Source organism: Theropithecus gelada, chromosome 1 (genome assembly GCF_003255815.1).
Source record: "Theropithecus gelada isolate Dixy chromosome 1, Tgel_1.0, whole genome shotgun sequence".
NCBI lineage: Eukaryota > Metazoa > Chordata > Mammalia > Primates > Cercopithecidae > Theropithecus > Theropithecus gelada.
The window spans coordinates 71,221,348-71,351,064 of NC_037668.1; the positions used below are offsets into that span (position 1 = coordinate 71,221,348).

The following is a 129,717-nucleotide window of genomic DNA, read 5'->3' on the forward strand; positions in this document are numbered from 1 at the left end:
GCCGGGCGCGGTGGCTCAAGCCTGTAATCCCAGCACTTTGGGAGGCCGAGGCGGGTGGATCACGAGGTCAGGAGATCGAGACTATCCTGGCTAACATGGTGAAACCCCGTCTCTACTAAAAATACAAAAAACTAGCCGGGCGTGGTGGCGGGCGCCTGTAGTCTCAGCTACTTGGGAGGCTGAGGCGGGAGAATGGCATGAACCCGGGAGGCGGTGCTTGCAGTGAGCCGAGATCACGCCACTGCACTCCAGCCTGGGAGCACAGCGAGACTCCGTCTCAAAAAAAAAAAAAANATGTCCCTGGGCCCCAGCCAGCTAGTTGGTATCCTCTTCCAAAGCAGGCTGGGACCTTGGCTGAAGGAACCAGGGCTGGAAAGACATCGGGCTGGCAGAGGGGAGAGACTGCATGCAAACATTCTTTGGATCTTCTGGAATTTGAGGGTTGGCCTGGACCCCTGAAAGGTCAGGGCCAACGTCTGATCCATCAGTGGGTAACCAGTGCCTACGTACTATGGGTATCATTCACTGTTCATTGAACTGAACAAAAGAAACTTAGAAAGGGGGAAAGGGATGTGACAGAACCTGCAGGGAAAACTCTGCAGAGAAAAAAGGAGAGGCTTTTTGTTAGGGGGCAAACCAGGGGATGCTATCAAGATGGAGGAAAGGGAGTTAGTAAGATCCAGAAGACACGTGAGAAGGACCAAGAGGGGAATGAGAAACTTATTATTCTATTAGTACTTTTTCTGGCAAGGATGAAACCAGCTGCGTTCCATATGTTCGAATGTTTCCATCCTGTAAGGTAAGTTCTATGATCACCTCTTAACAGATAAACTGAAATCAGAGGTTGAAGGCAATTTTTCCAAGGATGGGGGCTTGTGGGGTGATGTGGGGGGCAAGGGGCAGGGGGATGGTTTCAGGAGGAAACTGTTCCACCTCAGATCATCAGGCATTCGTTAGATTCTCATAAGGAGCGCACAACCTAGATCCCTTGCATGCACAGTTCACAATAGGGCTCCCGCGCCTATGAGAATCTAATGCTGCTGCTGATCTGACAGGAGGAGGAGTTCAGGCGTTAACGCTTGCTCACTTGCCCACCACTCACCTTCTGCTATGTGGCCTGGTTCCTAACAGGCCACAGACCGGTACTGGTCCATGGCCCAGGGGTTGGGGACCCTTGGGCTAAAGGATATGGCTAATGAAAGGCCTTCATATGATAGAAGGTTAATGAGTGGCCCCAGATCATGAAATGTTTTGAATTTTAAAAAATGAGTTTACTTTATATTGGGATGTCTCTGAAGATTTCTTTTTTTTTTTTTTTTTCTGAGATGGAGTCTCACTCTATTGCCCAGGCTGGAGTGTGGTGGCGCCATCTCGGCTCATTGCAAGCTCCACCTCCCGGGTTCACGCCATTCTCCTGCCTCAACCTCCCGAGTAGCTGGAACTACAGGCGCCCGCCACCACACCCGGCTAATTTTTTGTATTTTCAGTAGAGACGGGATTTCACTGTGTTAGCCAGGATGGTCTCGATCTCCTGACCTCGTGATGTGCCTGCCTCGGCCTCCCAAAGTGCTGGGATTACAGGTGTGAGCCACCGTGCCCGGCCCGTCTCTGAAGATTTTAAGTGGCAGGCTGATATGATCCCCACTGTGCTTTAAAAAGACAAATTTGGGGATGGGCACAGTGGTTCACACCTATAATCCTAACACTTTGGGAGGCCAAGGTGGGTGGATCACTTGAGGTCAGGAGTTCGAGACAGCCTGGACCAACATGGTGAAACCCCATCTCTACTAAAAATACAAAATTAGGTGGGCGTGGTGGCATGTGCCTGTAGTCCCAGCTACTTGGAAAGCTGAGGCAGGAGAATCGCTTGAACCTGGGAGGTGGCAGTTGCAGTGAGCCAAGATCGCACCACTGCACTCCAGCCTGGGTGACAGAGCAAGACTGTCTCAGAAAGAAAGAAAAAAAAGACAAACTTGGCAAGAGTAAGATATATTATCAAGAGGAAAGCAGAAGAAGGCAGGGATACCAGCTGGGAGCCAGCTCAGGGTGTGACATAACAAAGGCCTGACCTAGAAGAATGGCAGTGAGAAGGAAGAAAAGGGGATACAGCAGAAAGAAGACCCAGAACTAACAGCAGATGTCCAGCTGGATAACTCAGGTGGGGCAGGATGGAGAAAATGAATGCAGTTTGGGACATCCTGAGTTTGAGGTGAGATGGCCCATTCAACAAGCAATCTAAAACATAATACTGTGCATTCAGGAGAAAGGACGGAACTTGAGAAAAAAAATCTGAGGATTCTCTATATAGAGGTGAAACCACACAAAGTGGACTGGAGTGTGGTAGCTCTAGTTTTGGCTGTATTCAGAAACTTTCCCATCCCCTGCTTTCATTTCCTTTGAGAAATTCCCTACCCCATTGGCTCATTAATGCTGGTATTCTTCCCTACTTCCTCCCAGGCCAAGCTCCTAACGGCACATAATCCAAGTGAAACCAGAGCTCTCCCATGAGATGAGTTCTAATAATGTAGAGTGGAGAAATGCAGAGACAGAGAGTCCAGACAACATTTGAGCCTCTGAGCCCACCTAGAGCCATCCACATAACCCAAATATAGCTGATTCTTTTTTTTTGTTTTTTTATTAAGCCAGTTTAATTGTAATTTTTATTAGGCTAGTTTAATTATAATGTCTTGCAATCAAAACAGTCTACTAGACCATCACATAAAAATGAGATTGCTCAGGAGAAAGTAGAAGAGACTAACAGTTACCACTTGAGTGTTGACTATTTGCCTGAAGGGCCTTTTTAAGAAGCTTGGACTTTATCTGGTAGAAAATTAAGAGCTACTAACTTTAAATACGTTTTGTTGAAGGTGCTCTTTGAAGTTGGTACTATAATCCCATCCTATAGAGCTGGAAACTGAGGTTCTTGGAAGTGAAGTAACTTTCTTTTTTTTTTTTTTTTTTTTTTGAGACGGAGTCTCGCTCTGTCGCCCAGGGTGGAGTGCAGTGGCCGGATCTCAGCTCACTGCAAGCTCCACCTCCTGGGTTTACGCCATTCTCCTGCCTCAGCCTCCCGAGTAGCTGGGACTACAGGCGCCCGCCACCTCACCCGGCTAGTTTTTTGTGGTTTTTTAGTAGAGACGGGGTTTCACCGTGTTAGCCAGGATGGTCTCGATCTCCTGACCTCGTGATCCGCCCGTCTCGGCCTCCCAAAGTGCTGGGATTACAGGCTTGAGCCACCGCGCCCGGCCGGAAGTGAAGTAACTTTCTAAGGCCACACAGTGGATAAGTGTCCAAAGCAGGATATGAACTTGAAAATAAATAAACTGCAATAGAACTATGGGTGCGAGAATGGAAGTGTGTACAGGGCACAGGATAGGTACAGTTTAAGAATGGTCAAGTGTACAGGAGAGGAAGTAGGAAAGACTTTACAGGAGTAGGTGACATTTGAACTAGAAGGATGAATTATTTATCAGGTGAATAAGGGGGTTGGAGCAGGAAAAAGAGAGGGAGTACTGCGTAGGGCAGAGCATGTGTAAGCCCCGGAGGTATAAGGCAACACCTGACTCCCAGCTATGTCCTTATGGCTACAGCTGAGAGCACTTATGGCAAAGTGGCAAGAATCGTGGAGTATGCCATGACAAAACAAAGTCTGAAGGACTGGTGGTCAATGTGGTGGGAAGAGAGGTAAGCATGGCACCAAAGAGCTCTGGTTTTGATCTCCAGTGAATTATACACAGCCACCCACAAAGAACTGAGCCCGACCCAGCAAGCACAGACAAGCGAGGCAAGAATTCATCACAACTGCACAGAGAAAGCTATGAGTGGTGAAGGGCCCCCTTTAGGGACAGACTGTAGAAAGACTATGGAACTGAGTGGTTAGCTAGTTTAGACAGGGAAGAGATACAGTTCAGAAGGCATGAAAAACAATTTCAGGTGAGAGGTCTTGTCATTTGGCCTCAAGTCAAAAGGATACAATTTCTTAATGAAAGAATGTAGGCAACAACTAGGTGGGAGAAATAAAATTCACAAAACTAGATTTGAAATTGACTTATGTCAGGTAATCCAATGTAAAACTGCTCCAGTGCCTACTCTGCACGTTACTAGGGAGATACCATGGGGGATGAAGTATGCACAAAAAGCATCTCCTGAGGCTAAGCGCCTGAGACATGAGCACAGGGGAGCTGCAGAGGGAAGGAGAGGTTATGACCTCTTAGAGGAATTGGTCAATCGTTTATTCAAGCAACAATCACTGACAGCAGAGATTTCCAGATGTTACCCTATGGATATATAATATGTATTGAGCTTCTACTGTTGTCAGCATTATCCTAAGCACTTCATATGTATTAATCCATTTAAACTTCGCAGCAACCCTATGAAATAGCCATTGTTATCGACCCCAGGAATAAGGAAACAAAGGCATAGAGAAGTGAACTAACTTGCTCAAGGCCACACAGCTGGTAAGTCGCACAGCTAGGATTTGAACTGGGGCAGTCTGGCACAAGAACCTGCTTTTTAAACCAAAATGTTATTTTATACTACTTCTCCAAAGACAAACAAATCATGATAGTAATAATAATAGTAGCACTACCATTTATGGTGTTTATGATGGGCTAGATGCTATAGTATGCCAGGCACACACATTATCTTGTCTAAGATCACTCAGCTCTCAGGTGGAAGAGCTGGGATTCAAACTTCAGGATGCTTGAACCTGGGAGACAATAAAGTGCACCAGGAGCTAGAATAAGTTTGTACAAGGTACAAATGTGGAGCATAAAAGAGGACGTAATTAATCTCACCTTGGGAATAGTGTTGAGTTGTAGGTTACTAAAAAACTTCACATAGGGGTGACTTTCTTTTTTCTTTGTTTGTTTTGGAGACAGGTCTGGCTCTGTTGCCCAGGCTGGAGTGCAGCGGCACAATCACAGCTCACTGCAGCCTTGACCTCCCAGGCCCAAGCAATCCTCTCATCTCAGCCTCCCAAGTGGCTGGGACCACAGGTGTATGCCACCACACCTGGCTAATTTTTTAGTAGAGACAGGGTCTTCCTGTGCTGTCCAGGCTGGTCTTGAACTCTTAGGCTCACGCAGTCCTCATGCCTCAGCTCCCAAAGTGCTGAGATGACAGGCGTAAGCCACTGCACCAGCGAGAGTGGGGTGACTTGTGAGCTGAATTTTGAAAGATTGGGTATTTGTCAGATAGAATGATAGGGCAAAGTGTTCCATGCAGAGGGAACAGTGGGAATAAAGGAATGGAGGTTTGAAAGAGCTGTCACATTCAGGAAACTGCAAGCAATGTGGACGGCCTGGGAATTGAGTGGGTGGCATGACACTAAGAAGGAGGAGGCAGGGGGCTGCATCACACAGAATCTTACTTGCCTTTCCAGAAAATCTGAGCTATTTTTTAAGCTTTTCCAATGAGGTAAATGTAATGGCCAACACGAGTAAGTAAATATCCCTAGGGAATCTGGTGGCTTAGTCTGAAGCTGTTCAGACTAGTAGGAATTCTTTGAAGACTATTTATCTTAATAATGCATGCATGCTGGCTGGGCATGGTGGCTCATGCCTATAATCCCAGCACTTTGGGAGGCTGAGGCAGGAGGATCACTTGAGCTCAGGAGTTTGAGACCAGCTTGGGCAACGTGGTGAAACCCCATCTCTACCAAAAATTAAAAAATTAGCCAGGTATGGTGGCATGCACCTGTAGTCACAGCTACTTGGGAGGCTGAGGTGGGAGGATCACTTGAGCCAGGAGGTGGAGGTTGCAGTGAGCCAAGATCACACCACTGCACTCTAACCTGTATGACACAGTGAGACAGTGTCTCAAAATAAAATAATAATAATAATGCATGCTAAATGTGTGGTCTCTGTTTTAAATTACTCTTAAGTAAAATGAACATTCCAGGATAATTTTACCTTGTGACTTTCAGTATGCCTGGCACACCCACCCCTACCAACCCACCCACCAGGTATGGTGGGTCCATATACCCCCACCTCTACCAAAAATACAAAAATTAGCCAGGTATAGTGGCACGTGCCTGCAGTCCCAGTACTTGGGAGGCTGAAGTGGGAGGATCACTTGAGCCTGGGAGGTGAAGGTTGCGGTGAGCCAAGATCACACCACTGCACTCTAGCCTGGGTGACAGTGAGACAGACCGTGTCTCAAAATAATAAAATAATAATAATACATGCTAAATGTGTATTGTTTTAAATTACCCTTAAAATGAACATTCCAGGATGATTTTATCTTGTGATTTTCAGTATGCCTGGCACACATGGGGAGTAAACTATCAAAAAGCTTTCAATCAAAGGAATAATGTGATCAGATCTGCAGTTCAGAAAGACCTATCTGGCAGCCTTTTGGAAGACAAGTTAAAGTGGGCAGGACTGAAGATAAAGGATTTTAATCAGGGGAGTAATTAGATCAGATCTGCAGTTTAGAAAGACCTAACAGCCTTTTGGAAGATGAGTTAGAGTGGGCACGGCTGGAGATATGGAGTCTGAACAATACTTTTAGTAAGAAAGGCCCAGAGCCTAAACTGTAGGACAGGGTGGAGACAGAATTGGTAGGATTTAGTATCTGATTAGGTATGAGGGGGTTGGGGACCCAGAGGGAGAATAGTTTAGAATGGTTTCCATATTCCTGGCTTAGAAGAAAAACAGGTATGTAGGCTAGAATAACTGGATTTGGACATTCAACCAGCTGTGGATCATATAGGTAGAGATATCCACTAGGAATCTGCAGCTCAGCAAAGAGGTCTGAGCTGAAAATAAAACTCACTTAAGTTATGCACATAAAAGTGGTGGTCACAGAGAAAGCAGGCAGAATAAGAAGAAAAGGGGGTTAAGGACAAGTGCTAGAGACTAACATTTAAGAAGTAGGCAGAAGTATAAAAATCCAAAAGCTGCAGAGAAGGAATGGCTAGAGAGGGGGAAGAACAAGGAGAGCGTGTGCCATAGAAACCATGGGGGAGAAAGAGGCTAAAGGAAATGGTCAGCATTAATGCTGCAGATACATTACTATGAGGATTGAAAAAACTCTGGGTTTAGTCATTAGGTCAACAGTGATCTCTGAGTTTCTGAGGAATGGTGGAAGTAGAAGCCCAAACACAGGGGTTAAAAAGTGAATGGGAGGTAAAAGAAACAGTAATTCTAAGCACTGTGTTTCAAGAGCATGGCTGTGAGTGAGTCAGTGAGAGGGGATGTAGGGTCAAGAAGGATCTTTTAAAATGGACGAGACACTAAAATGGCACTATCTAGGGCCATGAAATGTAGCCCAGAGAAATTGGCAAAAAGAACAAAGGATAGACCAGGTGTGGTGGCTCACGCCTACAATCCCAGCACTTTGGGAGGCTGAGGTGGGAGGATCGCTTGAGCTCAGGAGTTTGAGACCAGCCTGGGCAACACTAGAGACCCTATCTCCATTACAAATAATAATTTAAAAAATTAGGTGGGCATGGAGGCACAGGCCTGTGGTCCCAGCTACTTGGGAGGCTGAGAGGTGGAAGGATCACTTGAGCCTGGAGGATCACCTGAGTTGCAGGATCACAGTGAGAGGTGGTCGTGCCACTGCACTCAAGCCTGGATGACAGAGTGAGACCTTGCCTCAGGAAAAAAAAAAAAAAAAAAAAAAAAGAACAAAGGATGTCTACATGGGGAATGCAGGCAAGAAAAGATGAAGCATCAAAATGACCACAAACAAGGGAAATTAGGGTTAGAATTAGGGAAGGCATTGGAATGGTAGAGAAAACACAGGAAGACGAGCATCCCAAGGCACTTTATATTTGACTCACTAGGAAAGGTTATCTTCATGTGGAAAAAGTATAATTTATTGCCTCTACTGGAGGAGTGTCTTGGGTACATATATCTTGCCTGGGGAGAGAGAGATGTCTGAGAGTGGGAGGGTGACTTCTAACACACAAGGTATGTCAGAACTTGTAACTTGTGATAACTTTGTGGTAACTTACCATCTCTTTGATGAATCTTCACTTAGAGAAAGATGTTTAGAAAGCAGTTTCAATGTTGTGGTCTGAAAGATGTTGGTATGTTAAGGTGTAGGTGACAGCGAGGGAACATCAGGAACAGTTTATAGGAGTTTGAGGGACTTGGGGGCTCATCTAGGAAAATTTGGCCTATTTATGTAACAGTTATGCACCAAGGAAAACAAAACAAAACAAAACACCTGGGGATAAATGGGTTTGAAAATCACTGCCACAGACTTTAGACCTAAAAAGGATCACTGGGACCACCAAGTGAGAAAACTGAGGCTCAGGGAAGTGAGGTGCCTTGTCCATGATGTACTTAGGGAAGCTGCCATGTCCAAATGGCATGTGACTCATTGAGAGACCACAATAGGAATCCAAGAGCTGCCTCAGTGACACATGGAGCTCAAAAACAAGAGATGGTAGTTAAAGGGAAGAAAGGAACTTTGTCTTGTGGGACAAAACACATGCTGAAGTGATGGGGCACCACGGTCTCGTCAGATGGGTTGGAGTTTGCCTTCTGTTCCAATTAGAAAGCCCCATCTGCACAGTGGCAAGCCCTTTCCAAGGGTTAGTCCCCGTGTGTTCAAGGTTCCAGGCAAGAGTCACATCGAGCCTCCATAAGTAGGCACTGTGAACCCTCAAGACCGAGCAGAAAAAGACCACAGTCCCTGTTCCTACTTCTGGCCCAATGCTACACTTCAGTAGGCTATTCCCTAATTCTGGAGCAGATAGGAAAAGCAGATGGAAGAGAATGTACACCCCTTCGTAGTTCATCTGGACTGTAATCAGGAGCTGACCCAGGGTGGGCGTTTGGAAGGACTCAGCCTCCGTCCTGCCTGGTGCTGGGATCAGCTTACACAGCTCCTGTGTCCACAGGGCACAGAGAATACATTGTCCATAAGGAGGATTATTCTGTACAAGAAGCTCAGACAAAGGGAGAGGTTGTTTCCAGCTGCCTGGGGGAGGTGAGAAGGGGGTGGGAAAAGGGACCAGCCTCGCAGCACTGGGGCATTCCTGCAGAGTTCAGCTTCTTTTCTGCAGCAGCACAAGAGGAGGTGGGCAATTACACCCCCTCCAGCTCAATCCTAATGCTGGGACCCACTATGGAGTTGTAAGGAGCACTTGGCTACAACCTATCTATCTTGGCTGTTTCCCAAAAAACGACAGGGTTGAATGAGGTGGACCAGCTAAGCAGGGCAGCAATAAACACCAGAAGGGGAACAGAATGGGGTGACTGGCACAATGAGCAAAAGAGAGGTTCAGCAATGACTGAATCCCAGGCTCAGGGCAGGACTGGAGAGAGGTCCTAGGCAATGGGCCTTATGCTGACATTGATTGGATAAGCTTCCGCCTTCAGCAGGATGAACTCTGTCCTGTAGTAAGCTCTTGACGTTTCACAGCTGCTGCTTCTTTCTCCATCCTAGACACAAACCTAGGAGACAATGGCCTAATCTCTTTCTCCAGGGGACCCAAGAATAGGAGAAAGCACGATCTCCAAGCAAAACAGGGCAGTCAAAAACAGAGGCATGTTACCAGAGTAGGCCAATAGTCACCTTTTACAAATCCTAAATCTGAGGCAGTAAATAGGTCATGTCCCCTTCTTCAAAGGAAATTCTATATGTATTCCTCCTGAGGGAATGAGTATGTTAGGGGTGGGAGATACATACTCTCTAGAGGCATTTACTAGACTGTATGGACCCCAAAGTGGGAGACACTCGTGAGATATGTGTACCCCAAATGATTGTTTTGAGGATGGGGGATATAAATGAGAGCATGCACTCCTACAGTGCTGAATGTAGAGGAGTCCCTCTAGAGGAAGGAGTGTTTGCTTAGGGGAACAAGATGTAGGTGACATCCTGCATACGTTCCTGTTGGGGCAAGAGGACATTTCCATTCTTGGATGACAAGGAATCTATTTTAATAGTATGGTGGGGATGAAGTCAGTATTTGCCTGGGACACAAAAAAATCCTGCGGTTGGTGCTGTTCAATAGGAGGAAACCTTTTGGTGGAGTAAAGGGCAACAGTCACCAATAGACGCTCCAGGGGTTTCAGAGAAGCACAGCTCAAACTCTACCCAATATGCCAGTTAGCTTTGACATTTCCAGTGGGAAGGGAAGAGGTGAGAAGATAGAGAACACCTCAGCAGGCTGATGAGTTGGAACAGTTTAAGTAGGGGAAAGGTCTGTCTTTGCCTCAGAGCTGGTGACCAGACTCCCCTACTGCTATGTATTGTGGTCAGTGAGCTTTGTGGATACCATTCCTCGTCTTGATGGAATGGTAACAGATGTGACATCTGGGACTTTTCCAGTCCTTTGCTGCCACAGCCTGGCAGAACTTTGTTTGGCACTGAACAAATGCCAAAGCACCAGTGTGTGATAGAAGAGAACAGAAAAAAGGCAGCTGGAAGGTATGAGCAGGAGGGAAGTCGCAGGATTTTTAGATCAAAGCTAATTAAAGATATGAAAACTTTTTTATGGAGAGCAAATTAGAACTGCCTTGCAGCACTCTTGAAATTGCCTCTGATCCCTATGTAGTGCTCTCATAAATTACTGTCAGACAACCCTGAGCCAGTGAACATCAATTTAAATAACTTTATTCAGAGGAATCCTTTGGTCCACTTCTGCTGACTCAACCCCTGCCCATGCCGACAAACAAGTACTAAGAAAGGCAGATTAGCCTGAATGTCTAAATTCACTTTGTTCAACTTTATAAAAGCAGGCAAAGTTACTGGGGGTTGCCCCCTCCCACCATCAATCTGGTTCACCATTTGGGCCACAGGCTTAGGGAAATGAAGGAAAGCCATCCTGGCCAGTCGAGAAACTGGGCACCATTATGAGGTCAACTAAACCCTGATGGCAGTGTGAAGTGCAATTCCCTTCTCCCTCCAAAATAAGAAACACGAGTCCAGGGGAAGGGGCTTTTTCATGTGCTAAGAAAAAACCCTTTCCCACATAGTCCTGCCTGGCAGAGCCACTTCCTGAGAAAGCCTCGTGTGATAAGGGTGGGGTAAAGAATAGGGGACTTTATGACTATTTGCCAGGTAAGAGCCAAGTTGGCTTTTCAGAGCACAGAAAGGACAGCAGGCCCAAGCTTCACCAGAGCTGTAGGCGGGCATTTTTTTTTTCTTCCTGACCCAGAAGCTTCTTCACCTTGCACCTTAGAGGGATAGCCAGAATGAAAACCGGGCAGGAGGGCCTGCAAAGACAGTGTGCCTCTAAGAACACAGAGGTTGCTACAGTTTTTGGCAGCATAAAATAAGCAAAGCCTTATTTGATCTTGTGTCCATCAGCTCACCATTGACATGAGGCAGTATCAGATCAGGGTAAGTTCTGGATCAAGGACTGTGGAGGGTGGTAGGGAAAAGGATCTGTAGAAACTATCATTTATTGAATACCCATTATTTCATATACTGTGCTAAGTGCTTTACATTCATTTCCTCATTTTAATCCTCACAACAACTCTATAAGGTAGGTATTATCACCATTTACAAATGAGAAACAGGCTCAGAAAATTAGGTCACTTGTCCAAGGTCACACAGCTAGTCAGTGGTGGAAGTGGGATTTGTCTGTTGCTGAAAGCCCATGTTCTTTTTATTGTACCCATCTAGGTGAGCCTTGAGCAAAAGATAATTTCACTGCCCAACTCTGCAAAGAGCACCAGGGAGTCGAGGTTGCCAGCCACACTCACCGCTGGTAGGGATGCATTGAAGCCGACTTGATGTTGGTTTTTATTCCACTTGGCATTTTCCCTGAAAGGAACATGAAGAAAGACATCTCAAGCAAGGTAAGACTTTCACGACAAATCAGAAATGTGGTATCTCAGGTTCCCTCTGTCACCTCCTTTATCATCTCAGAACCTCTGTAGCATCTGACCTTGTTTGACAAAGGTCAGAAGTATGGTTCTTCACCCAGCTCTCTCCCTGAAGGTGTCCAGGAGGAAAGAAGTGATATGGGAGAATAGTCTGTTCATCCACTCCTAGAAAAGATAGCTAAACCTGTGTGACCCCCATTTAATGTCACAGGTAAAAAGAGTACTTTCTCTCATTGTTTTTTTTTTTTAATATCATAAGAACTGCAGAGGGCCGGGCGCGGTGGCTCAAGCCTGTAATCCCAGCACTTTGGGAGGCGGAGATGGGCGGATCACGAGGTCAGGAGATCGAGACCATGCTGGCTAACACGGTGAAACCCCGTCTCTACTAAAAAATACAAAAAATTAGCCGGGCGAGGTGGCGGGCGCCTGTGGTCCCAGCTACTCGGGAGGCTGAGGCAGTAGAATGGCGTGAACCCGGGAGGCGGAGCTTGCAGTGAGCTGAGATCCGGCCACTGCACTCCAGCCTGGGCGACAGAGCGAGACTCCGTCTCAAAAAAAAAAAAAAAAAAAAAAAAGAACTGCAGAATCTTTGTTTTAATTGTCCCTTCTCCTAGACAGCTTGGAGGAAATAACTCTTCTAGCTGCCTCCATCTAGACTATTCTAAAAATGAGTAGGAGAGAAAGCAGGAAGCCAAGAGCAAGAGAGGCATGATACAGAGAAAAGAATACATGTAGGACTGGAAAACTGGCCTGCGTGTCAATTCCTAATGCACCTACCAAACGGTCTTAAGATCTGACCGCTGATTTCTCTACCTAAGAAGAGACACTGACAACATATCTAATACCAGAATAAATGGGACCGAAGGATAGTTGACACAGAGATGTGAGATGGAGATGGGAAATGAGAGCAGTTTCTGTTACTCAAAGTTCTTCCTCACTCTCTGGTGCCTATGCAGAGTCTCAAATGAGATTTTTTTACTTCTGAAAATTATTTCCTGGGTCACAGTGCAAAGGAGAAATGGAGAAAATCTCTAGGTCTAGAGATGCTGGAGGCCCAGATAATCTAGCTTATTCCCTCCAACTCCCCTGCTCAAAGTCAACTTCCTTTCAACCCCTGCCACCTTACCTGGTTGACCTGCTTGAGCCATTTGTACCCCACTGAGCATTGGCTGCTGCTGGCTTGGAGCTCCTGCCATCTGCACCTGCTGTAATCCTGAGGTTCCTGCAAGGATCGTCCCAGCTCCTGGCTGGCCTGGCTGGCCAGGACCACTGCTGCCTGAAGGTCTCCAGTTAGACAGTCCTTTCCCAAAGGCAACAGCTGCCACCAAGGCATTAGTGTCTGTAGGGTTAAAGGTCTGCTTGTTTGGCCGGAGACCTGAAGAAAAAGTAAGCGGGGATCCTGAAGTATGTTTCTGATGCAGGACTGAACGTGGCAGCTGGAAGACCAGTATGAGTGCCAGGGTTTAGAGTTCTGAATTCAGCAGCATCTAGACTCCCTCACAGCCCATAAAAAGAGCCAGAGGACCCCCAAGCCTATCTCAGAATTCTCTCTTCTTACTTTGCCCATTTCCTCCACTGCTTCAGGGTTGGCCTTAAATACAAAAGGCTAACAGAATGGACGCAAACCCTAAAGCAGTTCACTCTTGTGTCCTAACTTCACTACTCTCGAAACAACCATTCCCATTCCAGTGATCTTATATACCTCTCCTTCTCTGTTTTGCCACCAGTCCACCATACCTCCACTCTCTGATTCTCGCTCCTCTTTGCTGATTTTCTCCAGAAGGTTTGAACACATTTTATTCAAGCTCTGGATCTGCTTCTGTAACACACAAATTTGTGCAGAGATTAGGGTAACTAGGAAACGATATGGACAAATTTATTCCTTGGGTTCTGCCAGAAGCAGCTTAGGTGCAACCAACTATGCATCCCTACTAGACAGAAATGGTAATGCCTAGCTTCTCATGATGGGATAGGGATGGGGCAGCAAGGCAGTGACTCAGTCCAACCTGGGCTGCATCTGCACCAATGCGGGCAGCATCTGTCGTCAGTTGCTTCTCCTGTTCTTCCACCTCAGGGTCAGGCTTGGTTCTCAGATGGTCAGGGACTACCTCATGGCTGAAAACGGGCACCCGTCCTTCAGTCTGCCGCTGCAACACACAGATTTTATTGATCCTACTATCCACTCCAAGAAGATTCTATCTGGCCTGATATACAGTCCCATCCACAGGCAAACAGTGCATTTTCAAGGAAAATACAACCTAAGACATAATATCTAGTTTCCTAGGACACAATCTCCTTTACTCCAGCCTTCATTTTTTGTGTCTTCTCACATCCCTATCTCTACCAGACCTAGAGGCAAATTAAACTATCACTGTCTGTCACGTTTCAAAGACTGAAACAGACAAAGTCACCAAAGGGCAGACTTTGTGGCTTGAGACAGATGTTGGAGAAGGAAGGTACCAGCCTTGGTGACATACCCCTCAGGTTATTACAACACTATTTGGGAGTGGCTCTCCCACCTTCAGAAGAACAAAAAGCAAGGCCTCCAAAATTATTTCTAAGTTCTCAGCTAAGAACTTAATTTCCCTAAATAGTAAAGAAGCCTAAAAAACTCCTTAATTTCCCAAGTTGTATTCTTTTTCTGCTGTTACCATGAGATCTTCATCTCGGTCTGGAGACAACACCAGAGGGATGATGACCTGGTTACGGAACAGCGGTGTTTTTTCATGCTTCAAGACCTTGTTCAGAGTGTTCAACTGTCCAGAAAGCAAGGCAAAGCTGTCCAGGACAGATGGCCTGTTGGCAGTAAGAAGGTGTCAGAATGTTCCACCCCTTCCTTGGGTGGTTCTTAGTAAAATAGTCCTAGTTCCTTCAGGCTAGGAACACTCGGATCTACCCCCAAAAGTCTCATAGCCCTATGACTAGCCTAAGTGGGAAGAGACTAACAAGGATGACAGGGCTATGAAAGAGGGACATAGTTTCAGTTTATGAAACAGATGTAGAAAAAACCCAGTTCATTGTTTGAATGAGGTGAGGAACAGTGGCAAAATAGGACTATACTGTTATAACTAAAACTTCAGAAACCCGGTAAAATCCTTCTTTCCAGCCTGGAAATAGGATCCACACTTCAGAGTAGGTTGGATCTAAAGGACTCAGCCATATTTGTGGCAAGAGATCCAGCACAAATAGAGCTGTAATAGGAGGACCTCCTCACCAGAGAAGTCAAAGGGTAAGAATTGAAAGCTATAACGAACTTGGGTTAGGAAACCGAGCATTTCTCTACTTCCTTGCCATGGAAGCCACTTGCTAAATGTTACGAAACCCAGCTCTTTCCAAATCAAAAGATGTTTGTAAACTGATAAATGGTTACATCATTAGAAGTGTCCTATTCATCAGAAGGCTAGGCCCCCCCACCCATAAGCCCTCCCTAGCTTGCCCTGGCAACCCTTACCAGGTCAGCCGGCCATACTCGTTCTCCAACTTGCAAATGAAACTTCCCAGTGAGTTCTTCAGATCAGCCACTTGACTCAGCAGTGCATCTAATGATGCCTCAAGTTGCTTCTCCTCTCTCTGCACCAATAGGAACAGGTTGGTTACCCAGATAAACAAGTATGACACATAGAAAGGAGGGCTGAAAAGCCAAGGAGATGGTGTGCAAACACCAGTCAGGTAACAGGATCTCATTGGCATAGGATAACCAGGTTGTTTCCTATCTGTGGTATTTGGGTTATAGACAGCATCAACCCTGAGACCTTTCAACCGTTTGCCTGACCCAAGTACTTCCACCAACTGATTCCTTTTTCCCATCCGCTCCTAATCTATGCCTGGTTTTTCTCTGTATTAGGTACACCCTACACTCCCTCATTGAGACATTTTCGACAAACCTAATGCCAGATCATTATCTCATGTGCACCTCTGTAGCACATGCACTCCAGCTTCCTCCATCCTAGCATTTGTGAGCCTGGCTCTCTTGTCAGTCTCTGGGAAATCTGCCTACTCATGAAGACTTCTCTGAATACCAGTCCTGCTCTCCTCTTTCCCTCCCCCCACCAACCACTCCAGCTTTCCATCTGCTCTCATCATTTCATGTTTCAACCTTCTCCTCGCTGAATTAATATGCACCCATCTATCTCTGTGTCAATATTCCCGTGCCTCTTTCACAAGCTCGGTCAACCCAATAACATTTCTTGAGACTACCAGCTGCAGGAAACTAAGTGACAAATGAAAACCAAAACCGCACATGCTTCTAAGCACTGAACAAACAAATTAAAATGCGGGGGGTCTGCAAAGCATTTCCTTCCCATCGGTGGTATCCTGTTTTATTCCATTTCTTCACCCTTAACAACTATAGGGCACAGGCTGGGAAGAGTGATGCAAAACTGTCTTGCAAACCTGCTAAGGTGCCTGACAGGAACTTGATCCTGGGTTCCACCATGGCCTCACATTACAAGCTGCTTAGCTTTCGGACACCGCGGCCCACAATTCCCTCACTGCTTGGGCTTCTTTCCAATTAGATCCCCTGCTATATCGGCATCCAACAGCCTCCATCCAGCAGCTTAGGACAGGGCCTGAGCCAACCCACCACCTCCTGAGCCGTCTTCCTTGGACTGCATCTCGGCCTCCCCGTATTACAACCTAATCCTTTCCCACGCCAAGCAAGTCAGTGCTGCCTCCTCCCTCCGGATTTAGCCCGACCGCCTTCTGTCAGGCGAGCTCCACCCCCACCTCTCATCTGCGCCGCTCCCTCTCCAATTAACCTCGCCCCCCAACCCACGTTCCCTTATCAGCCGTGGGTTCTGCCCTCTCTTCTCAGTCCCAACTCTTCATTCTCCTTAGCCAGCCCACTCTGGCTCCCTGTAGCCGAAGCTGGCCAGCCGCTAGCACGCCCAACGCGGCTCTCACCTGCATTGCGGCGGCCGAGGCGACTGCAACGATTTCCACTTCCGGTTTTCCTGTCAGCAAACGCCGCTGAGAAGGCTTCGTCCACCAATCAGAAAACTGGAACTCGGCCCTCCCACCCACTTCCGGTTCCTTCCGGGTGCCGAGGTAGCCAGGTCAGGGGTCAAGAGTGGAACACACAGGCCCGGGCCGGCGCGGGAGGGCTTGTGTGATGGCCTCGGAGCGCCCCGAGCCGGAGGTGAGGGGCGGGCGGACGCAGCACTGGGCCCTGAGATCCGAGGGGGAGGGTCCGGCGGGCAGGCGTGGCGTTGGCCTCCTCTGGGTCTGGGGGTGGCCGGGCTGCGTAGCCTCGGCAGGGACCAGCCCAGCCCGGAAGGCCCGACTATGGTACCCCTGCGGACTATGGGACGCGGTCTGCAGTTTCCTCGGGGAGCTAAAGGAGTAACTCTTTTTGCTTTGTTTTGTTTACTGACGTGTCATCCGCGTCGTCAACTCTTTGACCTAACGATAGTGGTATTAACAAAATTTGTATTTTGACTTTCTGTTGCAGTTTCAATGGGCAACACGGCAGTAGATTTAGTTTGCCGGTTTTTGTATTTCTTTAGGCATTGGAATGCTGTAAACAGCATGAATTCATTTAGTTCTAGGGCCCATGCTTTTAGAAAAGCAGCTTTAATTTCATGAAAAAAACATTTGAGTCGAACTGAGACCTCGCTCCAATATTGGCGCCGTCATGTAGCTAATCTGTGCAAGCTCAGGCGAGTCTTCCCGGATCCTGTTTCCTTCTTTATAAAATATGTGTCTTACAGTGTGTTGTAAGGATCACATGTAATAAACCAGAAAGGGGATATGAGATATTCATTAGATGCTAAGGAACATGCAAGGAACCTTATATACCTTGTGTCATTCAGACTTCTGCAAGGAAGATGGCGTTCTCACAGAGGAGAAAACTGAAAAATGAGATTTAGTACCTTACTCAAAATGCCACTCATCCAGGAAGTAGCAATTTGGAGTTAGAAGATCTGAGCTTAAAATCTCAGATTTGGATAAAACACCACCACTAGGAAAGGTGCCAGTATATTAGTAGGTGGAAAGGGTGAGAGATGTGTATAATGATACAAATAGTATTCATTACTGCATACATACTGCATGCTTGGCACCATTCTAAGCGCTTTACCAGTATCAGTTAATTCTGTCAGCCCTATGAAGTGGACACTGTTATCTCCTTTTTTTTGGTTTAGGAACCAAGGCACAGAGATATTAAGAGTAACAAAGTAGGCTGGGCGCAGTGGCTCACACCTGTAATCCCAACACTTTGGGAGGCCGAGGGGCGGATCACCTGAGGTCAGGAGTTCGAGACCAGCCTGACCAATATGGAGACAGCCTGTCTATACCAAAAATACAAAATTAGCTGGGCATGGTGGCGCAGGCCTGTAATCCCAGCTACTCAAGAGGCTGAGGCAGAAGAATCGCTTGAACCGGGGAGGTAGAGGTTGCGATGAGCTGAGTTCAGGCCATTGCACTCCAGCCTGGGCAACAAGAGTGAAACTCCGTCTCAAAAAAAAAAAAAAAAAGTAACAAAGTTACACAGCTGTTAAATATTATAGTCAGGACTCCAAAACAGATGGCCAGGCTCCAGTCCTTGTGTTCTTAACCATATTGTTCATAGTATAAATAATAAAGTAGCCACAGAATGGTAAATCCCCTGTTCACTGGGATTTGGTGTGATAAGACCCAACATTGAATATGGTTGTGGGAAACCATGCCTTTTTAAAAATAGTCATGTTCACAGAGGTGGTAGAATAGCCCATGCATCAGAAATATCAGTCAAGATCAATCAGAAATATTAATACAAGAAAAACTGTGAAACAGTTTAGAGGATGTTTCATTAGAAAGTGAAAGGACGTGGAGGGATGTTGTGGGGAAATACAACCTACCTTTTAGGCAAATAGTCTAGAACGACACCGTCCTGTAGAAATCTGAAGCAAGCCATGTGTGTAATATTAGGTTTTCTGATAGCCACATAAAAAAATAAATGAAATAAATTTTAAAGATATATTTAACCCAAACTCCCAACATTTTCAAAATGTAATAAAATACAAAATATTGTGAGATATTTAACATTTTTTTGGTACCAAGTCTTTAAAATCTAGTGTTGTATTTTACACTTATAGCACATCCATTTTGGTCTAGCAACATTGTAGGTGCTCAGTAGCCCCATATGGTAGTCTTTACCATATAGAGCAGTACAGATCTAAAGTAATTTCAAGTCAAGACACACAATCCTGGGAGTCTCAGCCAAAAGGTAAGCTTTTTTTTTTTTTTTTTTTGAGATGAAGTCTTGCTCTGCTGCCCAAGCTGTAGTGCAGCGGCGCCATCTTGGCTCACTGCAAGCTCCGCCTCCCGGGTTCACATCATTCTGCCTAAGCATCCCGAGTAGCTGGGACTACAGGCGCCCACCACCATGCCCGGCTAATTTTTTGTATTTTTGGTAGAGACGGGGTTTCACCGTGTTAGCCAGGATGGTCTCGATCTCCTGACCTCGTCATCCTCCCACCTTGGCCTCCCAAAGTGCTCGATTACAGGCGGGGTGGGCCCGGCCTAAGTTGAGCATTTTTTAAGTTCCTGATTTGCATTTCTGAAAATTTTATCAGAAGGTAAAGAGACTGAAGAGTTCTGCCCTATGATAAAGTGATTGACTTTTAGAGGCTGTTAGGATCCCAAGAGAGAAAGATTAGGTATAGTCAGATTTAGGAAATCATTCATTCATCACGCACTTGAAATATTTTACAAGTGCTGGTGTGAGTCAGAATTGTGCTAAGTATCAGGGTGGATACACAGCAGTGTAAGACAGACATGGTCCCTATCTTTATGGAGAAAACAGGATTGAATTAGGATAATAAGTGCTGTAAAGGAGTGAATTAGGGTGTTTAACAGTGGTTCTCAACCTACCTTGTTAAGTGGTTGTGAATCAGGAAGACTCAGAAGAATGACATTTAAACTGAAGCCTGAATAGGTAGAAGTTGTCTGAAAGAAGAGGCAGAGAGCGTTGCAGGCAAAGGGAATAGTGAAGATCTTCAGGTGAGAAGGAGCCCATTGGAGCCTTCAGAGAACTAAGAGGAAACAACTCCTAGTGTGGATGCAGTATGACAATGAGAATAGCTAGCACTTACTGAATGCTTCCTGAGTATCATCTGATACTCAAAAATTATCCGAAAATAAGCACTTTTATTATCCCAGTTTCACAGATGAGGAAACTAAGGCACAGAGAGTGTAAGTCTCTGCCAAAGCCATATAGTTAATAATCAGCGGAACAAGCATTTGATCCTAGGTGCTGTAACACTGGAATACATGCATTTAATTGAGTGGGAATTGATGAGAGATAAGGCTGGAGAAGATGCAGCTTGAGGCCATGCTAAAGGCTCAGGACTTTGATGTGTAGTGGTAAGAAGAGTTTAACCAGTTCAAGAGGGGAAATAATCCGCATTATTTTGTGGGAATGTGTTAACAAAAGACAGCACAAGGGTTAGAAAAGGCTAAACAAATCAGACCTTAATCACAAAGGGACAGGTACAAAAAGACAAAGCAACAAATTAATGAGATGGACCATGCTTCATTCATCCTGGTATACATGGTATGCAGCACAGTGCCTGGTAATGTTTTATTCATCTTGGTATAAATGGTATGTAGGCCTCAATAAATGTTCCAAAGAATGATAGCCTTCCTCTCCTGTTTAATTGCAACAACATCCCTATGAAGATAATCTTATCCACATGCTATCAATAAAGAAACTGAGGCCTGGAAAAATTAAGTAACTTGTCCAAGGTCACCTAGATAGCAAATGATAGAACCAGATTTGAATCCAGGTCCCTGACTCCGAAACTATTTTGTCTACCTTGCGAGACTACTCCAAGAGTAATGAACTTTAGACTCAAGAGGGATTAATATGAGGACTTGAAGCTCCATGTGAGTGTGGATGCTCTGAGAACTAATCCAGGGATTCTCAAGTGTTAACGTGGAAGAATCACTTGGAGACCTTGTTAGAATGTAGATTCTGGAGCCCATCAACTCTGGTTTTTTTTTTGGAGATGGAGTCTTGCACTGTCACCCAGGCTGGAGTGCAGTGGCGTGATCTTGGCTCACCGCAACCTCCGCCTCCCAGGTTCAAGCAATTCTTGTGCCTCAGCCTCCCGAGTAGCTGGGACTACAGGTGTGAGCCGCAGCACCCAGTCTGGAGCCCATCAACTGTTAATTCAGTTGGTCTGGGATGGTGCCTGGGACTCAACTCTGTATTTTCATAAGCACTTCAGGTGATTATTCATGCAGCTGGTCCTTGGATCGCACTTTGAAAAACACCATTCTAGCTGCTTAAATTATTAAGTCTTCTAGTTATGATAAATTACATCTTGAAGGTGAAGAGAACTTAGAAATTATGTTTTGAAAATATAGTTGTTGGGCTGGGCGCCGTGGCTCATGCCTGTAACACCAACACTTTGGGAGGCCGAGGTGGGTGGATCACCTGAGGTCAGGAGTTCGAGACCAGCCTGACCAACATGGAGAAACCTCATCTCTACCAAAAATACAAAATTAGCCGGGCGTGGTGGTGCATGCCTGTAATCCCAGCTACTCTGAAGGCTGAGGCAGGAGAATCGCTTAAACCCAGGAGGCGGAGGTTGCAGTGAGCCAAGATGGCGCCATTACACTCTAGCCTGGGCAACAAGAGTGAAACTCCGTCTCAAAAAAAAAAAAAAAAAGAAAAAATATAGTTGTTGGCTTTGAAGGATCATATGTGAAGGGGCATGTTGCAAGAAGGGTAGGCAAATGTTCAGCAAATGTTCCTGATTTCAGGAAGGTGGATTCTGTAAAAACTGATTGATGAACTAGACTTCATTGTGCCTTTGGAGAGTCAGTCCATCATTCAAAATAACGTTCAAGGAAAGGTGGGAAAAATGGAAGTTGTACAGTAGTAAAATTCAGTGGCCTACTAACTGGTAATCGAAAGAAAGCTGTCTAGTAGTCTGTGTCCTCCATCTCGTTTATCCCCATTCTCTCCTCACTTAACAAACACTGCTCAACCTTTAGCATCACTTTCTCTTAAGGTATTAGCCTGAATCAGGTTACTTTGTTACTTGCTTGCTTTTTTGTGGGGAGGGGGAGGTCAGGGAGTGGGGCATGTGGTCTTGCTCTGTCACCCAGGCTGGAGTGCAGTGGTACAGTCATGGCTCACTGAAGCCTCAACCTCTCTGGGCTCAGGCGATCCTCCCACCTTAGTTTCCTAAGTAGCTGGGACTACAGCCACATAACACTACACCCAGCTAATTTTCATAATTTTTTTGTAAAGACAGGGTTTTGCCGTGTTGCCCAGGCTGGTCTCAAACTCCTGAGGCTCAAGTGATCTGCCCACTTTGGTCTTCCAAAGTGCTGGGATTGCAGGCATGAGCCACTGCACCTGGCTGTTACTTGTTTTTGTAGAACCACATTCTTATCCTTCAGAGCACTTACTCAGTGTGTAATTATACAGTAGTTACAGTGATTATTTGATCAATGTTTTTGTCCTTCATTATAGAGTAAGTTTTATGAGAGCAGGAAATGCATGTTTTTGCTTTTCATTGTATCATTAGTACCTAGCCCAGTGCCTAGCATGTACCAGGCTTTTCATAAATTTGTTGAGTGAATGCATGCATGCTTACCTTGCCTTTGTTCTTTTTGGAGTTCAGTGAGGGCATGATAGCACCCTGAACCAATTAGCATGGAAATCAAACTGGAGAGATTTAGTAGAAGAAGAAACAACACTCTAAGCTTCACTGTAAAATAATAGACTGAATTTATCCAATGTGACAGGACTAATTGAATAATTTTATGTGTCCAAAAAAGCCAGCTGCATGAGGATAAAATGGGAGATGTGTTTGGACAGCAGCACAAGTGAGAAAGTCATGGAGGTTTCCTGAGCAAGTATAATGTAGGAGAATCTGAATCTGTGATCTCACTTGAGTATTATGTTCCATTCTGGTCCCCACATTTTAAGTTGTAAAGTAGCCCAGCCAGAATTCATTCATGGGCACATAATCTAAGATATAAAATAGTGAGGAAACTTGAAACCATGCCATTTGAGAGATACTTAAAGAACCCAAAAGATGTTTATTTTAGAAAAGCAAAGACTCGGGGCTGTCATCACGTGTTTAATAGACTCTCATTTGGCAGAGGGTCAGATTCTCCCTGTGTGGCCTTAGAAGGTAAAACAAAAAGTGGGTTAGATATTTTCAAGACAACAGATTTTAAGCTTTCAAGATATTATCAAAAAGACAGATTCTGGCTCTATGTGAAGACATTCCCAACTCTGCCAACTAAACAGGTATGGGGGAAAAAAAAACTGAAGTGAATGGCTGTGCAGGACTTCTGATTCAAAGAAGCGAGGTAAACAGCAACACTTTGTTATTACTAATCTGTGCATTTATACACATTACTTTTTACAAGGTGCTTTCACACATCATTGGGCTAGGTGGTATTTTTATACAGGAGGAAGCTCACCCAGAGTCTTAGCTATCAAATCACAACACTTTCTTTCCGTAACACTGTTCTTTCTAAAACAAAGCTAATGGAACGTAAAGCAAATCTGTTAGAACCCCCATTTGCACTCCCTCAGGGTTCCAGGAACAATAAAAAAGAAGATACTAGTGAAAACATGGTAAAAACAACATTTCTGGAAGCAAAGGAAAAACTCCAAAAATGGAATAGCTTACTTTTTCCATAAATGATTGGAAGATGAAGTGAATAAAGGACAGGAACTCTTCAGCAACAAAAACCATGTTCATAGAAGAGTGAAAAATTAGAAATTATTGGTAACAAATTAAAATAGCTGGAAACAATAAATACAGCTTGTGAGATTAGTTTTCCTTGTTCATACATGTATTCAACAATTATTATTGGAACACTTAGTATGTCTTGGCACTGTGCTAGGCGCTAGGGTTACAGCAGGAAACAATGTATAGGCCAGGTGTGGTGGCTTACAGCTGTAATCCCAGCACTTTGGGAGGCTGAGGCTGGTGGATCACCTGAGGTAGAAGTTCGAGACCAGCCTGGCTAACATGGCAAAACCCTGCCTTTACTGAAAATACAAAAATTAAGTGAATGTGGTGGCACGTATTTATAGTCCCAGCTACTCAGGAGCCCGAAGCAGAAGAATCACTTGAACCCAAGAGGCAGAGGTTGCAGTGAGCCAAGGTGGCACCGCTGCACTCCATCCTGGGTAACAGAGCAAGACTCCATCTCAAAAAACAAAAAACAAGAAAAGGCCGGGCGTGGTGGCTCACTCCTGTAATCCCAGCACTTCAGGAGGCCTAGACAGGCAGATCACGAGGTCAGGAGATCGAGACCATCCTGGCTGACATAGTGAAACCCCATCTCTACTAAAAATACAAAAAATTAGCCGGGTGTGGTGGTAGGCACCTGTAGTCCCAGCTACTCGGGAGGCTGAGGCAGGAGAATGGTGTGAACCCAGGAGGCGGAGCTTGCAGTGAGCTGATATCACGCCACCACACTCCAGCCTGGGCGACAGAGCGAGACTCCATCTAAAAAAAAAAAAAAAAAAGAGAAATAATATATAGAGATGGCCTCTACCTCACTAGATCTTCAGACTTATACAGGAAACAAACATTAAAGTATACAAATTCTTTGCCCAGGCTGGAGTGCAGTGGCCGGATCTCAGCTCACTGCAAGCTCCGCCTCCCGGGTTCACGCCATTCTCCTGCCTCAGCCTCCGGAGTAGCTGGGACTACAGGCGCCCGCCACCTCGCCCGGCTAGTTTTTTGTATTTTTTAGTAGAGACGGGGTTTCACCGTGTTAGCCAGGATGGTCTTGATCTTGTGATCTCATGATCCGCCTGTCTCGGCCTCCCAAAGTACTGGGATTACAGGCTTGAGCCACCGCGCCCGGCCTTTTTTTTTTTTTTTTAAGATGGAGAGATGGATGGAGTTCTGCTCTGTTGCCCAGGCTGGAGTGCAGTGGTGCAATCTTGGTTCACTGTAGCCTCCACCTCCTGGGTTCAAGCCATTCTCCTGTCTCGGTCCCCTGAGTAGCTGGGACTACAGATGTGCTCCACTATGCCCAGCTAATTTTTTTATTTTTTAGTAGAGGTGGGGTTTTGCCACGTTAGCCAGGCTTGTCTCGAGCTCTTGGCCTCCCAAAGTGCTGGGATTACAGGTGTGAGCCACTACGGCCAGCCCCTACAAATTCTTAATTATAAACTCTGGCAGGTGTCGTGAAGAAAAAATACAGAGTGCTGTGTGAATGCCCAACATAGGACCCTAACTTAGTGCAGACAGTCATGGAAAGGTTCATTTATTAAACCTAGATTTGCCATGATTTTAGTCCTAGAAGATGAGGTGACCACGTGCCCAACTCTGTCCTTATAGTGCTGACCCATGACCACGTGCTCTTCCCCTTTTAACCCTGGCCTTATGTGGCTGAAACGCTTTTCCTTGGTTTCTCCTTGCGTACCTGAAATGGGCTGGCATCTGAAAAAACAAGTATTTAATACCAAAGAACAAAAGGAAAGTAGTATTGACACTAGTGTTAAGATGATCTCATCTTGAGAAAAGCTGTACTAATTATGATTAGTTTTAAATGTCCAGTTTGCTTTGCTTAGAACATATAGTGAGAGGGGAGAAGGTGGTGGTGGGGAGAAAAAACCATAGCAAATTCACTTATTTAGCACAATTTTATTGAACATCCTATGTGCCAGGCACTGCACTGGGCTCTGGAGATACAGTGATAAATGAATGGCTGCTGAATTAGGATAGCCTTCCTATTATGATAATGTTCGGAGCCCAAAACCATCCCTTAACAAAAATATTCTTTTTTAAAACTCCAGTAAGTCTCTTGTACATCCTTTTTTAGATAAGAACTTTGGCAGGATCCAGCATAGTCAACACATAATATCCCACCCACACTAGCTAAGTGAAACCTGAAGGAGAGGTTGCCTGGTTTAGTATCCCACCTTAAAACCAAGGATCAGAGAAAGGGCAAGTAATTGCTGTGATTTCTTTCTTTGCCAATAAATAGACCTCTTTTCTGCTTTTAGGAGCATGGCAATAAGAGTATACAATTTGATGGAACTTTTCGATGGGGTGTGGTAGTCAGGAATAACTATCTAATTTTTGTAGCTAACTTAGAAATCATTTTGCAGTAGGTTGGGTGCGGTGGCTCACGCCTGTATTCCCAGCACTTTGGGAGGTGGAGGTGGGCGGATCACGAGGTCAGGAGTTCGAGACCAGCCTGGCCAATATAGTGAAACACCATCTCTACTAAAAGTGTAAAACATAGCCGGGCATGGTGGCACACGCCTGTAGTCCCAGCTGCTCAGGAGGCTGAGGTGGGAGAATCGCTTGAACGGGGAAGGCGGAAGTTGCAGTGAGCCAAGATCGCACCACTACACTCCAACCTGAGCAACAGAGCGAGACTCCGTCTCAAAAAAAAAAAAAAACAATCATTTTGCAGCATACTGGTTTCCAATGCTACTTTAATCATCCTTGACACCTTCCTTTTTGCTACTTTCCTCCTGTGTCCTGACTTATAATGAATCACCAATTCTTTTCTGTCCTGTCCTAAAGATCCCTTGAAATGCAACTAAGTTCACTGTTCAGCTAACTTTTTGTTTTCCGTAATAAGACTTTCACAATGAAAGACGGGTGGTTTTGCATCCTGGCATTATCTCATCAAGACCTGGTCTCACACAGTTCACAGAATGGCTAGTTTGAGTAGCTCTAGTCAAAGCCACTGTCATCTCCCCTAGTTGTTAGCGGTGGGGTGCTTTCTGAATCACACAGTAGCCAGAGGGAATTTTTTTGTTTTATTTTATTTTATTTTGAGATGGAGTCTTGCTAGGCTGGAGTGCAGTGGCCGGATCTCAGCTCACTGCAAGCTCCACTTCCCGGGTTCATGCCATTCTCCTGCCTCAGCCTCCCGAGTAGCTGGGACTACAGGCGCCCACTACCACGCCCGGCTAATTTTTTGTGCTTTCAGTAGAGACGGAGTTTCACTGCATTAGCCAGGATGGTCTTGATCTCCTGACCTCGTGATCCGCCTGCCTCAGCCTCCCATAATGCTGGGATTACAGGCGCGAGCCACGGTGCCCAGCCACCAGAGGTAATTTTTTAAATGCAGATATAATGTTACTGTCTTGTGGAATCCCTTTAGTAGCTTAAACTCACTCAAAGGATGAATCCAAAAACCTAGCCAGGGCCTGTCTCAACACAGTGTTGAGAGTAGTATCTCCCAAGGTGTAATTTCATTTTATTATTTTTTTAAATTTATTTTTTGAGACAGAATCTTGCTCTTTTGCCCAGGCTAGAGTGCAGTGGTATGATCATAGCTCACTGCAACCTCAACCTCCCAGACTTAAGCAATGCTCCTACCTCAATCTCCCGAGTAGCTAGGACTACAGGTGCTCACCACCATGCCCAGCTAATTTTTGTATTTTATTTTTTAGAGATGGACTTTCACCATGTGGCCCAGACTGTTCTCAAACTGCTGGGCTTAAGTGATTTGCCCGCTTTGGCCTCCCAAAGTGCTGAAATTACAAGCCTGAGCCACAGTATCTGGCCCTAAGATGTGATTTTGGATGTTATTGAGAGATAATATAATACGCAATCACAACATGTTGATATTTAACTTCTCTTTTTATCTTTCTGATTATGTCAAAACATCCTTTCTGCTAATTACCCACATTGTGTTCCTTTTCGTGACTAAATCGTTTATGCTCATGAGACCTCAGTTTTATTGATTTGTCACTCTCAGTAGATGGTCTTTTGCAGCTCACCAGGCCTTGGTTTGACTTCTCAGCCTACATCTACTACTTATGTTAAATCACTTAACTTTTTGGACCTCTGTTTTCTCCTGTTAAATGTTTTGTTGTGAATACTGAATGAGCTTACTTATGTAAAAAACTTAGTATAGGCTGGGCGTGGTGGCTCACGCTTGTAATCCCAGCTCTTCGGGAGGCCAAGGCTGGTGAATCACCCGAGGTCAGGAGATCGAGACCATCCTGGCCAACATGGTGAAACCCCGTCTCTACTAAAAATACAAAAATTAGCTGGGCTTGGTGGCGGGCGCTTGTAATCCCAGCTACTTAAGAGGCTGAGGCAGGAGAATCGCTTGAACCCAGGAGGCAGAGGTTGCAGTGAGCCGAGATCATGCCACTCCAGCCTGGACAATAAGAGCAAAACTGTGCCTAAAAAAAAAAAAAAAAAAAAAAAAAAAGAACCTGGTATAGTGTTGTAATAGTTAACTGTAATAGTTGACTCTTTTTTTTTTTTTTTTTTTGGACAGGGTCTCACTCTGTTGCTCAGGCTGGAGTGCAGTGGTGCCATCATGGCTCGCTACAGCCTCAACCTCCTGGGCTCAGATGATCTTCCCATCTCAGCCTCCAGAGCAGCTGGGACTATAGGCACGAGCCACTACGCCCGGCTAATTTTTGTGTTTTTTGTAGTAGAGTTGAGGTTTCATTGTGTTGCCCAGGCTGGTCTTGAACTCCTAGGTGCAAACGGTCTGCCCACCTCAGCCTCCCAAAGTGTTGGGGTCATAGGCTTGAACCGTTATGCCTAGCTGTTATTGTTAACTTTTACCAGGCATTGTACTGAGCACTTCATATGCATGATTTTCCTTGCCCCATAGAACAGTACTTTAGATTGGTATTGTAATTATCTCTGTTTTACAAAGGAGGACACTGAAGCTTAAAGAGGTGATACACCCTTCCCACTGTCTCACAGCTAATAAGAGGCTGAATTGGGATTCAAACCCAGACTTTCCGAACCTGAAATTCTTGAACTTGGCCTCTACAGAGTACTTTTTTTTCTTACTTTTTATTTTATTTTATTTTTTTGAGATGGAGTCTCACTCTGTCGCCCAGACTGGAGGGCAGGGGTGTGATCTTGGCTCACTGCAACCTCCACCTCCTGGGTTCAAGCGATTCTCCTGCCTCAGCCTCTCAAGTAGCTGGGATTACAGGCGCCCGCCACCACGCCTAGCTAATTTTTGTATTTTTAGTAGAGATGGGGTTTGTTTCACCATGTTGGCCAGACTGGTCTCGAACTCCTGACCTCAGGTGGTCTACCCGCCTCGGCCTCCCAAAGTTCTGGGATTATAGACATGAGCCACTGCGCCCGGCGCTTTTTTTTTTTTTCTTTTACAGAGTACTTTTGCATATATTTTAGGTGCTTAATAAATGTGAGTTCCTCTTTCTTGTCTTCTGCTATCATCCTTATCACTTTCCAGTACCTCTTTCTGTATCTTTTTACCCTTTTCTTCTGTCTTGGAGCAGAAGAAAGACTCTACAACTTCACAGCCATTGTGTCTGTGTTCTCCACTCTTTTCTCTGACATCAAAAACTCTTCATTATTGTTTTCCAGGGCTTTTTCAGTCTTCTCTCCATGCATATTTCCCCATTTTGGAAAAAAAAAATTCTTCCTTTCTTTCAACATCATGGTTCTCAACAGGCAGTTATTAACTTCTGTTTGTTTCTCCTCTACTACCTGCTCTTCAGTTCTTGCCACCTGGTGTTCTTCCCCTCATTAATCAGGGACACAGGAGGAGAAATTTGCCATTTTGTGTAGGACAGACAAGAGAAAGGGAGTAAGGAATGTGACAGATAAGGATTAATCAGGAAGAGACATTGGGGAGTTCAGACCAGTTGACCTTTGTTTCCTTTGTGAACTGTGGGCAAGTTTATCTGCTGGGAGGGGATTGAGGGATTGGAAAACCTCCTGTGGGGAACAGGAAAGACTGCTGGCCAGGAGAATTCAGAGGACTGGCAAAGTCCTGCTAGAGTGGGCACTGCTGGCAAGGTGACAAGTTTCTTTCTGTCCAAGCGCAGCTGCCATAGTATATGTATGGATAAGGGAAAATGTCAAATTCATCCCGAGATAAGATTTGACAGGACTTGTGTAGCGGAAGGACAAGGACATGGGCAAGGGCGTTGTTGAAGTGGCCACCTGTGAGGCAATGGAGGCAAGAACTAGAGGGCTGACAACTGAAAGTGCAGAGGTGGGGACTGTGACCCACACAGATTTGATTTTGAGGTATTCGGAAGGCTTGCTATTCCTTCGGTGAAAATGTCTTCAGTGCCTGCTGTTATCAAGACTTGTTAGGAGTAACTCTCTGGCATTCATGTAATAGGGACTTGTCCTAGTATTTGCTCTGTTTGTAGCAATTTGCCAAGCACAGGGGCACAAAAATAGAATCAAGACGCAGCCCTTGCCCTCAAAATCTTATAGTTTATAGGTGAAACTCACATAAACTTTGTGGAAACAATATGGAAGGGTCACTTCATCTATATGGAGGTCTGTATCGAGCAAACAGGAACAGAGAGTTGAGAATTGACTCCCCGAGAAAACCTTGCATGGAGGTTGGGGTAACCTTTTCACCTCTGCTGCTTTCCTCTCTCACAGATGGTGAGTTCCTTGGGCAAGTTACTTGTACAGTGATCTGTGTGTTCCAGGTACTTGGTGACATTTTTTAAAGATGTATTAATGGCTCTTTGTTCCCAGGTGGAAGAAGCTGGGCAGGTGTTCCTGTTAATGAAAAAGGATTATCGAATCTCCCGAAATGTTCGCCTGGCTTGGTTCCTCAATCATCTGCATCAAACTGTGCAGGCCACATCCCAGGAGGTGCTGGTGAGCCCTAGACACACGAAAGATGTGAGAGGCCAGCCCAAAAGGATCTGTTTTTTAGGAGAGTGCTGGAAACAGACAGGGAGGGAGACTAACTCTGAGGGCTCTAAGTCTGGTTAGGGCAAGGGACTGCCTACAAGATGATGGAAATTTTAAAAAATAATTTTTCCAGAGAGTGAGAGGAAGAGTATATGGTTAGATTGAAGGAGGTGGAGCCATTGATGTGTCATTTGGGATATAGAAGGCAGGTCCTGGGAAGAAAGGGGTACTTCCCTGATCCTTTCCTTTTCTTACCATCCTAATTTTCAGCTTCAGTCTGAACAGGAATTGGAAGTCCTCAGTGTCCTGCCCCCTGGGTGGCAACCAGATGAACCAGTGGTCCCAAGGCCATTCCTCCTTGTACCTTCCACCCGAGTCACCTTCCTGGCTTGGCAGTATCGGTTTGTCATTGAGCTGGACCTTAGCCCATCTACTGGCATTGTGGTAAAGGATTGAAGGGAGACTGTGGGAAGAAAGGATAGGGTGGGGGGTGAGGAGAGGGAAAGGCCTGTGGGGAAGTGAAAAATGGTCCCAGTCTACCATTTTGGAGAGAAGACAGGCTTGTAAAGGAATGGTGGGTGTTTAAAAACAGAACTGGGCCAACCGTGCTGGTTCATGCCTGCAATCGCAGCACTTTGGGAAGCCGAGGCAAAACTCCATCTCTATAAAAACTACAAAAATGAGCCAGGCATCCTGGCATGCAACCTGTCCTAGCTACTCGGGAGACTAAGGTGGGTGGATTGCTTGAGCCCAGGAGGTCGAGGCTACAGTGAGCCAGGATCAGGCCGCTGCGCTCCAGCCTGGGCAAGAAAGCAAGACCCTGGTTTTGTTGTTTTTGTTTCCAAAAAACATCCCAGAAACTGTTCCATGTATGGCACTGTATTTGGGTGTATGATCAGCCATAAGATAAGGGTCCTGGCCGGGCGCGGTGGCTCAAGCCTGTAATCCCAGCACTTTGGGAGGCCGAGACGGGCGGATCACGAGGTCAGGAGATCGAGACCATCCTGGCTAACACGGTGAAACCCCGTCTCTACTAAAAAATACAAAAAACTAGCCGGGCGCAGTGGCGGGCGCCTGTAGTCCCAGCTACTCGGGAGGCTGAGGCAGGAGAATGGCGGGAACCCGGGAGGCGGAGCTTGCAGTGAGCTGAGATCCGGCCACTGCACTCCAGCCTGGGCGGCAGAGCGAGACTCCGTCTCAAAAAAAAAAAAAAAAAAAAGATAAGGGTCCTACTGACCCATGGAAGCTGCATGTTTCTGCCCTCTGGTTAAGGCTGCCTTTGGACGCCCTTGAGCGCTCTTTCTCTGCCCTCAGGATGATTCCACAGGGGAGATCTTGTTTGATGAAGTTTTCCATGCCCTGTCCCGCTGCCTAGGCGGGCTGCTTCGGCCCTTCCGAGTGCCTGGATCTTGCATCGACTTCCAGCCTGAAATCTACATAACTATCCAGGCCTACTCCTCCATCATTGGACTGCAGTCCCACCAGGTATTGCATCATCTCTCCAAGTTTGTACCCTCAGACCAAATTTCTGTTAGTCCTCTGACCAAGTCCTTATCCTGTCTCTGCTGTTTGTCCCCAAAATCCCCAGCTCTGCTGGCTTCTTGAACCTGTTTTCTAGTCATTCTCATGAGTCTCTCTCCTCTTGAGAAGAACCAGTTCCTCTGGACTTAAAGGGCTTTCCCATAGACTTTGGGTCAGTTGGTGTTTATTGGACAACTGCCTTTTTCACCACTTCTATAAATCTCTGGTTCTGACCACTGGATGTCTGTTTTCTCTGTTCCCCCCTTCTCCTTTAGTTCTATTGGATGGTTTGCTGATGTGCTGTACCCTCAGGAGATGGTCTTTTGGAAGAGTTTTGTGATTTTCAAAGACAACAAATCACCCAGAAATATAATTGGTTTCAACAATAGAGGAGGGTCATTTTTTGGTTTTTTTGTTTTTTGTTTTTTTGAGACAGAGTTTTGCTGTTTTCGCCCAGGCTGGAGTGCAATGTCACAATCTCGGCTCACTGCAACCTCTGCCCTCCAGGTTCAAGTGGTTCTCCTGCCTCAGCCTCCCGAGTAGCTGGGATTATAGGCACTCACCACCAGGCCCAGCTTATTTTATTTTATTTTATTTTTTATTAAAGACGGGGTTTTGCCATGTTGGCTAGGCTGGTCTTGAACTCCTGACCTCAGGTGATCTTCCTGCCTCGGCTTCCCAAAGTGCTGGGATTACAGGCGTGAGCCACCACACCCGGTGTGGGTCATTTGTTTTTTTTTTTTTTTTTTTTTTGTTTTGTTTTGTTTGTTTTGTTTGTTTTTTTTTTTTGAGACGGAGTCTCGCTCTGTCACCCAGGCTGGAGTGCAGTGGCCGGATCTCAGCTCACTGCAAGCTCCACCTCCCGGGTTCACGCCATTCTCCTGCCTCAGCCTCCCGAGTAGCTGGGACTACAGGCGCCCGCCACCTCGCCCGGCTAAGATTTTTTGTATTTTTAGTAGAGACGGGGTTTCACTGTGTTAGCCAGGATGGTCTCGATCTCCTGACCTCGTGAACCGCCCGTCTCGGCCTCCCAAAGTGCTGGGATTACAGGCTTGAGCCACCGCGCCCGGCCGTCATTTGTTTTTTTTGAGGGCCATGTGAACTGTTGGGTATAATACTGACCACACAGATAATTACAGGGCTTATCCAGCACTCAAGGAGGCTATCACAAGACACTCCTTTTGGAGAATGGCCAAGTCTGTTACTGGAATATCTGTTTTTGACTTAGATGAGCATTGGCTCAGTTTCCCCTCATCTGCTTTTAACCACCCTTAACTCATTGGTAAAGGCTTTCCCTGAAACTGTCCCTGATGGCTGCATTGTCACCTTAGCTATCAAACTGGCTTTGAGAGAGAAGGTATTGGGAACAGGATCTAAGGGTCTGAAACATATATCTACAAAATTGGTGCATACCTGGATCTCAGGGCAGGGATTGCCAACCCTCTGCGCTAGTTTAAAGTGCTTTCCTAGTATAGCTGTTAGGACTGTCAGTTGTGGGCTGCATCCCCAGATGGGGGCCAGGTTTTACAGGCACTGATAGCCAAGGCAGGGAGAGCATGGATGTTAGATAATCACTCAAAACTTGGTTCAGGTTGGCAAACACTTAATGAAGCCTGATCTATACCAGGCCTGAGCAGGTCCTGAACACACAGATGAATCAGATCTTGTCTTTCTCCTGATGGGAAGAGTTGAGAGTTTAGTGGGAAAGACAGATATTAAAGGGAGGTAATTGCAGTTGAATGTGATAAGGGCACCGATAAGATGACTCAGGTGCTATTGGAGCACCAAGAGGGAGCACCCAACCAAGCATGGGGCCACAACAGAGAAATCTTTCAGACCAAGCAGCATTTGTTTTTTGTGTTTTTGAGACAGAGTCTTGCTCTGTTGCCCAGGCTAGAGTGCAGTGGTGCAACCTTGGCTCACTGCACCCTCCACCTTCTGGGTTCAAGCGATTCTCCTGCCTCAGCCTTTCAAGTAGCTGGGATTACAGGTGCCCACCAGCACGCCCAGCTAATTTTTTTTTTTTTTTTTTTTTTTTTTAGTAGAGATGGGGTTTCACCATGTTGGCCAGGCTGGCCTCGAACTTCTGACCTCAAGTGATCCACCTGCCTCTGTCTCCCAAAGTGCTGGGATTACAGGCATGAGCTACTGTGTCTGGCCCAAAGCAGCATTTGAACTGAGTTTTGAAGAAAGAATTGAGGTTAACCATTCAAAGAAGGGGAAATGGACTTTTCTGACAGAGGGACCAGCAAAAACAAATACATGGTACTATGAACCTGTACTCTCAATCACAGGTATTTTAGGGAACTACATATTATTCAGTGTCAACAGAGTAAAATTTGAATGTGGAAAGAGATGGTAAAGAGACTGTAGACATAAGTGGGAGCTGGTTATGAAAGGCCATGAATGTGACGCTAAGGACTTTGTGCTTTATTCTATGGGGGAGTTCAGTGTGAAGAATAAGAGCACTGGATCTGGAATCACATTGCCTGTGTTTGCTTCCTGGTTGTACCACTTACTGGTCGTATGTCCTTCGCAAGTTACTTAACCTTTCTGTGCATCTGTGTCCTTTCTCCAAATGGGGATATTAACATTGCCTATATCATATGGTGATTGAATTAATTCATGTCAAGCACTTAGAACTGTGCTTGCCACATAGAAAATGTGCAAATGTTAGCTATCAAAATAATTAGTCATAGGTGGTGGAGAGCCATTGAAAGTTTTAAACGGACAGTAACAAGATCACATGTGTACACTGGGAAGATCACAGTATTTTGTGGCTAATATGGAGGATGGATTTGGGGACAAAGTCTGGATGGGAGAATAGGTGAAGATTATTGTAGCATGGGTGAGAGGAGGAGGCCTGAATAAGGACAGCAGCTATAGGGAAGGAGAGGATTTCATCAGTTAAGCCCCAGGGCCACTTGGCCGCCCTGAGCCAGACTTTTCATTTTCTCTGTAGCTCCCTCAAGATGTATCCTGGCTGGGCGCAGTGGCTCACGTCTGTAATCCTAACACTTTGGGAAGCCAAGGCAGGTGGATCACATGAGGCCAAGCATTTGAGACCAGCCTGGCCAATGTGGTGAAACCCTGTCTACTAAAAATACAACAACAACAACAAATTAGCTGGGTGTGGTGGTGCATATCTGTAATCCCCGCTGCTTGGGAGGCCAACTCATGAGAATCGCTTGAACCTGGGAGGCAGAGGTTGCCATGAGCCAAGATCATGCCACTGCACTCCAACCTGAGCAACAGAGTGAGACTGTCTACAAAAAAAAAAAAAAAAACAAGATGTATCCTGTTAAATCACAGCACAGCAGTGCATGCCTGTAATCCCAGCTACTTGGGAGGCTGAGGTGAAAGGATTATTTGAGGCCAGGAGTTTGAGACTAGCCTGGGCCACAGAGTGAGACCCAAAAGTCTCAAAAAAGTTAGTCTCAAAAAAGTCTCAAAAAAGTTAGTTCATGTATATAATACATGTTCATCAAAGAAGATTTGCAAAATACATTAAAATATAAAGAAAAAAACAAAACTCATCTATAATACAATACTCAGAAACAACAGCAGTTGTTTCTGGATATTGTATTAAATTCTAACCTTTTTGTTTTGTTTTGTTTTGTTTTTTTTAAGACAGAGTCTCACTCTGTTACCCAGGCTGGAGTGCAGTGGTGCAATCTGGGCTCACTGCAACCTCCACCTCCTGGGTTCAAGCGATTCTCCTGCCTCAGCCTTTCAAGTAGCTGGTACTACAGGCACGTGCCAGCACGCCTGGCTAATTTTTTGTATTTTTAGTAGACACGGGCTTTCACCGTGTTGGCCAGGATGGTCTCCATCTCCTGACCTTGTGATCTGCCCGCTTCAGCCTCCCAAAGTGCTGGGATTGCAGGCGTGAGCCACTGTGCCTTGCTTAAATTCAAACATTTTATGGAATTTTCCTCCCTCACCTCCATCTCTTTACCCAAAGAGAAAGGGAGAATCAAGAGACTCATTCTAGACACATGATTTTATGTCCTGTTTTTTGTTCTGTTTAAGTAAGACATAGGGTCTCACTCTGTCACCCAGGCTGGAGTGCAGAGGCATGATCATAGCTCAATGTAATCTTGAACTGCTGGGCTTAAGTGATCTCCCACCTCAGCCTCCCAAATAGCTGGGACTGCAGGTGTGTGCCACCACACCCGACTAATTTTTAAAAATTTTTTTTGTAGAGACAGGATCTTGTTATGTTGTCCAGGCTGGTCTCAAACTCCTGGCTTCAAGTGATCCTCCCACCTCAGCCTCCCAAAGTACTGGGATTACAGGCATGAGCTGCTGTGCCTAGCCTGTCCTGCTTTTTTTTTTTTTTTTTTTTTTTTAACATATAGTATGGGCGTTCTTCTATGTCACTAAATATTATTTGAAAACGTGATTTTTAATGACCTGTTAACTTACTGTTTCATCATATTTTATCATATGTTTAGCCAGCCCCTTCTTGGCCACTTGGGTTGTCCCAATTTTCATTATTCTAAACAATATGAATAGGAACGTCTTTCTCACCTTTTTATGGCTCCAGTTCTGCTCATTTTCCTTCCTATGGGCCTGTAGAGTGAGACAATGTCCCGCTTTCCCTCTTCTGGCTCACCCCACCCACTTTCCAATTGGGAACAGGGAGTAAAAAAGTAGTTGTTCCATAGGGTCAGGGTCCGGGAGAAGTGGGCATGTGGGGCAGGTTGTAGGAGTGTGATGGGGAAAGAGAGGTGAGATCCTGAGGGCCACCACAGGGACTGCTGGGTCTATATACAATTTTAGGATGGGGACACTTATTTATGTTTGAAGTAGAAGAAAAGGAGCCCATGGAGAAATAATGAAGATATTAGAGAGACAAAAGGCTCAAGATTTAGACGGACAGATTAGCTATAGGGAAAATGAGGAGGAAGAGGAATCCTTTCTTCAGCACCTTGAAGGAAGAACAAAGACACAGATGTAAACATTCAGTAGACTTTGGGGATGCTTTCAGAGAATTGGAGAGTAGTGTACCCTCCAGGTTGGGGTAACCTGGGCATTTCTATTGACTGACTTCCTTTCTCTTTGAAGAGGGCACAGGGTGGGAGTTACCTGCTGAGGGTAAAGGGAAGGAAGGAGCATTCATTAGGGGGATAAGAAGAGGATTTTGAGCGTAAAAAAGAAGGGAAGTTCTACCTAGAATAGTCAGACAAGAGAAAGAAAGAAAGGGCATCCAAATTGGAAAAAAAGAAGTCAAATTATCCTTGTTTACAGATGATATGGTCTTTTATTTGGAAAAACCTAATGGCTCCACCAAAAAACTTTTAGAACTGATAAATTCAATAAAGTTGCAAGATGCAAAATCAGCATACAAAAAATCAGTAGCATTTCTGTATGCCAGCAACAGACAATGTAAAGAAGAAATCAAGAAAGTAATCCCATTTACAATAGTTTAAAATAAAATACCTAGGAATTAACTTAACCAAATAAGTGAAAGATCTCTACAACGAAAACTGTAAAACATTGATGAGAGAAATTGAAGTGGACTCCAAAAATTGGAACGATATTCCATGTTCATGGATTGGGAGAGTTGATATTGTTAAAATGCCCACACTGCCTAAAGCAGTCTACAGATTCAGTACAATTCCTATCAAAATACCGATGACATTCGTCATAGAAATAGAGAAAACAATCTTAAAATTTATATGGAACCACAAAAGACCCAGAATAGCTGAAGCTATTCTGAGCAAAACAAACAAAACTAGAGGAATCACATTACCTGACTTCAAATTATATCACAAAGCTATAGTAATCAAAAAGAGCGTGGTGCTGGCATAAAAACAGACAACATAGACAAATGGAACAGAATAGAGAATGCAGAAGCCATGTATCTACAGTGAACTCATTTTTGACAAAGATGCCAAGAACATACATTGGGGAAAGAACAGTCTCTTCAATAAATAGTTCTGGGAAGACTGGATTTTCATATGCAGAAGGATGAAACTAGACTCCTATCTCACAAAAATAAAATCAAAATGGATTAAAAACTTAAATGTGGTTGGGCGCGGTGGCTTATGCTTGTAATCCCAGCACTTTGGGAGGCCAAGGTGGGTGGATCATGAGGTCAGGAGTTCAAGACCAGCCTGGCTAAGATGTGAAACCCCATCTCTACTAAAAAACTACAAAAAAAAAAATTAGCTGGGCGCGGTGGCAGGCACCTGTAATCCCAGCTACTCAGGAGGCTGAGGCAGGAGAATCGCTTGAACCTGGGCAGCAGAGGTTGCAGTGATCCGAGATCGTGCCACTGTACTCTGGCCTGGCCTACAGAGTAAGACTCCATCTCAAGAAAAAAAAAAAAAAGACTTAAATCTAAGACCTCAAACTATGAAACTACTAAAAAAAAATTGGAGAAACGCTCATGACACTGGACTAGGCAAAGATTTCTTTTCTGTTTTTTTTTTAAACCTCAATCTAGCAGATTAACTCAACATCCTGCTCTATTTAATACTGTTCAGCAGAAGGAAATAACTAATTTCAATTTTAAACAAACTCATAAAGGAAACAAAACCATCTCACTACAGGCCTTTGACAAAGAACGTGAGCCATTTGCTGTAGCTGCCAGGCGTCAGTGTATGGCAAGGAACAGGGGCTTCAGGATGCACAGGCAAGGCCTCTGAGGTGGGGTATATTGGGGTTTTGGGAGGTCTTGATAGCACTGAGTTGCTGGATCCTGTGCTGCCCTGCCTGGGTGGGGAGCAGGGTGAGGGAGGCCATTCCTCTTCTGTAGAAAACACCAACCCCCAGTCCAGGGACTGGCAGCTGAACTGGTGACTGTAAAGCCTGATCTATATGAAATCAAAGGCACATGTGGAAATCCACTCCCGGCAAAGGGGGAGTCCTTGGGGGAAGCCAGCTGGGCTTCTGGAGGGTCCCCTTTGAAATGTCAGCAATTGAAAAATACAACCTAAAAGTGATAGAGGACCTGCAGGGAACTTTATTCTCTCACTTCTGTCTTCACGGGGGGCGCTGCCCCTTGGAAAGACCAGGTTGGCTTCTGGCACAGGTATCCCCCATCTTCTTGGGCACCTGTGGCATTGCCAGCAGGCCAGAGGGGGTGGCTGACAGTGTTGGCTCTAGCCTGACCCAGGGGGCCCAGTTAGGATCCCCTCTACCCATGGCAGGGGTGATTGCTACTTCTCCATGGTTCATGCGTAAAGCTTCCAGCCCTTTCCAGCTCAGGGAACACATGCAGAATGACAGTCACCCAGCAGACTGGAAACTACCTCCTCTCCAAAAGTCTGGCTCCTGAACACCCTCCTCCCTGGGAAGGGCTTTTGCCCCTTTGTGATTGGGCAGGAACCAGAAGAACAGTTTCTCTGCTTTGCCATGTCTGCAACCCAGGGCTCAGCCAGCCCCACATCCTCTGTCAAGCACTGAGCTCCAGCACTGTCCACACAGTGGAAACCAAATGAAATGACTTTGGCTTGTGGAGGGGGAAGAATGCAAAACAGAAACAAAAGCAAAATCACCTGCCCACAAGATACAGCAGAAAAGTTCATCCACTATCTTTTTTTTTTTTTTTTTTTTTTTTTTTTTGAGACAGAGTCTCACTCTGTTGCCTGGGGTTAGAGTGCAGTGGTGTGATCTTGGTTCACTGCAACCTCCACCTCCTGGGTTCAAGCAGTTCCCCTGCCTCAGCCTCCTGAGTAGCTGGGATTACAGGTGCCTGCCACTAAGCCCAGCTAATTTTTTGTATTTTAAGTAGAGACGGGGGTTTCACCATGTTGGCCAGGCTGGTCTAGAACTCTTGACCTGGTGATTTGCCCGCCTCGGCCTCCCAAAGTGCTAGGATTACAGGCGTGAGCCACTGCCCCGGCAACTTCATCCACTGTCTGTCCGCCTCCCATGTAAGGTGGAACACCCAGCCCCCAAACAACCCCTGAAATGAGACCCAAACCAAAGACCTGACGTATAAGCCCCAAATCAGTAAACCTCTCCTGAAACAGGCAAAGGAACTGCCTGCCCAGAAATACCCACAATAGTCTGTGCAGATTATAAAGAGATCAACAGCTTCACCCACAGTCTGCATAAACCCTGGTACTGGCTGTGTTCTCCATGGAAGGTCTCGCTGTGTTTCCTAGGCTGGAGTGCAGTGGTGTGAACACAGCTCACTGCAGCCTTGATCTCTTGGGCTCAAGTGATTCTCCTGCCTCAGACTCCTGAGTAGCTGAGACCACAGGTGTATTTCACCACGCTCAGCTAATTTTTAGGTTTTTTTTTGTTTTTTGGTTTTTGGGTTTTTTTTTTTATAGAGATGAGATCTCTACCGAGCTGGTCTCTAGCTCCTGGGCTCAAGCGATCTTCCCACCTTGGCCTCCGAAAGTGCTGGGATTACAGATGTGAACCACTGTGCTTAGCTCAAAGATTTCTTGATAATACCCTGCAAGCACAAGCATCCAAAGCAAAAATGGACAAACAGGATCATATCAAGTTAAAAAGCTTCTGCACAGCAAAGGAAACAATCAACAAAGTGAGGAAACAACTCACAGAATGGGAGAAAATATTTGCAAACCACCCGTCTAACAAGGATTAAAACCAGAATATATAAGGAGCTCAAACAACTCTATAAGAAAAAAATATATAATAATCTGATTTTAAAGTGGGATTTTTTTCTTAAAAAATCTCAATAGACATTTCTCAAAAGAAGGCATACATATGACAGGTATATGAAAAGGTGCTCAACATCATTGATCATCAAAGAAATGCAAATCAAAACTACAATGAGATATCATTTCACCCCAGTTAAAATGGTTTTTATCCAAAAGACAGGCAATAACAAATGCTGGTGAGGATGTGGAGAAAAGATAACCTTGTGCACTGTTGGTAGAAATGTAAATTAGTACAATCACTATGAAGAACAGTTTGGAGGTTCCTCAAAAAACTGAAAATAGGCCGGGCGCGGTGGCTCACACCTGTAATCCCAGCACTTTGGGAGGCCGAGGTGGGTGGATCATGAGGTCAGGAGTTCAAGAACAGCCTGGCCAACATGGTGAAACCTCATCTCTACTGAAAATATAAAAATTAGTTGGGTGTGGTGGCAGATGCCTGTAATCCCAGCTACTTGGGAGCCTGAGGCAGAGAATTTGCTTAAATCTGGGAGGCAGAGATTACAGTGAGCCGAGATAGTGCCACTGCACTCCAGCTGGATGACAGAGTGAGACTCCATCTCAAACAAAAACAAAAACCTGAAAATAGAGCTACCATATGATCTAGCAATCCTCACTCCTAGGTGTATACCAAAAAGAAAGGAAATCAGTATATGGAAGAGATATCTGCACTCCCATGTTTATTACAGCACTATTCACAATAGACAAGATCTGGAAGCAGCCTAAGTGTTCATTGACAGATGAATGGATAAAGAAAATGTGGTACATATACACAGTGGAATACTATTCAGCCATAAAAAAGAATGAGATCCTGTCATTTGCAACAACATGGATGGAACTGGAGGACATTGTGTTAAGTGAAATAAGCCAGGCACAGAAAGACAAACTTGGCATGTTGGTACTTACTTGTGAGAGCTAAAAATTAAAGCAGTTGAACTCATGGAGAGTAGAACGATGGTTACCAAAGGCTGGGAAAGGTAGTTGGGGAGGTGGAAAGGGGAGATGGTTAATGGGTACAAAAATAGAGTTAGAAAGAATGAATAAGATCTAGTACTTGATAGCACAGTAGACTGACTACAGTCAACAGTAATTTATTGTACATTTAAAAATAAAAGAGTAAAATTGGATTGTAACACAAAAAATAGGATAAATGCCTGAGCTGGGCTAGGCATGGTAGCTCATGCCTGTAATCCCAGCACTTTGGGAGGCCGAGATGTGTGGATCACTTGAGGCCAGGAGTTTGAGACCAACCTGTCCAACATGATGAAACCCCGTCTCTACTAAAAATACAAAAATTAGCTGGGTGTGGTGGCCCATGCCTGTAATCCCAGCTGAGGAAGGCTGAGGCACAAGAATCGCTTGAACCGGGAGGCGGAGGTTGCAGTGAGCCAAGATCACATCATTGCACTCGAGCCTGGGCGACAAAGCAAGGCTCTGTCTCAAAAAAAAAAAAAAAAAGAATGGGCGATACCCCATTTACCATGATGTAATTGTTATTTGTATTCCTGTATCAAAATATCTCATGTGCCCCATAAATATATACACCTTCTATGTACCCACAAAAATTTTTAAAAAAAAATTTTTTTTTGATACAGAAAATTATCTGTAGCCCAGGCTGGAGTGCAGTGGCGTGATCTCTGCTCACTGCAACCTCCACCTTCCAAGTCCCGGTTAAGCAATTCTCTTGCCTCAGCCTCCCGAGTAGCTGGGATTACAGGTGCCCACCACCATGCCCAGTTAATTTTTGTAAAATTGAAAAGGTCCAGAATAGCCTCTGTGTATACAGAAGGTAGGCGTCTCCATGGTGACAGCTGATCTTGGGCTGGTCAGTATGCTTAGAAATAAAAAAGCATTAAAAAGTATGAGAATAAAAGAGACTTTGCCAGGCTGAGGAGGGCAGCTCATAAGACATCCTGTAGACCAAGGTAGAAGAAGCTATTAATAGAAGATCTTATGGTGCCCATGTGGGGATTGGGGAAGCCCAGTGTGGAGGACCCTAATCAGAGGGAAGTTGTGACCCCAGATAAAGATGACTAATGACTGGGGACCTGGGCTGAGGACTGATGGAGACTGGATAAGGGGGAAATTGGTTGTGGAATCATAGACCCTAGTTGGGTAGGAAGTCAGGATCGTCTAGATGGAGCTATGGAGAATAAACAGAGCAGAAGTGTAGTGGTCTGTGCCCCCCTGACCGTCCTGTCTCAGTCTTTCCCTTGTGCTTCTTAGGTGCTGGTACAAGGCTGCCTTTTGGACCCGTCCCAGCAGGAGGTGTTCCTGCAGCAGATATATGAGCAGCTCTGCCTCTTTGAGGATAAGGTGGCCACCATGCTGCAGCAGCAGTATGATCCCCAGAGCCAGGTATGTAAGAGAGAAAGTGGGCAGAGGCAACTTAGAAAGAGGAGCAGCTAAGGACAGAGGGCAGAGAGGAGGGATAGTCCAAATAGGGCAGAAAAAGGCTAAGAGCTGGGACAAAGTGAGACAAGGATAAGCATGCTCATGACACGCTCCCTGTTGGAGCAGGACTCAGATATATTCCCTGAAACACAGATTCTTTCAGGGAGAAAATGTGAAATCCATTTGTTTGCATTTTTTTTTTAGCCCCATATCTCCTCCAGTGGATCTGAGAAGGTGTCATGTGTGGCTTTGACCTCTAGTTAGCATTTTGTACAACCGGGGATAAAGCTGCCTGGGCCCACTAGACTTCCCTGTCTCATCACTTTGGGTACCTCAGAAGTAGCCAGGCAAATGGCAGTTCTGTGTGCCTGATGACTGGTCATGTAATTTGATTGAGGTATAAAATATTTCGTAACAGTGATGGAAAAATATGGAAAGGGGCCCTTCTTGGCAAAAGATGGAGAAGCCTTACTTCAGTACAGTCTGAAGCTTCATCTGGTGCTGAACTCCCTTCGCCTCTGAAGTTCAGTATCTGAGCACACATGGGGAGGGAGCACAGTAAAGACTCAGTCGCATAGTAGAGGAATTGGGGTCCTCACAGGATTCGGCCTGTCTGGCCTGAGAGGTGCTGGACTGTAAATTCTGGCTTTGCTATGGATGGGGCAGCAATGCTATCTGCCCCATTCTGTCTTTTCTGTAACTTGGGGCAGGCAGAAGACCAGTCCCCAGACTCAGGGGACCTACTGGGCCGGAAGGTAGGCGTCTCCATGGTGACAGCTGATCTTGGACTGGTCAGTATGATTCGTCAGGGCATCTTGGCACTGCAGTTACTACCATCAAACTCTAGTGCAGGTCAGTAGAAGGAATATTGGTGGGACTGGGGAAGCGGGGAAGAAAAGTGGGGCTAACTGCTAACAAAGATAGCAGTTCCAGGGAATCAGTGGGCCCCAGAAAAGAGGATCTGTTTCCTTGTTTGCAAAACGTATGTCTGTATTAGTGTGTATCAGGAACCCTCGGCTCTGACAACTCCCTAGAAGGAGTAGAGCTCCAAGGATATCACTTAGGGGAGGTTATGATCTGGCACTCAAGAGGAAGAAGCAGGAGGGTAAGGGAGAAGGAAAGGTGTTTGAAGTTTATAAATCTTCATAGTTTATAAAACTGCCCACATTGGTGGGAAGACACTGAGCCCTTCAGGGCCCTGTCAGTTGGGTGTCTTCCTGTGACTTTGGTCTGTCCAGTGTCTCCAGGTCTGATCTGGTGTTTCCTGCTCCAGGGATTATCGTGATCACGGATGGGGTGACCAGTGTTCCTGATGTTGCTGTCTGTGAGACGCTGCTGAACCAGCTTCGCAGTGGCACTGTGGCTTGTTCCTTTGTCCAGGTGAAGACTTTTTAGGAAGGATGAGAGATGGAATATCTCACACAAAGGTGGGATGGCTGGTTACTTTCTTACAGGCAGTGATTTCCCAGGTAAAGTCAATTACTTAGTTACATGGGGGGAAGGAGTCATGTCTGGAAGGTAGGTAGCATGGTAGGAGAGGACTCTCATTTTTTTCCTCTTTCCTTGGGATTTTAGAAATAGATGTTAAAGCAGAAAGAATGCAGAATTTGAAATCTGACAGTCATTTCCAGTCCCACCTCATCCCGCAGATTAGTCATTATTGTTTTGAGTGCAAGGGTCAGAAAACCTGCTCGAACTAGCTTAAGCAAAGGGGTGAAAGGCATAGTCAGGGACTGCAGCTAAATTGGATTGATGGACTGTAGGGAAGGAGGTAAAAAGCTATGGGAAACAAGACTGAAGGGGTAGGCACAGGCCAGAACATGAAAATCTGGTTCTGCTTTATTAATGAGATTAAACATAACTCTGTGGGTGATGCAGATAGATAGAAGGAAAGTCATCAGTTGGGTTTATGTTTTATAAAGGTCACTTTTGCTGCTGGGTGAAGGACAGTGGGGAAGTCAGTGAGAGAGGATCAGGGCTTAAATTAGGGGTAAGAGGATTGAGAAAAATGAAGAGGCAGAGTCAGCTTGACTTCATGATTAGCAAGATGGGGGTAGGAGATGAAAGAGAAGAGGGCTTAAAGACGTCTCCAAGTCTCTGATTCCAGTGATGACTGGGTAGCAGCAGTGCAAAAGGAAGAGAAGCAGTTGTGGTAGAGTGAGGATAAGATGATGAATGCAAGTTTGTGTATGTTGTGTTTGAGGTGCCTGTGGTTCAACACAGCCAGTTAAGAACATCACCTTTGGAGTTAGGCATGCTGGTCTAAATCCTGACTGCAGTTATTAGCTGGGTGACATTAGGCACATTGCTTCACCTCTAGGTCAGATTCATTTGTAAATGGAGGTTGTAAAAGTACATAACTCACTGGGAGGTGAGATGCATTTAAAGTATTTAGCATTGTACATAATCACTTAATAAATGGCTGCTGTTTGTAGCAGATAGCGGTTGAATACACAGATCCTGATATTCAGGAGATGAATACTGCTTGAGAGGTAGAGATTTAAGATTTGTCAGGGTACAGATGGTAATTGAGAACAGAAGAGGGTCCTGGAAGAACTTTGGGGAACACCAGTGTTCGAGGTCTTTCATAGGAAGAGGGCCCAGCAAAGAATAAAGAATCAGCCAGGAGCCAGAAGATTGTGGTGTCAGAGAAGTCAGAATTTTTGGAAGAAAATTTTACTTGATCTTTCTGCTGCGTCTCACAATGGTAACTACACTGTGAGAAGCAGCAAAAAGATCAAGTAAAAACCGAGGAATGAAAAGTGCCCTTTGGATTTGGTGATTAGGAGGTCACGGGGATCTTTTTCAGAGCCATTTTAGTGAAGAGGTGGTGAGGGGATTGAAGAGTGGATAGAAGGAAGGAAATAGGGACAAGTGTTGACACAAGAAATTTGGCTGTTGAGATCGAGAGCAGAGCAAGAGAGAGAATGGTAACCAGAGGGAAGTACAGGGTAAAGGAGTGTTTTGTTTTGTTTTTAAAGCTAGAGACTTAAGCATGTTTCTAAGGGTCTGTAGTGAAGAAGAGTTTGAAAATAAAGGAAAAGGGAGGCTGGTGGAGTAAAGTCTCTGAATTGACAGGAGGGCATTGGCTTAAGAAACAGATTGAGGGATTCTTTTGGAGCAGGGAAGTGTCGTTTCTTTCTTTGAAACTAGAAAGTAGAAGTGAAGATGTAGATCAGCTCTGCGAAGGGCCTCTGATTTATCTCTGAAGTAAAAGGTGAAGCCGAGTACTGTAAGGAAGAGAGGCCAGAGTTGGGAAGAAGGAACAGTATTGAGGACTGCCCTGAAGGACTAGCTGAGTTGGGTGTCATATGTTTTGATGTGGTGCCAACCTACACAACTGTCAGTTTTTTCTGTTTGGGCACCACTGGCCAAGAACAGAGGCTGTGATCCTAGTTGGGGTTTTGAAGAAGCAGACGAGAGTGAAGAGGGCCAGGGATTTGAGAGCAATGCTTATGAAGTTGTCTGAATGTAGGGTCCAAGCTGGGTCGAGAAAGGAGGGTCAGGACAATGTGGATAGATTTGGAGAGAGCAGAGGTTCAAGGCCTGGCAGTCTCAGTGAGGTCAAAAAGCAGCAGCAGGAGGAGGGTGGGAGGAACCTAAGGGTATAGTGCTGTATGTAATCAGTGGGTTGTGGTATTTTGAAATTGCAGAGATGAATTTGTTCCAGGTGAAGCCAAGAGCCAGCGTGTAGCCTACAGGCAGGTGAGCGGAATAGAGAAAGTTACTGGAGATGAGAGTTAAGGAACTGAGAGGGCAGGGACTTGAATGAGTCATCTGGAGCAGGTCTGCGAACACTGTCTGCAAAGGCCAGTTAACCTTTAAGCCTTGTGGACCAGCTCTGCTGTTGAAGCGTGAAAGCAGCCATAGACAATACAAAATGAATGTGTGTGGCTGTGTTCCAGTAAAACTCAATTCACAAAAATAGGTGATGGACTAGATTTGCCCCTCAGGGTATATGTAGTTTGCTAATTTCTCATCTACAGCTATTGTATTCAAAATATAGTCCACAGACTAGCAGATAGCTTGTTTGAAATCCAGAATCTCAGGCCCCACCCCAGACCTACTGCATTTTAACAAAATCCCCAGGTGTTTTTTATACACCCTGAAGTTTGAGAAGTGTTGATAAGCTGAAGCCTCTCAGGATGATGACAGGAAGTCAGTGAACCAGTTGCCAAAATCTTCAGTGAAGGAGGTGGTGGGCCTGGTGGGCCATTAGGTATCGAGGAGGAAGTGCAGAGGATGCTGTGGCTGGTTAGCATGGGCATCAGACAGAAGAGCTCAAAGAAGGAAAGACACAGACAGTGGTCTGTCCTAGGAAAACACTGGCTGGCTTCCCACTCTGTGGTCCAGGGAATGGGAGCAGCCACCTAGCCCAGTCTCTTTCTCTCCTGTTCTTCCTTCTCCTGTGCCTCTGTCAGAGCTATGTCTTCGGTTGCTCACTTTTTCAGGTGGGAGGAGTTTACTCTTATGACTGCAGTTTTGGCCATGTGCCCAATGTGGAATTAATGAAGTTCATCGCAATGGCAACATTCGGCTCCTACCTGTCCACTTGTCCTGAGCCGGAGCCAGGCAACCTGGGTCTGACTGTCTACCACCGGGCGTTTCTCCTGTATTCCTTCCTGCGCAGTGGGGAAGCATTGAACCCTGAATATTACTGCGGTGAGAGGCACACTGAGGTGGATGTGGGAAGGAGGGAATGTAGAATGGGCCCAGAGATTATGGTGCCCTGGAGTACTGAAAGTGTAACTGGAGCTGGCTCCACTGGCACTGTTACCTCACAGTGATTTCAGCATAGCTCCTTCGCCCTACAGATCTGTCAGTTAGTTGGCAGATAGCCAGTTTCTCCTTCCCCATCCCCACTGATCTTCCAGGCTCTCAGCACCGACTGTTTAATGAGCACCTGGTCTCTGCAAGCAGCAACCCTGCCCTAGCCTTGCGCCGGAAGAAGCACACTGAGAAGGAGGTGCCAGCCGACTTGGTCAGCACCGTGTCTGTGCGACTTCGAGAGGGCTACAGTGTCCGAGAGGTCACACTGGCCAAAGGTAAGGGTCATTAACCTGCTGTAATCCCACAGATCTCTCAGGAATTTGTGTGTGGGAAGACCCACATGTATCACACATGAAAGAGTGTCACCATGAAAACCTTATCGCTTGAGACAGTGGGTTTTGAATTGTCATCAGGGCTTAATTCTCTTAGCATGGAGCTTCCCAATTCCATCTCCTTTTGACCAAGGTGAACCAGCTGAGGGTGGTGTAGGGTCCTGAACTTGGCTTGGTTTTCAGATTGTTTCTACAAACTTGTGTTTGTATCAGTTGGCCAGCTCTAGGCCTGAAACCTGTGGAATCATGCTTGGAACCTTTGGCAGGGCTAGGTTCCATGAGATAGGTGGGGGTTTCAGATAGAACTCAATCCCAGGCATAGAGTCCTATGCCTTCTCCTAACTGGCCCTCCCACTTCTCCCTAAGGAGGGTCCCAATTGGAGGTAAAGCTGGTGCTGCTGTGGAAACACAACATGCGCATTGAGTACGTGGCTATGGCACCCTGGCCTCTGGAGCCTGAGGGCCCTCGAGTAACACGGGTGGAAGTGACAATGGAAGGCGGCTACGACATTTTGCATGATGTGTCCTGTGCACTAAGGCAGCCCATCCGTTCATTGTATCGTACCCATGTTATCCGGCGTTTCTGGAACACGCTGCAGAGGTCAGTGAAGTCATCACTCAATGAGTGCTGCCCCATTTGTTGTGTGGAGGGACAGATTTGTGAAGGTGGGAGCTGGGAAGCATCACCCAGAGAACCAGGCTTATATCCAGGGTCCCAAATACCCCTAAGGCTCCCCTCATCTGCACCCAGCAGAGTCAGATATGGCTCAGGCCTGGCCCTTATTCTACAGCATCAACCAGACAGACCAGATGCTTGCCCACCTTCAGTCCTTCTCCTCAGTGCCTGAGCATTTCACACTTCCTGACAGCACCAAGAGCGGAGTGCCACTCTTCTACATCCCTCCAGGCTCCACCACCCCGGTGAGTAGCTCTGAAGTGTAGTAGCCCCATTTCATGCCAACTTGGGTTGTACAGCGTCTGGAGCCCAGGACCACCACCTTCTATTGCTTTCTCTCTCATGTCTAAGGCACCTAAACCTGAAGCCCAAGCTTTAACCGTGAGAGCTTCTCTTCTCCCTCACCCTAAGGCCCCAGGGAAGAGGAGGATCTATAGAGACAGGCTGTCCTGAACAGAGCACAGGTGGCAGAGGCAAAGACTCACACAGTGTCTGGGTGGTGGTATCCCAGGGCCAGCAGACCATGAGCCCTTGCCCCATCTCCATGTGGCATACTTTGGGCTCCCCCAGTCACCTTTACCTGTGTGCATCCACCACCAGCCACCATGAACTGTGTACTTCCTGCAGACCACAGCTTCCTTGGTCCTGTGCTATCTTCACACTCAGTCCACGCTGTGAGCCTAACACTGATGGGCAGGTGGCTTATGCTAGTATACAGTGGCCACATCATGAGGTCCTGCCACCATTCGGTGGCTTTTCTCCCAAGTCAGTGACATAAGCTGGGCTCATGGTTCCATCCTTCTCCTGGATTCAGCTTTAAAGGGCTACACAGTCTGTCCCCGGACTCAGTCATCCAAATCTAGCCTTCACAGTGGAAGCAGTTTTTGTCTCCACTGTGCTTTGTCTCAGGCTGGGCTGTAGCCTCAAGCCACTGCTGTCTCTGACTCTGAACAGAGTTCACCCATGGTTTTGTTCGCTCTTTGCAGTTTGTACCCTGGTCCTCTACAAATGCTCATATAGTGCTGTCCTTCCTGTCCCCAGGTGCTCTCCCTCCAGCCTAGTGGTTCTGACTCATCCCATGCCCAGTTTGCTGCCTACTGGAAGCCAGTGCTGTCCATGGATGCAAATTCCTGGCAGCGATGGCTGCACATGCATCGCCTGGTGCTAATCCTGGAGCACGACACGTGGGTGCCCTTAGGGCTGGGCCATAGTTGGGGTGGAGTATCGGGGTTGGGGGATAGGGAATGATGGGAAGGGGAGCAGCAGATGAGCTCTTACCAACTGTGGCCAAGGAAAAACTATAGCCTTTTCCTTGCCTCCATGCTCATCAGTCCCCATAACCTCAGGCAAGGCCTAGAAGAGACAGATAGTAGTCTATTCCTTTTCTCCAAGACTGGGGCCGGGAGGTCTAACCTCAATCCACACCCCTCTTCCTAGACCAATCCCCAAGCACTTGCACACCCCGGGCAGCAATGGGCGCTACAGCACTATCCAGTGCAGGATCTCCCACTCCTCCCTGACCTCTCTGCTTCGGGACTGGAGCAGCTTCGTACTAGTCGAGGGTTATTCTTATGTCAAGCTGCTCTCCAGGTGGGCAAAGTGATGTCCCCTCACCCCCGCCCCCTCATCCCATGTCTCCCTCTAACCTCTAACCCCAGACCTCACTCCTACTTCCTGCCAACCTCGGACTGCTCACTGACTCCCATTTCTCCCCAGTGCCCCAGACCAGCCCCCCTCCTCCTTCTACATGGTCCGTATCATTTCCAAGGCCCCATGCATGGTTCTTCGCCTGGGTTTTCCCATTGGCACACCAGCACCGGCCCGACACAAGGTGAGCTGGGCCTTGACTGACTCTGACCAAGGAGCCCTGGGGTGTAGACTAGCTCCCTCTCCCCAAACCCCACAGGGCCAGGTCCAATAGAGGGAGGAGTCCCCAGACCAAGGGAGACCTAGAGAAGAAGGCTGTGTCTCACCTTGTCTGTGGGCCCCTTCTCCAAGACCTGTAGGAGATGGGAGTAGGAGGATCTGACCACATTTTCCCCTCAGATTGTGTCAGGCTTGAGGGAAGAGATCCTGCAGCTGCGTTTCCCTCACCGGGTACAAAGCAAGGAGCCAACGCCCAAGGTGAAACGAAAAGGGCTAGGGGGCGCTGGTGGGGGCAGCTCTCCCTCCAAGTCATCCCCCGTGCTGGGGCCACAGCAGGCCCTGTCTGACCGGCCCTGCCTTGTGGTCCTGCATAAGCCACTGGACAAACTGCTCATCAGGTTGGTACAGAGGTGTGGAAGGGTGTGGCTTAGTGGGGTATGAGTGGTACAGAGGTGTGGAATGGTCTGGCTTGGCAGGGTATGAGTGCTACCACACAAAGGAAGGGTGTGGCTTAGCGGGGTGTGAGTGGTACAGAGGTGTGGAGGGTGTGGCTTGGTGGGGTATGAGTGGTGCAGAGGTGTGAAAGGGCGTGGCTTAGCAGGGTATGAGTGGTACAGAGGTGTGGAGGGCGTGGCTTAGCAGGGTATGAGTGGTACAGAGGTGTGGAAGGGTGTGGCTTAGTGAGGTATGGGTAGGTCAGAGGTGTGGAAGGACGTGGCTTAGTGGGTACAAGTGGTAGAGGTGTGGAGGGCGTGGCTTAGCCTGGTATGAGTCAGAGGTGTGGAGGGCGTGGCTTAGTTGGGTATGAGTGGTATAGGTGTGGAAGGGTGTGGCTTAGCGGGGTATGAGTATGTCAGGGATGTGGAAGGGTGTGGCTTAGCGGGGTATGAGTATGTCAGAGATGTGGAAGGGTGTGGCTTAGCGGGGTATGAGTGGTATAGAGGTGTGGAGGGTGTGGCTTAGCGGGGTATGAGTGGTACAGAGGTGTGGAGGGTGTGGCTTAGCAGGGTATGAGTGGTACAGAGGTGTGGAAGGGTGTGGCTTAGTGGGGTATGAGTGGTACAGAGGTGTGAAGGGCGTGGCTTAGCCTGGTATGAGTAGGTCAGAGGTGTGGAAGGGCGTGGCTTAGCAGAGTATGAGTGGTATAGAGGTGTGGAGGGTGCGGCTTAGCCTGGTATGAGTAGTACAGAGGTGTAGAAGGGTGTGGCTTGGCGGGGTATGAATGGTACAGAGGTGTGGAGGGCGTGGCTTAGCCTGGTATGAGTAGGTCAGAGGTTTGGAGGGCATGCCTTAGCAGGGTATGAGTGGTACAGAGGTGTGGAAGGGCGTGGCTTAGGAGAGTATGAGTGGTACAGAGGAGTAGAAAGGCGTAGCTTAGCGAGGTATAAGTAGGTCAGAGGTGTGGAAGGGCGTAGCTTAGCGGGGTATGAGTTGGTCAGAGGTGTGGAAGGCTGTAGCTTAGCGGGGTATGAGTGGTAAGGGGTGTGGAAGGGCGTGGCTTAGTGGGGTATGAGTAGGTTAGAGGTGGGGAGGGTGTGGCTTAGCGTGGTATGAGTGGTACAGAGGTGTAGAAGGGCGTGGCTTAGCAGGGTATGAGTGGTACAGGTGTGGAAGGGCATGGCTTAGCCAGGTATGAGTGGTACAGGTGTGGAAGGGCATGGCTTAGCGGGATATGAGTAGTACAGAGGTGTGGAAGGGTGTGGCTTAGTGGGGCATGAGTAGTACAGAGGTATGGACGAGTGTGGCTTAGCTGGGGATGAGTAGAGATCGCTGGGGAGTTGTCCCATTTCCTAGGTATGAGAAGCTACCCTTGGACTACCGGGCACCCTTCTTGCTGACACTGGAGCCACCAGGTCCACTGCCCTTGGTGTCAGGCCGCTCAGCCTCTTCTAGCCTGGCATCACTGTCCCGCTACCTCTACCATCAGCGCTGGCTTTGGAGTGTCCCGTCAGGACTGGCCCCTGCGCTGCCTCTCAGTGCCATTGCCCAGCTCCTCTCCATCCTCACTGAGTATGTCATCCAAGTCTGCCAGGCCACTCAGGGCAAGGAGAGAGCAAGTGTAGACTGGGACACTAGCAGAAAGCCTGTAGCACACACTTCCCCTCTAATTCCCAGTCTCAAGTATAGAGCACCATTTGCTACTGCCCTCCCTGTCTCCTCCCATCACCCGATTTATTTTGGCCTCTCTCATCCTCATTGGACTTGTTATACCCTGAGGGACCGCCAGTTTGAGCAGGGCCACCAGCAGACTTGGCTCCTTGAGGACTGCTGGGAGGTGGGTGTGTGTGGGGAAAGCTTGTAGTCTCAGTGTCTCTTCTCTTATCCTGGCCTTGCCTCGGCCTTTATGGGGCTTCAGAGTCCGACTTTCTGAAGGATTCCACTTTGCCTGCAGTGGAGAAGGAATCATCAACATGGTTCTGGAGCTTCCAATTCAGGTATATGCCATCCCTCATGACACCTCCCTGCCAAGGTCTGTCATAATCCCAGGGACACTGGCCTCTGAGCTGGGTTGGGACTGCTGGAAACTCTGCCTCACAGGGACAGTGTGGCCAGAGGGTGCGAGGTTTGAGGCTGCAGTCAGGACAATGTGGTGAGGGAACTGAAATTCTGAGGGCCAGAGCTAAGCCAGGCCAGATCTCTGCCTTGGCTGGGATTTGCCCCAGATCTCCCATTTTGCCCACAGAATGAACCACCAGGGCAGGCTGCAGCTGAAGAGAAGCACACCTGTGTTGTCCAGTATATCCTCTTCCCCCCACACTCTACCTCCACCAAAGACAGGTGAGACAGGCCCTCTGTGAGGGCCGCCTCCGCAGAGTCACCCTTCTCCCCACCATCCCCTAGAGGTCTGGCTCCCATATCCTGAGATGATCTTGATCCCAAAGTCAGGGAGTGGGTGCGGTGTTTAGATGCTTCATCAGGCAGATGCTGGTCTGGGAAGGTCTTGTGTGACTCGTGGCTGCCCTCTGTGCCTGCCTCCTTCCCTCCATGAGGTCTGTTCCCTGCCATGAGGCTCTGCATTGGACTCAGAGCCCTTCTTCCTTTAGCTTCTCGACAGATGATGACAACGATGTGGAAGTGGAGGCCCTGGAGGGAGACTCAGAGCTCAATCTGGTCACTGAGGTGTGGGTGGAGCCACAGTATGGGCGAGTGGGACCCGGCCCTGGAAGCTGGAAGCACCTCCAGGACCTGACATATTCTGAGATCCCACAAGCTGTGAGTGTCCTCAGAACAGTACCCCGACCTCTCTCACTGGATTGGGGTGCCATCTCCTTTGGAGTACTGCAGTCTGTGGGCTTCCTGGTGCCTCTGAATGGCTGGGACTGTTGAAGCTTCCTGAAGAGCTGGAACCCAGGGTATCCTGGGCTAAGAGATGTTGACTCCTGACCTCTGATGTTCTTCCTGTAGCTCCATCCACGGGATGCTGCCTGCATAGGTTCCATGCTGAGCTTTGAATACCTGATACAGCTGTGCCAAAGCAAGGAATGGGGTCCTGTGCCCCCAGAGCCGAGGGTCTCTGACGGTGAGTGAGGCAGGCGGCCCACTGGTGGAGCAGGGGAGTGGGTAGAGTAATCAGTGTTTCACTGTGTCCTGTCTTTCCTCCCTTGTAGGATTGGATCAGGGAGGAGACACCTGTGTCCATGAGATCCCTTTCCATTTTGACCTAATGGGATTGCTGCCACAGTGCCAGCAGCTCCAGATGTTCTTCCTCTTGCTTGCCAGAGGTGGGTGAACCTGGTACCCTTTCACCCCACACCTAAAGGGCCAGCAAGCCTGGAAGTATTAGAAAATAACAAACAGATGGGTCAGCAAGTGAGCAGATGAGTGGCGGGGACAGGAGGAGCCCATGAGGCTGAAGGAGGGGCCTTGCTGGTCAGGGCTGAGCCGGGGGCACTGGGCAGCAGGAGGCTCTTGGTGCTGAGCAGAGTGTGTGTCGGGCAGAGCCAGAGGGTGTCCCTTTCGCCGAGGGGTCCTGTCCCGCCAACGACATGGTGCTGTGCCTGCTGCACAGCTGCCTGGGGCAGGAGCTGAGTGACCGGGAGATCCCACTGACACCCGTTGACCAGGCTGCCTTCTTGAGTGAGGTGCTGCAGCGGACCTGCCCCGTTCCAGGTGAGTTCTCCACATCCTCCTGACACCAGACCCTGGCCCAGCCCTTTTCCCCCACCCTCAGAGGGTGATTTCTGTCTTTGAGTTTTGGCCTTCCCCTTCCTCCCCCTTTCTTCAACCCAGAGTCCCACCTGTCTGCTGGCTCTGCCCTCTTTCACCCATCTCTACCCTGATTGTAGGTGCCGAGGGGCCACTACTAGGGGTTCATGGGATCCTGAAGGAGCAAGCATTCGTCAGCACCCAGGCCACAGGAGACTCCACCGTTACTTCCCTGGTCAGCACCGATTCTTCTCCCTGAACCCTTGTCACACTGACCTCCTTCTAGCACCACATCTTCAGGCCCCAACCTTCTACCGCCATTGAGACTAAGTGGCATCTGCCAGTGACAGAATGCCATCATTTTCCATTGTCCTGGATCTTTCAAGCTGTACCTGAGTCAGCTCTAGGGTGGAGGAGGGGAACAGGGGTTGGACATTCCCTTATAGATTGCTCTAATTTCTGTTTTTCTCTTACAGAGAGTAGGTCTTCCTGAAACTCTCAAGCCTCTCATCTCTGCCCAGCCCCCTCAGTGGCGCTGCTATGCAAGGCTTGTGAACCCCCAGCATGTGTTTCTGACTTTTCTCCCAGCCACCTTCTCAGGTGCCAGCCACTGACCTCCTCACGAACCCCCTCAGATACAAACCCCTGAGCTCCCGCACCAGCCCACCAGGCAGCTCTGATTTATTGTCTCATCCTCTTCAGATGTCCAGCGTCTGGCTGCCTGTGGCCTGGAGGGACCCCCTCAAGAGGAGACAAAGCCTAAGTTTGGGGATTGGAGTGGGGCTCCCAGTCTGAAAGATCTAGAAGGAACTGGGGTCAAAGCTACAAAGTCCCAAGTCCCTGTCCTCAGTGTAACCCTGGCTGATGGTAAGGCTGCCGACTCAAGGTGGGCAGGAGTGGGAGTGGGAAACAGACAGGGCTGGAAGACCACGACACGTTTTCTTCACAGACAATGTCCAGAATCAAGGAGAGCTAAGCCCACCCTTCCATCGAGACTTACAGGCTTATGCTGGGCGTCAGGCTTCTCAGACTGAGAGTACAGATGGGCCCCGGACTCGGTGTCCTGTCTACATCTACAGCTGTTCACTGGAAGCGCTGAGGGAACAAATGATTGGCATGCAGCCCCCTCAGGCGCCCCGAGACCTCATCTTCCGGTGAGTGCCTTCAGTGTTGACCTATGTCCTCGCCGGGCCATGGCTCCCAGCCAAGAAGTAAGTACACACTAATGGGCATGGGCAGGTAAGTTGCCACATCCTGCTGGCTCCTTGCTTGATTTCCCCCAGCAAACCCTTGAACTTGTTAGGCCATGAATACACTTGATATGTGTCTGTAGATGATCCATTGGAGTGTGGATGGCTAATGAGTCTGAGGTATCACTTAAGGGAGTTAGTCAAGCTCCATTTTCCCTCCCCTTCCTAGGACTCAGTTCCTTGACCACCCCTCCCCATCCTCAGCCTGGATGGAGCCCCGGTACAAGGAGGCAGCTAACCATTGTGCCCTACTGCAGGAGCATGCACAGCGGTGCTATGTCCGTGGTGAGCAGAAGGGCGGTGGGAGGGAGGAGTGGGGCCCTGGGGGAGATACAGGGATTACAGGGTGGGGATTGGAGAGGCCATTCCAGAGCTTGAGCCTCATGGCCCCTTCCACTTCCATCAGGGCTATTCCGCAGCTTGCAGCAAGCACAGAGTGTGACCTCCCAGGATTTGCTGACAGCGGTAGATGCCTGTGAGGAGCTACTACAAGAAGTAGACATCACTCCATTTCTGCTTGCACTGTGTGGCCACACTTGGGGTTTGCCTCATGCACCCCCAAGCCCTGGGCCTCTCAGCCCTGGGCCCTTCAGCAGCAGCATGGAGGAGGGTGCTGAGCCTCGGGAACGAGCTATCCTAGCTTCTGAATCCAGGTTAGGATTGTACTTGAATGATGGATAAGGAGGTACACAGACCAAGTCCCTATAAACAAGGACTTTCCAGTCCAGGGGAATGACTGTCCAAGGTAGTATCTAAGCACCTGAGAAGCAGTAGTCCTTTGTCGCCGGCTCCCTGACTGCCACGCAGCCTTCCTCCCGCATTTGGCACAGGCAGCAGTCTCCCTCCCAGGCTCTCCCCATCTCCCCTGCTTTGGTGTTGAGTGATGAGCTGAGTCAGGGATAGGGAGTCCCCTGGTGCTAACCGTGAAAGTAGAGACTTGTTCTGAGGACATCCACACAATAGTAGGAATCTCCCCAACCAATCTGTGAATTTCCTGGGGGCCAAAACTGTATTTTGCTCACTGCTAAGTCCCCAGCTCACCTTAGGGGCTCAGTAGGTCGCTGTTGAAGGGAGGAAGGGGAGGAGAGAAGGAGAAAGGCAAGCAGGCAGACAGCTATGGGTCTAGCATCTGCAGTGTGTTAGCATTGGGGAAACAGAAGAACCAGAAGGACAGATATGCTGATGACTCCTAGATTGGAACTCCAGTCCAGTTCTCTCTTTGGAGCTCTAGATACCCACTTTTCATGCACCCCAAATGAATGCATTTTCTTCCCACTAACCCTTGATTCTCCACCTTTCTTCTTCATTCATGGTGAAAGATATCACCCTCAACCTAGTGATCCAAGTCAGAAAACTGGGAGTTATCGCTACTCTGTTTCATAGAAATCCCCATCCATTAAGAAATGTGAAAGTTAAGGCCAGGTGCAGTGACTCACTCCTGTAATCCCAACACTTTGGGAGGCTGAGGCGGGAGGATCACTTGAGCCCAGGAGTTCAAGACCAGCCTGAGCAACCAAGGGAGACTTTGTTTCTACAAAATAATTCAAAAATTAGCTGGGCGTGGTGGCACGTGCCTGTGGTCCCAGTTACTCAGAAGGCAAGTAGTGATGGCACCACTGCACTCCTACCTCAGCAACAGAGTAAAAGCCTGTCTCAAAAAAAAAAAGGAAAGAAAAAAGAAAAAGCAATATGGAGATTAGAGCCAAAATGTGTACATTGGTTCTCCTCACCTCTTTCACCACCCATGCCATTATGCTAAGCACTCTTCCTATGGACAAAAAGGCTTCCTGTGCTGCTCCCTAGTTGGGAGGCAGGCTGCTTCAGAACTTGGTGGTTCTTAACACTTCAACATCCTTACCCCAACCATTCAGCATAGAGACCGAGGACCTAAGCGAGCCTGAGTGTCAGAGCACCCGTGTCCCTGGCAATCCAGACCCTGGGCCAGAGATCTCTCTGACAGATGTCTGCCAGCTCAGAGGAGAGGCCCATGGTGCCCTTCATAGCGTCATCCAGGTGGGAAGCTTGGGCGAGGGTAGAAGAGGTGTAGAGTCCTGCCTGTGCAGAGGGACAGGATTCTCTCCTGGGTTGGTGGTATGCATGTGTCCTGCTCTAGGGTAGGGAGTAGTGTCCTGTTGAGGGGTGGCTGACATTCTAACCTCCTTCTAAACCCCATAACAGGAGAAGTTCCTAGAGATAAGTCGTCTCCACTTCCGCACAGTGCCTTCCAATCCCCACTACTTCTTCTATTGCCCTCCATCCAGCAGGCGAGAAGTGAGTGGCTCTCTTCCTTACCTCTCTTGTGCTCTCAACCCACAGTCCCAGAGGCCCACCCAGACCCTCTTGAGTCTTGGTTCCCTGAGACCTGGATGTTGCTCTTGTCTTGCCTTAGATCAAGCTGTCTCTTTCTTTTGCCTAGGATGAGGGGCCTCGGGACACAGTAGACAGAAAAATCAGTGACCTGGAGTTTTCAGAGGCTGAGCTTATGGGAGAAGAAGGTGTGTGGGCAAGTGAGTCAAGGTGGGGAAGGCTGCTTCACATGGAGATTCAGGGGCCTCCACTGCCAGCCTCTCCCATTGACCACGTGACATGCACTACTAGGAGACACATCTGCCTGCTGTGTGGTCACTGAGAGTGACCCAGAGCTAGAGGTAGAATACCGGGAGAGCCGTGAATCAGACCTGGGACCTGCTGGGCTAGACTCTGCTTCGCTGTCAGATGTAGACACTGTGAATCCTGATGAAGACTCCTTCAGTATCTTGGGGGACGACTCACCCACTGGGCCTGAGAGCCTCCTGCATGACCTGCCCCCACTCTTCCTGCACCTCACGTGCTCTGTGCGGCTGCGTGGGCAGCACAGCTCAGTACCTGTGTGCAGCCTGCCTACCTGCCTGGGTGAGTTTGAGGCAGCCCAAGGGAAAGCCAAAGGTCCTGGAACAGCCTGCCTGTGTGGGCGTGGAGGGGAGCCTAGGGGTTGTGTTTTTTAACACTTAGAACTTGGAATCTGTGCTTATCTTAGAGCAGCCCTCAGCAACTGCTAACTTCCCTCCTCTCCCAGGCCAGGTGCTTTCCAGTCTGGAGGGCCCCCTAATTGGAGGCCGAGTTCCCTTGAGGGACCTCAGTGTGACTCTGGATGTCTTCGTGCTGACCTTGCCCCTGGAAGTGGAGCTCCCCACAGCCTCAGACCCTCAGCACCACCGGTGTGGCAGCAAATTTGGTGGGGGGTTTGGGAAGGGGGGTAGGGGGACCACTGAGGGAATCTTGAGCACTTGGGGACTAAGGAGACCTTGAGGAGTCCAAGAAAGGAGTGAGGAGGAGGCCCTGGTAGGATAGTAGCTCCTGACCTTTGACTTTTGTTCCCACCCTGTTCAGGTCAACATCTGAAAGCAGTGCTTCATTCCCACGATCCCCAGGGCAGCCATCATCTTTAAGGTCAGATGATGGCCTTGGGCCCCCACTGCCACCCCCAGAAGAAGAGAGGTACTTCCTTATCTCCCTCTCAGAGTTCATTACTCCTTTTCAATTTCATTTGCTGGAAACCAATATCTTAACCTTTCTTCCAATTAGGCACCCAGGTCTATCCAGTTTGGCCACGCCCCACAGACTGGCTATTGAGACCACCATGAATGAGGTGAGCCCCTCACCCCCAACACTGTCACTGATTCCCTTTCCATCAGGTGAGTGAGATAAGGTGCCCTCTTTGTTCTGGGATAGAAGTGAGACTTTTCTCAGTCTGTGAGGCAAAGTATCTTCTAGTCTGGGTTGAGGGGATGCCCAAGGAAGCAAGGGAGGTGCCCTTGTCACTTGCTGTCTAACCGTAGATCCGCTGGTTGTTGGAAGATGAGATGGTGGGGGCACTCCGAAGAGGGGGCATCCCCCAGAGCCCTGCCCTGCACCGCGCAGCTGCCCATATCCATAGCTCTCCTGGACGCTCCACCTGCCTTCGCCAAACTCTGCCACTGAGTTTTGTATTTGGGCCAGAGCGTTCCCTCACACAATTCAAGGAGGTAAGTTGCCCTCAGAACACTGCAGGGTCATCTTGGGGCCCATCCTTCCCTGGGTCCCAGGCACAGGACTGGAAGGCCCTCTGTTAGTTCGAGCTCATAGAGTTACCCCTCCTGTCTCCCTACTGACCACATCGTCTGCCCTCACCCCTGTGCTTGGCAGCCCAACTCAGTGGAAAGAAACCCAGCTCCCAACCTGGTCACTGCTCCTGTTGAACCTTAGGCAAGTCACTGAACCTTTTCTTACCTCAGCAGTGGGGATGCCAGCATCTGCTTTACCAGGTAGTTAGGAGCGTCTCATGAGGAAGTGTAGCTCACCACGTGTAGGGAGGGCTGCCCTGCCTAAACTGTGATCTTGGCTCCTGCTCTCTAGGAGTTCCGGCGCCTCCATCTCCCTGGCCATGTTCTTCTTGAAGACCCTGACAGTGGCTTCTTCTTTGTGGCAGCTGGCCAACAGCCAGGTGGGTCCCATGGGGAGCCTTCTTCAGCAGCCTGGGCTTGGCACAGTCACGAGGACAGGGCTGAAGGCATCGAAGGGGAGGTGAGTCTCACCTGGGAATGGGGGGGGGTGGTGGGTGTGTGGGGCCTATACCTCAGTCCTGACTTCCTATTTCTCAGACCCTGACAGCCAGCCCCCAAGCACCTGGGTCCCCAGAGGATTCTGAGGGTGTCCCCCTCATCAGCCTGCCCAGCGTGCCACAGGGAGGTAAGAGAGGACTTGGGCCGCAAAGTCTGGGGGCCGGGACCAGATCCCTGACCATGCTTCCATTTTTGGAGGGAGGCCCTGGACAGGATTGAGAGAGGCTCCAGGCATATTCTTTCTCTATCCAGGGAGTCAGCCTGGGCCCAGCCGGGGGCTAAGTCTCATGTCCAGTCAGGGCAGTGTGGACTCAGACCACTTAGGTAAGCTGGGGGGAGGGGGTGAAGGACTCTAAGCTGATGGGAGGTGGGCTTAGGGCTGCACTGGGAAAGGTCTGGGCAGGAGGCATCAGAAGGGACTAATCTGAAGTGCATCAAGCTGGATGTACCTGGAGGATCAGGTGAGTTGGGCCCAGCTTCGGATGGGATTGACCTTCAGTGCATCTGACACAGGTTATGATGGTGGCAGCAGTGGCTCAGACAGTGAGGGTCCCAATGACACCCTTGGTGAGAAGGCCCCCTTCACATTGCGGACTCCACCTGGGCCAGCACCTCCACAGCCTTCACTCTCAGGCCTCCCTGGGCCCTCCCTGCCTGACTTCTGGCTCATTGTCCGGGTCCTGCAGGACCGTGTGGAAGTGTATGCACATGCACGGTAAGTAAAGCCAGGGCCTGCACCCTCACGCTCCCATTAACCTCTTCTCTCTGCTCCCACAGTACCTCTCTCCAGTGTTAGAAGTAAGACTTGGGACTGAGAGCTTGGGTAGAGATCCAACTTGTATTCTTAGGTTGGTGGCTCCTGATCACTTTCCACATCTTACAGCTAAGCACATCACATTCAACTGTCTTATAGGAGTCAAAAAGCTGATGGGGATTTTGGCTTCTAGATGAGCATTAACAACATCTAAGGTTCACAGCAGCTTCAGAAGTTCGTGTATAAAAATAAGGCATAATAAGGCTGGGCATGGTAGCTCATGCCTGTAATCCCAGGCATTTGGGAGGCTGAGGCAGGTGGATCACTTGAGGTCAGGAGTTCGAGACCAGCCTGGCCAACATGGTGAAACCCCGTCTCCATTAAAAATACAAAAATTAGTTGGGCGTGGTGGCAGGCGCCTGTAGTCCCAGCTAATTGGGAGGCTGAGGCAGAAGAATCTTGAACCTGGGAGGTGGAGGTTGCAGTGAATGAGATTGTGCCACTCCACTCCAGCCAGGGCAACAGAGCAAGACACTGTCTCCAAAAAAAAAAAAAATAATAAGGCATAATAGCTAATATTTATCAAGTGCATACTGTGTGGTAGGCACTGTTCTGGTGCTTACATGAATCCACTCATTTATCTACATAACAACCCTACGGCGTATTAATATCCTTATCATTTGGGTGAAGAAACTGAAGCACAGATCCGTTAAATACTTGCCCAAGGCCATAGTAAGTGACAAAGCCAGGATTCCTGCATAGGCATTGGTTCACTACTGCTGTCATCTCAGGGGTGGGTGGGATGTGCAGGGTAAGGTGGGGTTGAGAAGAAAGGAAAACCACCATTCTGACAAACACTTGAGAAGAAAGAAGAGGTACACAGCATAAAGGAGCCTCAGTGTGGTGCCCGTATGGGAGCTGGTGAAGCAAGTGTGGAGCCTCGGCATCCAGAACTGCTCTTGAGAATTCCATCTCTTCCATTTCCCACCAAGTTTACCTCTGTCCAAGCCTGCTCCCTTTTCATGGTTTCCCTTGGCCCCACTTCCATGACTTTCCCTCCCCTTCGTGATACATATAACTGCAGTTATGTCATATATACATATCATGCCATTACATATAACTCCTCCTCACTGCAGTTCTAGTCAGATTATCCTTCCTTCCCAGGAGCCTGATTCGGGAGGATGGGGGGCCAGGCACTGAGTGTCGCCACCTGCAGCAGCTCCTGGTGAGGCGAGTTGGGGAAATCTGCAGGGAGGTCAACCAGGTAAGGGGCAGGACTCTCCAGGCCCTGAGACAGAACAGATGAGAACCAAATTTCTAAGAACTTGATTTTCAGAGGCTATTGGTCCATTTCAGAATCAATAATTATGGAAAGTCTTTGACTCCCTCAGTTAGTAGGATGCTGTTTCTCCCCCAGCTCCCTACAACCTTGGGAGTGCTCCACAACCCACCCCCAGTAACAGTGGGTTACTCTTTCAAACCATCCCAGTAACCATGAGATACTCCCTCTCATTGCACTGTGCTAGCATTAGTGATATACTAGTGACCCAGACAGAGGGACGCTGTAACTCTGTGGAGCTTGTGTAGAATGGGGGACAGTTGAACAACTGAATTACACAACTTATTTCAATTACAATTGTGAAGAATCCTAAAAGGAACAGTAGAAGCTGCTATGAAAGCATGTAACAGGAATCTGACCATCTGAAGTATCAGGGGAAGCTTCTCAGAGGAAGTGAGTTTTAAGCTGAGACCCGAAGGATGGTGAACAGATTCTGGCGCCAAAGGGGACAAGTGTTCCTGACTAAGAATCCCTGTCAGAGGCCTGAGCTCTGACCTCTCAGTGATAACTGATACTCTTGTTAACCTCCAATCCCCAGTGATAGTGGTCATTCTCTCTGGCATTTGATCACCCCTGACCACCACCACCCACTTAGGAGGAGATATTTCCGTTCCCTGACCTCGTGCTCCTTCTCCCAGCGACTGCTTCTTCAAGACCTTCATGACAGCCACGTGTGTAACTCTCTTCTGGTGGCCGAGAGTGAAGAAGATCTGTGGCGCAGCGAGACTCCCTTCCACTCCCGTCAGCGGGCACCACTGCCCAGTGATGGTGAGATCCCACCCACGAGCCTCCCTCACAAGGCGGTGCTGCTGCCCTTTCTTTTACTGAATACTCTGGTGAAAGCTGAGGGCCGAGTCCTCATTACTTGGTCATCAGTGCCAGGTACTAGAGAGAGCAAGAAGGATGGGACAGGAAAGGATCACTGGACTTGGCTGCTGAACGTCATTGGCTGATGAACATCAGTGATTTTCATGGAAGTACTTTCAGTAGAGAGATGGGAATAGAAAGCAGATGAAATTAAAAGTGAAAGAGGGTGATAGGTGGGGCCGAGAATAACTACTCTTACAAGTAGCTTGGCAGTGAAGACAGAGAAAATAGATACGGCAGTAACTAAAGGAAGATGGGGGCAAGGAAGGAGCTTTAAAATAAAGTAGAGACTTGAGCATGTTTATATTCTATAGGGAAAGAGCCAGTGGAGAGGGAGAGGTGGAAGAATACAGAAGAGGAGAGATCATTGAAGGGGCATCAGGCCATGATCCATCTTCCTAAGAGCCTGCCTCTGCCTGGCCCTGTCTCGTTACCCAGAATGACCATCTTTCCCTGGCAGGGAAATAGACAGGAATGAAGAGTTTGGGGGAGTGAGGACAAGCAGGCCCAGTTCCCATGTAAGAGAAATCCAGAGGGGAGGAGCCTGAAGGCCAGTAGAATTGGCCGCCTAATCGGCTGTTCCTCCAGACAGGCAGCCACAGGACTGCTTTGGGATTTCCAGTCATGGTAAGGGAACAAGATAATCCACTCAAGATAGTAACTGAAGTCTCAACACTTCTCCCTTCTCTTACTCCTGATGACCTCTCACCCAAACGGATAGAGGAAAAGCTGAACCATAACATTCCTTTGCAGTTCTTCTCTGGTTTAAAAGTAAAATCAGACTACTCATTATTTTTAACATTCTCAGCAAGTCTGTAGACAAATGTTTCTGACATCTGCAGGAGAGTGCATCTCTCAGCATGTTCTGGGATCTCCTCCTTATCAAAGCAGAGTCCCCATAATTAGTGGACTCCCATGGTTTCAAAGGCATCTTCTGCAAATTGAAGCTGAGCTAGGACAGGCGAACACTTTTACTTCAGAATGACTTCCGGCAGCCTGAGATGTAAAGCCAGTCAGAACCCATACATAGCCCTTCCTTGTTTTAGTCTCTCCAGACTTTTTCCCTGAAACCCTTAGTAACCAGCATTCCATTCCAGAGCCTCTGCCTCTACACAGAAACTGCAGCCTCCTGGGTAGCCTGTGTGCTGTTCACACTTGACAGCAGCTTCTCTGAGAGCAAAACTGCCACTTTGATCCACCGCAAGGCTCCCTGGAAACCTGAAAAGGGTCAAAGGAGGCATTGTACTGTGGCCATGGGCTCCTGTGTACTGCCACACTACCCTTTGGGTTTGTTGGCACTTCTGTCCTCCAAAGCCCAGGACACAGTTTATCCCTCCTCTGCAGCTGGTGTGCATAAGCAGCCATACCCTTTTGGTTTTAATGAGGTTACTGTTGGAACTCCCCGGAGGACATAGTGCTACAGTGCTACTGACATATATTATGACAGGGTCAGAATCTCTTGGCATGATCTTGAGGATTTCCTCATGCTTTGCCTGCCTTGTTACCTCTCCTTAGCTCCTTCTCTAAGTCTCCTTGAGATACCTGTAGAAACCTTTGTGCTATGACCTGTGTTCCTAAGGGCACGCGTCTGCCTGGCCCTGTCGTGTTACCCAAAATGATCGTCGTTTCTCTGCAGTAATCAGGGACAGGTCTGGAGGAGTGAGGGCAAGTATGCCAGTTCCCAGGTGAGAAGTCTGTGGAGGGCAGAGGGTGGTGTGTCCCATTTCTAATCCCTGCTCCCCTTCCCCCAGATTATGCTGCTGATGAGAGCTGTGCGCCCCGAGGGTACCTGGCAGCCACAATGCAGTTTGTCCCTGGCCATTTCTCCTGTGACGTTGTGTGGGGAACTGTGATCCGAGTCCATTCACGCCTCAAAATGGGACCCAGCATGGGGGTCTCTCGGGGTATGTGATTGGCATGACAGGGCAGGTGAACATTGGAAGGATCTGGAAAAGGCAGTTTCCTGAGCCCACGTTACTTCCCCAGCCATCCAGGCCCTGCGCTCTGTGCTCAATGCCTTCTCTGTGGTGAACCGGAAAAACATGTTTGTTTATCAGGAACGAGCAACAAAGGCTGTGTACTATCTTCGGTACGTGGCCCTTGGAAGGTGGGTAGGGCATGAGTTAAGGATGGCATGGGAGGCATGTCCAAAGACATGCTGCTCTTTCCCAGGCTCCTGGAGACATCCTGCAGTGACCGACCATGGAAAGGGGATGCGCTGCCCCCTTCCCTCGCTCTGTCCCGAAGCCAAGAGCCCATCTACTCTGAGGAAGCCTCGGCATGTATCACTCCCACTGCCTGATGCCCCTGTGTGCCCCTTGCACTTTGCCCTCTGGAGCCAGGGCCCTGACCACAGTTTTCCCTGTAGGGTCCTCGTTCTCCCTTAGACATGGCCTCCAGCCGCAGTTCAGATGCTGCTCGTCCTGTGGGCCAAGTGGACAGACATATCCAGCTGCTGGTCCATGGTGTTGGGCAGGCAGGTAAGATCTGAAGAGGGGGTAGGGGAGTGGCCACATGAGGCTCCAGAATCCTCTGGGACTTCTCTTAGAACCTTACAAGCATTACACTGAAGTTATGTAACAGTTGCAGCCCAAGACCTGGCACATATTAAGTGAGCCATAAATACTAGCTGGAGGCTCCAGACCCTCTGGGACTTCTCTTAGAACCTCGTATTACTCCGCCCTGGGCCCCTCCTCTAGTTCCTGCTGTGCTCAGGCCTTTCCGCAAGCAGGAGCTGCATGGGAAGGAACTGGCTTCTGCCATGCTCAGGGATAGGACTGCAGTTGATTGAGGCGCAGCTTGGGGAAGGGGAGCTGGGGTGACTGGAGAACTGGTGGTGCCACCGGCCTGATACCAGACTGGGTTCGGGGTGAAGAGGATGGTTATTTGGGATATATTTTGCCCGAGGTGTCCAGTAGGCAACTGGATTTTCCAGCTAATATTTATAGCTCAGTTAACGTGCTGGTCTTGGGCTGAGACTGTTACATAACTTCTAGTGTAATTCTTGCAACAAACTTATGAGGATGATGCTATTATAATTCTTATTTTATGGATGAAAGCCCTGAGGTTTTGAGAGTAAAACTCAAAAAGTATCCACAGTCACATAGCGAGTAGCTTGGCAGAATTGGAACCTAGTGCTGGCTACCTCCAGAGCCAGCACTCCTAACGCTGCTTCTAGTATACAGGGAATTGGGAATTGTTTGAGTTTGGTATCTTAGGGTTGCTATGGGGGTAGCTGGTTCCTCTACCAGTGTCCCCACCTTCCCACCATGGCTGTGTCAAGGTCCTGAGATCACGGATGAGCTCGTGCGAGTTCTGTGTCGGCGCCTGGATGAGGCCACACTGGACGTCATCACAGTCATGCTTGTTCGGAACTGCAAGCTAACACCAGCTGATGTGGAGGTCAGCTCCCCTCCAGGCACCAGCATCCTTCCCAGACTCAGCCACAGGTACTGGGACAGTCTAGGCTGGAACTTCCACATTCAGCTCTGCCCTCTTCTTCCCACTCTGCAGTTCATCCAGCCCCCTGGAAGTCTCCCCTCAGAGGTGCTGCATCTGGCCCTACCCACGTCCTGCAGGCCCTGGCTTCCAGCCTTGGCGTGGTACCTGCGGCAGAACTTGCTCATCTTCCTGCACTCTCCCAAGTACACAGATAGCAACAGCCGGAACCACTTCCAAGTGAGATTGCACTCATTTCTCTCCACACTCATGTGCACCCCTGCCGCCTGCCCCACGCACACCCTTACTCTTTCCTCCAGATACCACTATATGTACCTTTGTCCATGGACCTGGGTATACCCGTGCCCCCGGGGACCATTATTACTCACTTGTGTCTTCTCGTGCTCCCATGTCTACCTGCACCACGTTCCCCACTGTGGGCACCCATCCCTGAGGGTTTTGTCCATTTGCTTGGTCTTAGTGCTCTGTGGCTGTTCTTTCCCCAGCATCCACTCCCACCACAGGGTGGCCTCCCTGACTTGGACATCTACTTGTATAACAAGCCTGGTGGACAGGGCACTGGGGGCAAAGGTATGGTGCAGGGCACGGGCCTGTGGCACCACCAGGTGAGGGAAAGCCTTTTGCCATCCTGTTGCTGAGAGGACCTTTCCCAGGCTTGCAGCTGAGTGGAGGGTCTTGGGAGGGGTGGTCTGCAAGTCCCACAGCTGAATCTTCCTATGGATTTCTACCCAGGGGTTGCCTGCATCACTCTAGCCTTTGTGGATGAAGGAGGAGCCCCCTTGTCAGTGGCGTCGTGGCCCCCCTCCTCTCCGGGACCCCCAGACCCACTGCGAGAGGAGGAATTTGAGCAGCTGACCCAGGTCATCCGCTGCCCGGTTGTTGTGGACGGTTCTTCAGGTGGGACAGCTTGGTCAGAGGATGAGGTGTTCAGTAATTGCTGTGGGAGGTAAGGGTGGTGAGTAGAGGGGGATCTAGGGTCCCCTGTTCTCCTTCCAGCTCAGAATGGGGCCCCACGGCTTCGACTGGATGTGTGGGAAAAGGGGAACATTAGTATTGTGCAGCTGGAGGAGAAGTTCCGAGGAGCAGCTCGCCAGGCCCTGGCCGATGCCATCATCGAGCTTCAGCTGCTGCCAGCTTCACTATGTACAGAGGACACACCCTCAGGTACGCAAGTCAAGAGGTCCTTGGGGTCCAGAGAATGTCACAGATCCAGGCAGGACAGTGTGGCAGGTGAGGGTACAAAGATGGGGTTTAGGGGAAGCATGACAGAAAACTACTACATCAGAATCACTTACTTACAGTTGTCCATGAGCTTGTCTGTGCATCATCCAGGTGCTACACTGGCAGCAGTGAATGGCTGCAGCTGCTCACCCACTTAGATAGGGCTGTTGCATCAGAAGCTCACTTCATACTAACACATGCGGTTGCACACTATCAGTTGTATATACTGTCATTCACTGATAGGTAGAGTAGGAGGCAGGTCACTGTCATACCAGTCTTGAGATTCAGTTTTCTGGAATGGGGATTGATGATCAGTGATGGGTGTCTGTAATATCTGGTGTCCACAGGAAGTCTCAGGAATGGATCGTTGGAAACTAAGAGCTCTGCAGGCCGAGCTAGCACCTTTCCCCCTGCCCCTGTCCCTGGAGAGCCTGTGACTCCACCCAGCAAAGCTGGCCGGCGTAGCTTCTGGGATATGCTGGTAATGGGAGGAAGTGGTGAAGTGGGCATCTACCTTTCTGCCTGCCTCCTAGCTCCTCTTACACTCCCTCCTGCCTCCCAGTCTCCTATAGGCCTTGCCACAGTCTCCTTTCATATGAAACTGCTCTGTCCTGCCAGACACCATGGCATGTACCTTTAGTCCCAGCTCCTCAGGAGGATGAAGTAGGAGGATTTTGCTTCAGGCCAAGGTTCAAGGCTGTAGTACGTTGTGATCATGCCTGTTAATGGCCACTGCACTCCAGCCTGGGCAACATAGAAACACTCTCTTAAAAACACAAAACAAAAACTGCTCTGTCTTTTGGACTGGATTTTGCAGAATGTGGCAGTTCTCACTGATGTAGAGGGAGCCTTAACTTACTATGTGCCTTCACTTCCATTTTTCTTGTCGGATCCTCACAACAGCTTGCAAGATAAGTAGAGCTTTTACAGTGAGGAAGGTGAGGCTCAGGAAAGTTAAGTAACCTGCCCAGGGCTCCTTAGCCTGCCCCTGGGGAAGCCAGGGTCTGAACCCAGACCTCTGAACCCTCCTAGCTCACTGCTGTTCCATAGTGCGTCCATCCCACACCTTTCCTCTTCCCAGTAGCCCTTCCTCATTCACTGCATTGCCCCCAGAGTAAAACAGAATGTGGGGATTTGGGTTCCCCCAAAACAACTGATGACATTGTCCTGGATCGGCCAGAAGACACTCGGGGCCGGAGGCGTCACAAAACCGAGAGTGTTCGGACTCCCGGTGGAGCTGAGCGGGCACCGGGCTCAGATTCTGGAGCCCAGAGACAAAGGTGTGTGTGGTGGTATTGTGCCCTGGGAGAGTATGGGCGTGAAGTCACAGATAGCCATGGTCTGTATAAACATACAAGTGTCATGTATGGACATGAGGCTCTTACTCCCACTGTCTTTCAGACGCCGGACCACACAACTAGAAGAGGGTGAGGTGGGGACCCTTCATCCTGTGTTTGCCCGTGCTGCTCGGCGCTGGATGGAGTTTATGGTTCAGATTGGTGAGACCCCAGCCTCCCCTCCCATCCCTCAACCCCAGCCTGGTCTCCATCCTGCAGCTTCATAGTGACTCCTCTGCCTCCCAGGTTGTGCCTCAGTGTCCAGAAGCTCCACCCACATGGTGTCCCGGTTCCTCCTTCCATCCATCCTGTCTGAGTTCACCGCACTAGTCACCTCAATGGCTGGAGACACCAGTGTCCGCATCTTTGAGCAGCGTTTGTGAGTGTAGATCCTATAGAATTGAAGGGAACTCCCCTAGACTTGCTAAAATCTGGGCCTATAGGAAGCCAAACCAGAGGAAACTGAGCTAGGAGAGGTGGAAACAAGGTCCAGGGAGGTGAAGACTAGGCCAGGGAGTGGTGTCATGGATGGCCTTTCTGTCTGCCCTCCCTTTCAATAGGGGTTCAGAGCCAGAGATCTTCAGCCCTTGTTCCCCTGGGCAACTGGGCCCCTCTCCCCGCCCTGCAGCTGAGCGGTGTCTGCTGCTTCTGGGAAGGAACTTCTTGCAGTGGAGGAGACCAACACAGCAGGGTGAGGGCATGGCCTGTGGGGGTAGGCTAAGAATAAGTGGTAGGGTCTCTAACCTTGCAAAGGGGAGGGTGGGATCAAGGGGGATCTGTTCCCAGGCCCCTGTTGTGCCCCTCCCCCATCCTGTAGCTGCCAAAGCCATGCAGCGCTTCGAGCCAGGAGGTGATGGGAGCTCAGGGCGAAATGCTCCCCGTCAGAGGCTCTTGCTACTGGAGGTCGTGGACAAGAAGGTACATATGGGCCAGGGACTGGGTGGGAAGAGGGGTTCCATAATCTCACTGACCCTGACCCCCGACCTCCAGCTACAGCTGCTGACCTACAACTGGGCTCCAGACCTGGGGGCAGCATTGGGCCGAGCACTGGTTCGCCTGGTGCAGTGGCAGAATGCACGAGCCCATCTCATCTTCTGCCTACTCAGCCAGAAGCTTGGACTCTTCCATCATTATGGCCAGTTGGACTTCCCTGTGCGAGACGAAAAGGTGCCTGCTGCTGTGGCTCTTCCTATAGTTTTGGCTACTGAGGGGTCAGTTAAAGGAAAAACCAGCTCAGAAGCTGGAAAGATGGGACAGACTGAGGGCAGAGGTAGTGGGGAGGGAGTCTGAGAGAGGAAGCCATGGGATGAGAGAGAGCGTCCGAGGGCAAAGGCTGTGAACCCATTGCAATGCTCTGTCTCTCAGGAGCCAAACCCATTCCTGCTGCCAACCATGGAAGTGGAGACCCTCATCCGGAGTGCAAGTCCCCCGCTGAGCCGTGAGCAGGGCCGGCTGAGTGGGTCCTCTCGTGGTGGGGGTCCCCTTCCCCTGGACACATTCCCCTTTGACGAGGCCCTAAGGGATATCACGGCTGCCCGCCCCAGCTCCATACTTGGTCCTGTGCCCAGACCTCCTGATCCTGTCACCTACCATGGACAACAGTTCCTAGAGATCAAGATGGCAGAGCGCAGAGGTGAGGGTACTGGGACAGGCAGCGGGGACAGGAAATCTGTGGAGTCTGGGAGGAAGCGGGTGACAATGCCTGGGGCTACTACTAATGCCTTCAACCTTCAGAGCTGGAACGCCAGATGAAGATGGAAAACCTGTTTGTAACCTGGCAGCAGCGTTCTACTCCAGCCACCATGCCCATCAGTGTGAGTGACCCCAGCTTGCATCTTCCTTGAGGATCTCTGATCCTGCCCCGTCACTGCGTCATGCTCACTGCCCTGTTTCCCCAGGCTGGAGAGCTGGAGACCCTGAAGCAGTCATCTCGCCTGGTGCATTACTGTGCAACAGCCATGCTCTTCGACCCAGCTGCCTGGCTGCATGGGCCCCCAGAGACCTCTGGACTCCCTGAGGGGCAGGTGAGGCTGACTCCCAGACTTCTAGGAGACCTTTGCTTACCCCACAGCGACCCCCCCTCTTCCATCCCCAGCAGGATGGTTGACAGTGGGGAGAATCTTCCTTGATCTTTACTCTCACAGCGGCGCCATCGCCCTGAGTCAGGGTCTGGGAGCCGAGAGGCCCCCACAAGCTGTGAATCCTTGGATGTGTCGCCCCCGGGAGCCCGTGAGGAGCCTTGGCTGAAGGAGCTGAGCTTGGCTTTCCTGCAGCAATATGTGCAGTATCTGCAGAGCATAGGTTTTGTGCTGGTACCACTGCGGCCCCCCTCACCTGCCCGCAGGTGAGCCCGTCCCTGCTTTCCCTTCTCTCTTCTCCTGTACTGCAAGTGGGGCCCCACAGACCCTTCCTCCTTTTACAAGGTCCTATGTTGACAAGTCGGGCTGGGCCCGTGCATGTTCATCCCACCAGGCTCGCACACGTGTGAGGGTTTTGGATACTTTCACACAGCCCTCGGACGTGTCCTGCAGAACTTGTATGCTTTGTGGAACTCATGATGACACTTGTACACAGAACTGTGTCCATTCTCACAAAGCTCATGCCCACACATATCTTGTACACTTACACACTTGCATACATCTCCCCATGTGAATTTTTTTTGGAGATGGAATCTCGCTCCGTCGCCTAGGCTGGAGTACAGTGGCGCAATCTTGGCTCACTGCAACCTCCACCTCCTGGGTTTGAGCAATTCTTGTGCCTCAGTCTGCCAAGTAGCTGGGATTACAGGTGCACACCACCCTGCCTGGCTAATTTTTTGTATTTTAGTATAGATGGGGTATCACCATGTTGCCTAAGCTGGTCTTGAATTCCTCAACTCAGGCAGTCTACTCACCTCAGCCTCCCAAAGTGCTAGGATTATAGTTGTGAGCCATTATGTCCGGCCTGCACATGTAAATCTTGTACATACTCCTAAGCCTCTGGATCTAGGCCTTAATGATTCCTGTCCTGATCATCCCACTGACCTCTCCTGAGATTTGATGTGGTTCTTGGCCCAGGGAAGTCCTTTTCTCACCAAGGACCTCTATGCTAGGCCTACTTGCATCACTGTCCTTGGCCTGTTCTTGGTCATGTTCACCCACTGGCCAGTACTGACAGGTCTGAGTCTTGGGAAGTAGGCAGCCCCTCTGTCACCACCTCCATTTCCCCTGAGCGCAGGGACAACTCTGCAGCCACCTTTTCATCCACGATTAAATCTCAGATTCCCATGGTTGTGGCCCGTGCTCTATGTTCCTCTCCAGATTCTGTGTTCCCTGCCCTTTCCCAGTAGCTGTATGCGAAAAATGAGCTGTTCACCTTACACACAGCTACTTTTGTGTCTCCAGATTTGTGAGTTTATCAAGGCATGTTCTCCCTCCTCTGTTTTCAGTTAGAACCTTTTCAAGCCAGTAGTCCAGAAAGCCAGTTCTAACTCTCCCATGTTTCTGTGCCCAACTCTCCACTCCCCAGGTTTCCCTCTCTTCCAGGCATCAGGAAGAGAAGGCGTGCCTGCCTCTCCCGTGATCCCATCTCAGGCCAGGCTGGCCCCTCCTACCCTGGGGAGGAGCTGCACAGCTTGCTGCCTTGACAGTTCCCAGCTCTAGGAGCTTGTCTAAAGGACTTTAATTTGCACACTTGCCATCAGTTATGCTCTTCCCCCCAAATCTGAATTCCTTTTTAAAACAAGACACTGAGTTAAAAAAAAAAAAAAGTTTCTGCAGCAAAATTTAAAGCCAGGCCTTCCCTTCCCGCCAATCTTTAACAATCACTAAGTCTTGTCCCAGTTTCCTTGAGGTTTAAATGGGACACTTTTTCCGCCAGAGGTTTTGACCCCCAGCAAGAATTCTGGGAGTTTATAGCCCCTTGGCGTGAGTGGGTCCCCCTGACCCCTTCTGTTCTGTCCCTTCTTCCCAGTCCTTCCCCTGCTTCCCTTCTCCCCTATCCTCTGCACTAAACTGTGATGAGCAATATGCCTCTTAAAGCCTGGAACTGCCATCCCACAATCAAAAGACAGCAGCTTTTCCCTCTCAGAGGAAGGTACCTAACCAGGCATCAAGCATCTCCTTGAATTTTCCTAATCAAATCGTAGACATGCATCACCCTCCCCCTTCTCTCTCCTGCCCAGCACGCACCCTCTCAGTAGCAGAGAGGCTTAGACTCCACCTCCCCACTGAGCACTGTTTTTGCCTCCCTTGAAGCAGCAGCTGCTGTGGAGAAAGCCTGGCCCTGCAGTCTAGACCTGGACTCCAGGCCCAGCCTTGCCACTCACAGTGGCACCTTTGTGGGCCTGTTTCCTCCCCTGCAAAATGATTCCATGTAAAACGGATTCTGGATCTGATCACCGTGACTGCATGCCACTTGCCTGCCTCATCCTCTTATCCCTCCTCCTCTTCTACAGCACCAGCCGGCCACGGGCCATGGCTATCCTTGGAACAGAGGGTCGAGGCTCCTTCTCCTGCCCTAAAACCAAGACTGATGGGAGCCCCAAGGTAACTTGTCATATAATGGTAAAGTTACTGATGCTGAATTACTTTCCCATGGCCTGAGGTCATTGACCCTGAGTGATGTACCGAGGTCACTGATCCCAGACTGACACCATTAAAGTCAGGATCTAAGGGACTTCCACCCTACTGATTCGAGGCTGGTGAGCCCCCAATCCTTGCCCTGTTTTTCCTTTCTTCAGAGTACTAGCTCTCCAGTAACCACCTACCACCTGCAGCGGGCACTGCCTGGCGGCATCATCCTCATGGAACTGGCATTCCAGGTAAGCAGGAGGAGCACTGAGTGGAGAGAGCCAGACCCACCTGTCTCTTGCCTTCCTGATCTCATCTTCACCTTCCCTCCAGGGCTGTTACTTCTGTGTCAAACAGTTTGCCCTGGAATGTTCCCGAATCCCAATGGGGCAGGCTGTCAACTCACAGGTATGTGGATGAGGTGTAGGCACAGTCAGTGCACCCCAGTGTCCTGTGGGCAGCATGGCTCCATGTCTCATTTGCTGGGCAGCAGAGTAATGCAGTGGGCAGGCTGGCTTAGTGACTGATGCAGTGCTGTGGCCTGGCTAGGTCAGTGCTCATTCTGGTGAGCTGCACTCACTACCAGGCTGACCCTGTCGGTCATCCAAAGTGTGTTCAGCTGTAGCCCTGAGGCAGCACAGTGCCTGGTCTGGCCTGTAGTCATCTAGGGTCTGTGGCAGACCCTAGTGGAATCTGGGATACAGCAGAATGGCCCAGTGTCTCAAAATGGCCCTAGTTTCATGGAAGTAGTTACAATACAGTATGAAAAAGGGAGGCTAGAATGAGGAGGCCTTCCCACAGAAACCATTCTGGCAGAGGGCATTCCACTGGGCCACAGCAGCAGGGGAAAAATTGCACTTCTTTCCACAGAAGGAGGGAAACATGTATTGGGCAGCCAGTGCAGCCACACCCTAACCCTGTCTCCTGCTGCTGCCTCCCCAGCTGTCCATGCTGTTCACAGAGGAGTGTGACAAGGTGCGAGACCTGATGCATGTGCACTCGTTCAGCTATGACTTCCATCTGCGCCTCGTGCACCAGCATGTACTAGGTGCCCACCTGGTGCTGCGGCACGGCTACCACCTCACCACCTTCCTGCGACACTTCCTGGCCCACCACCCCGACGGACCCCACTTCGGCCGCAATCACATTTACCAAGGTCAGTGCCCAAGGGCAAGCCAGTGAACCCAAAAAAGAACAGGCCACAGGTGCCTCCAGGTCAGGGCTGGTGGGACTACCTCCCTGGACAAGTGGTCCCATGTTGTTAATTACCTCATGTCACACATATCATGTCCCCATGTTTCTGTCCTGTGTCTTTCTTACCAGAGTTTGGACCCCATGTCACATGTTCCCTGCCCTCTGAGTTACTTTTGTCCCATCTCAGTGTTCCACAGGAATGCAGGAGCTCCTAAGGAAAGCAGACCCACTCTGCCTGCCAGTCAGAGCTTTAAAGACTCCCATCCCTGTGCCCCACCAGATCAGTGTGTCTGTCCTAGGCTTAGTGTCTGCTGTCTCCTGTTACTTACCCCTCAGGGACATTGGAGCTCCCCACACCACTCATCGCTGCCCACCAGCTGTACAACTACGTGGCTGACCATGCCAGCTCTTACCACATGAAGCCATTGCGAATGGCCCGGCCAGGGGGCCCAGAACACAATGAGTATGCCCTGGTGTCGGCATGGCACAGGTAAGGCTGGGAGGGGCATCCAGCATGCATGCTGCAGGAGCTGGGGCTGGGACATACTTGCAGTAGGGAGACCCGTGTTTTCTTGGGCAGGGTGAGGTTTGTTTCATTAGAACCCCAGAGTTGACATCTCCCCAACCTGTCCTGCACAGCTCTGGCTCCTACCTGGATTCTGAGGGACTTCGCCACCAGGATGACTTTGATGTGTCTCTGCTTGTCTGTCACTGTGCTGCACCCTTTGAGGAGCAAGGAGAGGCTGAGCGGCACGTTCTGCGGTCAGCAGATCCCCTACCTTGAACACGCCCATTTCCCAGCCTGCTCCACCCTGCCCTGTGTGTCTTTTGCTATGACCGCCACTCTCCTGCCCTGCTCCCCACTCCAGGCTACAGTTCTTCGTGGTGCTCACCAGCCAGCGAGAGCTCTTTCCCAGGCTCACTGCTGACATGCGCCGCTTCCGGAAGCCACCCAGACTGCCCCCTGAGCCAGAGGCTCCTGGGAGTTCAGCTGGCAGCCCTGGGGAGGCCTTAGGGCTTGTTCTAGCGCCAGGACCGGCTCCTCTGTTCCCACCACTGGCTGCAGAGGTGGGCATGGCACGGGCACGACTGGCTCAGCTGGTACGGCTGGCTGGAGGGCACTGCCGTCGGGACACCCTTTGGAAGCGCCTCTTCTTGCTGGAGCCACCAGGGCCTGATAGACTGCGGCTAGGGGGGCGCCTGGCCCTGGCAGAGCTGGAGGAGCTCCTAGAAGCAGTCCATACCAAATCCATTGGGGACATCGACCCCCAGCTGGTAAGGGACTGTGGGCTCCTGAAAGAGCTGGGGTAGATGCCAGGAATTCCACTGGCAACCAGGGCAGAGAGCACAGGAATCTGAGGTGACTGGCACAGAAGACTCAGGCCTGTGGCTCCTCCCCCAGGACTGCTTCCTATCCATGACAGTCTCCTGGTACCAGAGCCTGATCAAAGTTCTCCTAAGCCGCTTCCCCCAGAGTTGTCGCCATTTCCAAAGCCCAGACTTGGGAACTCAGTACCTGGTAAGTCCCCTTGAGCTTCCTCTGAAAAGGACAACATAGCAGAAATCCTCACCAGACAGATGGCGCCCCTCAGCCTGACCAAGCAAGCTCTGCTCTGGAGGGAGGCCTAGACAGAATGGGACTCCACAGATACATGTAAAACCCTTCCAGTACCGGGCATCGAGCTACAGTATGTGATTCTCTGAGCAGCTCTGCCCTCAAAGACTCACCAAGAACACAAGCTTTGGCTTGAGATCCTGAGGGCCAGGCTCTGGAACTGACAACCCAAGGAGCTCTCAGAACTTTGTCAGTAGGCTGGAGCCCCAGAAAGGACCCCTTGGGCTTTGAAGCCTTGTTACTCAAAGTGTGGTCCACAGACCAGCAGCCGCAGTACCTGGGAGCTTGCTGAAACGCAGGCTCTCCGGCCACATCTGAGACTGCTGACTCGGGATCTGCAGGTTGTCAGTCTCCCCAGGTGATCTGTGTGCACACTGAAGTTTGAAAGCGCTGCTGTAAAGGACAGGTAGAGCTGCGGTGGTGGAGCATGGGGCATTAAGGAGCCCACAGAGATGGGCCCGGCCAGAGCTGAGGTTCAAGAGAGGAGGCGTTACGAGAGAAGATTTCAAGTAAGAAAGTAGGAGGTGGAGCCAGGTGAGGGGTCCTGCAGCACAGTGCTTGTGCAGAGGATTCATTTCAGGGTACAGGAAGGGTCTCCCAGAGAAGCCGAGGTCAGTTAGGATGAGGCTGCAGTAGTGTCAGCGGTTGTGAATAGAGGGGGGTGCCCCTGTGGGTGGTGGGAAGGCTGGAGCAGGAGTGGGTTTTGGGGAAGGGTGACAAGTCCAACCTGGGGGAAGTTGAGTCTGGGGTCCATAAGGCCCTTCACCGTCTGCAAGGTTTGTGGGTACCAGGGATTCAAGCTCAGGAGAGTCGTAGGCAGCAGCTCTGTGAACAGGTGGTAACTGAAGCCTTGGGAGAGCAAATCATCCCAGGATGGATCACTAAGCAGAGTGTTAGGGAGCAGACAGACATAAGGGGACAGGACAATCCCAGGGGTGGTCAGAGAGGAGTCCCAGGACAGGCGGCAAGGAGGTTGTGCCAGGGGTACAGCACTCTCCATTGATTGGCTTCAGCGTACCAGGCTCTGTGTGGGGCCTCCAGGATCTACTGTTACCCCTCATTCTCACGCAGCTCAGATGGGCTGATGGGCAAGCCAGCGAGGATGAGGACTGAGGCTCAATTTGGAGACATGGTTCTATGTGACCTCGGGGTACAGGCGGGGTGAGGTGTGGAGATGGAAGTAGGCCTCTCCTCATCCTCCCTTCACCTCAGGATGCCCTGTGGAAGGGTCTGTGTCACTTCGGGGGAGAGAGACCTCAGTCCCCTTCTAATCTTTTCACTGCAGGTTGTGCTGAATCAGAAGTTCACTGACTGCTTTGTGCTGGTGTTTCTGGACTCCCACTTAGGAAAGACGGTGAGAACTAGTCGGGGGCTTTGTGTCAGCCTTGTGGAAGGCCATACCCCAAATGTACGGAGCCTGCTGGGTTGGGGTGCCCACCCTTTCTGAGCCCTGCCTCCTGTCCCCACCCATGCCCTCCTCTCACCAGCGCACCCCCACCATGTTCCCCACAGTCTCTGACAGTGGTTTTCCGAGAGCCCTTCCCAGTACAGCCGCAGGACAGCGAGAGCCCCCCTGCCCAACTAGTCTCCACCTACCACCACCTGGAGTCTGTCATCAACACAGCCTGTTTCACCCTCTGGACCCGCCTCCTCTGAGAGAGTGGACTGGACCACCGCATGTCACTGTTCCTCCAATCGTGGGTCTACAAGATTGCCCGCCAGAGGCAGGACTGACCAGCCCTTCTGGGCCCCAGGGCAAGTCAGACACTGAGTGACACCAAAGGCTTTGTAACTATGTCTTGGGGGTCTGCTGCCCCAGCCTGGCTGCAGGAACTGCCCTCCTCAAACACCCACAGCCAGTGACCCATCCAGGACTTCAGAGGGTCAGGTCAACCCAAGGACCCCTTGGGCCCTTCTGGGGTACTCCTTTCTGCCCACCTGGTAGAGTCTCGGGAGTTCACACGGGGTGGCAAAAACTTACCCCCTAGAGCTCCTCTACCTGATCCTGCCCCCCAGCCTTTGACCATGGTCAGCCACCTGTGTCCCTTGAGCCCTCGGGTCTTCACCTCCCACTTGGACATCACTGCTGGACATTCCCATTGAGATGACAACTGGGTTCCAATCCCAGCTTTGCCTTTGAAGCACCTGTGGCCACTGTCAAGTCCCTTTGCTCTCAGACCCTGGGTTTCTCATCCTTTAATGAGAAGGTGGGCTCAGAAGCTCTCCCACCTCCACAGCAACCCTGGCACTGGCTTCTCAATGGGAGGGAAGCAACAGAGAAACTGAAGTGTTAGACACTATGTGTCCCCCCACCCCATAACAGAGACATAAGACAATGTTCAGCGGGTCATCTTTAATGCAGAGGAGGAGATGGGATCTCACTCGCTGTCTGGAGGCATGTGGGTGGTGTGCAGGCCCTCACTGGCCACCTCGGGGTGGCCCCGCCTATCCCAGTATGAACGTAGCCAACTCAAGCCCTCTACTGTGTCTCCTGTAGGGAGAGGGAGGCCTGGGCATCTCAGCCCACAAGGAGAAAACAGCCCCTGTCCAGCCCCTCCAGAGCTCCCTTCCCCAGGGCCACCCCTCACCTCGAGGCTGATACTCGCAGCCCACAAAGCCTTTGTAGCCTTCATCTTCCAGCAGTTGAAACAGATAGGGGAAATTCAGCTCTCCGGGGCTGCTGGGCTCCCCTCGGCCTGGGACCTGTGCCACCTGCACATGCCCTGGGGACAGATGTGGACAAATGTGGGGTCCAGGCTCCTGCCAGGGCCTGAAGAACAGATGTGGGGATTGAAAGGGTGGGAGGGCACAGGAAGCTCCTCTCACCAACAATGGGCAGGAACTCCTGGATGTTTCCTGTCAGGTTCCCATCCATGATCTGCCAGTGGAATATGTCCTGGGGAAGAGGATACTACAGTCCAAGACCCCGCAGGCCCCACCCTCCTTCCGGTCTTCAAAGTACCCCCTTTCTTCCACTTACCATTTGTAATTGGAGGTTGGGTCTTCCCACCTTCTGTAAGATGGCTGCCGCTGTAAGAGAAGCCAGGGAGGGGGCCGTGAGCCTCAAGGAGAGCACAGGAATCAAAAGGGACAGAAGGAGACAGGGCTGGGGTCATACCCTGCTGGGGCGTGTCCAGGAAGTACTGGGGGTCAGTGATGCGGGTATTGATGGGCTCCAGCAGTCCCACGAGGTCCTCCTAGCAGCATGTCGGGTGCTGTGAATAGAGCTCCTTCCCAAGTTCGTCCCCCATCAGTCAGTCACTGGTCAAGGCCCTCACCTGTCCCTCTGACCTAGGCTGGCAGCCTCACGTGCTGTCCCCACTGTGCACCCCCTCCTCCGCACACCCACAAAGACATGTAAGTACATGTGTGTTTCCACCTTTCTCACCTCAGCCAAAACCCCAGCTGCATGCCTCAGGTTCTCCAGAAAAACGATCTCCATCTCGGCTTTGACTGCTATTCGATCAGCTCCCTGGGGTACTCGGCCAGCCATCAGGTGGATCCTGTGAGGAAGATGGACTGGAGGCCTTGCCTCCCTTGGCTCTCTGCACCTCTTCCAGGATTCCCTGACTCTGCTGGCCCTTGCCTGTCTCCCCAGGTCTCCAGTCCATGGCACCTGAGCCACGATGCCCAGGCATCCCAGCACTTTTCAGAGACACTTCAGTAACGGCCGAGGGGAAGCCCTTTCCCAGACACCTCAGCGTCCACCCACCGCCCCCTGCCTCCAGTACTTTCTACCTTTCCTTCCCTCGGTCCTTCTCCTCAACCTATAACCTGCTAAATTCTCACCTTTAAAAATTATCCTGACCCTTGCTTGCCCTTCTCAGGTATTCCGTGCTGCTGTCTCTACTTCCTCTCCTTCCATCTACTACTTAGACTCTTCCCATCTTTTTTCTGCCCCCACCATTGACCAATAGTGATCCCCTCTTGCTAGTACCTTCTGAGCCTGTTTGGCCTCTGCAGGATTTGACATTTGATCAGCCCCATTTGAGCCGTCCACCTCCTCCCATCATCCCCTGATCTTATCAACCACATCCAGCTCTGAACAGACATTCCAGACCTCCCCACCCCAACAGGCTACATATATGTACAGCCTTAGGAACAGTGCTGAACACACCAGGCTGCCTCTTGCCACAGCACCCTTGCCGGGAATACTTTACCTTCTGCCCATCAAGCAATGCCCACTCCTTGAAGACAGTCCAAGCATCACTACCTGTAAGCAGCTTTCTCTGATCCAGACAGGGTTAGGTGCCTACCCCTGCTCCCACAGCTTCCTGGAATAGGGCTGTCCTCAAATGGATCACTGCATATATTTACTCTCCTATCTTCCTAGGCAGACTGAGCTCCCAGCATGGGATCCCAGCATGGGGTGAGCATGAAAGAGTGGCAAACAGACTGGCACAGGACAGATAAAATACAAAAGGCAATTTACAAAGGACCAGGACCGCAGAGGCGGATATAGGCCAGTGGGCTCAGACTTCTGAGCGTCTCAGACCTCAGGTCCTCGACTCCCTGAACCTGCGGCAGGGTCATGGGTCACAGAGGGGTGGGGCTTGGGGTGGAGGCGGGGTACCTGGGACAGCCCAGGGCCTTGGCGTATCGCACGGCCTGCTCCAGCCCCTCTCGGAAGGCCGCCTGTCTCCCGGGGACGGCCCCCAGCCCCATTTCCCCCTTCTCTTGGTCTCCTGCAGAGAGAACGGGCCTCAGCCCCCGACTCGGGCACTCCCCTGCCCGCGCCCCGTCCCCCACCAGCCTCCCGGCCCGCGGCGCACCCGGGGGCGTGTTGATCAGCGCAAGCCGCAGCCCCGCTTCTCGCGCGGCGCGCGCCAGCGCCTCAGGCGGCTCCGCGTACGGCCAGGCCACCTCGACGGCCTCGAAGCCCGAGCTGCCCGCGGCCCGCAGCCGCGCGGGGAGGCCGGGGAGCTCGGGGAACAGCCAGGACAGATTGGCGGAGAAGCGCAGCGGCGCCATGCCTGGGGAGGCCGGGCCGGGCAGAGTCCGAGGGCTCCAAAGGCGGCGGGCGGGGCGGGGCTCTCCTTGCTGGCCCTGCGAACAAACGTGCACTCTTCCGGGTTAGAAAAGCGAAGTGCTGTAAAAATCCGGGCCTTCGCGAAAAGCGCCTTCCGTGAGCGATAGAGCGAGCGCGGGGAGAGGCGAAGGGGCGGGGCGAGGGCGGCCGGAAAAGGAGCGGGGCCCGCGCCGGGAGAAGGTGGGGAGGCCGGGCTCTCGGACCTGAAAGCCGGACGCGGGACCAGAGAGAGCTGGCTGCCCGAGGGCCAGGTTGCAATGATGGGACGCGCACTTTAATACTGAGTCTTTCCTCTGTTTATAAAAATACTATCTGTTCGTTAAGCAACATTTGAAAGCTGTATAATCAAATAAAGAAGCACTTTTATACCACCAGTTATCACACCACTAGCCTGTTAGCTTTCCCGTCCAAATTTTAAAATATGCAGTTTTTTTCTTTGGAAACTGTGATCTTTCGGTATATGCGGTTTTATAGCCCTTTTTCATGGAATATTATTTTGTGAGCATTTCCTCGTGTTTTCCAATAGCCTTCAAAATCTGTGCCTTCGCTGCTCATTGTTGCACACTTAAGCAGCAAGTCATTTATTGTACTTTGTGGTTGGATATTGTGTGTGTGCGCGCGCGCTGCAAGCGCACTTTCATGCACTTCTTAGTCCCTATCTCTGACTCTTTTTCAAGTCGTTTTCTAGAGATGTCCATCACAGTGTTGGCCCGTTCACGCCGTTTGTCTTTTGCAAGGGAAACGGCACCATTGAGCAGCTATGGGTGAGCTGTCCTCTCTTAGTCTTAGCCTCAGCTGATTGGACCAGGGAGGTCATCTGATCCCAGGACAGCCAATCCATAGACTGGTCAAAGACCTCTTACTTGCGTGGTTTGGAAAGATAAGATAACCAATCAAGAGTTCAAACAAAGAAATGCTGAGAGTCAACAGGTGGTGTTGCCAGAAGGTGACTGGGCTGTAGAAACGAAATAAGACAGAGTCCTATGGTAAAGAAAAGCTAGAGCGGAAAGGAGGGGAACCAAGTCCTGTGAATAGAGGTAGCACACTGAGAAGCCCATGTCGTCCCAGGGGTGCCCAAACCCATAGCTGCCCCCAGGTCTGTGCACTTAAGGCTGGGATGCTTAGACTTTCCTGGGTTTCTTTGTCTGTATAGCATCTTAATGTTTCTTGAGATAATTTGAATGATTTTACTTTCATCTACAATAACCCACCTGATTGGGCAGGTTCTTAGGGGTAGAATTACATGGTCAAAAATAGGAACATATCTAAGTTATTGATGTCTTAAATTTCCTTTGAAAAATATAAATCTATATCCCAACAGTTCATGAGTAAACGTCATCTTGATCTATCGTCTGTGCTAACTTTGACAGAAAAGCTGAAAGTGCAACATTAGGAACACCCAGCTTCCACTGATTGTTCTGTCAACACTCAACTCCATCTCAAATGAGGCTAACTCAGACACCAGGGATCCAGCCTGATCCCGTGGTGAACCCAAATGCTTAGAAGGTTCCATTTCTTCAGCTCTGCCTCCAAGAACAGACTGCTGCCAACTGACACTGATACCTGATTTCTTGCTCATTTGCAACTGGTTTTATACTAGGACCTTTGCCTTGTCTTGGAATGTGTTTCTTGGGTATCGTCCTGTCAAGATCTCACTAAGCTTAACATTGGGATCAATCCCAACTTTAGTGTGTGTGCAATCCAAAATCAACAATACAGAGTAACATCCAGAGGAAGTAATTCCTTTATTACCACCTCACTGTTGATCTCTGAGTATGCAAATTCCATTTATGATGTTGAAAGCACCACCATCTGCTGAGCTCTGCGTCAGAAACAAAATGTGTCCAACTCCCAATGGTCCACCCCTTTTTTCCTTGGACATCCCTTAGGGCAGTAAAGATTATGTATAAACTAGACATACATGACTCACTTACCCCTTAATTCCCTTACAACACCTTCACATAATATGCCCAAATAAATATATAAGGAGTGCAATGTCCATGAAAATTATTTGCTTTATTCACCTTCGGCTATGTCTTATCCCACCTTGCAACACAGGACAATATATGAAGAGCTTAGTGAAGTTTAATTGGAACTGAAAAACATCATTATGAAAGCATCAAGTGGATACATCTCAGAAACATAATCTCTAGAGGAAGAAGCAAATCACAGAGAAATACATACAGTGTGATTCCATTGACAAAAAGTCAAAGGCAGGGAAAACCAACAGTATCTTGTGTAGGAATATGGATATCCCTGGTAAAACAATGAAAAACAAGTGAATAATTATCACAAAATTCAGCATAATGGTGACGACCTCTAGAGGAGGACGGAAGAGGGTAGCATTGGAGCCTTTGAAAGCATTAGTTATCCTTTCTCTTACCTTGGATAGCACATTCATGTATGTTAACTTTACTACTCTTCTTTAGAGTTAACACATATTTTATAAATATCATTTTATATCTGTTTTATATTTAATAAAAACACATTTTTAAAACCTGTATGCATTTACTGCCGTCTGTTAGCACATTTGATATTAACATCCTCATTGTGGTATCATTATAATCTCAAGATTTTTCTACAGGTTCAGCTTGTTCGTATTGTTTGTCTGGTTTGAATTATAATGATCACTTCTTACACTCAACTTGCCACTGCTCAGTATAGTGATCTTTTATTGTATTATCTGCCCAGAACCTATGGCAGGCAGCCTGTAAAATGGTCCCCAATGGGTCAGAGCGGGTGGTTCACACCTGTAATCCCAGCCCTTTGGGAGGCTGAGGCAGGAGAATAACTTGAGCCCAGGAGTTTGAGACCAGCCTTAGCAACCTAGTGAAACCCCATCTCGACAAAAATATAAAAATTGGCCAAGCATGGTGGCATGTGTGTGTAGTCCCAGCTACTCCAGAGGCCGAGGTGGGAAGATCGCTTGAGTCTGGGGGGTCCAGGCTGCAGTGAGCCATAATTGCACCACTGCAGTCCAGCCTGGGTGACAGAGCAAAATCCTGTCACAAAAAATAATAAAATAAAATAAAATAAAATAAAATCGATAGACCATTAGCAAGATTAACCAAGAAGAGTGAAAATCCAAATAACCTCACTAAGAAACAAAACAGGAAATATTACCACTGACACTGCAGAAATACAAAAGATCATTCAAGGCAACTATGAACATCTTTATGCACATAAACTAGAAAACCTAGAAGGGGATAAATTCCTGGAAAAACACAACCCTCCTTGCTTAAATCAGGAAGAATTTGATACTCTGAACAGAGCAATCAGCAAGATTGAAATGGTAATTTAAAAATTACCAACAAAATTAAGTCCAGGACCAGACGGATTCACAGCAGAATTCTACCAGACATTCCAAGAATTGGTGCCAATCCTTTTGACACTATTCCACAAGACAGAGAAGGAAGGAACACTCCCTAATTCATTCTATGAAGGCAGCATCACCCTAATACCAAAACCAGGAAAGGACACAACTAAAAAAGAAAACTACAGATGAATATCCTTGATGAACATAGATGCTAAAATCCTTAACAAAATACTAGCTAACCGAATCCAACAACATATCAAAAAGATAATCCACCACGATCAAGTGGGTTTCATTCCAGGGATGCAGGGATGGTTTAACATATGTAAGTCAATAAATGTGATACACCACATAAACAAGAATTAAAAACAAAAATCACATGATCATCTCAATAGATGCAGAAAAAGCATTCGACAAAATCCAGCATCCCTTTATGATTAAAACCCTCAGCAAAATTGGCATATGAGGGACATACTTTAATGTAATAAAAGCCATCTATGACAAACCCACAGCCAACATAATACTGAATGGGGAAAAGTTGAAAGCATTCCCTCTGAGAATGGAAACAAGACAAGGCTGCCCACTCTCACCACTCCTCTTCAGCATGGTCCTGGAAGTCCTAGCCAGAACAATCAGACAAGAGAAAGAAATAAAGGGCATCCACATTGGTAAAGAGGGAGTCATACTGTCCCTGTTTGCTAACAATATGATTGTTTACCTTGAAAACCCTAAGGACTCCTCCAGAAAGCTCCTAGAACTGATTAAAGAATTCAGCAAAGTTTCCGGATACAAGATTAATGTACACAAATCAGTAGCTCTTCTATACACCAACAGTGATCAAGCAGAGAATCAAATCAAGATTTCAACCCCTTTTTACAATAGCTAAAAAAAAAAAAAAAAAAAAAAAAAAAAAAAAACCTTAGGAATATACCTAACAAAGGAGTTCAAAGACCTCTACAAGGAAAACTACAAAACACTGCTGAAAGAAATTATAGACAACACAAACAAATGGAAACACATTTCATGTTCATGGATAGGTAGAATCAATATTGTGAAAATGATCATACTGTCAGCCAGACGCGGTGGCTCATGCCTATAATCCCAACACTTTGGGAGGCCAAGGAGGGCAGATCACTTAAGGTCAGGAGTTTGAGACCAGCCTGGCCAATATGGTGAAACCCCGTCTCTACTCAAAATACAAAAATTAGCTGAACGTGGTGGTGCACGCCTGTAGCCCCAGGTACTAGGGAGGCTGAGGCAGGAGAATAGCTTGAACCTGGGAGGCGAATGTTGCAGTGAGCCGAGATCATGCCACTGCACTCCAGCCTGGACGACAGAGCAAGACTCAGTCTCAAAAAAAAAAAAAAGAAAAAGAAAAAAAGAAAATGACCATACTACCAAAAGCAATCTACAAATTCAATGCAATCCCCATCAAAATACCACTATCATTCTTAACAGAGTTAGAAAAAACAATTCTAAAATTCATAGGAACCAAAAAAGAGCCCGCATAGCCAAAGCACGATTAAGCAAAAAGAAAAATTCTGGAGGCATCACACTACCTTATTTCAAACTATACTTTAAGGCCACAGTCATCAAAATAGCATGGTACTGGTATAAAAATAAACATATAGACCAATGGAATAGAATAGAGAACCCAGAAATAAACCCAAATACTTATATCCAACTGATCTTTGACAAAGCAAATAAAAGCATAAACTGGGGAAAGGACACCCTTTTCAACAAATGGTGCTGGGATAATTGGCTAGCCACATGTAGGAGAATGAAACTGGATCCTCATCTCTCACCTTATTACAAAAATCAACTCAAGATGGATTAAGGACTTAAACCTAAGACCTGAAACTATAAAAACTTTAGAAGATAACATTGGAAAAACCCTTCTAGATGTTGACTTAGGCAAGGATTTCATGACCAAGAACCCAAAAGCCAATGCAATAAAAACAAAGATTAATAGCTGAGATCTAATTAAACTAAAGAGCTTTTGCATGGCAAAAGGAAGAGTCAGCAGAGTAAACAGACAACCCACAGAGTGGGAGAAAATCTTTACAGTCTATACATCTGACAAAGGACTAATATCCAGAATCTACAACAAACTCAATCAAATCAGTAAGAAAAAAAAAATCCCATCGAAAAGTAGGCTAAGGACATTAATAAACAATTCTCAAAAGAAGATATACAAATGGCCAACAAATATATGAAAAAATACTCAACATCACCAATGATCAGGGAAATGCAAATCAAAACCACAATGTGATACCACCTTACTCTTGCAAGAATGGCCATAATCAAAAAATCAAAAAACAGTAGATGTTGGCATGGATGCGGTGAACAAGGAACACTTCTACACTGCTGGTAGGATGTAAACTAGTACAACCACAATGGAAAACAGTGTGGAGATTCCATAAAGAACTAAAAGTAGAACTACCATTTGATCCAGGAGTCCCACTACTGGGTATCTACCCAGAGGAAAAGAAATTACTATTCGAAAAAGATACTGGCACACACATGTTTATAGCAGCACAATTCACAATTGCAAAATCGTGGAACCAACCCAAATGCCCATTAATCAACAAGTGGATAAAGAAACTGTGATATATATATATATTACATATATATTATATTATATAGTATATATGTCTATAATATATATTGTATTATATAGTATATATGTCTATAATATATATTATATTATATATTATATTATATAGTATATACGTCTATAATATATATTATATTTTTTATATATATGGTGGAATATTACTCAACCATAAAAAAGAATGAAGTAATAACATTTGCAGTGACCTGGATCAGATTGGAGACTTATTCTAAGTGGAATAACTCAGGAATGGAAAACCAAACATTGTATGTTCTCACTGATATGTGGGAGCTAAGTTACAAGGATGCAAAGGCATAAGAATGATACAATGGACTTTGGGGACTTTGGGGGAAGAGTGGGAGGAGGTGAGGGATAAAGGACTACAAATAGGGTGTGGCATATACTACTCATAAATCACCACTAAAGAATTTACTCATGTAACCAAATACCACCCATCCCCCAATAACTTATGAAAAATAAAAAAAAAAAATTAAAATTAGCCAGGCGGGTGGCTCACACCTATAATCCCAACATTTTGGGAAGCTGAGGCGGGTGGATCACTTGAGGTCAGGAGTTCAAGATCTGCCTGGCCAACATGGGGAAACCCCATTTCTACTAAACATACAAAAATTAGCTGGGCGTGATGGTGCGTGCCTGTAATCTCAGCTACTCGGGAGACTGAGGCAGGACAATTGCTTGAACCTGGGAGGTGGAGGTTGTAGTGAGCAGAGATCGCGCCTCTGTACTCCAGCCTGGGTAACAGAGTGAGACTCCGTCTCAAAAAATAAATAAAGCAAACAAACAAAAAGTGGTTCCTTCTATCTCTGTCTCCTGGTATTCATGCCCCCATGTACCGCCTTTCCCTTGTTTGTGAGCTGGACCTAGCAACTCACTTCAAACAAGCAGAATATTGCAGAAGTGGTGTGATGTCATCTCAGAGACTACATTGCAAAAAGGCTGTGGCTTCTGTCTTGGCTCCTTTCACTCTTTCACTCACTTGTTCTGAGGAAAACCTACTGCCATGTTGTGAGCTGCCCTGTGGAAACACCTATGTGTCAATGAACTGATGTTCTGGCTGTTATGGACTGAGTGTTTGTGTTTCCCCAAAATTCATATGTTGAAGTCCTAACCACTAATGTGATGGCATTTAGGAATGAGGCCTTTGGGAGGTGACTAGGTCTAGATAAGGTCATGGGAGTGGGATCCCATGATGGGATAAGTGTCCTTGTAAGAAGAGGAAGAGAAACCAGAGTTTGCTCCCCACCCCCCACTCTCTCTCTCTCTCTCTCTCTCTCTTTCTCTCTGGACACATTGAGAAGGCAGCATCTGCAAGCCAGGAAGAAAGCCGTCACTAGGAACCACATCTGCAGGCACCTTGGTGTTGGACTTCCCAGCCTCCAGAGCTGTGTGAAATTCATGACTATTGTTGAAGCCACCCAGTCTATGGTATTTTGTTATCACAGCCCAAGCTAATACACTAGCCAACAGCTGGCAAGAACCTGAGGCCTGCCAACAGCCACATGAGTGAGCTCAGAAGCAGATCCTCCCTCGATTGAGCCTTAAAATCCCTGTCCCCTGGCCCACATTTTGCTTACAGCCTTGTAAGAGATACCCAGCTAAACTATACCTGGTCTCCTGACCCACAGAAACTCTTTGGTAGGAAATGTTTGCTGTTTTAAGTCACTGAGTCTCAGGGTAATTTATTAGCCACAGTTGATTATTAATAGAGGATCTCTTTCTTTTTCTAGGAACAATTCCCTTGTTTAGGGGAACTATATCACTTTCACCACTTCCTCACCTTAATGTGTGAATGGAACTATCATCTTCTTATATGATTCTTTCTTCTGAGTCGTAGTGATTAGTCAGTGAGTGGGCACCTGACCCAAGCTGGCCCAGCCACAATACCTCTTTCAGATGTTGCAGGTTGCCCATCTGATATATGTTTCCTCTTTTCTCCATCCTAATAGAACCATACTCATGGGGACAGTCAGCCAGAGCTAACTGTACAAAGAGAAGTGGCAAAGAAAAACCAAGAGAGGCGTTATGTTTAGCACTTGGAGCTTCTGTAAGGGAATCAACCAGGTTGGCCTTCTTTTTTTTATTATTATATTTATTTATTTATTTATTTATTTATTTTGAGATGGAGTCTCACTCTGTCACCCAGGCTGGAGTGCAGCGGCACAATCTCAGCTCACTGCAAACTCCACCTCCCAGGTTCACGCCATGCTCCGGCCTCAGCCTCCTGAGTGGCTGGGATTACAGGTGCCTGCCACCACGCCTGGCTAATTTTTTGTATTTTTAGTAGAGACGGGGTTTCACCGTGTTAGCCAGGATGGTCTCGATCTCCTGACCTCGTGGTCTGCCTGCCTCGGCCTCCCCAAAGTGCTGGGATTACAGGCGTGAGCCACCGTGCCCGGCCAGGTTGGCCTTCTTACTTCATCTTAACTGTTTCCAAAATCAAGATAACCCAGAACTAACTTGCTTTTCCCATCCAAAGATCTAGCATTGTGCACATTGCAGGAAATACTTGGATCTCTCGGTAAAAAGAAATTTAAAGACCCAAAATCTGGGGCTTTGGGGCTATGTATTTATATCAATTTATGAATTTATATAATTTCATATAACTTACAGTGGAGGTTGGGACAGAGAATTAGGGACTTCAGTGTCTAAGAGCAATCTTTGTCTTTCACACATTATACTAATGTGTTTTATTTCATCCAGTCTTCTTTAAACTCTTTCCTATCTTGTTCTAAACAAGAGCATCCTCATTTCTATTCAACTTTCTTGTTTGAGCTACTGATCTTTCTACTACTTTCCTACAGTCTGCTCAAATCAGATTCCATATATCATGTTATACATTTTCACACCCAACCATGTGTTCAGTTATAGCTGTCTAGATTTAGGAATATCAACATTCAAGTGTCACTCTATTATTATTATTATTTTTTGAGCCATTGAGCCTGCATTTCTGAAGCTTCGGAATTTTTCTTTCCTACTTTACTCAATTTTACCAGTAATAGTCCATATTATATGGATTCATGACAGCTTGTAACAATGTCAAAAAGGAAACTAAATCTTGGGTAAAATTTTTCTTTCATAGTTTTCTATTATATCCAAGCATTCATATGGGAATATCCATGGTACATCTACGTTAGAACTCTATAACTAAAATTTCAGTAGATTTAAACAGAATCATCTCACACACAGTACATTGAATAATAATAGCATTATACAAAACAGCATTGAGTCACTTTAGAAAATGTGTGCTTGCATGAGCTATCATCTATATTCTTAGAAGAATATTATAATATTTGCTGTTCCATGTTATACATTTTTGTCTTTAAAAGGAAGTTCCTATCACCGGCCCTGTATCTTTAGTTTATATTCTATTCTTGGGTGGTAATATTCTGGATCTCATCCAGAAAGCTTTCTGGGCCCCTCCCTTACATTTGCATCCTGTTGGTAACACATAAAGGCCCTTGGCAGTCTCAACTTATGGAATGGTAACTAACGGCACACTCAACCACATGCAAACTTAAATACAACCAGCATTTGTATAACTCAAAGGGTACAGGTGTAAACAGTTTTTTACATTAAGTTTGTAATTTGGAAAAAATCTCAGTAACCCTGACTACACAATCCTATCCTTCCCTCGTTTAATGTTTACACTCATGAATTTTACCCATGGTGTTATGTATGTATTTTTTACAACTTGGTTTTTCCCCTTAGCAATATATATAGGAAGTCTTCCCTTAAAAAAATAAAATCAGGCCAGGCACAGTGGCTCATGCCTGTAATCCCAGCACTTTGGAAGGCCAAGGCGGGTGGATTATCTGAGATCAGGAGTTTGAGACCAGCCTGGCCAACATGGTGAAACTCCGTCTTTACTAAAAATACAAAAATTAGCCAGGCGTGGTGGCATGCGCCTGTAGTCCCAGCTACTTGGGAGGCTGAGGCAGGAGAATCACTTGAACCTGAGAGGCAGAGGTTGCAGTGAGCTGAGATTGTGCCACTGTATTCCAGCCTGGATGACAGAGCAAGACTCTATCTCAAAAATAAAAAAATAAAATCAATTTACCTTATTGTGCTCTCTCCCTTTAGCCAGTCTTTCAACTGTGTTTATATTAAAGATATGTTTTTATTGTTTCCCTACTGATAGGTAACAATATTGTTTCCAAATCTTTACTATAACAAGCAATACACATCCTTGTATATGCTTTCTTGTGGCATACAAATATGCATATTTCTCCAGCTTAGGTCCCCATAAGTGGACTTTCTGGGTCAAAAGATATGCACATTTAAGGTTCAAATTCACTGCCAAATTGTCCTTCAGTTTTATCAACTTATATTCCTACTAAACAGCCCCTAAGAGTGTCTGTTTCCCCGTGTCTTCATCAACACTGGATAATGTCAGTCTTCAAAATGTTTACCAACCTGAAGGGGAAAAAACGTTTGTAAGAATCAAGTCCTCAACTAGTCCTGAGGTTGAACATCTCTCCAGATATTTATTGGCCATTAGTATCTGGATAGATGTTCAACCTCAGGAGTAATAATAATAAAAATTCTGGCCGGGCGCGGTAGCTCAAGCCTGTAATCCCAGCACTTTGGGAGGCCGAGGCGGGTGGATCACGAGGTCAGGAGATCGAGACCATCCCTGGCTAACATGGTGAAACCCCGTCTCTACTAAAAATACAAAAAACTAGCCGGGCGTGGTGGCGGGGCGCCTGTAGTCCCAGCTACTCGGAGGCTGAGGCAGGAGAATGGCGTGAACCCAAGAGGCGGAGCTTGCAGTGAGCCGAGATCGTGCCACTGCACCCCAGCCTGGGCGACACAGCGAGACTCCGTCTCAAAAAAAAAATAAAATAAATAAAAAATAATAATAAAAAATAAATAAAAATTCTGTGAGTTGCTTATTTGAAATCTTCGTCCCCCTTCTTTTTTTTTTTTTTTTTTTTTTTTTTTTTTTTTTTTTTGAGATAAGATTTCTCTCTGTAGCCCAGGCTGCTGGAGTGCAGTGGCACAACTGTAACCTTGAACTCCTGGACTCAAGCGATCCTCCCTACTCAGCTTCCGAAGTGGCTGAGATTACAGGAGCGCACCAGCTAATTTTTATATTTTTTTGTAGAGATGGGGTCTTGCTATTTTTGCCCAGGCTAGTCTCAAACCACTGGCCTCAAGTGATCCTCCCACCTCAACCTCTCGAAGTGCTGTGATTACAGACGTGAGCCACTCTGCTTGGCTATCAGTTGGATTCTCAGTGTTTAATTAATCAGTTTAGAGGAGTCCTTTATAAAAACTCTGAATATTAAACGTTTAGTTGTTTTTGCTTATCTTTCGATTTTATTTAAAGTGTCATTCACTATTCAAAATATTGGCACTCTTGGGACTCTGTTCCTTTGTGGAAGGAGCCTTTGAGAATAAGGCTCCTGGCCTCTTGCCCCACCTTCCCAGTCTTACCCTGGGGATGGGAAGTGACTCAACTAGTGGGTAACTTTGGCAGAAGAAGAAGCCGAAACGCTCAGCTCAGCCACATCCTCCCTTCCCTCTGTGAAAAAGCATGCACCCTGTTCTGCCTCCATGCCTGCCCCTAAGTTTTACAGGAGCCGGCCCTTGCAGTTGACCTCAGGAGTGAAATATTAGCAAACCTGTCTGCCTAGCAGACCTAAGCCATATTGTCCAGTATCAGTTTTGATGGTAATAAAAGTAATATTTGTATTTCCATCTGCCACATTTCTGTGTCTATCTCTTAATAGGTTCTTGAATCAGTCAGAGTCCAAACAAAAAACAGATGGTACGTTCAAATTAGGATAATTCAGGAGATTTAATAACAGGACTATTTATGAAGGTGTAGGCAGAATCTAGAGGAGATACAGGGGGTACTGCAGCAACCTAGGGCCTCTGAGGCCTACAAGGGTGATGAGGGGCACAGGAGTTACTGGAATCCAGGAGGAGAGAGTCATAACTGCCCTCAGAGGAGCAGAAGCCCCCGGCTGTGGGAGACAGGTAGCCAAGGCAAGCCTACAGGGAGGAAGCCCGAGAAATAAATAACCTGACCTTACTCTCTTTTCTCCCTCTAATCTCCTGCTAGACCTCCCTGCTTGATAAAGCAAACAGAGTCAAAGGGCAAGGGAAGCCATTGATGTAATCAACACAGGTCCATCTTACTTGGGCAGAGAGAGAAGAGGAAAGAGATCTGGGGGCATAAATAGAATATATCTGGCACAGTTCTCTTTCTTCCCTCAGTATACACTTTTATCTTTGATATGGGTGAAAAATTCGTGTCCTCATCAAAGGGAATGCACAAAGTCCCATTGGCTACTGTTTTATCAAGAGGCAAACTCAATCTGGCATAATTCCCCCTGAAACCTAAAGCATGACTTCCACTGGTGTTCTTCAAATAAGGAATTGGGTAAAAGTGAGGCGTGGTGTGGTAGGCAGAATTCAGAGACAGCCTTTCCAAATTCCTGCACCCTGAAGTGCCACACACCTTCTCCCAGTTATTCAATCAAACACAAATCAAGGGGCTGCTGTGATGGGAGTTTGCAGAGGCAATTGAGTTCCCAAATCAGTTAGAAAAGGGAGGTTATCCTAGGTAAATCTGACCTAATTGGGTGAGCCTTTAAAAGGAACTGGGCTCTTCCTGGTGAAAGAGATTTGAAGTGTGATACATGAAAAACCCTCCATTGGTGGCCTTGAAGATGGAGAGGGCTTTGTGGCAAGAAGTGTGGGTGGTTTCAGTGAGCTAAGAGCAGCCCCCGGCTGACAGCCAGCAAGGAAATGGAGCCCCAGTTCTCTAGTCACAGGAACTGAATTCTGCCTCAACCGTGTGAGCTTGGAGAAGGACCCTGAGCTCCAGATGAGAAGGCAGCCCATGCAGTACCTGGATTTTACTCCTGTGAGACCCTGAGCAGAGAATCCAGCCATGTACACCAGGCCTAGACTTCTGACGTACAAAACTGTGGACTAATAAATGGGTGTGGCTTTAAGCAGCTTAACTTGTGATAATTTGTTATATAACCCTGAAAACTAATACAGGAGGCCGGGAGCAATGGTTTATGCCTGTAATCCCCCAGCACTTTGGGAGGCTGACAGAGAAGGAGTTCTTGAACCCAGGAGTTCAAGACCAGCCTGAGCAACATAGTGAAACCCCATCTCTACAAAAAGAAAAAACATTAGTTGGGTGTGGTGGGGCACACCTCTAGTTCCAGCTACTTGGGAGGCTGAGGTGGGAAGATCACTTGAGCCTGAGAGGTTGAGACTGCAGTGAGCCAAGATTGCACCACTGCATTCCAGCCTGGGTGACAGAGTGAGACTCTTTCTAAAAAGAAAAAAGAAGAAGAGGAAGAAGAAGAAGAAGAAGAAGAAGAAGAAGAAGAAGAAGAAGAAGAAGAAGAAGAAGAAGAAGAAGAAGAAGAAGCAGCTAATACAGGGAGCAAACAGTAAGCGAACATAAAACCAGTTTTTATAGTCCCCATTTCCATAGCTGGGAATGGGGCCTAAACTGCTAATCACTTCTGCCTTCTTCCATCACTCGATCCAGGTTCCCTTTGTCCTCATCCAGCACCTCAGGTGGATGGGTGTCTTTACCTAGTGAAGTGACCGTAACATTCTTAACATTCTTTCTTGTAGGATCTGAATCTTTGATGGTCTTGACATTGTTGGGTTGTCACAGTTTTCCATTGACCAGGACTTTAGAGCAAGAGAGGACTAAGAGGTGCTCTGAACATCATTCTTCTGGCTCTACCATATACCAGCAACAAAATTATCCTCTGGAAATCAGGACCAATTGCCCCAGTGAAGAAAGAGGGCTTCTTATTTGTCTGTTCACTGGAACAACGGTCATTTTTCCTGGTAGAAGAATTACCACTTTGAACACTAGGACCTTCAGATCCATGGAGCCTAAGATTGCAAGGATAGTCTTTAAGTCTTTAAATGGATTATTAGGTATGATAGTGAGAGGGACCACTCCCACCACTATCCCTTTGTTCTTACACCTATGCAGCCTGGCTATGGGCACCATATATTGACTTCTGATTGAAAGCACGCACTGTATCCTATGAGAGAGCACCCCAACATTGGACGGTGTTGCCTTCCAGCAGGCACTGTAATGAACCTTTAGTAATCTGTTTCACCATTCTCTCAAGCTACTTGCTTCCAAGTTGTTGCAGGATCCCTGGGTGTTGCATTTCCGGCTGGAAGCCTCTGTGGCAAGTAATGCCTTTGCCCGAGTGTTGCTTGGGCCCACTGGGCTCATTCCTCCCACTCAACCTGGCAGGCTGCACTCAGCTCATGCCACTGACCTGGACGCCATGCCTGCCAAGGGCAAGCCAGGCGTGGAGTAGTAAGGGGTATGTGAGTGAGCAAGCATGGGGTCTGGCCATTGCTTACAGGCAAGCATGCTGGCTGCTGCAGTGGGGTGGGCAGCTCCAGGTGTCAGCACAGGTGCTGGCTCTCGGAAAGGCTGCAGCTGGACCAAGTGCACCACAAGCAGCTTCTACGGCTGGCACCAGAGAGCATGGTGGCACCTGGAAGCTTGGAGACTCCAGGAACTTCAGAGCCTCAAAGAGGGAGTCACAGCCCTGGCTCGGGGAGCTCCCGGGTCTGGGCTCTCCAAAGGGCCACAGCTCTTCTTTCCTCTTCTCCCGCAATGTGGTGAGCAAGGGGTGTGTTTCAGCCGTGTTTGTGTTACAGCTCTTTCAGCCCCGCCATTTGGCAGGTCCTGCGTCCAGGAAGAATGAGGTATGCGGACAAGTGCAGGATGAGCAAGGCAAAGAGGAGCTGTATGGAGTGACAGAATAGCTCAGAGGAGGCCCTGGAGTGGGAAGCTTCTCTCTACAGATGGTCATCCAGACATCTGTTCAGCTATGGCTAAGCCTGGGGCTTTTATGGGCCTCAGAGAGGCCAAAGTGTGGACTGGTTAGTCCATGGGTAGCCATGGGTGGGCCCAGAAAAGGCACCACAAGTTCAGACTGGCAGTCCCACCCCCAGCTTTTCCCTGGCCTGAAGGTGGAGCCTCACCACAGACCCATTCCCTTCTGTGCAGCAGGCCTTCTGTGCAGGAGCTTGTCTGCCTCCTGCTGCTGTTGATGGTGCCCAGGCTGTTTGTGCCAAGGAGCAGGCCTGTGCCAAGATGCCCTCAACTTCCCCTTGGCTTCCCTCCTGTACTGATTAGTGCCCAAAGTCTGGAGGGGGCCAAGGCGACAGGGGGCTGGCATGTTAGCACTGCCCCAAGCGTTCTCACGCCCAGCCAGGCTATGACAGCACTCAGCCTTGGCCCCAACCTTGCTCTGAGATCGGAGCAGGCATGGGAGTGGGAAGAGGCCGGCAGTGGGAGCAGACACCTCTGAGCCTGCAGGGGGAAGGGGGACGCTCCCAGGCCCCTGAGAGTGCCCAGATGCCTGGGTCCACAGCTGTGGCTTGGGCGGTTGCACCGACACCCAGATAGGTGAGGCTTCTACCTGCTCCTGGACCCCCCAAGAGCACAGGGATGCCTGGGTCCACAGTCATGACTTGGGCAGTTGTAACTGTACCTGGAAGGGTGGGGCTTCTTCCTGCTCTGTGGAGTGAAAGGCCTGAGTCCGCAGCCACGACTTGGGCAGCTGCAGCTGCACCACCCAGGGAGCTCGTGCCCCACCAACGCAGAAAGGGCAGGGCTCCCACTTGTCCTCAGCTCCTGCTGGCTCTGTGGAGTGTGCAGCCCTGGCCACACCTCCCTGCCACAGCCAGCATGATGATAGCAGCCACTCCAGACAGGCTGCCACTGCCATCAAAGTGATAAGTCACATCATAATACCAGAGAATTTTATGGGCGGGAGCCCACTGCCGTACTTCCTATGCTGTAAAATGGGTCCCCTTATCAGAGATGACGTTGTATTTGATTCTGTGATGAAGAATAAGGCATTCCGTAAGTCTACAAGTGATGCGGGAAGAAGCACTTCAGGCAGAGAAGACAAATGTGTACCCAGAATACGTGTTTACTGCATGAAAGAAAAACTCTATTCCTTTCACGATGGAGGAGTCCAAGGTCGGCTTCCTCCAAACCAAATGTGTCTCCATCATTGTGTTGTGAAATTCAAGGGCAAGCAACTTGTCTCCCACTTTAGAGAAGGATTACCCAGACCAATGACCCTCTAGAAACTTCACTTACATAATATGCCTCTTGGTCTCAGGCACACATATGTCTTACAAAGGCATCTAGAGTGCTTGATGCTTCCTACTCACCAGGTCCAGTTAACATAATTCCATCAATGTCATGGACCAGAATGACATCCTGTAGGGTATCAAGATGATCAAGTTCCCATCACACAATATTATGACAGAGAAAAGGAAACTTGATATTGTCCTGGTGTAAGATAGCAGAGGTATACTATTTGCCCCGCTATGTAAATGCAAACTGCTTCAGATTTTCCTGGGGGGAAAAATGTTTTCTAGGTCAGAAGCTGAATGCCAGGTGTTATGGGCTGTGTGGAATTGCCACAGTAAATATTTCACATTTAGTGCTGCATCTGTGACTGACATCACTACGTGAATAAATGTACAAAGATCTCTTTCTCCATGCCCCGTCTGGCTTTTGCATTAGCCAGGTGAGTAAGTTAAATGGGGATGTCCTGGGAATTGTCACGTTTGCATATCTCAAGTTTCTGGTGGTAGCATTAATCACTGTGGTTTCCCCCAGGTTGAAGTATCATTTTTGACTTTCTTGGTGTGGTAGGCATGGAAGTGAGCATTGGAGGGATCTCCACCAACAGGAGCTTCCACTTTGCCCTCCTTTTCACTACAAAAGCCTTCATTTCATTGGTCAAAGGACCCATCTAATCATTCTGCTAGTTATTACGTATCTCCCTTTTCTCTACACATTATAGGAGTCAGGGGAAAACATAGGATGGATACCTGATCCTGTGGACACCATGTTAGACAGACTAGGATGTATGGGCTAGGATTCCATACATCACCTGATTTTCATAAGTTCCAAATCTCACTAGTGGATGATGGTGGCACTTCAGGGTTCTGGGGCTCAGAGTGAGTTCAGGGCTAATATCTATTAACCTTGGGAAGATCTAGTATATTTCCTTCTCACTCGTGTATAGCTGGTATTTCCCTGGTAAATGGCTGCAGGCCGTTCTGAGGAAGGCTTTGGAGAAGACACATAATATACATTCGTGACCACATTGCAGGGACCCTCCTCCGTTGAGGGTCTCCAAGTTTATGAACTGACTTAGGTCTGGGAATTGGGTAAAAGGCCAAGAATCCTCCTCCAGTTTCTACCCAGAAACCTAGAATGTTTCACCTGTATTTGTCAGGCAGCACCTTCACAGGCTGCCCAAGTATTTCATTTCTAGAGAGCTGCGCCACAATTCCCTACAGATCACAGCACTCTGATGGCCACTCTGCCTCTGTGGCTCGCAGGGGCTACCTCCTCTCTGACCAGCAAGCATGGCCACCTTACCTCATCTACTGTGGGGTCCCATTATTCTCTTTACGATCAAGGAACTCAATTCCTTTGCATTGTCCCCAACTCTCATCTCCAGCCTATAGATGACAGTCACCACAGAGCTCTTCAAGGACTTCCGAATACCTTAGTGAGGGAAGCGTCCTTCAGACCTTCTCGGGGGCTGTGGTGAGGGAGAAGTGAGCAGGTTTGCAGAGCACAGTGCTGCTTGCAGTGCGGTGATTCTGAGCCACGCCAAAGTTGGAGAGCCACCGCTGTGGAACAGGCCTCTCCGACTTCAATGCGCATGCACAGCACCTGAGCATCTTTTTAAACGCAGAATCTGGGCCGGGCGCGGTGGCTCAAGCCTGTAATCCCAGCACTTTGGGAGGCCGAGACGGGTGGATCACGAGGTCAGGAGATCGAGACCATCCTGGCTAACACGACGAAACCCCGTTTCTACTAAAAAATACAAAAAACTAGCCGGGCGTGGTGGCGGGCGCCTGTAGTCCCAGCTACTCGGGAGGCTGAGGCAGGAGAATGGCCTAAACCCGGGAGGCGGAGCTTGCAGTGAGCTGAGATCCGGCCACTACACTCCAGTCTGGGCGACAGAGCGAGACTCCATCTCAAAAAAAAATAAAATAAAATAAAATAAATGCAGAATCTGGCTTGGTAAGTCTAGGGTGGGGTCGAAGGTTCTGCATTTTCTGATGCAGGTGATGCTGATGCCTCTGATCTGGGACAACAGCTCTGAGTAGCAATGCTGTAGAGCAAGGCGTCTGAAGACTCAGGAACATGGGAATCTAATGGATCTATTATGTCAGGGAGTGGGGGGTCTCAAACTTTAGGGCGAATCAGAATCACCTGGAGGGCTTATTAAAACACAGATTTCTGGGTCTCACCCCTACAGTTTCTGATTCTGTAGATCTGAGGTTAGGCCTGAGAATTTGCATTTCTAACAAGTTCTCAGATGATGCTGATGCTGTCGGTCCAGGGACCACACCTAGAGAATCGGCGGTCTACCATCCTCCCAGTCCACTCCCCGACCTTTCCCTTGACTATCCTGACGACTGTCCACCTCGGCAAGGTTTTGCATGTCTTTAAGAGCACAGCTAGCTTTTTCTGGAGCAGGCCTTGTACTTTGTTATGGGCCTGAAGGTAATAAGAGGTAAGGGAGGGGACCTAAGGAGAATTAGCATTAGCTTATCGGGCAACTGCCCTGGGAACAATGATTGTAAGGCTTTTATGCAGAGGAGAGATAGCTCCTTCAGCCAGAATAAAAGGTTCAGAGGACAACAGAGGTTCAAAAGTCTCAGCCCCATCAGGCCTGCCTTTCGGGCATCCTGTATCTCCTTCCTGTATCTGACAGTCCCACTCCTCCCCGAGAACTTTGCCTTGGCATAAGAGACTTGGCCATGTTACGCATTTAATTGCTGCTGCAAATCTACAACTTTAACAGTCAGATCCTAGGCTTAGTTCTTAGCCATATTTACCCTTCAATTACTAGAAATAAGGAACCCCTCAGTGCCACCATAGAGGCATTCTGGTTTTCCACGCGTCTTTTTAATTGTATTTCCATAGCTTTGATTTTCTCTTTTTCCCTATATAAACTTCTTAGGATAGTAAAAGAATCCAGTTGGTTCTACTATTTTTTAATCACCGTTGTTGCCATAGCAATTAAGTGCCAGCGCCACTTGATCTCTTAACGCCTTGCCCATCACCTGCAATTCCTCCCATGCTTCCACCATTGATAATGTGGGTGATGATGATGTCACCACATGCCATGGATTACTCACTTCCTCATTCTTCCCCAGCAAGGTTATCGCTGTGTTCCTCAAATACATGAGCAACGGAATTCCAGAATCCCATTTTGAGGAACTATTTTCTGATTTCACAATTGCTATGTCAGTCTGAGTTCAAATAGGAAACAGATGGCACACTGAAATTACTATAATTCAAGGAGGCTTTTATGAAGGGGCCATTTATGAAGGTTGGGACACGGTATAGGGGACTCACAAAGGATAACGTGGTCATCCAGAACTAATAACAGCAGAATTACTGACCCCCCCTAGGCCTGAAGGGATGAAGACAGGGAATGGTTTCTGGAATCCAGAGGGAAATTCCTGTAGAGTGGGCCATGTGGAGAGCAGTGGTGACTTGTGGTCAAAGGATACAGCCAGCCCAGGACCTGTAAGGGAGCTCTCTGGCTGGGATCTGCATTGGCTGAACCCAACATGAAGCCAGGAGGCATGGACTCTGCTGGCATAGACCATGCAGGGGCTCTCCTAGGAAGGCGCAGGGGGAAGAAGTGTGGAGAGTGGATTTGGCGTGGTGAACGTTTCCCTAAACTTTTCCTGATACTGTTTCTTTTTCTTTACATTTAAATCTATCATCTTGCTCTTTGTTTTCTATTTGTCTCATCCGGTTTTTGTTCCTTTATTTCTCTGTCCTTGCCTTCTTCAGGACTAATTACTTTTGTTACTCTATTTTTTCCTCTATTACCTTGTTAATTTTATTAATACATTCTTTCCTTATTCTTCAAGCGGTTACTATAGAGATTAAAATATCTCCTTACATCACTATGAACTCATGTTTAGTTTAATATAGACACAGATAATTACATCTAGAAATTTGTTTATATATCACACATACATACATATATACATAGGACCTACATCATACATACTTATATATGACATACACATATACATACATGTGTGTGTACACAGGCTAGTGCACACACATAGCTTCCCTTACTCTGTCAGCTGAGAAGGCCTAGGAACAAAGAACACCCCTAGCATCCAGTTCTAATGCCATTCTCATAACAGCAAGCAAGGCTTCTCGGAGAAATGGATGGCTTAAGTTGAAACAGAAAATATACAGGAGGACCCTGAATCATATTGTAGCTCCAGAAAGTAAAGGAGTGTTAAAAAATGATGAGAGCATGCCAAAAGGACACATGAGTCAAATGAAAGAGCTCCCAATGGGCAACACTGAAAATTTTTAAACAAAAAATAAATAAATAAATAAATAAAATAATAAATAAAATAGTACTGAATTATAACTCAAAGTATAAAATAAATATCTATGACTCCGGACTGATATAAATGAATGACTAAATATATAAATAAATGGGAGAGGAGAAATCTCTCTTGCACAACAATTCCAAACAATTTATGTGGATACTCTGCCCTTGAAGAGGAGGGAAAGAATAATACCCCACTCCTTAATTATGGGGTGTACATAGTGACTTCCTTCCAAAGAGTACACTATTGAAAGGTGAAATAAAATAATTTTACAGTGGAGAAACCTGACAAACACTACCTCTGCTGGGTGATCAAGGTCAACATCGACAGTGATAGGTCGTGTGGATAGTGGGTTCCCCTTGATGGGATGTGATGCTAATGACAATTTACCACTAGTCCTATCTTCCTTCCAAACAGATCCCCCCGATCTAATTATGAGAAAAACATCAGACAAATCCTAGCTGAGGGACATTCTGCAAAATACAAAACCAGTGCTGCTCAGAACTGTGAAAAACAAGGACACATGAATGTATATGTGTATGTCATATGCATATCCATTTGAGAGACTGTCACAGCCACAAGGAGCCTCAGCAGGCATAACAAGTAAATGTAATGTGGGATCCTCGATCAAATTCTGGAGGAAAAAAAAAAAAGGACAGTAGGTAAAAATTAGAGAAATGTAAATACAGTGTGAACCTTAGCTAATGTATCAATATTGATTCATTACTTGTGACAAATACATCATAATGTGAGATGTTAATAACGGGAAACTGGATGTGGGGCACAGGAAAGCCCTCTGCACTGTCTTCTCAATGTTTCTGTAAATCTAAAACTATCTAAAATAACAAGTATATTTTAAAAATAGAACTCCTTGGCTCACTAGAGTTTGCCTTAAATTAGTACTTTTATCTTTTATTACTTCTCAAACAATGAAAGATACTTACAAGAGTTTAATTCCATTTATCCACCTCTTCCTCCCTTTTGTGTAATTTTTGTCATCTATGTTACTTCTTTTTTCTTTTCTTTTTTTTTTTGAGATGGAATCTTGCTCCATTGCCTAGGCAGGAGTGCAATGGCATGATCTCGGCTCACCGCAACCTCCATCTCCCAGGTTCAAGGGATTCTTGTGCCTCAGTCTTCCGAGTGGCTGGGATTATAGGTTCCTGCCATCATGCCTGGCTAATTTTTGTATTTTTAGTAGAGACGGGGTTTCACCATGTTGACCAGGCTGGTCTCAAACTCCTGACCTCAAGTGATCCATCCACCTCGGCCTCCCAAAGTGCTGGGATTACAGGGGTGAGACACTGCACCCAGCCTGTTATTTCTACTTGTTTTAAACTCCACAAGACATTATTGTTGTTGTTTTAAACAATCCAAATTCATTTAAACATACACTATATGTATGATATATGACAAATATATGAGGGGATATAGACAAATGGATATATATCATATAAATGTATATGCATATGTATGTGAAAGATATAAAATACTCTTGGCAGGCACAGTGGCTCACGCTTGTAATCCCAGCACTTTGGGAGACCAAGGTGGGTGGATTGCTTGAGCCCAGGAGTTCAACACTAGCCTAGGCAGTATGATGAGACTCTGTCTCTACGAAAAACACTAAAATTAGTTGGGCATGGTGGTACATGCCTGTAGTCGCAGCTACTCTGGAGGCTGAGGTGGGAGAATTGCTTGGGCCCGGGAGGTTGACGCTGCAGCGAGCTGTGATCACACCACTGCACTCCAGCCTGGGCAACACAGAAAGACCCTGTCTAGAAAAAAATATATATATATATACTCTCCACCCTTTCTCCCCCTTCCCTTTCCTAGGAGAGCCCCCGCATGGTCTATGCCAGTGGAGTCCTTGCCTCCTGGCCTCGTGTTGGGTTCAGTCAGTGCAGATCCCCAGCCAGAGAGCTCCCTTACAGGTCCTGGGCTGGCTGTATCCTTTGACCACAAGTCACCACTGCTCTCCACGTGGCCCACTCTACAGGAATTTCCCTCTGGATTCCAGAAACCATTCCCTGCCTTCATCTAGGGGTGTCAGTAATTCTGCTATTATTCGTTCTGGATGATTACATTATCGATTGTGAGTCCCCTATACCCTGTCCCAACCTTCATAAATGGCCCCTTCATAAAAAGCCTCCTTGAATTATAGTAATTTCAGTGTGCCATCTGTTTCCTATTTGAACTCAGACTAATATAGCAATTGTGAAATCAGAAAATAGTTCCTCAAAATGGGATTCTGGAATTCCGTTGCGCATGTATTTGAGGAATACAGTGATAACCTTGCTGGGGAAGAATGAGGAAGTGAGTAATCCATGGCATGTGGTGACATCATCACCACCCACGTTATCAGTGGTGGGAGCATGCGAGGAATTGCAGGTGAAGGGCAAGGCCTTCTTTTGGACTGAATTAATGTTTTTCTCTCATTGCATTTTTTCCTCTACAAGTTTTGAAAGCATGCATTCAAATTGTGTGCTTTTAATGGTTACTCTAAACCAGTTTAGCATTCATATTTCATCTCAAAATGTCTAAAGTCAATATCTGTATCATCCTCCCAATCAGGTCAAGGATTTGGGGATGTACGAACTCCAACTGTCCCACTTCAGACATACGTGCTACCGTTGTCCTGTGTGTTAGATCTACCTTGTTGTCTTTAACCTCACAAATTTGACATCAACAAAATTTTGTAGTTTTATTTTTAGATTTATTCACATGCTTTTCATGTGTATTCACAATTTTTTTCTTGCATTTAAGGTGCTGCTTATGAAATTTGCGATGCTACCTTATGCCTGATACACATTCACTGGTGATGAGTAAACTGGCTCAGGGGTGGGGAAAGGGCCTGAATTGTAGTCAATTTCTGGTGTGGAAATGTACTCCCACCACGGCTTATTCCAAGCCATCAGCGTAACATCATTGAATGTGCACGTGCAAAGAGATGTTCAAATTTTGTGGGCTCCAGCACAGCACTGAATTTTTTCTTTTTCTTTTCTTTTCTCTGTTTTTTTTTTTTTTTTTTTTTTACAGCTTTATTGAAGTGTAACTGATGTGCAATTAACTATATGTATTTAAATTAGATAAGCTCTCACATCATCATCACCAAAATCAAGATAGTGAACATACCCATCACCTGCAAAAGTTTCCTCATTTCCCTCTCACCCCTGCCTGACCCCACCCCATCCCCAGGTAATCACTGATGTTTTTCCATCACTAAAGATTAATTTGCATATTCTAGCATTTCATGTGAATAGAATGATACAGAATGTCCTCTTTTTGGTCTGGCTTCTTTTAGCATAATTATTTTGAAGTTCATCCTTTTGTATGTATCAGTATTCATTTCTTTTTATTGCCAGATAATATTTACATCATATGTATATTCACAATTTATTTATATAGTCACCTGTTTATAGACTTTGGGTTGTTTCTAGTTTTTTGCAATTACAAACAAAGCTTCTATAAACACTAGCCTGTCTCTGTGTGGACAGATATTTGCGTCTTTCTTAGGTAAGTACCAAGGAATGTAATGACTGGACTATGTGGTAGATGCATGTTTAACTTTTTAAGAAAATGCCAAACTGTTCTCCAAAGTGCTTGTACCACTTTATATTTTCCATCAGCAGTGTATGAGAGTTTCAGTTGCTCCACTTTCTCACCAACACTTGATAAGGTCAGTCTTTATAAATTTTAGCCATTCCAGTAGGTATGTAGTGGTATCACTGTGGCATTAATTTGTATTTCCTTAATGATGAGTATGTCATGTGATTACCCTTTAGCAGTTTATTTAGTCAACTGAAAGTAAATACAGCGTATTCTGGTTTTGTTTGCCTGAAAAATGCCTATATTTTGTCTTCCCTTTTGTTTTTATTTCTGGTTTTTAGAGACAGAGTCTCCTTATGTCACTCAGGCTAGAGTGCAGTGACACAATTATGGCTCACTGCAGCCTTGACTTCTTGGGCTCAAGTGATCCTCCCACCTCAGCCTCCTGAGTAACTGGGATTACAGGAGCGTGCTACCACACCTGGAAAAGTTTTGTGTGTTTTGTAGAGACAGGGTTTCACCATAACCAGCCCAGGCTGATCTGGAATTCCTGGCCTCAAGGGATCCTCCCGCCTCGGCCTCCCAATGTGTTGGAATTACAGGTATGAGCCACCACACCCAGCCTGCACTCACTTTTGAACAAGATTTTGCTGAGCATACAATTGAACAAGTACTTTTTTCCAGTATTTTGCAGATAGTATTCTCCCCTCTTTTTCGTTTGTTTCTTTAAAAATGATATCTGTATTTTAAAAGTCTTAAAATAAAGAGACAATGATTAAACACATAGAATTAAAAATTAGAGTCCTTGTGGTTCATCACAACAGTTAAATTTTGCCCTTTGTTTCTGGAAGAATGCCCTATAACAGATAATTTGAAAAATTTTAAAGTAACATAAAAGGGGCCGGGCATGGTGGCTCATCTGGTAATCCCAGCACTTTAGGAGGTCAAGCCAGGTGAATCCTCGAGTTCCACAATTCAAGACCAGCCTAGGCAACATGAGGAAACCCCATCTCTACAAAACACACACACACACTACACACACACACAAATTAGCTGGGTGTGGTGGTGTGCACCCGTAGTTGGGGGACTGAGGCAGGAGGATCACTCAAGCCCAGGAGGTTGAGGCTACAGTGAGCTGAAATTGCATGACTGCACTCCAGCCTGGGCAATGCAGTGAGACCCTGTCTTAAAATTATATATATATGTTATATATATACACACACACATATATACATACAATAAAAAGGGAGCCAAATACCTGAAATTTTTAATAAAATAAAGCAAAAAAAGAAAAAAAATGTATTGCAAGAGATGGAATTTACAGTTTAAAGGCTTAAAATAACAGAGAAATTCACTAAACAACAGGCCCTTCAGAAAGATTACTGAAAAGAAAATGGCAAGTAGTTTGGGGACTATCAGATTCTGAGATATGGTGGAAAGTTCACAGTTTGGCACTGGTTGGACAGCTTTGTTTTCTTTTATTCTTTTTTTTTTTTTTTTTTTTTTTGAGACGAAGTCTTGCTCTGTCACCCAGTCTGAAGTGTAATGGCATGATCTTGGCTCACCGCAACCTCTGCCTCCGGGGTTCAAGTGATTCTCCTGTTGCAGCCTCCTGAGTAGCTGAGATTACAGGCGCCCGCCACCATGCCTGGCTAATTTTTGTATTTTTGGTAGAGACAGGGTTTCGCCATGTTGGCCAGGTTGGTCTCAAACTCCTGACCTCAGATAATCTGCCCTTCTCGGGCTCCCAAACTGTTGGGATTACAGGCGCGAGTCACCATGCGCAGCCAATGCTCCCATCTTTTAACTTCTACTGTGGCTATTGAAAAGTCAGCTTTTAGTCTAATTATTTTCCTCATATAATAATCTGTCTTTTCTTTGATGTTCTACAGTTTCACTAAGATGTGTGCTGATGTATATTTCTTCTTATTTATACTGTCTGGGAATAGTGTGTCCTTATGAATCTGATATTGAGAATTAGCATATTTTATCTAGTATTGAAATTCTCAGCCATAGTCCCTGAATATTGCAGCCCCTGTTCCTTCTAGAATTCCTGTTAGGTTTATGTGAGATCTTCTCATTCACTCCTCCATGTCTCTTAACCTTTCATATTTTCACTATCATCATCTCCTCTTAATGCATTCTGGACAATTTCCCAGATTTATCTTCTTTCCACCTGTGTATAAACTACCCTTTTGACCTCTATTTTTTTCCCATTTTATTTTCAGTTTTCAGAAGTTCCATTTGGTTTCTTTTCAACTCTGCTTAATCCCTCTCAATGGTCTGTTGTTCCATTGCCAAATCATCTAATAATTCTGGTAGCTATCATAGGTACAGGTCTGCTTCTGCTGTGTGTTGTTTCTGTTGATTCACACATAGTGGCTTATTATCTCCTATGTTTGAGGACTTTTTTTTTTTTTTTAAATGTGTGTGAACTCACATACTTTGGAAATTTATCTGTGAGAATTGAGCCCTGGATGAAAATGTGTTCCTCCATGGAAGATTTATGTCTGTTTCTTTTTCTTTTTCCTTTTTGTTGAGACGGAGTCTTACTCTGTCACCCAGGCTGGAGTGCGGTGGCGTGATCTCAGCTCACTGCAACCTCTGCCTCCCAGGTTCAAGTGATTCTTCCACCTCAGCTGCCTGAGTAGCTGGGGTTACAGGTGCCTGACACCAAACCTGGCTAATTTATGTATTTTTAGTAGTGATGGGGTTTTACCATGTTGGCCAGGCTGTTTTTGCTCCTAACCTCAAGTGATCCTCCCATCTCGGCCTCCCAAAGGGCTAGGATTACAGGCGTGAGCCACTACGCCCAGCCAATTTATGTTTGTTTCTATGGGGCAGTTTGGGGCACTACAATCCCAGAATCACTTTAACTAAATCTTAGGCTTAAAGATTTTCTTTTTGAAGCACACAGTTATGAGGCATTGTGTGCAAGTGAGGACAGTGCCATGGTTAGGAAACAGGTAATCTTCATTGTCCTTTTCTGTTGGTGGGACTTTTTTAGTTTGCTCAATTCTCTAGTTTATCCTCAGGGAACCTCAGCTTTATGTGGGGAGTTCCAATCCAACCTTCCTGCCCCTTAAGCCTCACGCTTCAACTCCTGTCCTCTGCACTTTGCTAGTTCTCCAGGGATTGGCAGATGTCACCAGGCAAACACCAGCTCTGGCTGGAATTTTTCTGGAGTGGTGTTTTCTCCTTATTTCTGATAATTCTTCTTCCTTTTCTGACAACATTGCCATGCCTTTAAAAAGAAAGATGCTCTTGTATTTCATCCAGCATGTTAAGTGCTCTATACTGGGAGGGTTTCTCCAGACAGCAGTTGCTTGAAATAAACTATTTATGTTTTTTACCCATCTGGAACTTATTTTTGTGTTGTACAAAACAGAGGTCTAAGAGTCCTGCTACCATTTTCACTGTTCCTTCTTTTTGTTCAGAAGTGATATCTTTGAATCAACTTTTAAAACAATATTTCCCCACTATTTTCTGTTGCTCATTGCCAGCTGGATATCTAAAAAAGTCATAGAAACCTGCTTTTAAGTGAAATATCCCAAAAACAAAATTATCATACTATTGACTGGCGCAGTGGCTCTGAGTTTTTACTCCTGTGCATGGCTTTAAGAATTGGTCCAGCACAGTGGCTCATGCCTGTAATCCTAGCACTTTGGGAGGCTGAGGCAGGAGGATTGCTTGAGGCCAGAAGTTTGAGACCAGCCTGGCAACATGATGAAAACTCATCTCTACAAAAAATTAACCAAATGTGGTGGCGTGCACCTGTAGTCCCAGCTACTCAGGAAACTGAGGTGGGAGGATCCCTGAACCCAGGAGGTCGAGGCTACAGTGGGCTGTGATGGTGCCACTGTACTCCGGCCTGGGCAACAAAGTGAGAACCTAAAAGAATAAACAAACAAACAAACAAACAAACAAATAAATCTCTTGAAATTTATATAACAAAAATGTTTTGCCCTAACAATCCAATTTTATCATTTGATCAGAGAGAAAAGGGTTCTAGGTCCTCTCCTGACCTAGAGATGAAGCAAACACAGGTCAACAGCATTTTGCATTAAAAATTCATAACTGAAAGAAGAAAGAATTCGTAACTTTGTTTTCTCAAAAATTATACTGGAACAGAGTTTAATATCAGTTTGAAGACCAAGTCAACTTCATATCAGCCAAATTCATACCACAGGAAAGAAAATTGAACATGTTGCAAAATAATTTACCGTGTGTTTTTCATAAATGTTAATATAAATGGATTGAATTATACACTGCTCAGCCCCATTCACACATAGACAGACAGACGTTTAAAGGAAAACATCTGTTGCAGTTTTCACAACATAGATTTATAGCTTCAGTCATGTTAAATTATTACTTGGAAAGCACAATCCCAAGGAAATAATAATTTCTGAAGCCCTATACATGCTGGGTTTTATTTGATTAACTCTTCATCAAGCTAAAAGTATCAAAGAAGACTTCTCGAACCAAGCTAATTTTTCAAAATTTCAATCCCCCTAAGAAGGAAAAATATGGAGAAAAGTTAGGCATATTCTTTAAAGATCCTTTTTTATTTTAATCAATGGATGCAACTTTTTTTTTTTTTTTTTTTGAGACAGTTTTACTCTGTCACCCAGGCTGGATTATAGTGGCGTGATCTCTACTTACCGCAACCTCCACCTCTCAGATTTCAGCAATTCTCTTGCCTCAGCCTCCTGAGTAGTTGGGATTACAGGTATTTGCCACCACGCCCAGCTAATTTTTGTATTTTTAGTAGCGACAGGGTTTCACCATGTTGGTCAGGCTGGTCTCAAACTCCTGACCACAAATGATCCACCCACCTTGGCCTTCCAAAGTGCTGGGATTACAGGTGTGAGCCACCGCGCCCATCTAAAAAGAAAAAAGTTATTTTATATTTAACTATATGCATACCCTTTCCAGTACTCTTTATTTCCCTGTAGATCCAGTTTTCTATCTGGTAATTCTTTCTTTCCAGCTGAAGAACTTCCTTTAGCACTTCATGTAGTGCAATTTGTGGGCAAAGAGTTCTCTCAACTTTTGCTTATCTGAAAATGTTTTTATTTCACTTTCATGTTTAAAATACATCTTTAGCCAGGCATAGTGGCTTATGCCTGTAATCCCAGCACTTTGGGAGGCCAAGGAGAGAGGATTGATTGAACCCAGGAGTTTGGGATCAGCCTAGACAACATAGTGAGACCTCATCTCTACAAAAGATAAACAAAATTACCTGGGTGTGGTGTGGGCACCTGCAGTCCCAGCCACTTGGGAGGCTGAAGTGGGAGGATCACTTGAACCTGGGAAGTTGAGGCTGTAAGTGAGCCATGATCATGTCACTGCACTCCAGCCTTGGCCACAGAGTGAGACCCTATCTCTAAATAAAATTTTAAAAATAAGATCTATTTTCACTCAATATAGAATTCTAGGTTGAACTTTTTCTTTCAGTACTTTGAAGATGCCATTCAATTGTCTTTTGAACTGTATTGTTTCTCATGAGAACTTGGCTGACATTCTTATCATCGTTTCTCTATGTATAATGTGTCCATTTTCTCTGGTTGCTGTTAAGATTTTTTCCTTTATTTCTGGCTTTCAACAGTTTGACCCTGATGTGCATCGGTGTTATTATTTTTGTATTTATCCAACTTAGGAATTTCTGAGCTTTTTGGATCTTGAGTTGTTATACACTTTTATCAAATTTAGAACATTTTCAGGCAAACTTTTTTTTAATTAAAAGATTTTGGCCAGGCGCGGTGGTTCACGCCTGTAATCCCAGCACTTTGGGAGGCTGAGGCAGGTGGATCACGAGGTCAGGAATTCAAGACCAGCCTGGCCAAGATGGTGAAACCCCGTCTCTACTAAAAATACAAAAAATTAGCTGGGTGTGGTGGTGGGTGCCTGTAATCCCAGCTACTCAGGAGGCTGAGGCAGATAATTGGTTGAACCTGGGAGGCAGAGGTTGCAGTGAATGAGACTCCATCTCAAAAAGAAAAATTTTTTATTTGTATAGATAGGGTCTCACTATGTTGCCCAGGCTGGTCTGGAACTCCTGGGCTCAAGCAATCCTCCCTTCTTGGCCTCCCAAAGTGTTTGGATTACAGGCATCAGCTGCCACGTCCAGCCCAAAACTTCTTTTTCTTTTTTTCTTTTTCTGAGACAGAGTCTTGCTCTGTCACCTAGGCTGGAGTGCAGTGGCGCAATCTCAGCTCACTGCAACTCCACCTCCCGGGTTCAAGCAATTCTCCTGCCTCAACCTCCTGAGTAGCTGGGATTACAGGCACCCACCATCACACCCAGCTAATACTTGTATTTCTAGTAGAGACGGGATTTCACCATGTTGCCCAGGCTGGTCTCAAACTCCTGACCTCACATGATCTGCCTGCCTGGGCCTCCCAAAGTGCTGGGATTACAGGCTTGAGCTGCCACACCTGGCCTCCAACACTTCTTTAAATGGAATCCAAACATGTTTTGTGCTCCACTCTATTTCTCTTCTCCTTATGGGACTTCAGTTACATGGGTGTTACCTTTTGATGCAATCTCACATTGCATCAGATCTCACATTGCTCATTGAAGAGCCCTTCTCTCATCTCTCTTTTCCTTTTTCCATCTCCATGCTTTGGTCTGGATTATTTATATTGATCTATCTTCAAGTTCCCTAATCTTTTATTTGATTATGTCTAATCTGCTTATTTTTAACTGAGATGTAATTCACATACCATAACATTCACCTTTTTAAGTGTACTATTAGTGGTTTTTAGTATATTCACAAAGTTGCGCAACTACCATCACTATTTAATTTTGGAACATTTCATCACCTTAAAAGGAAACTTGATCACCATTAGCAGTCACTTTTTATTCCCCCTTTCCACCATCCCTGGGCAAGTAATCTACTCTCTGTCTCTATGGATTTGCCTATTTTGGGCATTTCATTTGAATGAAATCATAAAATATTTGACATTTTATGTCTGGCTTCTTTCACATATCATAATTTTTCAAAGTTCATCATGTTGTAGTATGAATTAGCACTTCATTCCATGTATGCATGAATAATATTCTATTGTATGGATATATCACAATTTGCTTATCCATTATTTAGTTGATGGACATTTGCATAGTTTCCACCTTTAAGCTACTATGAATAATGCTGTTATTGACACTAATGTATAAGTTTTATGTGGACATATGTTTTCATTTCTCTTGGAAATATACCTAGAATAGAATTACTAGATCATAACTCTTGTGTTTATCTTTTTTCTTTTTCTTTCTTCCTTTTTTTTTTTTTTTTTTTTTGACAAGGTCTCACTCTGTTACCCAGGCTGGAATGCAGTAGTGTGATCACAGCTTACAGCAGCCTTGAACTCCTAGGCTCAAATGATCCTCCCACCTCAGCCTCCCAAGTAGCTGGGACTATAGGCATATGCCACTATGCCTGGCTAATTTATTTATTTATAGAGATGGAGTCTCACTATGTTTCCCAGGCTGGTCTCAAACTCTGGGCTCAAAAGATCCTCCTTCCCTGGCATCCCAAAATGCTGAAATTATAGGCATGAGCCACCTGTATTCGGTATTGAGCCTGTATATTTAACTTTTAAATAAACTGTCAAATTGTTTTCCACAGAAGCTATACCATTTTACATTTTACCAGCCTTGCATGAGTCTGAAATTTCTCCACAGCTGTGCCAATGCTTGCTATTGCTCTTTTAAAATTATTATTATAGCCTCATTCTAGTGGGTGTGAAGTGATATCTCTTTGAGGCCTTGATTTGAATTTCCCTGATGACTAATGACATCAAGCATATTTTAATGTGCTTATTGGCCATTTGTAAACCTACTTTGGAGAAATACTTATTCAGATCCTTTGCCTTTTTTTTTTTCTTTTTTTGTAATGGGTTTTTGCTCTGTTGCCCACACTGGAGTGCAGTGGCTCGATCATGGCTCACTGCAGCCTCAACCTCCCAGGCTTAAGCAATCCTCCCACCTCAGTGTCCCAAGTAGCTGGAACCACAGGCACAGGCCACCACACCCAGCTAATTTTTTTTTTTTTTTTTTTTTTTAGGGATGGGATCCCACTATGTGGCCCAGGCTGGTCTTTAATTTCTGGCCTCAAGCCATGCTCCCATGTTGGCTTTCCAAAGTGCCAGGATTACAGACGTGAGATGCCACATCCAGCCCCCATTTTAAAATTGGGTTGTCTTTTTTTTATTATTGAATTGTAGGAGTTCTTTCTATTCTAGATACAAGTTACTTGTCAGATATGTAAATTACAAATATTTTCTCTCATTCTGTGGGTTGTCTTTTCATTTTCCTGTGAGTGTCCTTTGATGCACAAAGGTTTTTAATTTTGAAGTCTAATTTATCTATTTTTTTATTTAATTGCTTGTGTTTTAGGTGTCATACCTAAGAAACTATTACCTAATCCAAGATCATGAAGATTTAGCCCTATATTTTCTTCCAAGGGCTTTATAGTTTTAGCTCTTAAGATCTTTGATCTGGCTGCTGGCACTGTGGCTCATGCCTATAATCCTAGCAATTTGGGAGGCAAAGGTGGGAGGATTGCTTGAGCCCAGGAGTTCAAGAACAGTCTGGGCAATATAGTGAGACCTTATCTCAAAAAAAAAGACAAACTTTGATCCATTCTGATTTAGTTTTTTGTACATGGTGTGAGTCAGGGGTCCAAATTCATTCCCTTGCATGTGGATATCCAGCGTCCTACTATTATTTGTTGAAAAGATTGTTCTTTTGTTCTTTTCTCCATTGCATAGTCTTGGCATCCTTGTTGAAAATCAATTAACCATAGACTCTCACTTTTATTCCATTGATCTATATGGCTGTCCTTTTCCAGTACTACACTGTCTTAATTACTGCAGCTTTACAGTAAGTTTTGAAAATCAGAAAGTGGGAGTCCTCCAACTTGGTTCCTTTTCAGGATTATATTGGCCCTTCTGGATCCTTTGCATTTTCATATGACTTTTAGGATCATCTTGTCAATTTCTGCAACAGAGGCAGTTGAAATTTTGATAGAAATTGCATTAAATCTGTATATCAATTTGGAGAATATTGCCATTGCAACAATATTAAGTCTTCCAACTTAAGAAAACAGGATGTTTTTCCATTTATTTAAATCTCCCTTAATTTCTTTCAATGGTGTTTTGTAGTCTTCAGTATAGAAGTTGTATTAGACTATTCTCACGCTACTATGAAGAAATACCAGAGACTGGGTAATTTATAAAGGAAATAGGTTTAATTGACTCACAGTTCCACATGGCTGGGGAGGCCTCAGGAAACTTACAAGCATGGCAGAAGGGGAAGCAAACACGTTCTTCTTCACATGGTGGCAGGAGAGAGAAGTGCCAAGCAAAAGTGGAAAAGTCTCTTATAAAACCATCAGCTCTCATGAGAACTCACTCACTATCATGAGAACAGCATGGGGGTAACCGCCCCCATGATTCAATTACCTCCTGCCAGGTCCTTCCCATGACACCTGGGGATTATGGGAACTACAATTCAAGATGAGATTTGGGTGGGGACCCAGAAACAGACCATATTAGAAGTCTTGTACATCTTTTGTTAAATTTATACCTAAGTGTTTTATTCATGTTGATGTTATTATAAATAGAATTGTTTTCTTAATTTTATTTTCAGAGTTCATTGCTAGTGTGTATTTTATGAAGTACAATTGATTTTTGCTTGGGTGTGGTGGCCCATGCCTGTAATCCCAGCACTTTGGGAGGCTGAGGTGGGCAGATCACTTGAGGTCAGAAGTTCAAGACCACACTGGCCAATATGGCGAAATCCCATCTCCACCAAAAATACAAAAATTATCTGGGCACGGTGGCCCGCACCTGTAATCCTAGCAACTCAGGTTCTGAGGTGGGAGAATCACTTGAACCTGGAAGAAGGAGGATTCAATGAGCCGAGATTGTGCCGCTGCACTTCAGCCTGGGTGACAGAGTGAGACTCCATCTCAGAAAAGAAAAAAAATACAATTGATTTTCGTATGTAATCTTAAATTCTGCAACCTTATGTATCTTGTTGATTATTTCTAATAGTTTTTAAGTGGATTCCTCAGGATTATCTATAACAGCATTATGTCATACCACTTACAAATAGAAATAGTTTTACTTCTTTCTTTTCAATCTTGATGAATTTTGTTTCTTTTTCTTGTCCAAATGCCCTGGATAGAACCTCTAGTACAATGTTGAGTATAAACAACAAAAGCAGACACCTTCGTCTTGTTCCTGATCTCAGTAGGAAAACATCCAATATTTCACCATTAAATATGAAGTTAGATGTGGGTTTTTCATAGATGCCCCTTATCATGTGGAGGATGTGCTCTTCTACCCAAAAAAGACCAAATGCACTTTATTCTCAAGTGCACATGGACTATTCCCCAGGATACACCACATGTTAGGCATAAAACAAGTGTCAATAAATTTACAAAGATTGAACTCATGCAATTGAACTCTCCAACCACAGTAGAATAAATTCAGACATTAATTTCTAGTTTGTTGAGTGTTTTATCATGAAAAGGGTTGGATTTTGTCAAATGTTTTTTCTGCACCTATTGAGATGATCATGAAATTTTGAGGTTTTACTCTATTGATACAGTGCATTATGGCAATTGATTTTCAGATATTAAACTAACCTTGCATTCCTGGGATAAATCTCACTTGGTCAAAGTGTATAATTGAGTTTATATGTTGCTGGATTCAGTTTATTATCTTGTTGAAGTTTTGCATCCATATTCATAAGCGGTATTGATCTGTGATTTTCTTGTCTTGTGATGTCTTTGTCTGGTTTTGATATCACAGTAGTAGTGGCCTCACAAAATGATTTGGGAAGTGTTTACTTTTCTCCTATTTCTTGGAAGAGTTTGTGAAGAATTTGTATTAATTCTTTAAATGTTTGACAGAATTCACTAATGAAGCCATCTGGGATGGGATTTTCTTTGTGGATAGTATATTATTATTATTACTACTACTACTACTACTATTAATTCAATCTCTTTACTCGTTATTATGTCTATTGAGATTATTTGTTTCTTTTTGAGTCTGTTTCAGTAGTTTGTGTCTTTTTTTTCTTTTTTTTTTTATACAAAGTCTCACTCTGTCACCAGGCTGGAGTGTAGTGGCATGATCTCGGCTCACTGCAACATCTACCTCCTGGGTTCAAGCAATTCTCCTGCTTCAGCCTCCCGAGTAGCTAGGATTGCAGGCATGCACCACCATGCCTAGCTAATTTTTGTATTTTTAGTAGACCATGTTGGTCAGGATGGCCTTGATCTCCTGACCTCATTATCAGCCCACTTCAGCCTCCCAAAGTGCCGGGATTATAGGCATGAGCCACTGCGCCCAGCCTAGTTTGTGTCTTTCTATCAATTTGTCCATTTTGTCTGGAGTATCTAGCTTATTGACATAAAACTATAGTCCTTTTTTTATTTCTGTAAGGTCAGTAGTCCCCACTTTCATTCTTAATCTTAATAATTTGAATCTTCTTTTTTTAAATCTGTCTAGTAAAGGTTTGTCAATTTTGTTGATCTTTTTAAAGAACTAACTTTTAGTTTTGTTAATTTTCTCTATTATTTTTCTATAGTGTATTTTGTTTATTTCTGCTTTAATTTTTATTTTTGCCCTTTTTTACTTGCTTTGGATTTAATTTTCTTTTCTTTTTCTAGGTTTTCAAGGTGGAAGTTTGGGTTGTTGAATTGTGAGCTTCCTTCTTGTTTTATGTATGCCTTTAACAGCTATAAATTTCCCTCTAAACATTGTTTTTCCTAGATACCTTTTTGGTTTTTCTGAGATGGAATCTCGCTCTGTTGCCCACGCTGGAGTGCAGTGGCATGATCTTGGCTCCCTGCAAGCTCCGCCTCCAGGGTTCATGCCATTCTCCTGCCTCAGCCTCCTGAGTTGCTGGGACTACAGGCCCAGGTTAATTTTTTTGTGTTTTTAGTAGAGACAGGATTTCACCATGTTAGCCAGAATGGTCTCGATCTCCTGACCTCATGATCTGCCCGCCTTGGCCTCCCAAAATGCTGGGATCACAGGCGTGAGCCACTGCACCCAATCTTTTCCTGGATTTTATAAGTTTTGTCATGTTGTGATTTTTTTTTTCATTCTGTTCAAAGAAATTTTTAATTTCCCTTGTGATTTCTGTTTTTTGAGATAGGCTCTTTCTATGTTGCCCATGCTGGTCTTGAACTCCTGCCCTCAAGTGATCCTCTTTCTTTGGCCTCCCAAGTAGCTGGGATTAGAGGCACACACCACTCTGCCCAGTTCCCTGGTGATTTCTTGTTTGACTAATTGATTATTTAGGAGTGTGTTGTTTAATTTTCACATATTTATGAATTTCCATATTCTTTTTGTTTTTTATTTCTAATTTCATTTTGTTATGGTTGAAGAACATATACTGTATAAGTTCAATCTTTGTAAGTTTATTGACACTTGTTTTATGGCCTAATATATGATCTATCCTCAGGAATAGTCCATATGCACCTAAGAAAAATGTGCATTCTGCTATTGTTGGGTGGAGTGTTCTATAGATGTCCACAGTGTTGTTTAATTCCTCTTTTTCTTTGCTGATCTTTTTTCTAATTGCCAATTTTTGCATTTGTAATTTGAAGCTATCTCCAAAATCACTATTTCTTCCGTAAGATCAAAGTTGTTATTTAGCCCCTCTAGTGAATATTTTATTCTAGTTATGGTATTTTTCAACTCCAGAGTTTCCATTAAAAAAAAAAAAAAAAATTTCTCAGCCAGGCGTGGTGGCTCATGCCTGTAATCCCAGCACTTTGGATGGCCAAGGTGGGTGGATGGCCTGAGCTCAGAAGTTTGAGACCACCCTGGACAACATGACAAAACCCTATCTCTGCCAAAAATACAAAACATTAGCCAGATGTGGCATGTGCCTGTGGTCCCAGCTACTTTGGAGGCTAAGGTGGGAGAATTGCTTGAGTCTGGGAAGCAGAGATTACAGTGAACTGAGATTGTGCCACTGCACTCCAACCTGGCTGACAGAGTAAGACCCTAGCTCAAAATAATAATAATAATAATTTATATCTCTCTATTGATATTTTATACCTGGTGATACATTACAGATACAGATACAGATATATTCTCATACTTTCCTGTAGTATGTAGTATTCAGACATAGATTTTTTTCAGTGTTTTGAACATATTTAAATAGTTGATTTAAAGTCTTTGCCTAGTAAGTCCAACATGTGGCTTTCTTCAGAGGCAATTTCTATGTATTCCTTTTTTCTTGTGAATACAATTTTGTTTCACAACGTTTTGTTGAAATTTGACTTTTTAAATGCTGTAATGTGGTAACCTGAAAGTCAGACTCTCCTCCCCTCTCCTGTGTTGTTGCTGTTGTCACAGCTGTTAATTTATTCAGTGACTTCTCTGGATTAATTCTGTAAAGTCTACATTCTTTATTGTATGTGGCCAATGAAGTCTCTAGTCAGCCATCTTAGTGGCCAGTTAATGATTGGCCAGTGATTTCCTTTATTAACTAGAAGCAAAAAAGTCATCCAAGTCTTTACTGAGGGGCGCTGTGTGTGTGTGTGTGCGCACGTGTGTGTGTTGGGACACACTTTTTTTTTTTGAGACAGAGTCTCACTCTGTCACCCAGGCTAGAGGGCAGGGGCATGTGATCTCGGCTCACTGCAGCCTCCACTTCCCATGTTCCAGTGATTCTCCTGCCTCAGGCTCCCAAGCAGCTGGGATTATGACACCCACCACCATGCCCACCTAATTTTTGTATTTTTGGTACAGACAGGGTTTCATTATGTTGGCCAGACTGGTCTCAAACTCCTGACCTCATGATCCACCCACCTTAGCCTCCCAAAGTGTTGGAATTACAGGCATGAGCCACCTCGCCCAGCCTAGGAGGCTGAGGCAGGAGGACTGTTTGAGCCCAGGAGTTCAAGTCCAGACTGGGCAACATAGTGAGAAGCAAGACCCTGTCTCAATAAATAAATAAATACTCATTGGACAGGATTAAAAGATTGGGAAAATAGCCTCCAAAAGACCCTCCAAAATGGTGAGCCACCTCGCCCAGCCTAGGACATACCTTTAACACTCAGCCAGGTAGTGTCCAACTGCACCTTAGCCTTCACTTCCTACTTGCACAGAAAATCAAAATCAGCCACAAGTGAGAGCTTAGAGCTTTCCCATTCTATCCTAAGCACACACACAGCCTTACACATGTGTGTCAGCTTGCAAATTTCCAGGAATATGGCAGAGTTCTTCGAGGCTCCTTTGGGCATCTAATTTCCCAGCCTTTCCTTTTAAGCCTTTTAGTTAGTCTTAGTTTGTGGGGGATGGAAAGGAAGTTCTGTGTGTGTGTGTGTGTGTGTGTGTGTGTCCCAACTGTAATTCATTGCTTCAGGTAGCCATGAAGTTAAAACATTTGCCTTTAATTGTTTCCAACAAACATTTCTTCCTACCCAGGAGGAAGGCTATTCACAATGGACTAGCTTCAAGTCATCCTTGTAACTGGGGTCTTCCAAGGAACTACCAGATAGGCCAAATAATGACAATTTCCTTAAGCACAGGTCTTTGGAAGGGTTCCACCTCTATTTGCCTCCTCTAGTGGCTGCCAAGAAGACTTCCTAAGAGGGAATGCAAGCTGTTATTTTTCAAGGCTACTGCCAAGCTGGTGAGTGGGGAATGAGACTAGGGTAAGTTAAAATGGCACAAAGCTTGCTGTTCTTACTGAGATTCAACTTTTGTTTCTTCTAAGTACACTGTCCCCAAGTAGCTGCAAGCCTTTGGTTAATTTTCAGAATTTTGAAAAAGTTGATTCTACCTATTTTTGCCAGTTTTTGTTGTTGTTATCATTGCTATTGCTGCTTATGGGGCCTGAAGGGGTAAAGTTTTGGAGGGTCTTTTGGAGGCCATTTTCCCAATCTTTTAATCCTGTCCAATTAGTATGTATGTATGTATGTATTTATTTATTTATTTATTTATTTATTTATTGAGACAGGGTCTTGCTTCTCACTATGTCGCCCAGTCTGGACTTGAACCCCTGGGCTCAAACAGTCCTTCTACCTCATCCTCCTGGGTAGCTGGGACTACAAGTGTGCACCACCATGCCCAGTGCCAACGTGTTGCTGATGGTTTCCATGTGAGTAAACGAAGGGGGATGAATGCAGAAATAAAGATAAATACAAGAGGATCTATTTTAAAAGAAGAGGTCAGGGGGCTCCTTGCTTCTAGTGAGCAAATGCAGCCCTGAGCTTCCACAGCCCTTCATATTTATGAGGTGGAAAGAGCAGGGAGGGAGAGGTAATGGTTGGTCAGTTGCTTGATTTATCACAGGTACACATAATTTCTTTTTTTGTACAACAGGCTTCAGATTTCCTATAGATAATCACACGGAACACTGTGCTGGGGGTGGGAAAGCCCTCAGTATCCCTTCTGGCGGCAGACGCAGTTGTCAGTTTTCCAACATCCTGCTTTCATGAAAACAGTTTTCCGTTTGCTCATATAGTCTCCAGTGGTATACTGAGTTGGTCACCACCCCCATTTTCTCGGCCTGTAACACCAATGAGTGTTTTTAGTTTAGTTAGTATGTTTTTAGTACAATAATTTTCATTAGGGTGTTTTGTTTTGTTTTGTTTTTGAGATAAGGGTCTCACTCTGTTGCCCAAGCTGGAGTGCAGTGGTGTAATCATAGCTCTCTGCAGCCTCAACCCCCTGGGCTCAAGTGATCCTCCCACTTCAGCCTCTTGAATAGCTGGAACTATAGGCATGTGCCACCACACCTGGCTAATTTTTTATTTTTTTGTAGAAATGAGGTCTAACTATGTTTCCCAGGCTGGTCTCACACTCTCGGGCTGGGATTACAGACATGAGCCACTGTACCAGGCCAGGCTTTTTTTCTTTTTAATATAATAGCTTTATTCAAACACAATTTATATACTATACAGTTCACTAGCTACAGTGTACAATTCAGTTCACATTTAGAGTTGTGGTATAATCACAGAGTTGTGGTTTTTTTTTTTTTTTTTAACCATTTTTTTATCTCTATTGAAATTCCCCATCTCTTAACACATTATTTTTAACTTTTCCTATGGGATCTTTAACACATTTATCACTTATCTTGCCTGCTAATTCCAACATTGGATTATCTGATAATTTGTTTCTATTATCTTATTTTTTTCTTAACTAAGAGTCATGTTTTCCTGTTTCTCCACATGTCTGGTAATGTATTATTGCATACAGGATGTTGCAGGTAAAACATTGGGGAGATTCTGGATTCTATTACCTGCCTTCAAACAGAGTTGAGTTTTGTTCTAGCAGACAGGTAGATTACTGGCATATCACCCAGATCTAGTGGAGGCTTGGTTTTCACACTTTTTAGAATGCGTTTATTTTAGTTTTGTCCTCATTCCTAAGGAGAATCTCTTGGACATGGACATGGTCCCCCTGGGATGTCAATGGAAAGCCCGAGGTGTTTACCAAGCTCGCCTAACATAATGAGACTCAAACTCCAAACACTGTTTCCCCTGAAGTGCACAGGTACTGACATCTCTGCTCAGCAATTTCAGGCTTCCAGCTGTTATTTTCCCCTAATCTCTCTGGAATCTCCACTCATGTAGTTTAGGTGTCAGCCGCAGATTTGAGAAAAATGTGCACATAGATTCGGTGCTCTGCTTTTGTAGCTCCCTCCTGTCCGGTTTTACCTCCTCAATTTCCTGCCACTCCAGCCATCTCCAACTCTGTCCTCCAACTCCTCAGGCCGCAACTTCTAGTTGTTCTGTGTCCCCATGTTCCACAAGAACTGGGAGGTGCTCTCCAAAGAAAGCTATAGAAATGTGGCTCTCACCCAGCATGGTTCCTTTCTTTTAAGAATTAAATCTCATCAAGTTTCTGCCTGGTTTTTTTTTTTTTTTTTTTTTTTTTTTGGTCATTCTCCAGCAGCTTCATACCATTTAAAAAAATATTTAGATCAGAGTTTATCATTGTTATCTTAAAGAGGACTAGTCTGATATAAGCCACTCTGCTAATACCAAAAGTTAAGACCTTGTTGCAGAACTGTTACCCTTGTACTATGTCATTAGGTATTCATTACCTATTTTATTGTACAAGTAATAAATACTCATATATTTAAAAATTGCCAAAAGATACAGAAATATACAAAAGAAAATTTAATTTTTAAGTAGTTAAAAAATTAATCACTTTAATTCTTTCCATCCCACTCCCCTCTCCATGATAATTTGGCATGCATCCTTACAAACACACACAGACACAAACATGGCTTTTACATAAATAGTAAGATTTTATGTGCATTATTTAGTAATCTACCTTGTTTTCACTTAGTATGTCTTTTAGCGATTTTCTGTGAGTACATATTTATTCTTTCATTAGGTATTCATAAAGCATTTGCTATGTATCAGGCACTGTTCTAAGTCCTGGAGATAAATCAGTGAACCAAACTTGCCTTCATGGAGTTTATAGTCTATCTAGGGTGGGAGGAGGTGAATCAGAAATAAACAATTAACAAAATAAATAAGGTGTTACATGCTGTGGAGAAAAATTAAGTGGGAAAGGCAATAGGATTGCTAACGATCTGGGAAGAGAAGGTGTTTGCAAATTATTTAAAGAGTGAACAAGGAAGGCGACGTTTGAGCGGCTCAGAGGAAGTGAGGTGGTATGAGAAACAACTCTCCAGGCACTGGGAACAGCAGGAGGGAGGACTGGGCAGGTGCCTGCCAGTGAGTTTGGGGGAACAGTCAAGGCCAGTGTTTGTGATGTGGAGTGAGCAGGTGCAGTAAGAGATAAGGTCACATTGCTGTAGAGGCCCAAGTGGTACCGCGCCTTGAAGACCACTGTAGTTTCCTGTCTCTACATGTCATTCTGTGAAAGTGGGTTAGCTGGATCCCCTTTCACTTCAGCTGGCACCACAGGGTGTTCCTGTTGAGCCCCGTCCCCCACAGTCTGATGAATGTGTCTCTTCTCTGTGCTTTCTTGCTAGCCTGAGTCTTCCTTAGTGGTGCTGCAACTTAGCTATAGAGTCTCAAAACAGCTTTCCCTGTGATTTCTTGGATACTTGCTTTGAGTCCAGATTCACCCTTCATGGTGATTTCCCCACTGGAAACCATGGTGTGTTCTCCCGCCAGCAGACCTACTTCAGGATCAGGCTTCCCCTGACCAGGTCTCTCCCCAATCTCAAATATCAGAGAAGAGGGGCTAAAATGACCATCCACTCCTTCCTGGAAGGCCTTGGACTTCTTTGCAAACCTGTTCACCTTCTCTTCAAAAACCAAGTCTACATATTGAAGACATATGTAAGAATCCTGCTTTTATGAAGCCATAAAAGGCTCCATTTCACCATTCTCTTAGGGCAAGGAGTCCCTATCTAATGTACACTGCCATAAATAACAGATACCACTAAAGTTATCCTGCCCTGAAAGGAAGAGACCTGTTTCAAGGTGAAACATTCAATCCATACAAGCAGAGAAGAGGGGCAGCCCCTTGGCACTCTCTTACATATGGATGTACTATAATTTAATTGGTCGTTCCTCTACTTTTGAATATTTCTTTTCCTCCTTTTTTATTATTATAAATAATTCTGCAATGAATATCTTGGCATGAGTGGAAAATATTTCTTGAGACTAGATTCTTGAAAGCAGAATATTGGGTCAAAAGACATAAGCATTTAAATTTAAAACATTCCCAAATTGCCCTACAAAAATGATTTACCAATTTTTATTCCCATAGGAATGTCTGCTCCCCCCTCCATCACCATCACTAAATATTAAGAATCATTTTTCACCTTTGATATTAGTATTGTTTCAATTTCCATATCTCTGGTTGCTAGTGAGGTGGAACTTTTTTTACATTTATTAGCTGTTTTTCTTTTTCTGTAAACTGACTATTCATAACCTTTGCTTTCTATTGGATCGTTTGTCATTTCCTTATCTTGCACATGTTGCTTTAAGTTTATTCCTAGGTATTTTGAAGTTGTCGTAAATGATTACTACAGATGAATAGAAAAGCTATTGATTTTTAGTACATCAGTCTTATTTCTGGCATTCTTCCTGAACATTTTTCTTGATTTTAATAGTTTTACAATTGATTATCTTTTTTGCCTAGGGAGACTATCGTATCATTTGCAATAATGGTTTATTGTGATTACTGATGTATTTGGACTTATGCCTACTATTTTTATTATGTATATATATATATACAGTTTTTAAATTTATTTTTATTTTTATTTTTATTTTTGAGGCAGTTTCTCTCTTATTGCCCAGGCTAGAGAGTGCAATGGCGCTATCTTGGCTCACTGCAACCTCCGCCACCTGGGTTCAAGTGATTCTCCTGCCTCAGCCTCCTGAGTAGCTGGGATCACAGGCACCTGCCACCACGACCGGCAATTTTTTTTTTTTTTTCAGATGGAGTCTCGCTCTGTCCCGGAGTGCAGTGGTGCGAGCTTGGCTCACCGCAAACTCCGCCTCCCGGGTTCACGCCATTCTCCTGCCTCAGCCTCCTGTGTAACTGAGACTACAGGCACCCGCCACCACGCCCGGCTAATTTTTTATAATTTTAGTAGAGACAGGATTTCATCGTGTTAGCCAGGATGGTCTCGATCTCCTGATCCGCCTGCCTTGGCCTCCCAAAGTGCTGGGATTACAGGCGTGAGCTACCACGTCTGGCCACACCTGACTAATTTTTTGTATTTTTGGTAGAGACGGGGTTTCGCCATGTTGGCTGGGCTGGTCTCCAACTTCTGACTTCAAGTGATTCACGCGCCTCGGCCTCCCAAAATGCTGGGATTACAGGCTTGAGCCACCGCACCTGGCCTCTATTCTATATTTTCTTCCATTGACCATGCTTTCTGGTTTCTTTTTTCATTGCCTGCCTGTTGAGGTTTGGTAGCATTTCTTTGTTCCTTTCGTGGTCTGTAAGTTCTGTATTCTGTTTCTATTGCTCTTGCATATTTTGTTAAATACTGAAACAAATTTTTCTGTCAATGTCAGAAATCCAATCAATTCATAAGCCCCCCTAAACAAAATAAAATCATTAATACACTTGAACCCAACTTCCCAGGCCTCATTTCCCTTGTTTTGTTAAAATAATTTGAGATCTTAGTACTAGATTGGGTTTTTTTAAATCTTTTTTCACATTGTGTCTCTATTACTTAGGGATACTTTATTTTTTGCTTTTTGCTATATAGAAGTTATATTTTCTTTTGTCATCTCCCGTGATTTAAAAGATAGTAATCCCGTTTTTAATTTTACTACTGATCGACTTTTATATTCATGAAATTTCTCTAATGATGAAAGGTAAAAACAATCAGTATCTCCTAACTCCCTTACTTGATGTCAAATGAAGGTTTTAATGTACCTTTACCCGCCTTGCCCACTTCTCACTCGTTTCCCAGTCTTTTAAAATTTACTGTGGGTTTATAAATCCAACTAGCATTATAATTATGTGCATCTTTTTTAAGAATAGATTTTTTGTTCAATTCTTATGATTTACTTAGTTGGTTTTAATGCTTGCAACCACTCTTCTATATTACAATGTTCCTATTTCCAAGATTTAATTTTAATTTCTCTCTCGAGTAGCTGAAGTTTGTCTTCAAGTTGTTTACTTAGGGAGAACACGTTTCTACATCATTCTTCATAAATCTGGATGATATTTCTGTTGTTTTCGCACAACAGTGACAACTTGTTGGGTACAAAATTTTCATGACCATCTTTTGTACTCAAAACTATAACCATTGCTGCCTATCTTCTGGTGTTTAGCAAAACCTAAGGCCAACCTAAATTTCCTGCTTTGTAACACACTTTCGTGTATGGATTCATTTCTTTTTTTTTTTTTTTTTGAGACGGAGTCTCATTCTACTCCCTAGGCTGGAGTGGAGTGGTGCAATCTCAGCTCACCACAACCTCCGCCTTCCGGGTTCAAGTGATTCTCCTGCCTTAGCCTCCCAAGTACCTGGGACTAGAGGCACACGCCACCATGTCTGGCTAATTTTTTTTTTTTTTTTTTGTATTTTTAGTAGAGACGGGGTTTCACTATGTTGACCAGGCTGGTCTTGAACTCCTGACCTCATGATCCACCTGCCTCGGCATCCCAAAGTGCTGAGATTGCAGGTGTGAGCCACCGCACCTAGACAGATTCATTTAATATTTTTCCTTCATCTTGGAAAAATTCTTTTTCTTTTTAGAGACAGGGTCTCATTCTCTCACCCAGGCTGCAGTACAGTGGCATGATTATAGTTCACTTTAGACTCGAACTCCTGGGCTCAGGTGATCCTCCCACCGCAGTCACCCAAATAGCTGGGACTACAGGCATGTGCCACCCCACCCCCAAAAAAACACAAAATTTTTGTATTTTTTTGTAGAGATGGGTTTTTACCATGTTGCCCAGGCTAGTCTCGAACTCCTGGACTCAAGTGATCTGCTTGCCTCAGCCTCCCAAAGTGCTGGGATTATAGGGGTGAGCCACCACACCCCCAGCTGAAAAGACTTTTTTCAGTAAGGCTAGGTCCTGGTATATAATCCTGTATAAATTTTCTCTGGAACTTATTGATTAGTTTACCCAATCATTTTCAGCTCAGGAAATCACTTCCTCTTGGGTATGTGACTATTACATCTGTTTGTTTGGTTGTCTTGATCACTAATATCTCTTGGCTGTGCCCTCCTCTCCATCAGCTCCCACCAGAGGAACACCACAGCCTTCAGATGGATCTCTCTGATTTCCTTCGGCCCACTTCTCCCTTTTCTGTCAATGTCAGGAAACAAATTAATTCATAACCTCCCTTAAACAAGAAAACATCATTAATACACTTGAACCCAATTTCCCAGGCCTCATGTCCCTTGTTTTATTGAAATCATTTGAGATCTTAGTACCAGTTTTTTGTTTGTTTCTTTGTTTTGTTTTTCTTGGAGATGGAGTCTTGCTCTGTCACCCAGGCTGGAGTGCAATGGCGTGATCTCGGCTCACTGCAACCGCAAGCCTCTTGGGTTCAAGGGATCTCCTGTCTCAGCCTCCTGAATAGCTGGATTACAGGGGTCCGCCACCAAGCCCGGCTAATTTTTGTATTTTTAGGAGAGACAGGATTTCGCCATGTTGGCCAGGCTGGTCTCAAACTCCTGACCTCAAGTGATCCACTTGCCTTGGCCTCCCAAAGTGCAGGGATTACAGGCGTGAGCCACCGCGCCTGGCCAGTACCAGGTTCTTTTTAAATCTTTTTTCACATTGCATCTCTATTACCTAGGAATACTTTTATTTTCTGCTTTTTGCTATATAGAATGTTCTATTTCTTTTGTCATCTCCCGAGATTGAAAAGACACTAATTTTCTCCACTTCCATTCATTACTTTTGAGGGCAACGCCCCTGACGGCTTCACTTACTACTGCTAATGTTGGCTGTCTACGGCTCTCATAATATGACCCAAACTCCTTAGCGCGGCCATGGCAGCCTCTGGTGAGTGTCCCCAACCTTAGTGGCCTCACCAGCCATGACACTCCTCCCTGCTGCCTGTGATGTAGCTGCACTGGCCTCCTCTTTCTCCTTCACAGACACCTGTGCCCTCCTGCCTTCTCTTCACTTTCTGTTCCTTCTGCTTTCATGGTCTGGCCAACCCCTCAGGGTTGTTTAGATGTCAGCTGAAATGTTGCTTCCTCAGGAAAACTCTCCCTAACTCCTCACCTCTACTCCTCTTGATGTTCTGTTACGGCTCCCTAAACTTTGTCTTTCATTCCTTTTTCCACATAAGTATTTATTGAGTGCCTACTATGTGCCAGGCACCATTCTAGACATCAAGGATACTGCCATGAATGAAAGAGACTAAGGTTTCTGCCCTCATGGAGCTTAATTTCACGGATGCTCCTTCATAGCATTTCTCAGACTTATTATTTAAACTAATTGATCGTGGAATTGTTTTTGTTCTGTCTCCCCCACAAAACCGTAAGCTCTATGAGGGCAGGGATCAAATCCACTTGTTGAGTCTTGTAACCCTAGGATATAAGATCATGCCTGGTATATAATAGACGTTTGATGGGTGAATTAATGCTATTTGTGGAAGTCAGGACTCTTTCACGTTGCAATCCATCTCAAACTAGCTACAGCAAAGAAAAAAAAAAGAACAAGGGGTGGATTTATCAGCTCACTAGCTGGGAAGGCTGTGGGCAGCTCTAGCATCCGGCACAGCTGGGTCTGGAGTCTTGCTCAGTGCCAGCAGGGCTCCCTCTGCTCCCCTGCGTGTGCTGATCTTATTTTCTCCAGCTCTAGATGGATTTCCTCCATGTTGCCAGGGGAGATGGGTACTGACAGTTCCAAATTCACATATCCTCAGCTTAGCAACACCAGGGGAAAAAAAAAAAAAAAGAAAGAAAAGAAAAGCACTTGCTTCTCTCAGCATCTGTATATACACAGGGCCCAGACACCTGGGCACTGGTCCGGCTTACATCCCCTGGTGTTTTTGCTCTGTCCAAAAGAAAAAACCATTCTGATTGGCCAGGTCTGGGTGGTCCACCACTCCCTAAGGGTCTGGGAAAGTCAGGTAGGCAGGGCAGCACAGTTGACCTTTGCCCCAGGAAGTCTCAGAGTTCAGGAGGTATAACAGGTATTACAGGTGTTACCAACAAGAAGAAAGAAGTGTACCACCTGGACAAATGCAGTAGCTCCCCCATTTTTTGCATAATGGGCTTCTTGCCTTCCTTACTCTCTGCAGCCAGTGCTTTTCACATCTCCCTCCCTCTCAGCCTGCCCGTCTGTCTTTTCGTTAGTAACAGTTTCCTGAAGGTGCTGGCTTCGTGCTGAGGGTGAGAAATGGAGGAGTCCACGGGACCTTGTACCTGCTCTACACAAAGCTACATTTTGAGGAC

General features: G+C 46.5%; 3 protein-coding genes and 1 long non-coding RNA gene across 13 annotated transcripts; 1 reads left to right on the plus strand and 3 right to left on the minus strand.

Moving 5' to 3' along the window:
• Positions 1-10,550: 10,550 nt before the first annotated feature.
• Positions 10,551-16,743, minus strand: MED8 (mediator complex subunit 8). 6 transcript variants are annotated; one of them, XM_025357380.1, is made up of 8 exons: positions 16,695-16,743; positions 15,244-15,362; positions 14,444-14,588; positions 13,799-13,939; positions 13,530-13,611; positions 12,919-13,167; positions 11,670-11,730; positions 10,551-11,177 (listed from the first exon to the last, which is right to left on the minus strand). In XM_025357380.1, the coding sequence occupies exons 1-8, from the start codon at positions 16,698-16,700 to the stop codon at positions 11,075-11,077; spliced, it is 906 nt and encodes a 301-aa protein (XP_025213165.1). In that variant the 5' UTR covers positions 16,701-16,743; the 3' UTR covers positions 10,551-11,074. The 6 variants fall into 6 exon arrangements, with proteins under 6 accessions (XP_025213165.1, XP_025212910.1, XP_025213251.1 ...); XM_025357125.1 differs by lacking the exon at positions 16,695-16,743 and having other exon boundaries at positions 15,244-15,612; XM_025357466.1 differs by having other exon boundaries at positions 10,560-11,730; positions 14,444-14,570; positions 15,244-15,423.
• Positions 16,744-16,821: 78 nt separating this feature from the next.
• On the plus strand, positions 16,822-82,313 carry SZT2 (SZT2, KICSTOR complex subunit). Its single transcript, XM_025395250.1, has 71 exons — positions 16,822-16,929; positions 30,233-30,358; positions 30,665-30,838; positions 31,709-31,879; positions 42,787-42,918; positions 43,665-43,806; positions 44,228-44,334; positions 47,406-47,616; positions 47,829-47,999; positions 48,423-48,657; positions 48,848-48,977; positions 49,774-49,916; positions 50,170-50,322; positions 50,449-50,563; positions 50,779-50,996; positions 52,393-52,608; positions 52,955-53,033; positions 53,282-53,376; positions 53,643-53,811; positions 54,004-54,118; positions 54,207-54,320; positions 54,885-54,979; positions 55,221-55,344; positions 55,447-55,611; positions 55,694-55,898; positions 56,164-56,279; positions 56,401-56,647; positions 57,866-58,007; positions 58,173-58,265; positions 58,411-58,489; positions 58,593-58,886; positions 59,050-59,191; positions 59,364-59,471; positions 59,559-59,622; positions 59,813-59,998; positions 60,369-60,536; positions 60,614-60,701; positions 60,827-60,898; positions 61,088-61,289; positions 62,493-62,592; positions 63,306-63,435; positions 65,286-65,438; positions 65,521-65,623; positions 65,707-65,812; positions 65,903-66,014; positions 66,818-66,936; positions 67,048-67,212; positions 67,479-67,563; positions 67,726-67,890; positions 67,990-68,157; positions 68,562-68,695; positions 69,328-69,494; positions 69,616-69,713; positions 69,798-69,930; positions 70,112-70,242; positions 70,369-70,469; positions 70,542-70,718; positions 70,917-71,184; positions 71,286-71,365; positions 71,450-71,575; positions 71,696-71,895; positions 73,987-74,077; positions 74,272-74,352; positions 74,435-74,509; positions 75,044-75,257; positions 75,632-75,785; positions 75,935-76,057; positions 76,165-76,570; positions 76,698-76,814; positions 78,196-78,264; positions 78,423-82,313. Exons 1-71 carry the CDS (start codon positions 16,903-16,905, stop codon positions 78,564-78,566), a joined length of 10,128 nt encoding a protein of 3,375 aa, XP_025251035.1. The 5' UTR covers positions 16,822-16,902; the 3' UTR covers positions 78,567-82,313.
• Positions 75,863-76,730, minus strand: LOC112630755. The gene is made up of 2 exons (XR_003120931.1): positions 76,189-76,730; positions 75,863-76,018 (listed from the first exon to the last, which is right to left on the minus strand). It is a non-coding gene; the product is annotated as an uncharacterized LOC112630755 (long non-coding RNA).
• HYI (hydroxypyruvate isomerase (putative)) lies at positions 78,693-82,051 on the minus strand. Of its 5 annotated transcripts, none has more exons than XM_025395294.1 (8): positions 81,683-82,051; positions 81,484-81,595; positions 80,299-80,413; positions 80,029-80,107; positions 79,891-79,940; positions 79,737-79,806; positions 79,517-79,633; positions 78,693-79,401 (listed from the first exon to the last, which is right to left on the minus strand). In XM_025395294.1, coding segments are annotated over exons 1-8 (744 nt in total). In that variant the 5' UTR covers positions 81,882-82,051; the 3' UTR covers positions 78,693-79,399. The 5 variants fall into 5 exon arrangements, with proteins under 5 accessions (XP_025251079.1, XP_025251072.1, XP_025251062.1 ...); XM_025395287.1 differs by having other exon boundaries at positions 79,499-79,633; XM_025395277.1 differs by having other exon boundaries at positions 78,693-79,633; positions 81,683-81,928.
• Positions 82,314-129,717: the final 47,404 nt, after the last annotated feature.

Bases quoted from the DNA above. Each gene is read 5' to 3' on its own strand.
- HYI (XM_025395265.1), bottom strand. From the start codon at position 81,881: ATGGCGCCGCTGCGCTTCTCCGCCAATCTGTCCTGGCTGTTCCCCGAG. The intron at 80,414-81,483 runs GTACCCCGCCTC...TCTTCCTCACAG, and splicing joins AAGGCCCTGGGCTGTCCCAG to GATCCACCTGATGGCTGGCC. The intron at 80,108-80,298 runs GTGAGAAAGGTG...ACATGCTGCTAG, and splicing joins CAGCTGGGGTTTTGGCTGAG to GAGGACCTCGTGGGACTGCT.
- SZT2 (XM_025395250.1), top strand. From the start codon at position 16,903: ATGGCCTCGGAGCGCCCCGAGCCGGAG. The intron at 60,899-61,087 runs GTAAGCTGGGGG...CATCTGACACAG, and splicing joins TGTGGACTCAGACCACTTAG to GTTATGATGGTGGCAGCAGT. The intron at 66,015-66,817 runs GTAAGATCTGAA...GGCTGTGTCAAG, and splicing joins CCATGGTGTTGGGCAGGCAG to GTCCTGAGATCACGGATGAG.
- MED8 (XM_025357125.1), bottom strand. From the start codon at position 15,599: ATGGGAAAAAGGAATCAGTTGGTGGAAGTACTTGGGTCAGGCAAACGG. The intron at 13,940-14,443 runs GTAACAGCAGAA...TGTGTGTTGCAG, and splicing joins ACCGAGATGAAGATCTCATG to CGGCAGACTGAAGGACGGGT. The intron at 11,731-12,918 runs GTAAGGTGGCAG...TGTTCCTTTCAG, and splicing joins GGCTCAAGCAGGTCAACCAG to GGAAAATGCCAAGTGGAATA.